At 30.7% G+C, this 144,179-nt stretch overlaps 10 protein-coding genes and 1 pseudogene across 16 annotated transcripts; 2 read left to right on the plus strand and 9 right to left on the minus strand.

The window, feature by feature from the left end:
* Positions 1 to 1,573: 1,573 nt before the first annotated feature.
* Positions 1,574 to 9,628, minus strand: LOC130965992 (folate transporter 1, chloroplastic). Of its 5 annotated transcripts, none has more exons than XM_057890826.1 (12): positions 9,407 to 9,628; positions 8,200 to 8,460; positions 8,012 to 8,088; positions 7,207 to 7,283; positions 6,784 to 6,877; positions 6,321 to 6,414; positions 5,369 to 5,442; positions 3,638 to 3,751; positions 2,239 to 2,310; positions 2,102 to 2,122; positions 1,938 to 2,005; positions 1,574 to 1,749 (listed from the first exon to the last, which is right to left on the minus strand). In XM_057890826.1, the coding sequence occupies exons 2-12, from the start codon at positions 8,321 to 8,323 to the stop codon at positions 1,617 to 1,619; spliced, it is 948 nt and encodes a 315-aa protein (XP_057746809.1). In that variant the 5' UTR covers positions 8,324 to 8,460; positions 9,407 to 9,628; the 3' UTR covers positions 1,574 to 1,616. The 5 variants fall into 5 exon arrangements, with proteins under 5 accessions (XP_057746809.1, XP_057746869.1, XP_057746746.1 ...); XM_057890886.1 differs by having other exon boundaries at positions 3,638 to 3,748; positions 8,200 to 8,479; XM_057890763.1 differs by having other exon boundaries at positions 8,200 to 8,479.
* Positions 9,629 to 29,067: 19,439 nt separating this feature from the next.
* Positions 29,068 to 31,520, plus strand: LOC130961358 (pectinesterase-like). Its single transcript, XM_057887226.1, has 2 exons — positions 29,068 to 29,971; positions 30,743 to 31,520. Exons 1-2 carry the CDS (start codon positions 29,068 to 29,070, stop codon positions 31,432 to 31,434), a joined length of 1,596 nt encoding a protein of 531 aa, XP_057743209.1. The 3' UTR covers positions 31,435 to 31,520.
* A 3,309-nt stretch (positions 31,521 to 34,829) lies between these two features.
* LOC130982309 (peroxidase 72) lies at positions 34,830 to 37,934 on the minus strand. Its single transcript, XM_057906309.1, has 4 exons — positions 37,657 to 37,934; positions 37,026 to 37,217; positions 36,119 to 36,284; positions 34,830 to 35,467 (listed from the first exon to the last, which is right to left on the minus strand). The coding sequence occupies exons 1-4, from the start codon at positions 37,879 to 37,881 to the stop codon at positions 35,049 to 35,051; spliced, it is 1,002 nt and encodes a 333-aa protein (XP_057762292.1). The 5' UTR covers positions 37,882 to 37,934; the 3' UTR covers positions 34,830 to 35,048.
* Positions 37,935 to 48,163: 10,229 nt separating this feature from the next.
* LOC130981643 (60S ribosomal protein L7-2-like) lies at positions 48,164 to 51,618 on the minus strand. Of its 2 annotated transcripts, XM_057905359.1 has the most exons (7): positions 51,220 to 51,618; positions 49,539 to 49,717; positions 49,328 to 49,425; positions 49,157 to 49,214; positions 48,907 to 48,986; positions 48,716 to 48,818; positions 48,164 to 48,632 (listed from the first exon to the last, which is right to left on the minus strand). In XM_057905359.1, the coding sequence occupies exons 2-7, from the start codon at positions 49,713 to 49,715 to the stop codon at positions 48,417 to 48,419; spliced, it is 732 nt and encodes a 243-aa protein (XP_057761342.1). In that variant the 5' UTR covers positions 49,716 to 49,717; positions 51,220 to 51,618; the 3' UTR covers positions 48,164 to 48,416. The 2 variants fall into 2 exon arrangements, with proteins under 2 accessions (XP_057761342.1, XP_057761277.1); XM_057905294.1 differs by lacking the exon at positions 51,220 to 51,618 and having other exon boundaries at positions 49,539 to 49,724.
* Positions 51,619 to 53,066: 1,448 nt separating this feature from the next.
* On the minus strand, positions 53,067 to 59,740 carry LOC130940625 (uncharacterized). Its single transcript, XM_057868831.1, has 18 exons — positions 59,447 to 59,740; positions 58,886 to 59,045; positions 58,672 to 58,763; positions 58,270 to 58,308; positions 58,058 to 58,114; positions 57,236 to 57,310; positions 57,013 to 57,078; positions 56,615 to 56,657; positions 56,166 to 56,211; positions 55,558 to 55,651; positions 55,084 to 55,136; positions 54,908 to 54,992; positions 54,714 to 54,816; positions 54,529 to 54,621; positions 54,297 to 54,363; positions 54,137 to 54,203; positions 53,973 to 54,026; positions 53,067 to 53,603 (listed from the first exon to the last, which is right to left on the minus strand). Exons 2-18 carry the CDS (start codon positions 58,920 to 58,922, stop codon positions 53,463 to 53,465), a joined length of 1,212 nt encoding a protein of 403 aa, XP_057724814.1. The 5' UTR covers positions 58,923 to 59,045; positions 59,447 to 59,740; the 3' UTR covers positions 53,067 to 53,462.
* Positions 59,741 to 63,692: 3,952 nt separating this feature from the next.
* LOC130943785 (uncharacterized) lies at positions 63,693 to 70,820 on the minus strand. 2 transcript variants are annotated; one of them, XM_057871816.1, is made up of 17 exons: positions 70,713 to 70,820; positions 70,500 to 70,591; positions 70,121 to 70,159; positions 69,824 to 69,880; positions 69,260 to 69,328; positions 69,017 to 69,082; positions 68,695 to 68,737; positions 68,258 to 68,303; positions 67,641 to 67,734; positions 66,611 to 66,663; positions 66,431 to 66,515; positions 66,204 to 66,306; positions 65,760 to 65,852; positions 65,329 to 65,395; positions 65,168 to 65,234; positions 65,026 to 65,079; positions 63,693 to 64,132 (listed from the first exon to the last, which is right to left on the minus strand). In XM_057871816.1, exons 1-17 carry the CDS (start codon positions 70,744 to 70,746, stop codon positions 63,995 to 63,997), a joined length of 1,200 nt encoding a protein of 399 aa, XP_057727799.1. In that variant the 5' UTR covers positions 70,747 to 70,820; the 3' UTR covers positions 63,693 to 63,994. The 2 variants fall into 2 exon arrangements, with proteins under 2 accessions (XP_057727799.1, XP_057727792.1); XM_057871809.1 differs by having other exon boundaries at positions 70,717 to 70,813.
* Positions 70,821 to 80,963: 10,143 nt separating this feature from the next.
* Positions 80,964 to 82,803, minus strand: LOC130942963 (aldehyde oxidase GLOX1-like). The gene has a single exon (XM_057871043.1). It carries the CDS (start codon positions 82,759 to 82,761, stop codon positions 81,100 to 81,102), a length of 1,662 nt encoding a protein of 553 aa, XP_057727026.1. The 5' UTR covers positions 82,762 to 82,803; the 3' UTR covers positions 80,964 to 81,099.
* A 23,301-nt stretch (positions 82,804 to 106,104) lies between these two features.
* Positions 106,105 to 106,749, minus strand: LOC130965155 (GDP-fucose transporter 1-like; annotated as a pseudogene).
* A 479-nt stretch (positions 106,750 to 107,228) lies between these two features.
* LOC130963712 (toMV susceptible protein tm-1(GCR26)) lies at positions 107,229 to 114,316 on the plus strand. Its single transcript, XM_057889819.1, has 10 exons — positions 107,229 to 107,472; positions 107,553 to 107,821; positions 108,393 to 108,777; positions 109,626 to 109,832; positions 110,347 to 110,562; positions 110,687 to 110,906; positions 111,251 to 111,498; positions 112,569 to 112,747; positions 112,835 to 113,088; positions 113,968 to 114,316. Exons 1-10 carry the CDS (start codon positions 107,341 to 107,343, stop codon positions 114,117 to 114,119), a joined length of 2,262 nt encoding a protein of 753 aa, XP_057745802.1. The 5' UTR covers positions 107,229 to 107,340; the 3' UTR covers positions 114,120 to 114,316.
* Positions 114,317 to 114,406: 90 nt separating this feature from the next.
* Positions 114,407 to 116,550, minus strand: LOC130963718 (uncharacterized). The gene is made up of 4 exons (XM_057889825.1): positions 116,054 to 116,550; positions 115,539 to 115,721; positions 115,168 to 115,409; positions 114,407 to 114,823 (listed from the first exon to the last, which is right to left on the minus strand). The coding sequence occupies exons 1-4, from the start codon at positions 116,357 to 116,359 to the stop codon at positions 114,571 to 114,573; spliced, it is 984 nt and encodes a 327-aa protein (XP_057745808.1). The 5' UTR covers positions 116,360 to 116,550; the 3' UTR covers positions 114,407 to 114,570.
* Positions 116,551 to 135,657: 19,107 nt separating this feature from the next.
* On the minus strand, positions 135,658 to 141,748 carry LOC130965207 (probable methyltransferase PMT27). The gene is made up of 8 exons (XM_057889940.1): positions 140,858 to 141,748; positions 140,632 to 140,781; positions 140,136 to 140,406; positions 139,791 to 139,901; positions 139,538 to 139,712; positions 138,845 to 139,111; positions 137,999 to 138,205; positions 135,658 to 135,868 (listed from the first exon to the last, which is right to left on the minus strand). Exons 1-8 carry the CDS (start codon positions 141,746 to 141,748, stop codon positions 135,658 to 135,660), a joined length of 2,283 nt encoding a protein of 760 aa, XP_057745923.1.
* Between the last annotated feature and the right edge of the window lie 2,431 nt (positions 141,749 to 144,179).

The raw sequence follows: 144,179 nt of genomic DNA on the forward strand, positions 1-144,179 counted from the left end.
GGAAGTGGCGAAGACACGACATAGCAGCGTGGGAGCAAGGGCAGAGGTGCAGGGGGTGCAACGCAGGAAAGAAGAAGGTGCAACAGTGGTGTCTATTGCAGGGAGCACAGGGGCAATGGCGATGCATGGGAGAAGAAGGTACCACGACAGTGAGGTGCATTAGTGACGGCGTGACAGAGAAGGGGGGAGTGAAGCGACTGCGATAAAAGAAGAGAAAAGTGGAAGGTGAGAGGCTAGGGTTATGGGGGATAAATGGGGTGTAATGTTTTTTATTTTAGTGGGTCTGGAGTGCAACTCATTGTTCACGTTGTTCGTACGGTAGTAGAACATCGCATAAATGATTATCTAAAAAAACGATTATAATTGCAACTGTATAAAACATCTTACACTATTAATCTGTTAGTGCATCAAAATTAAATTATTTTAATATTTTTTCTATTAAATAATTTTATCCTCCTCCAATTTGATCCCAAGAATAAAGTAATAACCAGTCTCCAAAGCGTTTATAAATCTCAAGAATCATTAAAAAATTTTAAAATTTCATTTCAATTAAACAGATTAAATTAAAAAGAGACTCTATTGCCTAACCGAAGCAAATATTTGGAATTGTTTTATATATTTCATCATTTTGGAATTTGAGAGAAAATGTCTAATATTAAAAATTTCACTGACTAATGTAGGTAATTAATAAAAAAATAAAGTACATAAAAAATTTTAAATACTTCAAAGATATTAGTATTCCAATAATTTTAGTCATTAATCTTAATTATATATATTTTATAGAATTTAATTTAATTACACCAACAACCTAAAAGTGTACAACACATTTGTTCAATCACATCGATTTTTTTGGATAACTATTTATGCTGTTAAAATAAAAAATATTTTTGTTAACATAATATTACATAATTAAAAATAAGTGTAAAATTATTTTATAATTATAGTGCATGAAATTTAAATTCATTGTTTTATAATAAAAATTCAATGACTAAAATGACTGATCACTAATATTCATGAAACTCTTAAAACATTCCTAAAGTATAATGTGGTTATCATAGAGACTACCTACGAGCTTTAGGCCATAGGTGGTAAGTAGTAACTAAGTACTCTTGTATACAGCTCACTTGGGAAACCTTTGTTATGAGCAGCTCTACTGGTGCACGACAAAGACTATGAAGCGCTGGAAGAAGACTCCAGGCAAGTCAACTATAGACATAGTTGACGGGGGTGGAGGCGTGGAGGTGCATGTTAGTAGGCCAAAAAAAAAGATAAAATATATATATAATTAAAATTAAAATTAAAATTAAAATGTAAAATAGATTATCCATAGATCAACATCAACTTGTACATCCACGCTAGGTCAAAGAAACATGGACAGAAGGGAACCATGCTTAATGTCTTCTTAATCTCCGGATACCATGTCAACATTATTAAACCTCTGTAGAATTTCATCATTAAAATGTGATGGAGTGACCAATTTTCCAATGCTACAAATATCAGAGAGAGAGAGAGAGAGAGAGGAATGTACCCAAAATATAAAAGTCAAATAAGAGAGGAGATTGGCACCCAAAGAGAGAGAGAGAGAGAGATTGAATTAAGATGGAAAAGGAAAATATTTAGTCATTCCTCCTTGCTAGTTTAAGCAATTTAAGAACATTTTCATAAACAATAAATGTTACTGAAGAAGCAGGAACATTTTTCAAAAGGCTTGGGGTTATTCCCCTGTAAAATCCTCGGACACCTTCATATCTGCAAGAACAGAACAAGATCTATAATGTAAAAATGAGAGAGAGAGAGAGAGAGAGAGAGAGAGGTCCTTAAGAGAATTTTGTTTCAACATTTTAATCCCTGAAAAAAGACTAAATGCATACATTTTGGTTTTCAATGAAACATGCAAAACCAAAGAAATGGGTTATAACTTATAATGTGGTATGTACCTTGCAGTTTCCTTCACAACATGCCAACTATCCACATATCTTGGAACCCCATCCGCACTAGGCCGTTGCTGCAGAGAAAGAAATTTCGATTTGCCTATGAGAAATTTGTACTATTAAACCAAAACTGCTATCTATTATCCCTATCTTTTAATCAACTGTTGTACCTGCAATCGAGATCTCATAACCTGGAAAAAAAGGAGCAAGCAAGCATGCTGTCAAAGATTGATCGATCATGTTTGATGAGACAAGGACACTAAAATATAGAACCCTCTTTCAAAGAGGAGGATACAAGAAACTGTACCTGAAATGGATAGGTTAGAAGTATTGCAGCAATTTTTGATGTTGCTCCAAGAACAGCATAATCAGCAGAATTCTGTGAAAAGTTATAAGAACACTAAAGTCTCGAGTATCGAAGAAAGCTTGCAAAGTTGAACATCAAACAGCTTCAATCAATCATTTATAAGCATCATATAGCCAGAAGCTAAACAACGTATTAAATACCAGGCTTAAATAATTTTTAGAAAAAATGACAACTCGATGCACAAACATTCTGCATTAACAAAGGGTCAAGAGAAGGGCCGAATCCAACGGGGGTAATGTAGGCAGAGCAATAGAAAAAAGGAAATATGTTAATTAGAAAAGAAAGAAAAAGTAAAAAAGGGCGGGAAACCATAATAACAACTGGCACCAAGATAAACCCAGAGAGACAAGAATGTAACCATGAGAGAAAAAGGGGGAAATAAAGTAAGCTCAGGGTTTTGATAGAATTCATAGAGAAAGATGACATCGCCAGAGAATTTCAAGAGTCTTGCCGTCTCTCCTTAAAGCTTGATAGTTGATTCTATTCAAAAGGCCGTCCATGATTTCCCGCATTCCCACTCACTCCCTTATATCCCTTCTGTCCTCTCACACCCATAAAAGAATAACCATTGGATCTCAAACCCTCCCCACTAGGCTTGCCAGGTGACAATTCTGTTACAACAGTAGGGACTTCCTAATTCTTTTCCTTCTGAAGGTTCTCCCCGTGTCATGCTTCCCAGGTAAATAGCAGAAATATCCTCACAAAAAGAAAAAGAAAAAAACTATACAAGAGGCTAAATCCCAGAAGATAAAGCACACAAAATATGCCAACCTTCTATGCTAAATACATATATCTCACACATACACCATAAGCAGAATACCAAAGAAAAGAAAAATTAATAAACTTAACCCAAGCTGTGTCCATAGTTGATATTGAACATTAAAATGTCTAACACCCATTTCAAAGCACTGGAACACGATAAACTGAGGACTGTAACAAGTTCTTTTGCATTAAACATTTTAAAAATATTTATTTAATACACCAGACTGCAACAATATGATGTATAACAGTCATTGTAGATATGTTGAAACAACATACTGAATACAACAGACAACGAATAATATCTTAACATCTAGCGTAGTGTTTACTTATCCTATCATATCTAATACCACATATTAAACACTCAGGTCGATATTATCTGTGCACATGATACAACCTAAGAGTCATCACTCATCACTCTTGGAATGTCACTTGATCTCTTGAGTTGAGCAATGACATAGGAACAAGAACTCAGACCTATATAAGTGACATTCAATTCAATTTCAATGATCAAACAATGGGTTAATAAATGTAAATGGTCCAATGCTCTGTAATTCTAATCCAACCATTATTTACTTACCAACAGATCATCCGGGTTTTGAAGATGCCTTTTACTTCCCCTGTGCTTTATGTCTACAATAACTTTACGAAGCTCCTCATATGCTGTGAACTGAACAGCCCCATGAGAGACCTGCTGAAGAACAAGAAACAATTGAGCCTTCTATAAATCTTACAAAGACAAAAAGTTGCATGTATTAATAATTAGTATAGCCATGAGTTCTAGGTTGCTCCTTCCACACACAAGAGAAAACAGAACCCTCATAATAACAATAGTATATTGAAAAGCATCTCGGCTTAAACATTTCAGAAAATTTATCATAACTGGTGTTATGGACTACCGGCCCGATAGTAAATCATCTCAGAAAGACTTGGCCCACTATTTGATCCTATCTTATACAGGTAGTTATGCACAAGCTCTGATTAGCACAACTCCTAGATAGTGGAGCACTAACCATTCCCCACTCATCTGACTCATGGATCCAATATAACTCTAAAATAACTAAATACTCAGGTTAGGAAGAGATAACACATAACGCTTATCAGCTACACTTTCTAACCTAGTACCTCCTGAGACACATGCCTAATACGAGCACTGAAGTCCTTGCAGGTTCAATGCCACCATTGTTAGGAACATGGAACAAGGATGACAATAGTGTAATGTATCTGAGCCTCAATGGAAGAGCAAGTAAGCTCTGATGAAAGGTCCTCTTGAAGTTCAACTTCTTTGTTTTCTTGTAAGAATGAGCAAGACAAGGATCAAATTCTTAAGCTCTTGTTCAATGGTTCTCATGCCACGTCACAATTCAACTCTCCTAAATGTTTAAATTTCTAGGTGGAAGTTTATGAATGGGTTTCTATCTCTAACAAGAAGTTTGAGAATGACAAATATCATGGTTCATGATGATATGACTTTAGTATTTTACATGATATAAAGAAAAAAAGTAGTGCTAGGGAGCCAATGGCCTAAACGTACAATGTGTACAATGGGCTAAATCTTTGGTTTATGAATAAAATGAACCTATACTATCCAGAATAACCATCCGGATACCAGGGATAATAAACATCTCATGTTATAAAAAGCTAATTTTGGGTTCACCAAGGTTCGAACTCTTGACTTTTTAGATCTGGAACTCTAATACCATGTCCTGAAACCACTCATCCCAAAAGCGTAATCTGATAAGACAATGTAACACTAATAATCATATCTCTAATACTTTCTAAACCTTCATTGTACACATTGTACGCTTAGGTCATTGGCTCCCTATACTTTCTCAAAGAAAAAATAATAAATATATAGGGAAAAATGTTAGAAAAATTTTTCCCTAACCTGGAATAAACGTGAACCTCAGTCATATGACCAAATCTTATGTCACCTGCCATTGCTCGGATGACAATAAGATGTCAAACGCATTACGTTAGCAATATAGCAGTAAACAGAAAAGGGAGGACAGGATCTATTTGTAAAGTTTTGGATAGTCTATTGGTTTAATTGGCAAATTCTGAAGTTCATAGTGGCTACCTGCTACAGAGGCAATGCTCGTCACAGACTGGATCAATCGAAAAGAGAGATCTTTATCATATGTTACATTGGGTGAATAACAACGTTATCTTTTTTCAGACACAATTTCACAAGTATCAACAACAATAATAACAAAGCCTTATCCCACTAGATGGAGAAAATCAATCAACAATCAATAATTAAATTTACAAGAGCCAAGACAGAGTTGGAAAATAACAAACATCAACATACCAGAAATAGACCAGGAACAATTCCTCTGTAGAGTGCTCTAAAACCTTCTTCCCTCATTATGGTCCTAAATGCATCTGATATTTTCAGACAAGAAACAAAAATTGTATGACAGGTTAGCAAAGTTAATACAACCACAATAAGTAAAATACCCAAACCCTGACTATTACATTCTAATTGATCATTCCCATGCTGAAACAAAGTGATTCCCTTAAAATATATACAAGTAAAGTTGAAAACAAGTTTCCTTTTTCGTCCTAATTTTAAAAACTAAAAATAAACATCATAGAACAAAACGCTGTGAAACAAATACAATGAATAGTTATGCCATACATTACTTAGCAAATTAAGGACCAAACATTGATGATTAATAGTAGTGACTAACGAATTGCTACAACATTTTTGGATGATAAAGATAAATACTGAATCAAATATTATCGTCTAAACAGGTGGTGAAAGAGAGCCATTATGCAACTTTTGATAGTACTCCATCTATCTGCTTTTAAGTTTGATTTTGCGAAATTATTTTTTTCAAAAATTATTTATAATTTATAAATACATACAAAGCATTAATTATCTTTTGCAATGTTTAACTTCATAAGTATAAAGTATTACATCAACTTAATAAAGTAATAATAAATTAATGAGAAGAGACAGGATAATTTAACCAAAGCAAACCATTTTTACTCTATACTCGAGAATGTAACAATTTCTCGATTCTTGTCTAAAAGACCAAAGCTGTAAAAGCCACTTAAAAGTTGACACAGGTGGTAACTGTAAACTGAAGTGGGCAGAAGATTACTACAATTAAGAAAGTTCTGTGTGTTAAAATAATAATTCAGCTAAATTTATAACTTCAAGAAATGTATTCTAATGACATGAATATTTTGAGAAGAAAAAAAAATCTTTAAAGTGAACAGTTGAGAATGAAGTTAAATTAAGATGGAGATGAGACCAAAAATCCCATAGTATGGTCGTGTTTGATGAAGAGGAGTCTGAAGCTGCAATCTTGTTTTTACCAGCCAAACAGGATTTGTGCACAAGCACACCTGACAGAAGACAATGGAAATCAAATGATAGTAAATTTAGCAGGCTTTGGAATCCTAATCAGTAATCATTCAACTATAAAAGCTTAACAATATATTAAAAATTTTCACAAAGATAACAAAGCTGTAAACTTAAATATAGTTCCATTAATCCATTCTCACACTCTTATCATAATAAAGTTCATTGGCAAATCTCTAATACACTTTACTTACCACCTTTCGCCACTCCTTGGGACCGATGTAAGAAAAAATTTTGAATTGAACATGGAAATTATGCAAAGCCCTAATCAAGAATATACAAAAACATGTGCATACACATAGAGCGCACGCATGTGGCAATCCATTCATGATAATGGAATTGTGAACACTCACCAAACCTCCTGCTTCAGCAGCTGAGGCAAGATGAAGACCTGGGCTCAGTGTATCCTCCCTATTCCTAGCATATCTTTGTTTCGCTTTATCATAACTGTAATTAAGAAATTTTAACTTAGTCACATGTAAATATTAATAGCTGATCAAGAAGTTAGGGGATGGAAAATTCACAAAAGAATCCATTCCTCTGTAGGTGTGTGCATGTGTGTATGTGCACACGCGTACTCGCGCATGTGTGCGTGAGGGAGACTTTTGAGAGTTCAGACTGAATAAATCAAGATCACATTTTACATATTTGGAATCTATGGATGCTACTACAAGAATAAAATTAAGGATAGAAACTCCACAGTGTATCATAACATATAATATCATTCTAGTTAACTTAATACAATTAATTATTTAACGTTCAGAATTGAAACTCACAAAAAGAAATATAGGCCCCATGAAATAGTCGACCCAATAACCCCAGGAAGAAAACCTGCATATAATCCTCTTAATCCCTGCAAGATAAAGCAGGGAATATAAATACAACAAACTGCTATTTACATATTCAATGACAACTCCTGAACGATAAGTAAAAGCCAAGGGTATTGAACCATACATCAGTTATCTTAGCTGCATACATCTTAATAAAAATAAAAGTAAGACTATGAACAAGGTGAAAAAATGAGGAGTGTTTGGATCAGCAACCATTAATCAACAAACAACAGGGGTAAATAACCCAATCAGGGAAAAAAAATCAAAAATAGAAAGCAAAACAAAACAATACAATACAATACAATACAATAAAATAAAATCTGGGTGCGACTAGCACATGACATGATAAACCACCAAGTTTTCTAGATGCTAGCATAGACCAAGCCTATAATGATTTTATCTATTTTCTTCAAATTTGCAAGACTTATCCTAACCACCAGCTATATGTCTTAACCATATATAGGTAAAGCTGTCAATAATTTACACAAGCCCAGTTGCACAATCTACAGTGAATTCCTTTCTTAAAAACATGAAACTCCTAACAAGCAGAATTCTTCAAATGCCAATATGTCTTAAATGCTATATTGAAACCATTTATAGCCGTGGTCCTAGAAAAACTAATTATTAGGGACACTCTAAATATTGCATTGCAGAAAATAATGAAATATTATGAAGTAAAGTAAATGTCGAAAATTGTATCCTTGATTGATAAAAATGGCTAGCATTGGGTGGAATGAGTAAACAAACAAACCTCAGATCGAGCAATGGTGAAAATTGCATGAACAGTATTCTTATAATTGGGAACATGAGAGACTCTGCCATCATTAACTGCAAATCAAATAATAATCCCATAAAAAGCTGAACACAAGACAAATATTAAATATCCATTTATTTGAGCAAAAAGAAAATTAAAAAATGCAAAAAAAGAAAAACAAAGACCTTGGAACCTAGTGCGGACAACATCGAGGGGATGCATGACAGCGACAGTGGCAAACCCAGCTGTGCCACCGGCAGCAGCATTCTCCCAGTGCCATTGACGGGCCTCGGGTGCTGTGGCTGACATGTTTGGTAAGTTATGTCTCACTCTGGGTTGAATGTCATTGAACTAAAAGGAGACGCAATGGGTTTATCTGAGGGGCTTCCTCAGTGACAGTGTATTAAGGCACAGATTTTGTTTTCTCTTTCGTCGAATGGTTTGGCCTTCAAAGGAGAAGAGAATCTATTTGAAATTTTGAATCATTATCTTTTGAAAACAACTCTTCCAATCAAATCAAATCCACACATTCAACTTCATCTCCAAAGTAATATCTGTAAGTTGACTAAGTTCCGATTTTGAAGACAAAGGAAAAAAAGAAAGTTTAAAGAATAAAATCTATTCTTCAGACCCATCAAACCACAATTCATGAAACACGCCCTGTTTCAATGATAAAATCCAGATCTAAACAGTTTACAAAATGGCAGTCAACAAATATAGATAAATTATTAATAATTATACATGTGAAGAAAACAGACCTGAAGTTGGATATTCTTAGAACTACACTATTAAAGTAACTGATGTATTTTGCAATTATTTAATTTCACATTATTGAATAAAGGGAAGAGTTAGCAACAAAAGCAAACTATATGATCTGAAGCTTCCATGACACAGGTTTTTATTCAACGAACAGCACAAACATAGCAGATAAAATAAGTGTGATCGAAGATAATATAGTAGCCTATAAAGCCAAAACTGTTAGTAAAATGCCACAGCGAAAAAAAAGTTAGAGCTTTATATATGATCACATCTATTAAGAAACAGAGAAAGTACTAACAATTCTACAATTGGCAACAATTGTTCAATATACAAAATTCTTCTCTGCCATTATGTCAATATACCAGGACTACAGTGAAAGAGAAAGTTCATTAAGGACATCACAGAAAAGTATAGTGTTTAATTTATCACGAAAATTATATTGTGCTCAGTTCATGACTACATATGCTAAGAGCTCAAAGCATTCAACTTCATCGCATACAAAAATCTACAAGAATGGCAAGTATCCTCAGTCAACAAAACTCAAATCCTCAATCAAACTCATACCTAGATCAGATAACGGAACTAAGACATGAGAGAGAGAGAGAGAGAGAGAGGAAACGAGGCAGGGCGTACCTGGATGGTGGCTGTGAGGCTGAGGGCTCTTGCGACGACCTTGCACGGTCGCTGAGGGATCTATCGGCGAGGCAGACAGCTCTGCTAAGAGGTGGCGAAGCAGCAAGGATACCAGGCAAGGAGGCGGCGAATCCCTGGCAACGCAGTGTGTTCCGGCAGCTGCGGCACAGCAGTGATGGGAAGGATGCGTTCTTGGGTTCATTCCACCAGTAAGTAGTAAGTAGTAATATTCACGGATTGTTTAATTTTATTTTAGACTTGGAGTAAATACTAAATATCACGTGTTAGTCCAAAGAATTTTAGACAAAATACTTTTTTTAATATTATTAGTTAATTTGATAAATTTAATTAAATTATTATTTAATAAATTTTAATTATTAATTTTACACAAAAATAATTATATATGAATTTTTAGTTTTAGTTTTTTATGAAAATTATTTTTATTTAATAGAGTTTTTTATTGATTTTAAGTAATATTTATTGAGTGTAAAGAAAAAATTTTTTAAAAATTTTATTATAAGATAATTAAACTTTAAATAATATATTTTAAAATAAATTAATCTCTTTTAAAATGACAAAAAAATCAATGTCCAGTGGAAATAATTTTTAACAAGTAAAAATATTGTTACGGTTTAAAATTACTGTAAAAATATAGATGAATTTCACTTGTTGTTTCAACGCCTCGTTTTTATCGAAAAAAATTAGAAAAATAATTGTAAAAATGGTTACAAAAATAATCTTTTTTAGTACGTTAAAAATCAACACAAAACCCACTATTAAATATCTTGAGACGGTTATGACAATGGTTAAAAAAAACTTTTATACAAACATTTTTAGTAATTATTTTTATTATACACAGCGTGTTTACACACGTTTCATTATCGTAAACAAAATTACAGTTCAGTTTGTGTTTATTTTTTGTGCGTTTTTTTTTTCTATTGGTGATATTATTGCTGCGTTTTGTTTTTATTTCTTCTTCTCCTCCTCTTTTTATGTTATTGCAGTCATTTATTCTTTTTTTATATTTATTTCTCTTTTTTTTGATTTTATTCCTTTTAATAGAATAAATCAAGAAGAATTTTGAGAAAATGAAAAAACAAAAATGAAAAAGAAGAAGACGATAAGGAGGACGAAGAAGAATAGTTTTAAATTTTACCGGACAACAAGACCAAATACACTGAAATTACATAGTGATTGCAACATAATTAACTCAAAACTACACCGAAATTATATGAGTTTCTGTGTTTATAGAATGCACAATTTTTGGTTCATTTGTTATTATACAATGGTGTTGTTATAATAATATTTCAGTTCATTTGCAGTCTAAGTGTGTTGTCGATGAACAATTTGTCCCAAAAGTTATAATAACTTTCAAGACAAATTGAATAGAATCTAATACAATTGAATAAAGTGATAATGAATAATTTCATTCTTCTTTGCTAAGAAATTTCGTCAATACTTATCAGCAGTATAAAATGAATCTCAATTAACACATAAATGAATCGAAATTAGTTCAAATTTGAACAAGCAGTCAAAATGACTCAATCATCAACAAAAACACATCGAATTCATTCTTGGATCCAAATGAATCTCAATTAAACTAAGAAATGAACTGAAATTATTTGAGAAATAAAAAATTTGGTCAACACTTATCAGCAGCATCAAGTGAATTTTAATTAATACACAAATGAATCAAAATTAGTTCAGATTTGAACAAGCAGTAAAAAAGACTCAATTATCAATAAAAACACATCGAATTCATGTTTGGATCCAAATGAACCTCAATTAAACTAAGAAATGAACCAAAATTACTTAAAGAATAAAAAATTTAGTTAATAGTTATTAGCAGCATCAAGTGTATTTAAATTAATTCACATATGAACTAAAATTAGTTCAGATTTAAACAAGTAGTCAAAAAGACTCAATCATCAACAAAACACACATCGAAATCATTTTTGGATCCAAATGAACCTTAATTAAACTAATAAATAAACTGAAATATTTAATGATGGCACCAGAAAAAATCAGAACCAATAAAGATGTTAGCAAAATGTTGGTATTGTTGGTGATGACAATAACAAAAGAGAAAGATAACGAAGAAGAAGAAACGATGGCAGTGAAACGTGCGCACATGAATTTAAAATACTTGGTTGAACTTAGTTAGAGTTATAACTTAAATGCAGAATTTTATTTTGATTTTTTATGGTTATGTAGCCACTGCTAAATGTTGTGTCTTGTTGATTCAAAACTAACATAAAAGGATATCTGAATAATCATCGGTTAAACATTTTCTTACAGTGTCGCTCCCGTATGCAAAACACAACTTATATAACAAATATGCATCATGAAATTATGTAACCATTATTTTAGACTGTGTCAGTACGTATAGTTTGAGCCTTTGAGTCTGCTAAAGTTCGCAATACTGAAATTCTAAATGTTATAAGAAGTAATATTCTTTTTTCCAGATTTTTGGGGAAAGAAGCTCGGTTAATTTATTATCTTTAAATATTAAGAATATCTTTAATGTTTGATTTTAGTTTAATTTTATTTTAGGTTTCACAAAATATAATACATAAGTATTTGTGGAATCGTAATTATAAAAATTAATTTGAGACTTAATGTGTGATTTGTTACTCCAATTCTAATATCATTTCAATTTAATAATGAAAAGTGTTAAAGAGACAGTAATTTTTGTGATTTGTAATCATTAATAATAATTTTAATGGTATGAGATTAGTATGAGATTTTATTCAATGACTCACTTTTCTTTATTGGTTACATGCTGGCCAGAATTTAATAAAATTGCTGCACCCTAAACTTTTCTTTTAATAATATTAAATAATAAAATTATAATATTTATTTAATAAATTTAATGATTATACAAATGACAGTATTTTATTAATTTTTTTTAAATAATATAATTTTTTTATTGATACTAATATCATTTTAAAAATTATATTAAATATTAATTTCAAAATTAATTTAATTACTACAAAAATCAAAAGTGATACCAAAAGATATTGCTTGAAATTGTTCTATCCTGCGACATGCAAGCTAATTATTGCTATTGGCATGTATTGTATCAGCAATTGACATGTCAACATATATTATTGTTTAGCGAAATTAACTAATAATAAAGAATAAAACTAAAATTTTTAAATTTTTTTGCACAAAACTAGAAGAAAAAATATTTAAATTCAAAAAACATATTTTACATTATATTTTTGGGTAATTCTATGGTGCCTTTTGTTTGGTGTCTAACTTTTGTCTAAATTACTTTTTATAGTAACTTTAAAATATTTAAAATTTTTTAACTTTTATACTTTTAAATTTAGAATTAATTATTTTACCTATTTTAGTAATTAGACAATACCTTTTAGACACCATAACAAACACCTATATTTTTACGAGAAACTAAACATCTAATTTAAGACACTTATAAATTTTAATACCAGTAATAATTGTATCCTACGAAAGAAATTCACTCTACATAGTGTAAAAATAGTTATTAGCTGAAGTTTTTTTTAGAATTATGTTATTTTTTTTGAAAAATATGAACAAGCACTAATAAAATAAAAATACATTATATTTTTAAATTATTTATCTAAATTTTAATATTAGAATAACTATTAACACATTTAGTAAAATAAACATCCAATATATCTATTATTTATATTATTTAATATTTTTATTATCTACCTATAATTTTTGTTTAATATAGTTCAGGAACTCACCAAGACCCAAACAAAGGGTGTGAGATTAAAACAACAATACAATAGGAAACAATAAGTAAATAGACCATGAACACATACTAAAAAAAAAATCCATCTCAATAAAACATCTTCATCATTATAAGTAAAGATTATATAAGTAGTCTCCTGTGCCACATGTTTCTCTCATCCCTTAATGATTTGATTAATATTATCGATGGGTAAACTATTAAATTAACATTCGAAAATTTATATTACTAATAAAAATAACTTCAAAAAATACAAATAATAAATAAATTTCAAAATATTTAAATATATATATATATTCTTTTTAAGATAATTTTAAAAATTAGATTTTGATGTAATTTTCAATTATTAAAATTTAATAAGTTTATGTCATGTGAATTTTTTTGTAAATGATCGCATTTTTTTAAAAGTTGAAGAAAGAGATACAGTGATTAAATTTTACTTTAGTTTTTGCTTTATGTATTTTCTAAATACTTGTCAAAATATTTCTACGAAAATTCAAAACAAAATACACAAGCTATTTTCTAAATACAAAATATGTTTGATACTACTTATGAAAAAAATTATTTTATTATTTTTATTATATTTTTTAATATTTGAAAGTTATTTTTTTTAAATTATCTTGATTAACAATATAAATTTTTAATAATTATGCTAGATGTACACTAAAATTAATTATCAGTATAAAATATATATTAAAATAAAAAATATATATTAAAAATTAGTTATATATATTTATACACAATTATAAGTGATACTGATTTTGTTATATAAATAATATTTTTGAATTTTTAAATACTTTGATAGTTTAACTTGATATCGATTGGAAAGCCGCATGCATTAGCAGCATTAATGTGATTTGGTAGGAAAAGAAGAACTTGTGGGCAGGATTGCTTTAATTTGTACTTAGGTACTTAGCTTTTAATTTAATTTATTTCTTTGGGCGTGGTAGTCAGCTTCTCATTGTTCCTTTTCCATGGTGGTTGCATTGGGTACTTAAGGGTAGTCATGGTCCTAATGAATGTGATTAGGAAAAAGAGCATTACCTTTAACATTATATTAGTTGTGGATTACTATATACATTAAAGACAAATATAATACCTCCGTCGAGTAAATACCCATAGTAGTCCCTGAGATTCACGCAATTACTCATAGTAATCCTTAAGATCCCGATTTTCCTATTGTAGTCCTTCAGATAGAGCTCCAAGCACTCAAACTAGTCCCTGGCCATATTTCAGGTGATGACTCATCACCGGAGCGCTGACGTGGCCTAGAATTGCCACGCTGGACTGCTGCCAACGGCTAGCTGAGCTGGCTAAGTTCCAATTTTTACCCAGATTGGTCCCTCCTAGTATAATTAACCCTAAATCTCCAAATTCTCATACACCTCCCCTCTTCATCTTGTTCACCTCTTCTTCTTCCTCTTCCATACACTTGTTCCTGTTCATGTACTCTCATCCGGGGCTGCTACTCATGTCGATGATGGGTGGAGGTAGCACTGCAGGTGGAAGCTTTGTTCGTTCCCCATCTAGCTGGAACCGGAGTAGAACGCAAACGAAGAGCAGAAGATCGGCTCACCAGAATGGTGCGGCTGTGGCTGTAGGCCAGTTCTCAGATGGTCTGGCACAGATTCGAATCCGAATAAACCGTTCTATGGCTGCCCCAATTATAATGTAGGTTAGAGTAATCACTTGTGTTGATGTTATTCTCCTCCCCTGACTGTTCTTGTGTTGTTATGCCTCCCCTGACTGTTCTTGTGTTGTTCCTCTCTAAACTTTGATCCTTTATTGGTTGCAGACAAGTGGGAAGATGTGGTGCGGGCTTTTTGTGTGGGCAGATTCTGTGAATGAGGAACAGGTTGAAAAGTCAGAATCGTGTGGTGATGAAATGAAGATCAACGTTGATTGGAGGCTTCGAAGGTTGGAGGAGGATGTCCAGATGCAAAAAGTGATGACCCAGTTGTTAGTGTTAGGTGTGTGTGTATTGACAGTGTTGTTGGTGATCCTGTATTGTAAATGATGAATGAATTGGTGGTTTTGTGTTCCTTGTTATCAACATTTGTAAAAATCTGCTTCTTGATGGAATAAAAAGTGCTATTAACTATGAAATTGTTGTTAATTTAAATTCCATTGTGTATGAAAAAAATAAAGAAACTGCTTCTTGAATGGTAAACCACATAGCATAGTATATTAACATAAATTCCATTGTCTATCAAGAAACAACAAAAGTTGACTGTAAAAGGCAGCCTAGAAACCATGTTGCTGCTATCTGTAGTTTCATCAAAAGCAAGGCCAAGGCATACCAAAAAGGCCTTTGCATCACAGTTCACCATCTAGTCATTATACGATGGAAAAGACTAATAACAAAACACAAAACACAAAACAGAAACTCCTAAGTACATATATCTAAAGTATTCAATTCTTCTTTCTTGGGGGCCTAAATCCTGGCGTTGGGATGAACTGCATCAAGTTGGCAAACTTTGAAGATGTTGCTGAAGATGCACCCTGCAAGGGATTCACTGTTGGTACGGTTGGCTGATTAGAGGATCGTCTTCGTGGTGACAGCTTGGAAGGTCTTTTCGGTGCAGGATCCTATAGGAGAAATAAGTGGCATTAACTATTATTTATGCATGGAAATAACAACATAATGTTATCATTTTTCACTATCTTTATGCTTCTTCCCTCTTGGATTGTATATTCTCTCACAGCTTCTCTAAATTTCCATTTAGTTCCGAACTTCATGCCTACCTCAAGATGCAGCTCTTCAAATCTTGCACCCTCCTTAAACAGCGGACTTGCCTCTTCAGATTCATTTCCTTCCTCCAGCTCATCTTCTGAGTTTGGAGGCGTCTTCATCTCCTCCGAGTGCCAAAAATTGGTGCCATCTGAGTCAACACCTGGGTCTAGTCCATCCTCTACCCCTTCATGAACACAACCCACAAACCCAAGGTCAACCTCAGCGTCACTCACCTCCTCCACCAAACCATCGTCTTCATGTAATATCTTCTCCTTCCCTTTACCCAGTGGACTAATATTTCTCTTACCCACCATAGCATGTGTCATGTTTCTCCTAATCCTACTCCCAGTTTTAAGATCATTCCCTGTAGCCTCAGAATCAGAGGAACTACCCTCATCCGAACCTGGCTTGAACATGCTATCATCTTCACTATCAGAAGAGTCAGAAGATACATCAAACGGAACTTCATTGTTAAACACTTTGCTAGTAAATCCTCTAGCAGCAGACCGTGTACAGGGTCTCCTGAAAATACTTGGTCTCTTGGACAGTTTCTGCTTCTTGCTCCTATCTGATTTGGTGTTCTGATTGGATTTCGTGGGCTGACTGATTTTGGTGGGCTTGGTGACCTTGGTGGGCTTCGTGAGCTTGGTGGGCTTGGTGGGCTTGGTGACTTTTGGGGAGTTGGTCTTCTTCACAGGTTTGGTTGTCTTCGAAGGATTGGCAGTTTTGGAGTGTGATGGTTGTGATTGCCGTGGAGATGTTCTGTTTTTTTTTTTTGGGACTGGATTTGCAAGAAGTGTTGGGTACAACCTTAGGGATAGGAGGAGCAACTATGATTGCATGAGTCTCTGTAACTGAGGGACTCACATCAGTATTTGTACCTGCATTACATCCCTCTCCACCATGATCATCCAAGTACACAACTGTGTTATCTCCCTCTAACACCTCCGGCACTGACACTGTATGCTCGAAATATATATCAATCAATCCCTCATTTGTCCTAGCACAATTCACCATCTCTCTTATCTCTTTGTCACTGTTTACATTTCTCAACCCCTTCTCCAAACATTTTCCAGGAACATGCCACCAGCACTGTTTAATGTCATTGTACCCAAGCTCCTTATGGTAGTTCCGTATGTAGAACACATCCAGAGTATCAGTGTCTAGATCACCTAAACAGGCCTTATTGTCCGGAGAATATATCATAATTCCTTCTGCATTTTTTTTGAAGTCACCCCCATGATGAAACATGATGTCCAACTTCTCCTCCATCTGCAAGAAATTTAAAATTTTTACAATACATAGGGAGAATTTGAAAGCCTACTCATGCATTAAAAAGGAAAAATAATCACCACAAGAAAATATTTTTTTCCAAACCTCCATACTTCTCCCTGTTTCTTCCCTGTTTCATTCGGTTATTACAGCAACCCCACAAACCCCAACAAAGATTCAAACCCTAGATACTACAATGACACCAAAACTCCAAAACCTCAATAACACTGACCAATGCTATCATCAACCAACACTGTATTCAAAATGCAAACTAAAAAAAAAAGGTTACCTTCAGTCCGATCACAACGTCAGAACCTCGTCTTTGTGGTGAAGGAAGGGAAGGGAAGAGCAACAACAACTTCTGATCAGATGACTTCTTCTCTCAAATTTTTGTTAACCCAGCACATACAACCCTACGGCTACGCCATTGTTGGGGAGATGAAGAAGAACTCAGAGGGTGGAAGAAGAAGAGATGAAGTGTTTGTGTTGGTGGAGAAAACTGTTTTTCATATTAAGTAACAACTATACGGCGTCGTTTTTGGCTTTCAAGGGCGCCAAACCCAAAACGATGTCGTTTTGGACATGTCCCACGTGGTAATCCTAGGCCACGTCAGCGCTCCGGTGATGAGTCATCACCTGAAATATGGTCAGGGATTAGTTTGAGTGCTCGGAGCTCTATCTGGAGGACTACAATAGGAAAATCGAAATCTTAGGGATTACTATGAGTAATTGCGTGAATCTCAGGGACTACTATGGGTATTTACTCAAATCCTCGGTCCGTCCATCGTCCACGGAATAATGTAGCACGAAAAAACTTTATTTATACACCCCAAATGTTATATCTATTTATTCTCTCTTTAAAAATATATTTTCTCCAATTTCTTCATTTGATTTCTCTTTTTTATTAATTTATATAACATTATGCTCAGCTTTTACTTTTTCTATATATTTTTCCTCCAACAGTGTTATAAGTCAACAATGCTATATATGTGAATATAGCCTTTACACAATTTGCCTATAATATGACGAGTCAAAGGAAACGAGAGGCCAATGACCTGACACCTGGAAATCACATATTCAGTGTGTCGAAAAAGGAACAATTCTTGTTGGGACCAGCTTGAGACTCAGATGATGTATTATAGTTATACGACTTGCTAACAGGGACGGATCCATGTGTAACTGTGTGGGGGCAATTGCCCCCATTAAACTTTTGAAAACTAATAACAAGTATATATATGTGTAGAGAATTGTCCCCTTATAATAATTTATTTGCCCCCACACTTCAAAAAAAAAAAATGATTGTAAGAAATATTTATATTATTAAATATTAATACAATAATAAAAATTATTGAATTATATAAATTCAAAACAAATATTAATAATAACTAATAATAATCTAATTATTTAATTGCCTAAAGTTAAGCTTAACTTTTTAAATATAAATGGGATTATTAATATTTAATATTTTTTTATAATATATATCATTTATTTAGTTTTTATTGTTTTTTTTAATTTAATTTTGTTTATACATACATATAATATTGTTTTCGTTAAAAAAAACTTACTATAATATTATAAAATGTCAACTTTGCAATTGAATATCGAAAAGTTATTTGATATTCGTTTAATAGAAAAAATATATTATTTTATCTATATCTACATATAAAGATGATTGTGGTTGTTTGATTTCAATTTTTATTTTTTTCACAAATTTTTGTCTTTCTCACATAATTTTAGGAAAAATTCAGATACCAAAATAAACAATAGTCAAAATTTTAAATTAGTTCATTCGAGTTATATTTTTCATAAATTTTTTAGCTATTGAGTTATAATTTTTTTTGTATCATAGAAAAAAAATCAATATAAATATAATTTGACGAATATTAGATGCTTGACTAGGCGTAAATATTAATAATAAATGTATTACTTATGCAATATTATCGAAATATTAAAATAAAAAAAATATTTTTAAATTAAATTACTATATTTTTAGATGTATTAATTATATTTATTTATTAAAAATTTGATTAGCTAATATACTCCAAAATTTAAATATTTAAATATATTAATATTAATATTTTTTATTATTTTATTATATTATTTTGCCCCCACTCCCAAAATTTTCTGGATCCGTCACTGCTTGCTAACAACCCTACAGCTTGGCATTATCAAATAATTAAAGCATTTTTCGTCGGTAACCATATCCATGATTCGAATTAACGTAAACGTATTACTTGAACATCGTCCATGATAAAATATTTTGTACCTATAAACATAAACTTATCAAGTATAAACAATTTATTTATACGGTTGAATCCATAAATTTTGGCGAATTTCAACATAACAGAACGAATTTATTTGACAGACTTTTAATTTTAAGATGATAATTTAATTTAAAACGTTATTTTTGTGTTTATATTTATAATGTTTGTTCGTTTTACTTTAAGTTATAATTTAGACTATATTTAAATAATTAGAGATTTGGATAATGTTTAATTATATATTTTGGACAATATTTGTTTTGTTTTGGACAATGTTAGTTTTATTATTTTATTTTAAAAAAATTAGTTAATAATTATGTTTATTAGATATTTAAAATTATAAAGACTTTAGTGTTACTTAAAATAACAGACACAAAGAAAGTGAACTAATTCAGAAAAAGTTTGATAAAGTGCTTGTTGATGAATTTTGGTCCCAATTATATTCTCATTCTACAGTCTTTAAACTATCAGAGATAGGTTCTGATTATGCCCCCTCTTTTTGGACATCGAAGAGATCAAAGAGGAGATTAAAGTTTCAATCCCACTGATGTGGTAAAGAACAAATTCATAACTTCATTAGCGAGGTCTGAAATTGAGATATAGAAGGTTCAGCAATATCAGATTATTTCAGAAGCTTAAATTGGTTAGACACCGATTGATTTTTTGCCAAAAGAACAACTTTACTAATTTTAAAAAGGAGATTATAGAAGTTACTATTCTTCTAAAACAAAAACATGTATCAAGTATCATGAGAGACACTAAATTACTTAAGCTTGAATAATGGCTTGAAAAACACATTTGGATGAGAAACTTTATTGAAAAGACAAATCTAGAATTAAATGGTTGAAGAAAGGAGACCAAAATACAAACTTTTTCTATAGAAAATTTAAATAATAGAGATATAGCAACAACCAATGCTGATATTACTAAGGTGACTGAGGATTAGTTCAAGAGTATTTTCACATCTTCTTATCAGGTGGATCCTGAGCTTTTTCTTATAGACTTCAAGTCTAAAGTTACAGCTAACATGAACTGTAGGCTCAAAAGACCTATTTTTATAGAGGAGATAAAAAGAGCTACTTTTAGTATCCATTCCCAGAGTACACCAGGAGAGGACAGTATAATGGCTAAATTCTTCCAATTCTACTGGGATATAGTGGGAGAAGATATGTTGTGGACTGTGAGGAGTTTCTTTACTGGAGGTATAATTTTAAAAAATTTTAACCACACTAATATCTGTCTAGTGCCAAAGGTTCTAGATGTGAGCGATATGAATCAGATAAGGCCCATCAATTTATCCTCTATTGTCTACATAATCATTTTCAAGGTATGATCCATAGACTCCAAAGGTATTGAACAAGATAATTAGCCCTACTTAAAGTGCATTCTTGAAAGGTAGAATTATTTCTGATAACATTCTTGTAGCACACAAATGTATGCACTACCTTAAATAAAAGAAGCGAGGTTTGGAATACAAATAGCACTTAAGTTTGATATGAGTAAAGCCTACAATAGGGTAGAGTGACATTTTCTATGGTTTATTATGTAGAAGTTGGGTTTTGAATCGAGATTCATTGATTGAATTCGTGAATTGTTGACAACAGTTTCTTACACTATTGTTGTAGAAGGTCAACCATATGATTTTTTTAAATCAAATAGAGATATTTGTCAAAGTGACCCTCTATTCCATTTTTTTCTCCTTATTATGTGAAGAAGGACTTTCCTTCTTGCTACATAAAGTAGAGCAAAACAGTCTCATTCGAGAAATTCAGATAAACAGAAGATGTCCAACTATAAATCATTTGCTATTCGCTGATGATTCCATTGTATTCAGTAAAGCCTTGGAAAATAGTTCTGCCTCTATTTTAAAATTATTGGAATCTTATGAGAGTTTCAGTGGACAAAAAGTTAATCTTAATAAATCGGCCCTATTCTTTAGTAATAACACTCCAGAGCTGATTAGAACGTCCCTAGCAGCCAGTTAAATATTTTTCACATATGTGCATAGGATAAATATTTGGGTCTACCTTTCCTTGTCAATCACTCTAAGAAAGTTACATTCAACTCAATCAAAGATAATGTTCTCAAAAGGACACAAGGATAAAAAATGTGCTTGTTATCTAATGGAGGAAGACAGGTATTATTCTGAGCAGTTGGTAAAGTCATACCAATATACACATGGTCATATTTTAAACTTCTTGACAACTTGCTAAATGAAATTCATAGTATTCTAACCCAGTTCTAGTGAGGGTAGCAAGGTTTTGAAAGGTGAATGGTGTAGATTAGTTGGGATAAGATGACTAGGCCTAAGAAAAAGACGGGTTTGGTTTTAAAAATTTCAGGACTTAAAACCTGACTCTTTTAGATAAACAGTATTGAAAAATCATGACTCAACCTAACTATTTTCTTTCTAGAATACTTAAAGGTAAATACTTTATATTTAATTTTATCCTTATAGCAGAAGTATGAACTTACCTTCTTGGAGTTGCAAAGTATTATTGAAGGAAGGCGTTGTAAAGAAAGACATTAGTTCGAAAGTAAATTCAGGTGATATCTGAATCCTCAGTAAATCATGGCTTCCTCCTCCTTACCCCTTCACTATTCTACCATTTGTGGCACTACTATCAGACAGTTACCATTTATTATAGGTGAAAGACCTATTTTTGTCAAATAAATAATGGAATCAAGTATTAATTTCAAATCTTTTTCCTCCAAAAATTGCTCAGCAAATCCTCTCCATAATCTCAGGATAAGGCAAAGACACAATTTAATGGGTAATAAATTAAGTAAAAACATATGATGTGGCATCAAGATACATGATTGCTTACCAATTTTCTCATACCTCCATTGAATTTTGTCTGAATTTCATGCAACAGAGGCCAATTTAAAGCCATTTATGGAAGCTGTGAAAATCCCTCACAAGATTTTGCTCTTTGCGTGAAAAATCCTCCATGGTAAGCTTTCTGTTTTGTTTCTCATCCATCAGCAGTTTCCATCTACTTCGACAACTTATCCAATCTGCAAGTTAGCTCTATAATCACTTATACACTGTCTATTTTTTTGTGGAGACGTTAATCTAGTGTAGAAGAAGAGTCCTTTGACTTACCTCATTCTAAAATATAGATGTTTCTTGTTCTTTGATTGGTGGAGGGATTCGGTGTTACAAATTAGACTTCAAGGAATAATCCCTCAAAGAGCTCGACTGGTTTTGATTATAGCTTAGAATATTTGAAAGGAAAGGTGTCAGCGAGTCTTTCAGCATGTCTAGGAGCCTCCGAAAAAAGTGTTAGTAACATCGCTTAAGTTGAACCAGGAATTATCAATTTTACGTTATGTATAGTGCCTTAAGATTTTTTTTCCTATCTATTTTTTTATGTTATTTTTTTTTTACAATTTCACTTATTTGTGAATATTAGAGAATTCCCTTTTTCTAGTTTTTTGTCTTGATTTTTGGACATTATATATTTAATTTTCTATTGACTAAAATACCACTATTATCTTTAAAAAAAGAGAGAGAAAATTGGCTGGCTTAACCCGCCAACTCGTCAATCCACTATTAGGTAAAGCGCAGTAAGATTTTAGGATGTTTTCAATAGACAAAACAGGATGGAATAGGGTAATATGGACTAGTCCACTTGCTATTTCTATTTGTGATTAATATAAACATATAATATGACAATTAAAAAATGATTAATTATTTAAATATTAGTAAATATTAGTATATTTTTAATGAGTCAAAAGTACATTATTTATTTTTATTTATTATAATAGTGTAGTCTTCATTTATATTATTTTATTATTATTAATATTTATTAATACTTACTACTATTTAAATAGTCAATTATTTTTTAATTATCATTTATATATTTGTATGAGTGATGGAAGTTATAGTTGAGTTGTGCCTAACAAACAATAATGACAAAATAAAACAAGTTTACTATCAAAATTGTAGAAAGAGATGGATTAAATTGAGATTTTAAATCTATCAAAATTAAAAATTAGCCCAACCTGCACCACTGAATCGACATTATGCATCGACATATTCAGGCAGAATAGACCAAATTGATTTTTTTTAATGAAAAGAATATTTTGATAATAAACAAAATCCTAAAAATTAAATATCTCACAGCTGCTTTCTTTTGATTTTTTTAAAATAAATATTTTAAATATTTTATTTAGATATATAAGTAATTTGAACACAATTTATCTTTTTATATCTTATTTATTATCTTGTTTACAGTATAAATGATTTAATTATGAATATATCTCGTTTATAGTGTAAATGAGATAAGACATAGATTTTAAACATATAAAATAAGAGAAGACGGGCACAGTATAAATGAGATATGACCATAATTTAATTGTTTACACTATAAACAAAATATAAATTTAAATCAGTTATATAAGGAGATGCAAGTATTAACTTTCCTCACAAACATATAAGTTTCTTTTCTCCATTTTTTCAATAAGTTTAGTAAAAATGTCTAGTGATAAATATATATTTATGAGTGTAATCCTGATTGTCACATAAAAAATAGTTATGATGGGGTTGTATGTATTTGAGTGTGATAATCTTATCATTTTGCGCACTCATCATTTAGATTTTTTCTGTCTGAGTCAAAGAGCCTAATCTTGACGAGCATAAGTGCTAATGGGACAAAGAAAATTGGAAGAGTTCGATATAGGTTGTTAACACGGATAGAAAATAGAGTATTTCATTTTTTTATTTTTTTTAACTCGACGGTGATAAGCATGTGCACCTAATGTTTGATGTCCATGGGAGAATCATAGCTCAACAAGTGATGGAACTTTCTGCAAAGATTGGTAACATAGGTGGTAGTGGTTCTAGGTATTCGAATTTTGTCTAAGATTATCCACCTCTTGCACTACCTCCTATGCATTGTGCTAGTCTAGTGGAACACATAGACGTGGATATTGATGAGTCAAATGAAGAATATGTCACGGATAGCAATGAAAATAGTTCTACTGAGAATGATGAGGAGGACTTTGTACCTGAGATCCCCGGTAGATAGATCAGTTCAATATCTTTCGCCTGTCCCACAATCAATTATGGAGTTGTCACTGTAGCTAGCCACTATCATACGCTGAATCTTGACACAACACATGAGAATACTCTATTTTTCAATATAGGAGGAGATGATTACATCATAAACGACGGTGTGAAATTTTTCATTGGTCATAGATTCAAGAGCAAGAAGGCTGTCATACTAGATGTGAAAAATTATAATATTCGGAAGAGTGCCGAGTATAGGGTCGTAGAGTCTGATCAAGCAAATTAAAGTACCACGTGCATTGGAGATAATTTGCAGCAGGATATCCTTAGAATCTCCGTGTTGCACTCTGACAAAATCTTGGATATTAGTAAGCCACATCTGGATGTCTCAAAAAAGTTTATTGTTTATTAAAATCAATAAAATCAATCAAACTACCCTAATTATATGCTTCTTTATTAAAAGAAGAAAATAGCAACACTAACCTCGAAGTCGATCACTCCAGCAATATGTCATGTCGTGTTCAGCTTGTTGATATTATCTGACCGTGCATTTGTGCACGTCATAGTATCCAACAAACTCAAATATTTCAAAAAAAAGCTCTAAGATGGAGAAGAGAATCCAAAAGGAGTGAAAATGACAAATGAGGAACGGTGTCAACCAGTTACTTATATAGGTCCCATTTGAGCATATCTCGTTTACGACGATTTGACTATCAACATATCTCGTTTACTTAACATGCGTGCACCCGTGATACCTTTAGAAGTGTATGTGTTTTATGTCGTTTATAGTATAAACGAGATATATTCATAATTAAATCATTTACACTGTAAACAGGACTAGCAGGACACAAAAAATAAATTATGTCCAAATTACCTATACTCTAAATAAAATATTTATTTTAAAAAATCTATTTCTTCTCATTCTCTCTTCATCATCTTTACACTCAGACATAAGTAACACAAAGATCAATAACACTGCAATCTTCCAACATAGTTAAGATTTAATTTTCACTATATCAACTAATGATACAAGATAATATTTATCTTAAACTTCTTATCCTTTCTCAACTCAAATTGTCTGAAACCTTTAAATATTTTTTTTAAGTCTAATTAAAAAAAAATTCAAATCACAAAAAATTTAAAAATTTAAATATTTTTTCTCTAAAGGTTCTCTGGTACACTTTAATCACTCTAAGATCATATTATTAAAGAGTATGCAAACATTTTCTTTTATCAAAGATAATATGTTATTAATGCAATAAATGGTCTACTAAAGACTATATACAGGGACATAATTGAAAAAGATCTAACAAAAGTCAAGGTTCAAATGTAATTGAATTATATTGAGTAGGGAGAGTAATTTCCCTATTTTCACAGAAACAGTTTTATTATCTTTTCTCTTACGAAGAACACTATGTGCCAAACTCAGCTTCTTCCTTTCTCTTGCATGAATTGATAGGCCACTTCAACACACATTCAAGACGTCTTTCATTCTTTATTAAGACCAATTCATTTCTTGTTTTTCAAATCTACCAATATAAATTTGCTGCTAGCTCTATTTCATTTGAGTAATTGTAACTTCTATGCCTGATTACTTGTATTAACTCTGACCATCGTTCTCATATTTTCACTTTTTGTGCATGATTGAAAAATTCAGTTCCGCGAGCTTCCATCGCTTCCGCTGAATTTGGACAGTAAAAAATATAACGACTCGCTATTTTTTTGTCCGCTTGACAACGAGCACAAATCAAGTTAGAAGAAGCAATTCTGGAGTGCAGCTTTTTGTTGACTGTTAAACCTTCATGAACCATCTTCTAAATAAAATTTTTAATTCTAGGTTGGCTTAATCTCCAAATCTCCTTCTGCTTGCATCGATCAAGAAGGAACTTTGTTCGAGGGTGGTAGAAGAGGAAGGCTACTTGGTATCCTGATGCTACAGAATATCTACCGTTGTTAGTCCATATCCAGATTAGTTTATCTTCGCCTTCACTTATAGAAGTATTAAGGATTGTTTCAACGATTTCTGATTGAAAAAATTTTGCTATTTTTACCTGGTCTTAAGTTTTGTTAGGCAAAATTAGTCTGAGAACCATTAAGAATTTTTGTCATTATTTTAGGTAACAATAGGCATACTTGCAGTGTATTCTTTGACCCATGAGCCTATCTAAATGTTTACTGTATTTTTTCTACCAATTTTTTAGATTAGTCTTTTTTTAGGATTTTTTCTGCCCTCCATGACACTCCTCTAATTCCATAATGGGTTATTGCTTATCTTTGCTCTCAGAAAACTTGTGAACCTATAGTATTTACTTTTGTAGACTTTATTAAGCATTGAATTTGGTTAAGTAATAGCCCCTAGCCTTATTTCACAAGCATTGCAAGGTTAAAGGCTTTTAGGTATTTATTTGAAATTTAATTAATCCTCATTGATTTATGGGTCTACATGTAATCTGCCATCTTATCCATTGCATCTTGAGCTTTCTAATTTTTTATCCTCACCAAAACTATAAGATAGTGCGATATAATTCTTACAATAAAATATTAGACAATCAAAAAAAACTTAATATATAAATGAGAACTGCTGTAACTACTGTCTTTATTAAAATTTCTCTATTATTAAAAAAAAATAGAGCCTGTTTTTACTGATAAAATTTTTTACTAACTTTATTTTTAATATAGTTAAAAATAACTTTCTTTAAACCTTAAAGAATTAATGACGATATCTTCAAATACTTATTTTTATTTCCAATGTGGAACCATAAGAATATTAACCAATTGATGTTGGGTTTAAATTGTGTATTTTTACCAGAAAATATAGGATTTGAAAATCCATACATATACATACACATATACATTAGTAACATACCCATGTAAATATGGTGGGAGTTAGTCTTTGGAGCCTTTGAATTCTTTATATTTTTACATGTTTTAATAATGCTTATTTAATTATATAATATTTTTTTCTAGTACGACTCTCCTTTAATTTCCAACATTTCTGGATCCGTTTGTTGCAATGTCTCTCCGTTTCCCTAACAAAGAGGTTAGAACTCATCTCATCTTGCCGGATAAGAGCTATATATAATTTGGCATATCATTATTCAACTCAAGAACGCTACCAATTATAAGAGATTCTAACTGCAAATAAATAACCAAAGTGACTCCAACCCGAAAGAACTGATTTGCATACCCATTAAAGTTTGTTGTCTATCCTCCAAAACTGATAATAACAACTATAAAATAGAAAACTAATCTTTGTGGATGGGCTATTATCATTCTTAATAAATGCATGCATCACGTCAACTTTGTTTTGAAATATGACGTCCAAGAAAATTCTCGACATACAATAACATATTTTTTGGTGGCCTAGCTTGCATTGCACGTACGCTTCAAAATAAATTTAAAATATAATTATTTTTGTTTAGCATTAGCTTAGCTTACACCTGTCAAAATTAAGTTAGATTGTAATTAATTTTCTTTTCCTAAATACTAATTAATTATATATTTATAATTAGGGTAGTGCTAGGGAGCCATGAATAAAATGAACATCACCATACTAGCTAGAATAACCATCCGATACCAAGGATAACCATCCGGATACCAAGGATAATAAACATCTCAATAAAAAATTAAACTGATTTTGGGATTCACCAAGGATCGAACTCTTGACTTTTTGAATCTAGAACTCTAATACCATATCTGAAACCACTCATCCCAAAAGCGTAACCTGACAGAACAATGTAACACTAATGGTCATATCTCTAATACTTCTTAAACCTCCATTGTACACATTGTACGCTTAGGTCATTGGCTCCCTAGACTTTTTCAATTAATTAATGTTTAAACTCCTAGCATGACATTACTATGGATAAGCAATAATAAAGAGTCCTCCCATTATGAATTCAACTAAATATTTAACTAGCTACTATTTTAATCTATACATTCTAATATGTAAAACAAAAATGCTATTTAAAAATAGTTGTTCTCGTATTCAAAAATAAAACGTGGTCATTATAACTTAAATTAAATATATTACATATATACTAAAATCAGCATTAAAATTAATTATTAGTATAAAATATATATTAAAATATAAAATATACATTATAAATAAATTAAATTATATATACTTATATATAAATATATGATGACTGATTTTAGTACATAAAATAATATTTTTGAATTTAAATAAGTGCCATATTTTAGTTATAAATAAAAGTATCATATATTCATATGAATATAGAATAAATTTTCAAATAATGGTCCTTAATTATGCCAGACAATTAGGTTTTGAAAAACCAAATTAAACCATACTTTATTTAATTTTTATTATTTTCCAGATGAACTACTATACTTTTTTATTTTATTTGAATTAACAAGTAGATAGAACTTAATCCACATTGTCCTTAAATACGTTAGTCAACAACTTTAAAAAATACAAAACCCACATTAATACCTCAACTGTATTGTATCACTCACAAATAAGAATTATCCATACCTTTTTGGCCTATAAATAGCACATCATCACTGGCACTTTTCATTCATCAGCATTCAACAATAATCCAAATATATACAAGCTAAGAATATAATTCTCTCATTGCTACCAATCTAGGTTGCCTTATTATTGGTCATTTCATTTTCATAATGGGCAACTTGGTCATTGCATACATTATTTTAGGCTTTTATTCTCTCTTCATTATTGTGCATGGCACTGATAATAAGTTATCATGCAATCAAACTCCATATCCCACTCTTTGTAACCATTACATTGGCACTACCAATTATTCAATTTCATCTTCTTATTATTCCTTCCATGACATGGCCCTTAAGGTCACCATGGACCAAGCAATAGTAGCACACAAACTTGTCTCATCAACCATGGAATCCAACCATTTCAAAGACAAGAGAGCCAAGTCCGCATGGCAAGATTGTTTGGAACTCTATGAGAATACAATCTATCAGATCAACCGTTCAATGAGCTCAAACAATTTAAACGACAGGTTAACATGGCAAAGTGCTTCTATTGCCAATCAACAAACATGCCAAAACGGTTTTCTTGATTCTAACCTTTCATCTCACTACCTAAACTACTTTCCATCCATTTCAACCAACTTATCCAACTTGCTCAGCAACTCTTTGGCCATTACCAATACATTAACGTCCTTCACTTCGTTACCAAAACACCCGGTTGCTCGCGGCGGTCGAAAATTGCTTTCTTTTAATGGCTTCCCAGAGTGGCTATCTCCTTCCGACAGGAGGCTTCTTCAGGCTTTGCCGGGAACGGCGGCACCGAAGGCGGACATTGTGGTGGCACAGGACGGGAGTGGGAATTACAAGAGTGTTTCGGAGGGCGTGGCGGCGGCGGGTAGGGTGAATAAGAATGGTCGAGTGGTTGTGTACGTGAAAGCTGGCGTTTACCGAGAGAGTGTGAACATAAAGGGAGGTATAAAAAATTTGATGATGTTTGGGGATGGTATTGGAGCTACCATTATTACGGGTAGCAAGAATTATGAAGATGGCTCCACCACTGTTGGTTCAGCTACTTTTAGTAAGTACATACCTTATACCAATATCATCTTCTTATTGTTTCATTCATTGTTAATAGAGTTCACACCATTTTCCCGATTATTTTTAATTTTTAAATCTTAAATTTTAAATTTTTTAAAAAAAATTAAAAAATAATTTTATAATAAAAAATTAATTAATATTAATTATTTAAAAAAATAGTTTTTTATACTTATTAATTATTGTACTAAATTATTATTATTTTTAATAAATAATGTTAATTTCCTTTGAGAAAGCCGCTATAACTTATCACAATAGGTTTACTAACTTCTTTCTGATCTTTTATATATAAAGTAAGAAATATATATATTATTCAAGTCGAAAAATAATTGATAGTATAAAATATTTTTTATAATAATTATTTAACTATATCTATTTTTTAAAATAATTACATAGCTAATATAAAAATTAATTGATATGATTGTTTTGTAATTAAATATATATAATAATTTTATACCAATTAAATATTAAAATATTAATTATTATTAAATTTATAATTTTATAATAAAAATTATATCATATAAAATTAATAATTAAAAATTATTAAATAATAATTTAATTAAATATATAAATTATTTAACTATTTTTAACAATTAACTTCATGAAAAACAAACATTTTTACGTGAGTTTTCACTAAATTTTATCATAGGTAAATTTTATTAAACACTACTAGTTTCCTCAGTTTAGAGTAATTTAGAGTAAAGTAAGTCAATGCATTGAAGTAACGTTACTTTGTGGCTTGACTTTGATTCAGCGGTGTCGAGTGATGGATTCATCGCCAGGGACTTAACAATTGAGAACAGTGCTGGGCCACAGAAGCACCAAGCGGTGGCACTTCTTTCCAGCTCCGATCACTCCGTATTCTACCGCTGTAGCTTCAGAGGCTACCAAGACACCTTATACGTCCTTTCCCAACGCCAATTCTACCGCGACTGTGACATCTACGGCACCATAGACTTCATCTTCGGTGACGCCGTCGCCCTCTTCCAAAACTGCAACATCTTCTTGAGAAAACCAATGAGTAAGCAACAGAACGCAGTGACAGCACAAGGGAGAACCGATCCCAACGAGAACACCGGCATTGTCATCCACAACTGCCGTATCATGGCGGCTTCAGATCTGAAGCCAGTTCAGGGATCTGTGAAGTGCTTCCTGGGCCGGCCGTGGCAGAAGTACTCAAGAACGGTGGTGGTGAAGAGTAGCCTGGACGGTTTGATTGAAGCGGCAGGGTGGATGCCATGGGCGGGAAGCTTTGCCTTGAATACATTGTATTATGGAGAGTATATGAATATTGGAGCTGGTGCTAACACTGCAGGGAGGGTTAAATGGCCTGGCTTTCATGTTATTACCAACCCTTCTGAGGCTTTGAAATTTACTGTTGCTAATTTCTTGGATGGTGGATCCTGGATTCCTGGCACTGGTGTTCCCTTTGAAACTGGCCTTTGAACTTGTCAATACTTTAATTTCATTAGTTGTGGGTGTGTGTTGGGTGTCTCTCTGTCTATAGTGCTAGTTCAAATTTGTGTTCCCTCGAGGACAGGGGAGTGATTGGGAAAATGTGTATAGGATTAATATGTTGTAGGTTCAAAGTCTTCAATTTAATTTCACTAAATTTGTAATTATATACTTATCGAAAGAAATTTTATATCTCCACATACAATGAATATTTGATTCGGATTATTTTGATAATTCAAATTGATTAGAAATTAGCCAAATTCAATTGAAAAAGATAATGATGATAATTAATAATAATTATGCTACACATTCAAATTTTGATAATAACCAAGTTCAGCTAAGTTGGTCAAATTCTATAAAAAAAATCATTGATTAATGAAATTTGAATACAAGGTCCAACTATGTAAAACAATTTCTGCATTTCTCTCTTTCTCTTCCTCCTTCTTTTTTTCTTTTTTCTTTGTGTTTCTTCTCTTTTTTTCTTATCATCTTCCTTTTTTTTTTTCTTCTTTGCGTGTTTTTTTTTTATTATCGTTCTTTTATTGTTATTGCTACATTTTTTCTCTCCTTTTCTTTCTAGTGATTTTGTATCATTATGAATTTTTTTTTTTTTACTTTTTCTTATTTTTATTCTTGTTAACAGAGTAAATGAGAAAGTAAAATAAGAAAAAAATGAATAAAAAAAGATAATAATGAAGAAGAAGAAAAAAGAGAAAAAATTTTGATTTATCATTAAGTAATTTTGGTGCATTTTGCATCCGATATTTTAAATATCTAATTTATAATATCATCAACAATTACAAAAATACACTTGTTACTATTGTCACCTCAATCACAAATGTAATAATAAATTAATTTTGTTTTAGTTTATTAAGGAATAAATTATTGACCAGTTTAATAAATATGTTCAATAATAACATGGCACATAAATATCCATAAAAAAATATTGTAAACATCTTTATTTAAATATCTCTAATCAATAATTATGTACTTATTAAAAGAAATTTTATATCTCTACCATGAATATTTGATTCTGATTATATATTATATATAATCAAGAACATTATTTAGATAAGTGAGATTGATTTGGGATTAACCAAATTCAATTGAAAAAGCCAATGATAGTAATCAACAAATAAATAAGAAATCTTAGATGATCAATCAGAAAGATTAGTTAGTGTTAATTTGAATATAAGACAAAAAAAATATTGATCACTTAATATTTTTTAATAAATAAATAACTCATAATTTCAATCAAATTTTTTCCTGGACTTAAAAGACATAAAATAGAAGAAAAGTCAACGAGAAAAATATAAGAGATAATTCTATATGATGTGAGACTTTTGGCGAAGAAAATAAAAATAAGTGTATAATTTATTTTAAAAATTTAATAAAAATAAAATGATGTATTTTTTAAATAAATATTTAATTATTTATAAAAAAAAATTTCATTCTCTTGGTCATTTTTCTTTTTCACCATAACATGTCTTAAATATAAGAACTTATAAACCACAGATATTTTATTGAGTTATCGTGTCTACAAATCGGATACATTTTGAATATGATATTTATTTGACACTCGTTTAACACATATATTTTTTGTATTTTATTGTGTTTCAAAAAAAATAAAAAATAATTCTCTAGACAAATTTAAATATTATCATATGTCAGCAAATTCAATTTAATTCTCAATTTATATTCTTAAAATAAATTTTAAAATAATATATATTAATATTATTAAAATAAAAAATTAATTAAAATATTTTTTACAATTAAAAAACAGTAAAAATATTTAATAATATTAATTTATATTTTAATATTAAAAAAATATTACAATTTTTTAAAATATTACTTTATGATTTTATAGATATATTATCTCTTCATATCTTACAAAAACAAAAGAGTAAAATAATATGTTCACATATTTTATATCATATTATGTCCTATATTTATATCAATAACCGTATTTTTTAAATAAGAGCTCTTCCGAGCTAATGCACATAATATGCAAAAACACAATCGGATAATTGGCCTACTTCATATATATATGGAAAATAGGCTTCACCTTTTGTCTATAGAACACGGACTAGGCCTTTTTGTTGAGTATTTTAGCCCATAGTTATTTAAACTAGATTGGAGTGGTCAATTCGACAAAAAACTGATAAATCAAATCCTAAATTAGTTTAATTTGATATTCTGACCATTAAAAAAAAAAAATACAGTCAAAATTGGATTGAACCGGTCAAAACTGGTGTAAACCAAAATTGTTGAAATTAACAAAAAAAATTCCTCCTTAAAATCAAACTTGGATCTTTTTACATGTGCAATAAATAGCCATGCTATTTTTTATTACATTTGGTCTTTTTTAAAAAAATATATATATATATATATATAACAATACAAATTAAATTATCATTTTTAAAATTATATTTATTTATTATAATTTAAACAGTGTAACTAATAATTTAGTCGGTTGGATCAGTGGTTTGATTTTGACAACTATAATTTAACTAATAAACCTAACATTCATAGTAAAATAAATTATATCTCACGATACACATGATTGGATTATAAGAGATATGATCCAAATTATAGAGATTAGGCCCAATTTCACAAAAATTGAAGAATCAAACTTACTAAAATTGTGATGAGATTCTGAAACTGGCAAAATATGTAAGTTTCATAAATTACGTCTGAGACAATGAGTAAAGAACTTTAAGTAGAGTGTGTAAGAGTGCTATGAGAGTGTGTGTGAGCTGTATGAAAAAAAAAAAAAAGAAAAGAAAAGAAAAAAAGGTTTACCAAGACTGAGAAGAAAACAACCCAATATGTGCTAAAGGTAATACCATAACAAGGAAAAGAATAGTTGTTGCACAAACATGGAGAGAAAGGAACTGAAATCACAATATTCTAGTACCAGTCATGAGGATAAAAATAAAAGACAAAGGGTGAATCATGGTGGAATAGTACACCCATCCAAATCCTATATAAAGCAGAAAGGACAAGCACAAAAACAACATTGCAACTACCAAACAAGTAGAAAATCACACCCCTTCCACATCATTCATATTGAAATACACTACCTATATATGCTGCAATTTCAGAAAAGGAAAGGTAGAAAAAATAGCTACGAAAATTGGTTTATGAGTGGCTTACTCTTCTCTCTTTTCTCCTCTAAATGCATTTCTTTTTGAAACACTATAAAAGTCTTATTTCTGGTTTTTCTATAGTTCAGTTTCAATTTTTTTAAGTCTGAAAAGAATAATTAGTCATCTAATAATAATGTTGTTTAGTTATGTTGCTCACAATTTAATTGACGGTAGAGTGAAAAAGATAATGATTTCTTTAAAAGTAGATATATGATTACTGGATAGCTGACACACAAATTCCACGAAAAAGAATGTAATCAAAATTCTAAATAACCCAACACACATGTTTCTCCAACAGCGCAACAAGGGTAGTTGCTTCATCATCTGTCATAAATTCAAGAACAACATCTTCACAAGAAAAAAAAAATGAAAAATGAATAAGAAGTATCAACAGAAAAGTAGAAACGCAAGAACAAAGCAAGTGCAGTCTTCACGCAATGAAAAATGAATAATGTCTCAGTAATAAGCATTAATCTTTCGGCAGTTGGTTCTGATCTCTCCCCTGGAGCCAGTTAGAGGAGAAATATTTCCCATCTTGATCATGGACTTGGCGAATTGTTCAAAGAAAATATCGTTGTTTTCGGCATACTTCTTAACCAACTCTGCAGACTCTTGGTTCTTTGTCAAGAGGACTTGGTCAGAGTTTAAAAGGCCCTTGTATGCAAGCAAGTTCTTAAAGTAGCTGTTGTCAAATTTGATTGGACTGACATAGTCTAGAAAGAACAGGTTCTGATCACCACCGGAACTTGGACACCGATCTCGCAATTCCGATGCGTAGTTTTGGTCGAGAGTGAAGTCAGCAACGCCATTGCCTGTTTGGTTGTAGAGCCTTTGCCTGAAGCTGGTGCACCGAGAGTTCCCAATTGTGTGACTTCCTGTAACAATCACACATATATTAATTATGTTTGTATCATAGTTGCATGGTATATGTTGAATTTTTGGGAGAAAAAAAGCAGAATAAGAAGATAATATTATATGAAGTTGTGTTTTATATGATACAAAAGTCATGTTATTTATAAAGATATTTTCAATTAATCTCATAAATATTTATCCACTAACTACTAGCTATTACTGACTTAATTCCCAACTACTAACAACTCTAATAATATTTTAATAGTATACAATATGTTACATGTAAAATATTTTATGTGAAAAATATGGTGAAAACTCAGGTGCAGTTAATTTCACGTGAAGGTGATAGTTGAGAGTCGTTAAATAATTTGACTGATTTGACTAAATTTTTATCTTACGATTCTCAACTATTAATTTCACGTGAAGTTGACTACACCTGAGTAGATGAATTAGTACGCGATACGGACGAATTGATACACACTACAGTACCTAACTGGCAAATTCATGTAACTATGGTTTGTATTAGATATTAGAACAAATTCATGTGTCACTATGCAGTTAAACTTTTGAAATACAGAGCATATGTTGATACTTGATACAGATAGCCTAACAATTTCAATTATCAATGGGTTAACATAATACACAAAAGAATTAGATAAGTTGAAGGAGTGTACCAGAGAGAGCAACAAGATCAACAATGTCAAGCCCCTGAAGCTTGAATTTGGTTAGGATGGTCTGGAATGTGTTGTTTGGGGCAGGAATGTTGTTGTTGGAGCCACTTAAGCTTGCACCCAAAGAGTCCCTTCTCCCCAAAGGTACTTCCCAACTTGGTCCACCACTCTGTGTAAAAAAATGAGCAGCAATAATTAATGATTTTCTTGAACCACTCTTATTAAAATAACAATCATATATATATATATACACAAAATTAATTACAAAATCAATAATTCGTACATATAACATTATTGAATTACAAATATACCAAAATTTCAAAATTGATGAATAAAAAAAATGAAATACATTTTTTTATAATTATTATGTACATACTAAAAATGAGTTCATATATTGTTTATAATTTAACAAAAATAACTTTTACTTTTAAGGTTTAACGTTTACCACAAGACTTAATTTTTTTTTTTCAAAATGTAAATGGTTTCTATTTTTTTCCTAATGTTTCATAATTAATTCAATCATAATTTAAAAGAATATATTAAGAAAAATCCTGATGAATAAATTTAAAAATATTAGAACTAAAAAATGTATTTTTTTAAAACACAGAACGCTCAAGTAAGTTATGAAAAAATTAAGGTAAAGACTAAAGACCCGCATAAATTTATTTCATGTGAAATTGCTAATTGAGAACCGTTAAATAATTTAACATCTTTGACTAAATTATTATTTAATTATTCATAACTAACAGCTTCATATAAAATCAACTGCATATGGTTTTCACCAAAAATTAATTATTGATAAATAAAAATTAATGGAGATATTAATTGATAACAAGGCTGAAATGATTGGAAATAGTATATAAATGTGAGTGTAGAAACTAGAAAGCAAAAGGAAGTGTTACAAACTTACAATAACAGTTGAGTCCCTAGCAGCAATAGCCAAAATGTCAGCACAAGACACTGTTTGAGGGCATTCTTTCTCCAATGCGGATTTAATCTCATCAATCACTTCAAATCCTCGAGCTGAGTTACGGTTAGGATTCGATCCCTTCTCGCTCACCGTGGATCCGCTGCTGTCTAACAATATTGAAGCATCACATCCCTGCATATGCAATGTTGTAACCATCAATCACGCATTTGAGGAAGAATAGTTTAAAAAATATGATGGAGAATGTTTGGTATCAGCAACTTTTTAAAAAGTTGGTCAGCATTTAATCATAAAAAAAATTAAATGATCTTACACCATTAAAAATACTATTAATGATCAATTAATAGTTATAAAACACAAAAGTTGTTGTCTCATAGCACTTCTCTATATGATATAGTATTAATAATATGTTTCAAACAGAAATAAAGAAGACAGAAGTCAAATGCTATCTATAAAATTAGATGACCAATTTGGATTAGTTGAGTGGTTAATTCACTAGTCTGATTAGTCATTGACTAATAACAAACTCTCTTTATGAATTAGTCTTTACTCTACTAGGCTGAGAATATCGCGCGAAACAAAAATAAAAAAATTATAAAACTAGATGAGAGACCTTGACAAAACAGTCATGGAAGTGAAGCCGGAGAAGCGAAGCGGCGATTCGAGGTTCCTTCTGGAATGCTCTGGCAAGAATGGACTTGGCTATCTCTTGAGCTGCGGGGCACGAAAAGTCGTAGAATTGCGGGTACAGGAACCCCCCTAGTTTCTTGGTGCAGAGGCAGCAGGGAGCAAAGGCTAGTAAAGAAAGAAGCAAAAGAAAGCTCAGAGAGTTGGCCATGAAGGGGAATAAAATGAGAGAGTATGTAGCAGTTGAAGGAGAAGGTTTGAGACTTGATCTGATTGCGTTAGCATTGTGATGGGGAATCGGTATTTATAGTGATTGAAAATTATGAGGAGGGAAAAAGAATCGAGAGAAGTTGGAGTTGGTAGCAAACTGATTTTTCAAATGCATACAAATTTAGAGGGAGAGAAGAATAAAATGGAGTGCGTAGCTTTTTCCTTTAAAAATGTTTTAACTATTATCACAAGGATAATACACTCATTAATTTATGTTTAAGTCATTAAGTGGGGCCATCATCCTGCCATGCTAACTCATATATGAATCTGGTAGATAGATACTCAATAAACTAACAAATTCAGTACATATACTAGTAGACATGTATACGTATACGTATATGTATATTTATATGATACCAGTGTAGTATATATTGATCTACAAATCAATTTTATAATAAATCCTAATTGATTTTTTTTCTTTCTTTTTTTTCTTCTACATCTTCTTCGTGTTTTTCTCCTTTTTTTTTTTTGACTTCTTCTGCTCTGCCCCCTTCCTCTTTTCTAATTTTTCTGCATTTACTCATTCTTCTTATTCAGGGTCTCTTCTTTTAATTATTATATATTCATCTTTATAAATTTAAGTATTTTTTATTATTAAACTTTTTATGTTTTTCGTTATTTTTTAATTTCAAGGATAAAATTTCTTATAACAAACATTAAGAAAAAAATACAGAAATGTATTTTGTTTATAATTTTTTTTCCTCTTTGATGATAAACAGAGAAAACTCTTTATAATAAATACTAAAATTTTGGAAGAAAATACGTAATTTTTTATTTTTGTGTTTATTTAACTATTTAAGGACATGTATCAAATTGAATTCCTCTATTTTTTAAGAAATTTTTGTCTTTTTGTAGCAAAAGTTTTTGTATTTTCTAGTTAGGAATTTCTATATTTTTTATTTTGTCTCATAACTATTTCATATTCAGCTTCACAATAAATTTATATATTTTTTGTTATTAAAATTTTTATACTTTTTATTTTTTAATTGTACGAAAAAAATTTATTGAAAATTTTTTTAAAAAATAAAAAATTAATGAAAAAGGGACAAAAATTCATATATGAGAGCACAAATATAAAAAATAATTCAATCCCTAAAATATATTTTTAATTCTTTTTTGCCATTCACATTAACAAAATCACCAAAAAAATTTTGTTTGGGGTAAAATTTATGAAATCACAAATTTTAAAAAATAAAAAGATCTTATTTTTCTATGCAGATTTACAAATATCACATCAAAATTTTTATCTCTATAATTTTTTTTTTAAATATACCTTTCAATATTCAGATACATACGAATAAGTTTAAAATGTATAAAATGTAATAAGTTTTCTTTTAAAAAATGAGACCAATAATAAATTAAATAAAAATTAAATTACTCTGTTAATTTATATAATTTTTTATCAAATTTATAACTAAATTTTGTTTATGTAAAAAATATTAGAATTAATATAATATTATTTTTTAAATTAAAGTTTTAAACCTAAATAGAAGGTTTTAAACTATCGAGATTTAATTATAATAAAATTACAAGAACGGATAGGAAGAAAAAAAAAAAGAAAAGAAAAAGAGGGAGTATTGAGAGAGAGAGAGAATGTAAAAACAGATATATACACAAATAAGGGTTTAACTTCATGTATTCATAAATTATTTTATATAGTCATGCATTTCGATCACACATTTTTTTTTAATTTAGATAACTATTCATGTAGTTGTTGTAAAAAACAATTATCTTTCTCATATAACGATACATAATTAAAAATATGTATAAAACTTTTTTACATTGTCCATATTTTAATCAAAATTATTAAATTAACACAACTAATTATTTCCGATCCTTATAGGTTTCCAACGTTCTTTTCTTATTTATTTTCAAGCTAAGGGATGTTCTAGCATAATCTATGTAACTACTTCATCCTCGTGATATATTCTGAATTATTTAAAGTGATGATAAAAATACTTTCTATTTTTGTTAACAAAAAAAAAATATTTTTAAAATATTTAAAAATATAATAATTCAATATTAAATATATATTCTTAAAATTAATTTAAATATTAAATTTTGACGTGATTTTTTATAAACATAATTAAAAAAATATACATTTTTATTTTTAAAATTTTTTTAATAGTCAAAAATACTTTTAAGAAATAATTAAAAATTCTAGAGATTTAATTTTGATATAATTTTTTATATACTTTTTAAATAATTATCCAAATAATCTTACAAAATTTTGAATTAAATACATAAATTATTTACCGAATACAAAAATTATTTATCCCTATAAAAATATTGTTTTTTATTATTTTTGTTGTGTTTTATATTATTTTCAAGTTACTTTTCTCAGTGCGTTCAAAAGGGGATGGTTTTAATATTTTACCCTATTCTGAAAATATGAAAAAGACTCGAACCTTGTTTTAAACAGTATTTTTTTCGTCCATAAACTCGATCCGCAGTTCGTTAATTATAATCTTATACTCTGTTGGTTTTATCACTTGCCAAATTATCATCGGTAGCGTTTAAACATATTTTATGTGATTAAAAAGTGTAAATACTTCTAGTTGCGGTAGTTAGTTTGTAGGATCGGATTAATTTGCTTGGGAAATAATCTTCTAAAGTGCATGTGAAATTTGTTTAAGTAAAAAGCTTAAGGATTAATTTTCATTGATTTTGTAATTTACATAATATGTTAACCTTTATTACCTTAATGTAATAATGATTAAATCTTAGTAAGTATGAACATCTTCATGTTAGAAGAGCTTGATGATCCTATTTGTTTGTATAATAGTTGTAACTTTGTTGATCAATACATTTCAATGATAATACAAAAAAATTTTCCATTGCATGTTAAATCACGTAACCTTCGAATGTAAGATACTTGGAGGACAAATTAATTAAAGTCCAATTAAGCTACTAACAACACGCAATAACTTTTAGTTTACCATAAAGGAAAAAAAATAGTAAAAGAATTAAATAATTAAAGAATATATAAGAGTGAAAATTCAGGTATAGTCGATTTCACGTGAAATTGATATATGAGAGCTGTTAGGTGAAAATTTAGTCAAATCAGTCAAATCATCTAATGACTCTCAACTATCAACTTCACGTTTAGTCGACTGCACCCGAATTTTCACCGTGTATAAAATTAAGGTGTAAAAACCCGTGAGTACTGGACCTGGTTGCTTAATGCTGTTCTAAATCGTTAACGTATTCTTGCAGTTAAAGTTATACACAAGAAAACATTACCGAATGTATCTCATTTTCAAAGTCCCTATTATTTTTCTTGGAATCAAGACCTTTAATTTTATTTGAGTTGTGGAAAACTATTCTTTTTAATCATTAACTTGTTGTAAATTTAGTTGAAGAAATTTAAATAAATTATATGTATAATCTTATATATCAATTTATACATATTTTTATTCTATTTTTATTTTTCTCTCTACTTCTTGAGTCAAGTATATCACAATTGTTGTTTGTCTAATTTACAATAATAATATATCTTAAAAAAGCCAAAATTGTAAATATTTTAATCTTCTAGTAAAATGTTTTGAATTTAAGTGTTAGAATATTATTAGGATCAATTAGTATTATTTAGTACATCTGAATATTTATTATAGGAGATTACGTTCTTATTATTACGATTCTCTTGGTACCTATAAATATCCTTTTATATTGTATCATTCCAGACAATTTTGAATAGACATACAAATCCTTTCTCCAGTTTTGTCTCTTGTTTCTATCATGGTATCAGAGCCTTGGTATCCTCCTTAAAGAGGATACATAAGCTATCATCTTTTCGGTGAGAAATCACCCTACTTCTTTTTCAACCTCCTCTCACAATGAATAATCAATCTTCCAATTCAGTTCATGATCCAACCAATCTTTGTTAAAGGCATCCAAGTGAAAATCCTACCCTAGTTTTAGTTACCCCAGTTCTTTACCAGCAATTCCGTCTGCGCCTCATTTATTCCGACAATTTCGTCTGTATTCTGTTTCAGCAGTCATATCTGCATTTTGTTTCAGCAGTTTAATCTGCATATGTTTTAGCAGTTTCATCTGCACTGTTATTGCGCTCCATGTGCCCTCTTTTTTTATCGCGCTCTATGCGCCATTTAAAGTTATTGCGTTATATGTACGCATTTTTTGAAGGTCGCTGCTCAAGCACAGCATCTCCTTTTATGTTTTTACCGTCGGCAGCTCAAGCTCCGCCGCACGCATCTTCTTCTGCGTCACCATGTCAGACGCGTCTTCCTCAACAATTTCATCGTAACTTATTCAAGCTGTGGATTATTGACATCTTCCATCCACTAGCTTGCGGGGGCGTATTAAACTATTCTTCTATATTAGCCCATGACAACAATAAAGAAGTCTTGTTCAGTTCTAATTTTAGTCTTTATTAATTTATCTTATCTTATCTTTATGTTATCTTCTCTTCTTATATTATCTTTACTTTTATCTTTCATAGGACAATGCTCTATATATATTTAGTTTTACCCTCATAATTTACAACACATGTTCAATTCAATCAATCAATAATCAATAAAAATTATTTCTTTGCTTTCCCTATTCTTTCACAATTTTATCATGGTATTAGAGTCATGGTATCCTCCTTGAAGATGATAGGTTATTTTTTTTGCGGTGAAATCATCGTAATTTAAGCCTTAGGAATAATTTTTTTAATAATATATGAGAATTTATTTATTTTTAATTTAACTTTAAGTAAGATGTTAGATAAACACAAATAAAATAGAGTAAGAGAACAAAGATCCATTTTAACACAAATGTTTAATTACATTTTTAAAAATTTAAATATAAAAAAAATAGAAGGGCCAAAGTAAAATACTTTTAAAAGTATCATTTGATCAATAGGCATAACAATTGATTTTATATGTTCAGTGTCAAGAATATATTTAGGCACAAATTTTTTTTAAATCATTTTAAAGGGTTTTTACCAAATAATTTTTTTAAAAAATTATGCGTTTCTCTTCAATTTAAATTTGTTCCGATCTGTTCACAATTTTTTAATATTACATCAAAAGATTAATTAACTAATTTTTATATAAAAAATAAAACTACCATTAATTTTTAAAAAAAAAATCTTATTACGGAAAAAAGATTTTTAAAAATATACTTTTTGAGAGCGTTTGTTTTGAGGTATTGAGACGGAGACTGAAAGATTGAGACTCAATATGTTCAGAGACCGGCGCTAAAATTTCAATTTCTGTCCCTAACATTTAAGTATCTCAGTATCTCTAAAAAGTAGGGATACAGAGAATTGAAATTTTTAGAGACTAATATTTTTTATACCTAAAATATCCCATTTAAAATAAATTAATTTTAACTTTATCCTTTGTACAAATTAAATTAAAGCTCCGTTCTTATTTCAATTTCTATCTCCTATTTTATACCAAATATAATATTAAAATTTATTTTAATCTCTATCTTTCAGTCTCTATTTCTTAGTTTTAATCTCTCAATCTCTATCTCTCTTCCAAACGTTACCTTTAATTTTTAATACAAATACTTCATTTTTATGTTTGTCCCAGAGTTATACTTATACATGCACTTTGCTTGTACACTTTAATTAGTATACCATATGAGACCAAAGACTTTATATTTTTATGCATCCAAAGCCAAACAAATAACCTAATTTAATGCTTCGCTTGCAATTTACTAAATCCATAATAAATAAAATGCTTCCAGAAAACAATGACAATAATATTAAATTTCAGCTTGGTCAATCTGCAGGTTTGTTATGTGGGTGTCTTATTATTATAGATTAAGTCCATAAAGTTAACGTGGACTTACCTGCTCAGTTGACTTCATCAAATTATTGACTCAATTTCTCACCAAAATTGTGTCCAAATGATAGATACTACTACCCATCAGAACAATTCAATTTCTTCTATGATGTTGAAATTTGAATCACTCAAAATCTGAAAGCAATAATTCTTCCATGTGTTTTCCTTCTAATTTTGTTTCTTAGGAACAAAGTCTACGCGGTAATACATCATAGACAGCACAGAATCACTTTTTGAAAGAAAACAAAAAAAGAAGAAATGGATTTAATAAAAAATAATACTATACATCCAAGTCTTTTTATGAACCAAATTCAAATAAGGTAAAAAATATATAAGACTTGAAATAATACTAGTTATAACTAATTTTTGTTATGTTAGACTAATTTAATTAGACTTGATTAACAAAAAGACTTAAATGTGTAGCATTAATTATTTTTAGTAAATAACTACAGTAGTTGAGATATAATATATAATAAAATATTGTTTTAGTCTTTTATATTTGGATCAAATTCTAATTTAATTCCTAACATTTTAAACATCTTATTTCTATCTCAATTAGTTTTAAATAGCTTTAACATTGCCCTACCATTAAATTTGACACTAATAGTTAATAAAATGAGTAACGTGGACGTTAATAACGTTATTAGTTAAATCATATTTTCTTTCATGTATTAAAAAAAATATAACTAAAACCTTCTTGCAACACTTTTCAATTTTTTTTATACAAAACTCCAAATCCTAACAATCAATAATCAACACTTCAAAATCAAAAGGAAAAACTTTTATATTAGTGATCGTTAGTGAATCAATTTTACTTATATACTGAAATCAAACGTATGTTATTAGCTCTTTAATATGCGAATTGTTTGAGTGAATTAATGATAGGACAATATTAAATCTGCTTTAAAAATTTTTAAAAATTAAATAGGACGTTTAAAAATTTTTGAAATTAAAATAAAATATTTAAAATATTAAAAATCAAATTAAAATTTAGTCTAAATATTAGAACTAAAATAATAATTTATCCTATAATATAATACATCACATTTTGATTCAAATAGTTAAGAAATAGGTTTGAATTCTTATGTTATTACGCTATGTTTGTTTTCAAAGACTGAGAGAACCGAAATTGGGGAAATTGAGATTTGATATTATGTTTGATAGTTAAGAGACTAAAATTTTTAAAGATAAAGACTAAAATTTTAATAATATTTTTTTTAAAAAAATATTCACATTTAAATTTTTAAATTCTAATTTTACCCCATCTTTAAAAACAAATTAAGGTTTCTCTTTATATTTATTTTAAACCAAATAAAATACTAAAATATAACTCAATTTTATACGTTTAAAATCAAACACAATACAAAAAATTAATTAAATTTCTATCTTTCAGTCTCAATCTTTTTTTTTTCAAATATAATCTTAAAGATATAATTATTTATGTATTTTTTTATCAATTTAAATTCTTAAAAAAGTGATTTCATAACATACATAATATTAGAGTTTTTATAATTAAAAGATTTAAAATTTAATTTTGTTAAAATTAAATTAAAAAAAATTAGTATAATATTATAATCATTCATACTATGTATTGAAATTTTTAAAAGAAGTGGTTTTATGTAATCTATATATTACATATATAGACTTCACTTGATCTATTTTCGATCAATATAAAAGTATAGAACTATATCTATCACATGTAATATCTCAACATTGGTTAAGGAAGAATGAGTTTCTTCCATCAACTACACCCTCCGGGTTACACATTAAATAATTGTTTTTTAGATAATCTAAAATTATAAAGCGTGACTAATATTATACCCTGACTCTATTTCTGATATTGTGCCTCATGTTTTTGCTAGCATATGTGTAGTTAATTAATTAGTATATGAGGCTTGCTACACATACAAGTCTTTTTGACTTACAAGTTTTACAAGTTGCTACACATTAGAGTCTTTTAATGCGTTATTTAATTTCCAAAGCGCTACACTCACCGTGAATTATGAACGACTCCTCTTCCTCTTCCTCTTCCTCTTCCTCTTCCTCTTCTTCACTCACCGTGAATTATGAACAACTCATCTTCATCTTCCTTTTCCTCTTCCTCTTCCTCTTCTTCTTCTTCTTCTTCTTCTTCACTCACCGTAGATTATGAACAACTCATCTTCCTCTTCCTCTTCCTCTTCCTCTTCTTCTCCTTCTTCTTCTTCTTCCTCCTTCTCCATGTATTTCTTCGTTATTCTCTTTACCTTTTCATTAGTTGTTTTATTTGCGTTTATTACTGGTATTCTTGCTTCGTTTTTTTTTCGATTTTCATGGTTTCTGAAATCAAGCTTTGAAATCGTTTTGAAGATAATGAAACTTCAGAAATACACCCAAACGATTATAGAAAATACACCTAAACGATTATAGAAAATACACCCAAACGATATTTCTTCGTTATTCTCTTTGCCTTTTCATTAGTTGTTTTACTTGCATTTATTACTGGTATTCTTGTTTCTTTTTTTTCGATTTTCATGGTTTCTGAAATCAAACTTTGAAATCGTTTTGAAAATAATAGAACTTCAGAAATACACCCAAACGATTATAGAAAATACACCCAAACGATTATAGAAAATACACCCAAACGATATTTCTTCGTTATTCTCTTTGCCTTTTCATTAGTTGTTTTACTCGTTTATTACTGGTATTCTTACTTCTTTTTTTTCGATTTTCATGGTTTCTGAAATCAAGCTTTGAAATCGTTTTGAAAATAATGAAACTTCAGAAATACACCCAAACGATTACAGAAAATACACCCAAACGATTATAGAAAATACACCCAAAGGACACTTTATGCATAATTCAGAACTCTTTCTCTTTCTCCTCCTCATATTCTGCTGCTTCTTCTTCTTCAAAAATGATTTCAGAGCTTGATATCAAAAAATAATGGAAATCAAGAATAACGAAAAAAGAAAACAAAGAGAAAAGCACGTAAATGAAGAAGGAGAAAGAGAAGGCAAAAAACGAAAGAAAAGAAGAAGAAGAAGAGGAGGAAGAGGAAGAAGAATGTGCAGCAAGAAGAAGAAGACGATGCAGTAAAATTGTGCAGTAACGGTTGAAGAAGGAGAAAAAGAAAGTAAGAAACGAAAGAAAAAAAGAAGAAGAGGAAGAGGAAGAAGAACGTGCAGTAACGTTCAAGCGCGTTAATATAATAACTTGTAAAGACTTGTATAAAAAAATGCTTGTATATGGAGAATTTCTCTTAGTATATATGACAACCTAACAATAAAAAGAGTCAGGGTTGAGACTTGAGACCACTAATATAATTAACATTTTGTAAGTTTAGTACTTAAGACTTAATTAACGTTATATATAGATGCAACTGTCAGCTTCCAAATTAATTGGGAATTGAATTCGTTTCACACTTAAAATCTTTGAAAGCTAAAAGTTAATTAGTTTTATTTGTGTTTATAATTGTCACGGAATGGAGTACCTATTGATACAGGTGAAAACTCGTCGACTTCACGTGAAGTTAATAGTTGAGAGTTGTTAGATAAAAATTTAGTCAAATCAGTCAAATCATCTAACGGCTCTTAGTTATCAACTTTACGTGAAATCGACTGCACCTAAATTTCCACCATTGCCATAATGCATGCGAATAAATAAGAAGTATTGATAATAATCATAATAAATTAACTGAAAAGAAGAAAAGTTGTAAAGGGAATATTAGTTAATCTTATTATGATGCAATGTTGCAAAGGAATAGGTGTACCTACTCGTTTCGTGGATAATATTATAATCCAATGATCAACTAAAGTTGTCTTCTTTTGGTTTAAAACTATATGTTTAGCATAAGTTTCTTGATTTTTAACTTTTATTCTCATATATATTAAATACTCTGACCATAGATACACGATTATTTAGCAAAATCTCAAAAGGAGTCTTTGGATTTTTACTCGAACTTTAAATTGGCTATTAAATTTTTAAACATTTTAATTTCAAATTTAAATTTTTATTTCATGGCTCAAGTTAATTCTTTTAATGTATTTTGTTAATTTGCATATTGATGTGGTATTCTGAAATAATTCCATGTATTATAACATGGTTTATTCATATGTTGCAACATAATTTGTCTCCATATCACTACATGTCATCATTACAAAGATTGTGAATCAAATTAGTCCTTTGACCAATTTTTTTTCTCATTTTTCACAAGTAACTCAGGAAATCCTTGTCAACTAATTAAAAAATATTCCAAAAAATTTATGATATAACAAATTATTTATAAAATAATATAACAACATAGGTTCTGTATTAAAATATTTTGAAAAGTCATTCTTTCTATATAACTATTCTCTCTTCTCATCTCTCAGATGAAAACCATTGAATAATCATTTTAGGAGTGATACTTCTTCAATCAAATAAGCACATGCTAAGGTGTTACGGTTAGATATTTAAACCAAGTTCATTACCACCTTGGTAAAAATTGCATGAAGCTACTACAATTGCATGACACTATCACTGCTAATTTAGTTTTCAAGGCAGCTAAGAACTGAAGCTTTACAACTCATGTTTTGTAAAATGAAAAAAAAAATAAACCTTAAACAAAGATTTTATCAATGTCAGAAATGAACTACTTCCAAAATTTCAATGCCAATAAAAGACTGAATCCACTATGCTTGGAACAGAAGTCCACAGCCTAATTCATTCTCCTGATAAGCTCATTGATGTAGTTCTCCCTGTTTCCGGCATCTCCTCCTTCAACATAGTGGTTCCTCTTCTTCTTCAAGCCACCCAATGGAGCCTTGAGCTTAAATGGCCAAAGGAAGTTGTTTGCTTCCTTGAAATGGGGTCCAACTGTTATGATCTCATGGATAAGATCTTCGATGCAGATGATTCCATGTTCGCCCAGTGCCTGAAGCGTCATCCAAGGAAAGTAGTGAGTAGATAGAATGTATTTGAATTGTATATTCTAATGCTAAAAATAATATTACAGACCTTCTCAATGATGTTATTTTCGGTTAGGGCAATTCTCTGCTTGTTCAACTTACCAAAGCCCCTCTTGTAAATAAGCTCTTTTACACTCTTCAGATTTGGGTATCTACAAAAGGAGAGGATCTGGTACGCTTAGCGCAAAAAATAAGGGATTCATCACATTCAAAAAGGCATGACAGCACAAGTTTACATACCCATAGGTCACATATGGTTCAACCCTGTGAAGCATGTTCATTGTGGCCTTGTTAACCTTGAGGAACACACCATTGAAGATCTGTTGCAAAAAAGAAAACAGAGGCAAGGGGGTTAAACATTAGTATGGGTACTTTACATGGTTATAAAACAACAGTCATGAACTGTACCACTAGCACCAAGTAAACCATAATAACGCTCACACAAGAAATAACACAATAAAGCTCAACATTCAATGATTATAAGCAGTACCTGTCTCAACCTCAACAACTGCAAGATCTTTCTTGACTTGGGGTCCATGGCATTGATACTGAAAAAACACAGCTCAAACAAGTAAGAATACCCAGATTACAGAATTGGTTAAAACTTGGGACACAGTATAAATAGCATAAATATGGAGTAACAAAGGAAACAAACACATACCCACGGATGCGGATGATAAACAGGAGTTTAGCCTCTGGATCAACATAGAATCCACCTTTCAGCTTTGCTTCCCGCTTCAATTGGATCAGTTCCTTTTCCTGTAATATAAAAGCGGGTCAATGTGGCGGAGAAAAATGCAAAGCGCAATAAAGGAAACAGAAACAAACATTAAAACAGAGAAAAAGGGAAATAGATTAAGGTGAAATGCAACCTGCTCCTGGTATTCCTTTGCATATTGCTTTGCCCTGCTGTAAATGAGCTTGCGGCTCTCAGCTCTCTTCTTCTTTGCAGCATTAAGCTCCTCCTTTTTCTTCAAGGCCCATTCCTCCTCCCTCTTCTGCTTCTTAAGCACAGACTCGGGAACAATTGCTTTCACCTCCTCACCCATCTCTGCCATTCATTCAAAATAAAAATCTCAGTTATAATTAACATCCAACAAAGAATTCATTAGTTTCAATTATTATACTGACACATTTCAAGCTCCAACTCAAAAGCTAAATGTTCAGTGTTTCAAATAAGAAAACTACATGCTCTCTTAAACAATAAAAAATAGGTCCTTCCAATGTTTTTTAACAATGAAAATCCATTTACACCAAATTCATACTAAGAACAGAGAACTTCCAATGTTTTTTTAACAATGATAATCCAATTTTCCACACAACATGCTGAATACAAGCTAATCAGATCACGAGATATAATAGGAATAATACGGACAAATCAAACGAGCGACAGAAAAGAAATGAAGCCGAAGCAAGGAATGAAAATCAACACAATTGAATGAGACAAATAATGAACAAGGCATAGGGCTGGCCCGCCCCGCCCCGCCTAATGGCGGGATGGCGGGCTAAGCCCGCCTAAACTGTTATTTTTTTTAATATTTGTAAGGACATATCTTCTATTTAAATCAATATAAAAGCAAAAATTAAATATAAATAGTCTCCAAAATAAATAAACATAATCCAAAAAGTGAATTCCACCTAGTAGGAACAAACATAATGCAGTCGTATACTCAAGTCCCTCAATATCTTGAAAACATTCTTTAAACTTAACCATTCGACTTTCAGATTTTCTCAGATACTTAAATACAATCTCTAATCTTATGCACGACATCACCACATATTTTCGTTCCATCTTGGACAATAAGATTTAAAATATGAGCAGAGCAACGAACATGAAAGAATTCACCACCACACAACAATGAACCATGCACATCCAATGTACTTTTCAAGTGATCAACACAAGTATCATTAGAAGAAGCATTATCCAAAGTAATGGAAAAAATCTTTTTATCAATTTTCCACTCATTCAAAAGCGTAAAGATTTTAGAAGACAACTCAAATCCCGTGTGAGGAGGAGGCATATGAATCTGAAATAAAACAAGCATCAACAATTCTGATTTAATCAAAACTCAACCATTAGCAAACAACACAAAAAAACAGCAAACAATATATGAATCTGCATCAGATTTAATCAAAACTCAAAACCATTTTAAAACAAGTATCAACAATTCTGATTTAATCAAAATTCAAAACTCAACCATTATCAAACAATACAAAAAACAGCAAACAATATATGAACCTGCATAGATTTAATCAAAACTCAAAGCCATTTTAAAACAAGTATCAACAATTCTGATTTAATCAACAGTCAAAACTCAACCATTATCAAACAACACAAAAAACAGGTAGCAATATATGAATCTGCATCAAATTTAATCAAATATCAACCATTATCAACCATAATCAAACAACACAAAAAACAGCAAACAATATATGAATCTGCATCAAATTTAATCAAATATCAACCATTATCAACCATTATCAAACAACACAAAACACAACAAACAAACCTAAATCTCTGATCTAAAACCCTAAGCAAGAAAACTAACATACCAGAACAGAGGAGTGGTGACGAGCCGAGGACCAGGACAGAGGAGGCGAGGAGCAGCGGCGATGAGGACAGACAAGGAGACCCAGAGAGCTAGAGGACCGACGAACATACCCAGAGGCCAGAGAGCGAGAGGACAGGACCCAGGAGCCCAGGACCGAGACCAGCAGCGACGACAGCTAGACGGAGCAGCAGCGGCGGCTAGAACCCAGGAGGACCGAAGAGCGACGGTGACTGCGACTCTGCGAGCGTGAGGGGTGAGGACGGAAGTGCGATCGTGAAGGGTGAGGCCGTCTGTGCGAGACTGCGGGTGTGAGTGAGAGCGTGACTATGGGTGGAGGGTGGAGAGTGACGGAAGCTGAAGCTCTGTGTTGAGTGGGAGCCTGTGAGTGACCGAGTGAGAGTGACGGTGAGGAAGCTCAAAGCTCCAATTAGGCGGGTAGGGTTTCATTGGGGTCGGGTCGGGGGTTAACTGGTTTCCGGGTCTGGGCTAAAAGCCTAAAACATCTAAGCCTTTTAGCAAAAAATAAATATAAATAAATAAACCTCGGCCCCCAAGAAGCCCGCCCTGCCCCATCAAAGCCCGCCAAAGTCCACGGTTTAAACGGTGTGAATTAGACGGGCTTTTGTCTTTCGGTGGTCCCAAGTTTTCATCCCGGTCCGCCTTTTTTGGCGGGTTATGCGGGCCGGCCCAGCAGGTTTAGGTCCGTTTGCAACCCCTAAGGGCTACGCTGCTAGGGTTCTTTTCTTTGTCTTTCTTTGAATTTTCAGAGAGAAGAGATGAGTGGGATTGGGGCTGGGGACTGGGCATCGGGTAGTTATTTAGGTGTTTTTTTTTAAGAGGTCAAAATGGGGGAGTGGATCCTCTCCAGTGGAAAAAAAACTGGATGGTATTTAGTGGAAGATCTCACCCTTCATTGCATTTTCTCTTTCATTTATTTTTTATCCTACTTGTAGAATTAAAGGTGGAAGATTACACTTTATTCTTCTCTCCAGTGACAAAAAAAAATGGAGAGGATCCATTTCCGTCAAAACGGTGCCGTTTTGGAGGGAGTAACTAAACCAGAAAACCTCTAAAAAATCGGTTGGTTTCACCGGTTTAATGGTTAATCGCTGGTTCGACTGATTTTTTGTCAGATAATTTTTAAAGTTAATCGAATCATCCTAATGACCGGTTTTTAGTTAATCCAATTGAACCGACCAGCCCGATTTGGTTTTGGACCTAGGTAGCTGCACAAATATACTCAGCTTCTGGTTTGAGGAACTGTTATGGGTAGATAACTCATGAAAGGTGTCTCATCATTTCAAAGTATATACAAAACAAATAGTTTAGTCACTGACAGTTGCATTTCACGGTCAAAGCTATACTGTAAACTATTGTTTTATTTTACAAATTAAACTTTGCCTCCAAATTCCTAGCCCTCTAAATAATAAAATTCGCGAATGAAATTTGACTTTTAAAAACCTTTTTAAATTTTCATAAAAAACTATCATATAGTTTATTGCCATTATAACCTGTATTGAAAAGTTTCATTTTTGCCTTTTGGATAAAAATAATTTCAATATATCCATCAAAAGATATTGTTAACAAATATCATTATAAAAACTAACGTAACAAAAAAAAAATATTACATACACATTAAACATCAACTATTAAATCAACCACTTTGTATTTATATATAAATTTTACGTATTATTTAGCTCATTTTTTATGTACATTTTATATTTTAACATATATTCTATATTGGTAATTGATTTAGTGATTAATTTTTTATAAATATATAACACGCCATAACATAATTGCAAAGCAATTAAGCAAAACTCTAGTGCATTGACCAACATAAATAACAAATTTTATCAGAGACAACCACCAAATCTTATCCTAAAAATGAAACTAATTACATAAACAAAATTATATAATTTGAACTCTACCTTGAAGCAAAATATAAACCCCCCCAAAAAATACAAACAAACAAGGTTTACGAACCCGTTAAATGTAATCCAAAACCTGCATTCATGCTATAACTTGATTTCCTTCTTCCTTTTAGCTTTCCAAACTACTTTGATTTTTTTTTTTTCCTTTTCTTTTTTTTTCCCTTTTGCCCCAAAGAAAAAGATACTTCAATTTCTCATATAATCTAGGTTGATCCAAGTTGCATTTTCAGCAGGAGAAAACCCCAAAAATTAGATAAATCAATGGGAGAGTTTTAAGTACAGCCAATAAAGATTGCATAACACCGATACACATTCAAATGGAGCCATATCTTCTTTCTGCCTGTCTCCATACACCTTGAGATGAACTAGGAGGAGGGCGCTCCCAAGAGGCTTCGCCACCAAAGGCACTATTTTGCTCTTCCGGCCGCATGTAGCTTTGCCCTGCTCCGCTAATCTATTTTCATCCAACATTCAATACATGTTAGATAGATTTGCAAATGTAGGGGGGGAACACCAAATAGAAACATGCAAAAATTGCTATTAAAATTGCTTTTGAAGTGAACAAAGTCGCAGTAGCAACTTTTTTTCCTCTGAAGCAATGATACAAAATTTTGTAATGATCAAAGTCAACCTAATCCGTATTTTATAAAAGCCTGGTGTGTCATGCACAACACAACCTCAGACCCAAAAAGACTAATTTCATGATGATCATCATTCACCTAACCACCATCTTTAAGTGTAGAAATAATATAACCAATTCTTAATTAGTTTCATGCGTAAGTTCTAAGAAATCAATAAACATCAGTAGGAGATTTGAACTCACTGTCTCTAAACACGCAGATAGGATTGTCATGCCAGGCAAAGCATCGATTCCACGCTGCAAAAGGTTAACACAACAGAAATTATAAGTTGTCTTAAGATATGAAAAAACTGATACTCAACAACCATCCTATTCTGGCAACTTGTAAGTGAAAGAAAAATTCCGACCTGGCGTTCCACTTTTGTCTTGTAAATGAACCCTCCACAGCAGAAGAGTGTTGAAGAGACAAAGAATCTGCAGAATAACAAGTTGCCATATATTGAATGCAAGTATAGAAAATAAACAGCAAAATACTAACATGTATACATAACAAGACAGTTGCTATACATGCAAGATAGCACCCCAAATATTGCCCATCCTTTTCTGGCATCTTCACCTTCTTCCTGTGTATAGTCTACAACCACGAATAAACAAATATTAAAAGGGAAAAATAATGTAACATCAGTGGAAAGTATAAGCCCCATAGTTAAGGTCTTCCAGATAATTGGATGCATATAAGGACAAGAGGAATAATAATGGAATTTACAAATTACAACCTAGAAAAGTCATCATGACTCACCGCACAGTTTTGTAAGCACAAATTCAATACTCTCATAACCCTCAATTGGGATTGTTATATTAACTTCATATGGAGTATCACGGACTACCTCGCCTGACAAAGGTGTAGTAGACAAGTGAAAGTTTAACAAACATACACACCCTACAAAACATAATTGATGATGCTTAAAAACATTGGTAACATACATCTCCAATCCACAATCAACATTGTGGGTGACAAAGTTGTAGGAGGCTTCCCATGGTTGGCAGATCCAGACAATCTAATTTCCAAGCCCTTCTCTGGAAGAACCTAATAAGCAACAATAAAACAATGGTGATGAAGCTAGTACCATGAGCAAAGACAATAGTAGTTCTTGCAACTGTAACTATAACAGAAGTACCTTCAAACTAGGCTTTCCAACTAAGGATGAGTGTGAAGCAACTGCAGTCATAAAAAGGACTACCTGAGATTGCCCTGCATCAAAGCTGCAAAAGGAAACCATAGCATGCCATTAATAACGATTGAAGAAAATCTGCCGTTATGTAAAGCACAAGATGGCAGCAGGAGTATCCAGACCTAAAATCACGGTTGGGTTTCTCAAAACCAAATTGTGTCATGCCATTATAAACCTAAAAATTTTCACAAAATGAAAATTCAGTAAGTGATATAATTGAACTGAGTAACCCACCCTAAATCTACCATTTTGGATCTCAAAAAAGGTTTAATTTTCTATCAATTTGGATCTCAATGTTTTACAACAAAATAATCCAACAGTTTTTTTCTACCGTAACCAACCACAAAAATTATAAGTTAAGATAAAATTTAATCTCACTAGTCTTTAGATTCAAAATTCATGTGGATCAAATTAGGAGTTAAAGGATTTGGTTCTCTTAGCAGTTTTCATTATGCATTTTACTCTGCAAATCCCTGCAAACCATTCTGTTACCTTGCTTTCTCCAACTCACACACCCTTTAAAGCTACAATGCAATTTAGAGGAGCCAAACTCTTAATATGATTCCAAGAATTGTGATAAATATAGAGATGCTCACAATTTCCCATGATCGTGGATGAAAACCAACCGTGAAGCCTTGAAATACTTGTGGGCCCGGTTTTTCACATGGTAAAGCAAGTTCAACTGAAACTCTGGGAATTATCAAGATTGTCATATTTAAAGGTCATACTTCAACTGCAAACATGGGAAATCCAAGACTAATAATGAAGCTCAAGACTAGTAATGAAAATCATCTGCTATCTCCTAAAGAAGTAAAGATCAAGGCCAAATAAGTACTTTAAGCAACAAGCTTCTAAAGCTTATCATGGTACAAATATTAATCTATTGTGCAGCAAGCCAGCAATAAATGGAAAAATTAGAATATCTATAGTAACATAACAGGTCATTCCTGATTTCATAACATGAAGTATTAGCTTTATAGAAAATGTTATGACTATGAGTAATTCTATAAATTGTGTTACAAACTTAATGAATGGGTTGGGGGGGTTCAGGCTCAGCAGTTAGGCCAACCTATTGTAACTAATTTGGAGGAGGGATAAGGTGAGAAAGTAGACAGAAAGAAGAGAAATAAATAGCAAAAGGGAAAAATCAGTTAGTAAAATTAAAAGAGGAAGAAGAGGCAGGAATGTAGTATTGCATCAAAACCTGCAGTTTGATTCATAAGTGACATTACATATACATCCAGGTCGACCTACAAGTAAAAAACAAAGAAGCATTTGTCATGTGCTACATTCAAACATGAATTATAACAGAGTTCTCAACATGCAGTGTGACGATCTATGACCAGGAGCATGTGATCCTTTTGGCATACATAATTTGCAAACTCTTTGCTCTATTTTTCAGAATTTTTACAAATAAACAAAAATAACATGCACATCCTATAATGATAAATCATGCAGAGTATGTAATCCTTTTTTTTATTTTTTAGAACTCAAATCAATTCAATTACAACAACATCTTGTAAAAAAATGAGAGAATTTGAAATAACAAATAAAGCAAATCCATGAGATTTCTAAATCAATTTTTTTTCTAATACCAAAGAAGAAAATTGAGTTGCAAATCAAATCAAATGTTTCAAAGACTGATAGTCATACCTTTACATTGTCCATTCAAACAACTCCCACAAATGATATTGACCTGAAAGACAAATGTAACATAAGGAAGAAACATAGACCCCATAAAGCAGAAAAATTTATCCTAAAGAAGCCAAAGCTTCTTTGTGCCAAACAATCAAGCATCAGAGAAAAGACTTTTAGCCTATTGGTTATCTATTATATCTCTATCTTTATACAAAACAGATTAAGAAAGGAATGTTCAATAACATAGTAGCACGTACCATGAATATATGCACAAGCAGGTTTGTACATGTACACACAAGAAAAAATGGTCACAGCCCCTTTTCTCCACGAGATAACTACTTTAACCATTTCCATTATAGAGTCCTTGATGTAGTTTACTTAAAGAGAAAAAGGAGTTCAAGAGTAACACCAACCTGAGCTGTCCGTCCCATTTTATCATAACTTTGCTCACAACCCATCAAGTCACCATTATAGAACTCCTACACATTGAGAAAGTGGTATACAAAGCAAGAAAGAAGGTATTAACAAGAAGGAGGAGAACTAGAAGTGAAAAATTTATCGTATTCATTGGTTTAAGTAGACATCTAAGGAGTATCCCTTACTCTCCCTAAAAGACAATAAGCAGTAGAAACTTACTTGAACAAAGTCAGATTCGTGTGAACCAGCAACAAAGTAGTTGTATTTATCAAATCGACCAAAATCAACATATCCCTGAATACTTTTGGGAGTCAACTAATGGACAAAAATTCTAATACAAAAATACAAAGTACTCAACAAGGAATATTCACCACACTCATAAAATTATTTAGTTTATAAGCATATTGGAGATCAAAATCAAGTAAAGATCCATGACTAATGAAGATTTTATCAAATTAAGTGTTTGAGAACTTAAGACCCTTATGTATCAACTTATATGGAAAACATCTCAAGGTAGAGCTAGTAGAAAATTAAAGAAACCAAAAAATGAGATGGCTCCTTTTTTTTTCGCCACTAACGTTCCTCTTAGTAAAAAATAGAAGGCTTCAAAGGGAGGAGGAAGACAGGAAAGATGGTAAGAATCTTCCAAAATCCATTTCTCTAAGTGATGGAGAAGGAAATAAAGATATATGTAAAAAGTATTCTTATCTCTCCACAATCCTGTTTTTCTTTTAACAAAAGTCATAATGAGGACAATATGGTAATACTTTGTTACATCTGCTGTGTTTTTTATTATGGTTAATCAAGTCAGTACTCAGCAATACATTTTTGTTGGTTAACCGTTTTACTATGAACACTTGAATAAAAGAGCAGAACATTGTAGACATCTCTTTAAGATTATTACTAATCCCGTTCAAGTTGAATAGAACAACTAAACCTTGTTTCACCAAGTGAGATTGGCTACATGGATCAAACAACTACTACTTTGGCACTAACTGAAATAAATACTTCAAACTGAAAGCACGGTTATATATGGACTACCGTTTGTGATCTACTCTCGACATCTTTGCAGAATCGGACCGCTAAGTCAGTACCTTCCTGCACTAATGAAAAGTGAATAGTTTAGAAACCTAGGTTAGAAGCAAAACTTAACAAAGGAACAAATAATCAGCGCAATATCAATATGATACCACCAGCAAATATCATGAACATTTCCAAACTAAAAAAAGAAAACTATCTAGCACTGTCTATACCTTTACATCATACTCAAACAGGTATCCAATCCAGCTAGTCTATCAAACCAGTTAAGTATAAACAAGTTAACAACAAACCACAAATTGAACAAAACCTTAGAATAATAACAAGTAAATGGTCATTGGTTCTCCCAAGATGGATAAGACATCAAGAATTAGTACTCCAAAATATAATATCTGTAACTCCTTAGGCATAGCATCAAATACAAATCAATTTACAGAAAAAAATTGATATTCAAAATAACACCTGATAAACACAAAAACAAAATGATTAATTATTAAGAACCAATGTTAAAATCCAAACCCCGTAAGGACCCTTTTAGAATGATCAATATCAAATCAAATAAAATGCAAAGCCCAATCAAAGAACAAATGTTCTTGATTGTGAGAAGTGAAGGATACGAAATCAACAATACGACTAGAATTATCAAAAGTATAGCAATTGGAACTAGGAACCGGAATTGAAGCGATCGATGATATCTGCAAAAGAAATGCTGGAAAGCAAGAGAGAAAAGAGGGGAAAATTAGAGTTTCAACAATATGTGCTATCAGTAGCTAAAAGAAACTGAAAACATAAGAAAGAGAGGATTAGAACATGCTGAAACTGCCCACCCACCAGCGCATAAAACGGTCAATGTTGTAGGATAACACATTTTTGCCTTTTTGGGGCGAGTGTTGCTTCAGATTTTCAGGGTCAGGGTACAATGTTGGTGAAGCTCTACACCATCAACAGAACTAAAGTGGGTAACTGGAAAGTGTAAATGCCTTGTGCGGCCCTATATATCACAAACAAGTAATCAAAATTCATCACTTTGAAGTTTGAACCGTAATTTAAGCCAAGTAAAATTGTCACTCTTTAAATATCACCAAATTAGAATTAAAAAAAACAAATCAAGTGCCCCTAAATTAAGAATCAAAATAACATTCAGATGAACATAAAAAATTAAACAATCAAAAGAATGTAAACTCGGCAATTTCACATTTTTCAAACACTTAATCAGACCAAAAACATAAAAGTCATCAATTCAACAATCGATATTACTGCTGCCAATTATGGAAACTATTTCTTAAGGCAAGTATTTTATTTTTTAACCGCATATACTAAGGTTTTAAAAATTTTAACATGTTCTAAACAAACCTGGATTATATAATGGAAGATATTTAGAAGTCTGCCTACCTGCAAAAAGGCGCGACGGTGACAGCGGGAGGGGCTGGTGGCAGAGAGCGACAGCCAGCGACGCTGAGAGAGAAATGACAGAGCCGCGGCGGCGAGAGAGCACGGAGCTGGATGTTGAAGCAGACGGGTCAGAGGGGTTTAGGGTGGTGAATTTTCATTAGTCACCAAAATGTTACTCCGATTTCCGATTGCTAACTAACGGAAATTTGGGTTAGGAACAACAGAGATTCACAAACAAACAAACAAAAAATGAAGAAATTATTTGATCATTTATAAAATTCAGAGTGTGTTTTATTTCAGGTTCAAAAATTCAATATCTATTTTAGACATTATTTCGGTTTTTTATTAGACATTTTTTAACTGTAATAAAACCACGTGCGAAAAAAAGCGCCTCAATTGAGCCATCCAAGTATAAATGTCAACCTTATCGCAATACTTTTCTTTCGATGACTATTTAGGATTATGTCTCGTTAAAATTTTACTAAAGAAAAACTTAATTGAAAAAAACTTTAGCGAAAGAAAAAAAATACAAAATTCTTTGTGATAGAACTGCCTCGTTAAAAATTGTCAAAAAAATCCAATAAGGAGAAAATTTTGACCAAGAAAAAAAGAGTACAGTTTCCTCCTCTTGTCGACATTATTTTATATCTCGAAATCGGCGCATCCCAATTTGATATACCAATCTTTTAGAGGATTTCGGAAGGAACTTTGTAAATAAATTTGCCAAATTATCGCTTGAGCGAATCTATTGGACATCAATTGTTTCTTGAGTTTGAAGGTCATGAGTGAAGAAAAATTTGAAAAAAATATGTTTTGTTCTATCAATTGTTTCTTGAGTAATGCATGCTATATTATCTTCAAACAAAACAGTTGGAGCTATCTTATGATCAATTAGTTTACATGATGATAGATTATATTGGATCAAACTTCCGAGCCAAAAACACGCGACTAGTTTCATGTATCGCTAGTATTTCAACATGATTAGAGGATGTTACTGCAATCGTCTGTTTCGTGGACCTCCATAATATAGCTGTATCACCATATGTGAACAGGTATCATATTTGAGATCTCCCTTTGTGTAGATCAGACAAGTATCATGCATCTGCATAGCCAACTAGTTGTGACTTGGATTCATATGGATAAAACAATCTCATATCAACCGTTCTATTAAGATATCGAAAGATTTGTTTGATTCGATTCTAATACTTCTGGTTGGAGAGGAACTATACCTTGCTAGTAAATTCACAACAAATGATATATCGGGTCGTGTATTATTAGCAAGATACAGTAGTGCCCCAATGGCACTGAGATATAGTATTTCAGGACCAAGTATATCTTCATTTTCTTCTTTAGGACGGAATTAATCCATTTTCACATCCAAAGATCTTACGATCATTGGGGTACTTAATGAATGTGACTTATTCATATAAAATCTTTTCAATATCTTTTTTGTGTATGTTATTTGATGAATAAATATTTCATTTTTTATATACTCGATTTGCAGGCCGATCGAGACAAAATTTAGTCTTTTCAAGATCTTTCATCTCAAACTCTTCTTTTAGAACTTTTATAATTGTTGAAATCTCTTCAGGGGTTCCAATGATATTTAAATCATCAACGTATACAATAATTATAATGAATCCAAATGCATATTTCTTTATGAAAGCACATGAGCAGATATCATCATTCTTAAATTTGTTTTTGGTTAGATACTCAATAAGACGAGTATACCACATTTGTTCATATTGCTTTATAACATATAAAGATCTTTGCAATTTGACTTCGTATAACCCTTGCGAATATTCATTGAATGGTTTAAATATTTTTAGTCCTTCAGAAACTTTCATATAGATATCACAATCTAATTATCTATATAAATAGGTTATTACTACATCTATTAGATGCATATGTAGTTTCTGGTATGCAGATTAGCTGACCAAATAACGCAATGTTATTGCATCTACTACAGGGGAATATGTTTCTTCATAATTTATACCGGGCCTTTGTGAAAAACCTTGCGCCACATGTCGAGCTTTGTAGCATAAAATTTTATTTTTTTCATTTCGTTTTCTCACAAATATCCATCTGTATCCAACAGATTTTACATCTTCTGGTGTACGGACTACAGGTCCAAATGCTTCACGTTTTGCAAGTGAGTCTAACTCAACCTCCATCTTCTTCCCATTTCGGCCAATCATTCCTTTGTCGACATTCTTCGACTATTCTTGGTTTAAGATCCTTACTTTCATGCATGATGTGTAATGTTGCATTATATGTAAATATTTCATTGACAATTGTTTTATTTCGATTATATTTTTCGTCTGTAAAGACATAACTTATCAAGATCTTATCATTTTCACAATTTTCAAAAGACATAAAAATTATATCAGAATTTTGGACAACAGCATGTGTCTTTATTATGTCTTTATCCATTTCAACAGGAGTCGTATTTATCTCTTTTCTTTTTCGAGGATTTTTGTCTTTAAAACCGACAAGCCTACCACGCTTCTAACGTGAATTTTTTTCAGTGGCTTTGTCCGACTGGGACATCAATTCGAATTAGAGCATTTTTAGCTAGTATATAGGTTTAGTAATCCTTTTCGTATTAAAAAATATATCAGACAATTCATTTGCTATTCTTTGCAAATGTATAATCTTTTGAACTTCTAGTTCATATTGTCCTGATCGAGGATCTAAATGCATCAAGAATGATGCATTCTAAATTCTTTTTTCAAGAAGCTTATTCTCTTTCCTTAATGTTGAAAATTTTGAATCATCAAAATAACAATCTGCAAAAAGAGCTTTAAACATATCTCCTGTTTGTATCTCAAGATACCTTACTATAGAGGAAAAATCATATCTCACATAAATTTTCGATTTTTTTTTTTGGGTCCCATTTTGATGTGAGACAGTGGGGCAATTAAAACATATATCGTACACCTAAATATCTTCAAATGGAAAACATTTTGCTGCTGGTCAAAAGCTAATTGCAGAGAAGACAACCGATGATAACTTATTGGTCTCAAACGAATAAGTATTGTAGCATGTAAAATGGCATGTCCCAAGCAGAAGTTAGGAGATTTGTTCTTATAAGTAAGGGCCTAGCAATTAATTGGAAGCATTTAATAAGTGATTCTGCTAACCCATTTTGTGTGTGAACATGAGCTACTGGATGTTCAACGCTTATTCCGTTAGCTATACAATAAGCATCAAAGGCTTGGAAAGTGAATTCACCAGCATTATAAAGACGAATTGCTTTGATTAGATTTTCTGGAAACTACGCTTTTAATTGAATACTTTGAGCAAGTAATCTCGCAAATGGCAAGTTACGAGAAGACAATAAGCACACATGTGACCGTATCGAAGTTGCGTCTATTAGGACCATAAAATATCTAAAAGATCTACATGGTAGATAAATATGTCTACATATATCGCGTTGAATCTTTTCTAAGAATTCAGAAGACTCAAATCCAATCTTTATTGATGATGGTCTTAAAATTAACTTTCCATGAGAACATACAACACAACAAAATTTATCGGATTTAAGAATCTTCTGGTTTTTAGTGAATGTCCATGGAAATTTTCAATAATTCTCCGCATCATTGTTATTCCAAGATGACCTAATCGATCATGCCAAATCATAAATTCATTTGGGTTAAGTAATAAACTTCTGATTTACAATGGCATGTGATTCAATTGCATTAATTTTAGTATAATATAACCCAAAAGAAAGTGAGGGCAACTTTTTTAATATAACCTCTTATTTGAATCATGAGTTGTGATATACATGTACTCATGATTTTTCTCATTCATTATTTCAATATGATATATATTTCAGCGAATATCTTTAAAACTCAACAAGTTCCTAAAAGACTTGGTAGACAATAGTGCATTATTTATTATGAATTTTGTTCTTCTAGAAAATAAAATTATAGTTCTTCTGAAGCCTTCTATCACATTGTCTGAGCTAATAATAGTATTAACATATTCTGTTTTTAGTACAATATGAGTAAAATATATATTATTTTTGAGAATGATATGCGAACTTACACTGTCGCAAGACAAACATTTTCATTATATATCATTGTCATTTTTCTCAAAGATAAATAATAATAATAAAATGAGCCCCGGAAAATTACATGCAAGTCTTTTTTCATAACATATTCAGTTTGAATTATAACTAGCTTGTGCAGTAAATCAATTATTAGTAATAATGATAAGTTACAAACCAAACTAATTACACGAATAAATGATGCAGTTTGAACTCTACCATAAAATAAACACACTGCGAATACGTTAATGGCAATATCGCAGCTACACTCATGCTATAACTCTCTTTCCTTCTTCCTTTTTGCTTCCCAACCTTCTATGATTTATTTCTTTTTCTTTTTCTTTTTGCCCCCTAGAAATGAGATACCTTCAATTTTCCATAAAATCTGCTTAGTCCAAGTGAAACTTTTAGTAGGAAAATATCCCAAAAGCTAGATAAATCAATTTGGGGACTTTCAAATACAACAAAAAAAAAATTGAATAACACCAATCCAATATTCAAATGGCTCCATATCTTCTTTCTATTGGTTTCCATGCATCTTGAGAAGAAGTAGGAGGCGGGCCCCACGAGGGTTCGCCACCAAAGGCACTATTTTGTTCTTCTGCCCGCATGTATCTTTGTCCTGCTCGGCTAATCTATTTCCATCAAACATGGTGGAAATTCGAATGCAGTCGATTTCATGTGAAGTTGGTAGTTGAGAGTTATTAGATAAAAATTTAGTCAAATCAGTCAAATTATCTAACAACTCTCAATTATCAACTTCACGTAAAGTCGACTGCACCTGAGTTTCACCGTCAAACATTCAAGATATGTTAGATGGATCTGAAAATAGAATAAGTGAAACACCTACTACAAACTTGGAAACTGCTATTAATTTCTTTTGAAGTGCCCAAGATCCAGTATAAATTTCGTTTCTTTTGAAGCAATGATACCAAATTTGGTGAAAATCAAAGTTAACCTAATCCATATTTTATATGTTAATACCCCAAATCGGTCTTTAAAAAATTTAGTTGGATATTTTAATCTTGGACAAATTTTAATAGCTAAATTAGTCTCTAACTTTTTATTCTATAAGGCGTATCAATCTTTATGTCAAATTTTGATATAAAAAATTTGACAAATTAATTCCTATCGACTCGTTATTTAAAAAAAGATAGAATAATCCTTAAAAATTTTTAAAATTCATATATCATTTTCTTCGTAAAGACGAACAATCTAATATGAGAATTAATTTGTCTAACGAAATAAAAATTCGAATAGTTATTTACTGATTAAAATTCGTTAAAGACTAAAATGTCTCGCTAAAAATTTCTTAGAAACTGATTTAAGGTATTACTCTATTTTATAAATGTCTAGGGTGTCATGTACAATAGGAACTCAGACCTAAAAAATACTAATTTGGTGATGATCATCATTGACCTAACCACTACCATAATAATGTGCAAAATGAGCATTATCTATTTTTAATTAATTTCATGTCAAAGTTCCAACAAATCAATAAACATTAGTAGAGAGGATTTGAACTCACTGTCTCTAAGCATGCAGATAGGATTGTCATGCCGGGCAATGCATCAATTCCACGCTACAAAAAGTTAATACATACAACATAAGTTTAAGTTTTGTGTATCTTAAGAAAAGATAGAACTTGTAACTGAAAGAAAAATCCTCACCTGGCGTTCCACTTTTGTCTTGTAAATAAACCCTCCACAACAAAAAAGTGTTGAAGAGACAAAGAATCTGCACAATAACAAGTTGCCATATATTGAATGCAAGTATAGAAAATAATAACAAAATACTAACATGTATATAAATTACAAGACAATTATTATACATGCAAGATAGCACCCCAAATATTGCCCATCCTTTTCTGGCATCTTCACTTTCTTCCTGTGTATAATCTACGACAATGAACAAACAAAAATTAAAGAAAAAATATAATATGACACCATTGGAAAGTGTAAGATCCAAAGATAAGAGAGCTTCTTGATAATTGAATGAATTTAAAGAACAAGAGGAATAACAAAGGATTGAGAAATGTTAGTTGTCCTTTAACTTTCAACTTTTAGTCAGCTTTTTTAAGAATTTATTATTATTTAATTAATTTAAATATCCACTTTTACGTACTAGTTGTTCAAAAAATCAAGAAAGTTACTTGTTTTTTATTTTCTCTTTCCTCTGAAAGTTGAATAAAAGACAATATTTAAAGGATATCTAGTTGCACTGCAAAAAATTTTATAACGTCGTAGCGTTATCCCGACTCACCACAGAATTTTGTAAGCACAAATTCAATAGGCTCATAACCCTTAATTGGGATTGTTATATTAACTTCATATGGAGTATCACGGGCTACTTCACCTGAAAAAAAAAAGTGCAAACAAATAAAAGTTTAAAAAAGATTAAATTACTTTGTTAGTTTCTATAGTTTTATTAAATTTGTAATTGAGTCCTTATACTTTAAAAGTTTTTAATTGAGTCTTTATACCAGTTTTAAATTTATAATCGCATTTTTACTGTTTTAAAAATGTTTAACTTAACAGAATATACTAAGGTATATTCGTTAGTAATGTCAGATGAATAAAAATATTTTTGTAACGTTTACTGTTAAAAATGATTTAATTACAATTTTAACAGAATAATTTAACCTTTAAAAACATGCATATACTCCACAAAACATAATTGATGATCCTAAAAAATTTGTTAGCATACATCTCCAATCCACAATCAACATTGTAGGTGATAGAGTTGTAGGAGGCTTCCCATGGTTGGCAGATCCAGAAATTTTAACTTCCAAGCCTTTCTCTGGACGAACCTAATTAGCAACAATCAAGCAAAGACAGTGATCCATACGGTTCAGAATAGATCTCGGATAATGAGTCGGATCGAATCAATAATAATAGTTCTTGTGGTAATACTAGTAACACTAATAGAAGTACCTTTAGACTTGGCTTTTGAACCAAGGATGAGTGTGAAGCTATTGCAGTCATAAAAAGAACTACCTGGGATTGCTTTGCATGAAAGCTATGAAAGGAAACCATAGCATAACATTAATATAACAATTGAAGAAAATCTTTGGCTATGAAATCACACTAAATGGCAGCATCCGTAATCCTGACCTAAAATCATGGTTGGATTTCTCAAATCCAAATTGTGTCATACCATTATAAACCTAAAATTTTCAAAAAAGAAAAATTCAATAAGTGATATAACTAAGCTAATAAGTAACCCATGCTAAACCAACTATTTTTGTTATCTTAAAAGAGGTTTAATTTTTCATCAACTTGGTCTTCAATTAATTTGACAACAAAATAATCCAAAAGTTGCTTTCTACTACAACCAAATCGAAAACTTATAATTTAAGATCAAATTTGAATCCACAAGTCTTCTAAGCATCAAATCACCTTGGTCAACTTAAAAGTCAAAGGATTTAAACATGTTACGGACCACCACGAGTCCAGCCCAACTGGTCGACGGGTCGGAGCCCCACCTCCGACCCAAGCCCGAACCTTCCCTCACGACAGGGAGAACCCGACGGGTCGATTCCCAACATCCGACTCAAAGCGCGCCTGACTTGCCAACTGGGCAGCCCAAGTCACCACGCCTAACGACCGGTCGGGTCGGTACCCTCGGGGCAGCACCCCGAAGCCCCGACCCGGAAAACCGGACGACCTGCTACCCTCACGTGGACCAAGACAGCTCACGGAAGCTTCTTGGCTAGTGGGCTAGGTCATCGATGGGCCCATCCAGCACAATATATAAGAGAAGAGGTCAGCTCTCCTCCCAGGGTACGTAACATTTTACCTAATTTGGCTATCACCTCATACGGATAATGACTTGATCGTCGGAGTGTCCTTGCAGGTGGCCACCTCCCTTCATCCATACCACCTCCGGCGTCGTCAGCTTTCGACCCACATCCCTACACCCGCTCCAAGTCAGTCCAAGGTCTCACCCTCTCATCCTCCCATTGCTACCCGACTTGCCGAGCACCCGAGATCCCCCAGATAACGAACAAAACACATATTCAAACAAGCTAGCACACGCGCGCACGCACACACACAACCAGTAGTAAAGTTCCAATGCAATTTGGAGGAGCCAAACTCTTAATATGATTACAAGATTTGTGATTAATAGTGTAGATATACTCACAATTTCCCATGATCGTGGATGAAAACCAACTGTGAAGCCTTGAAATACTTGTGGGCCCGGTTTTTCACATGGTAGAGCAAGTTCAACTGAAACTCTGGCAATTATCAAGATTGTCATATTTAAAGGTCATACTTCAACTGCAAACATCAGAAAACAACACTAATAATGGAAACCAAGACTAGTAATAAAAATCATTAGTTATCTCATATAAGTAAAGATCATGACCAACTTAGTGCTTTACTCAACAAGCTTCTAAACCTCATCATGATACATATACTAATCTATGGTGTAGAAATTAATGCCAAATTGGAATATGTATAGGAGTGTGAAAAATATTAAAAATGCACGCGAAAAAAATTGTGCACACCAAAGGAGAGCTTTCGACCACTGGAGTGGAACATAAGACAAGAAGACACCACATCTAACTCAAAACTTAAAGTTATTAAGTTAATGGGTCTCTCATCTTATAAATTCCTCACTCTTCTTTGCTTTTTTTGATGTGGGACTAATTTCATCACTCCTCACACTTGCAACATTAACAAGTTTAAAATGAAAGAAACACAGGAGTAGTATTTTAAAATAAAATGACAGCTGGGAATGAGTTAAATCATCAAAACCTGCATTTTGATTCATAAGTGACACTACATATGCACCCAGGACGACCTGCCAGTTAAAACGCTAATAAGCATTTGTCATCACAAAGAAAACAAATTATTATTATTATTATTTGGATAGAAAAACAAATAGTATAATAAAAGAAAACATCACAAAGCAGAGAACACAAATTTACAAATAAACAAAAATAACATCCACATCCTATAATGATAAATCATGCAATGCATGTCAATCCCTTTGTGATATTAGTGAATATTATTCAACAAATGATGGGAAGATCTTATAATAACTAAGATCAACAATAAAAATAGAATCATTAAAAGCCTTTAGCATTTGTTTTTCAAAAAACGTGTTCTTTTGAAAACACATTTATGATCCACAAAGATTGTGCATTGTACAAATAATCAAATGAAATGTTCTCAAAGATTCACAATCATACCTTTGCATTGTCCATTCGGACAACTCCCACAGATGATGTTGACCTGAAAAACGTGACACAAGGAAGAAACATAGACCACGTAAGAAAGAACAATTTATCCTAGAGTCCAGAACTTGTTTGTTCCAAACAATTGAGAATAACAGAAAATTCTTGTAGCATATCATCAATGATATAGATACATGCATGTTCCATGAATAAACACACAATAAAAAATGTTCACAACCCCTTTCTCCATGAGAAAACCACTTTAACTATTTCCATTATATTGAGTCTTTGATGTAGTTTACCAAAAGAGAAAAAGGAGTTCAATAGTAAATCCAACCTGCGCGGTTCGTCCCATTTTATCATAACTTTGCTCACAACCCATCAAGTCACCGTTATAGAACTCCTACACATTAATAAAGTGATTCAAGAAAGCAGAAAGAAGGTATTAAGAACAAGAAAAGAGGAGAACAAAAAGCAAAGTAGGGAGTAAAAATTCAATAATTTCCTTCTATAAATAACTAGAAATCTAAGGAGTATGGCCTATTCTTTTCGAAAAACAAAATAAGTAGTAACAACTTACTTGAACAAAGTCAAATTGGCCTATACCAGCAACAAAGTAGTTGTCAAATCGACCAAAATCAACATATCCCTGAATAGCCTTGGGCATTAGCTAACAATAAAACTTATAAAACAAGAATTCCAAGTACTAAACTAGGATTATTCGCCACTGTTATATATACTTATCTCAGTTTATAATCAAATTGGAATTCAAAATTAAGCAAGGATCCATGACTATCGAAGGCTTTACCAAATAAGTGTTTGAGAATTGAAGAGTCTTACATATATTAACTTATATGAGAAACATATCAAGGTAACAATAATGTGCCTGAACCTATCATTAGAGATGGATCTTTAATATTTTTTTCTTTTTTTCTACTAATGTTTTTCTTTTTAAATAAATTAAAACAAACTAGATAACTTCAAAGGAGGAAGACATAAAAGAGGATAAGAATCTTCCAAAATCCATTTTTATGAGAGTGAAAGAAAAGGAACTAAAGATGTATGTAAGAGTAAAAAATAAAAAACTTTGAGAACACAACGAGATAAATACTTAAAACTGAAAGCATATAAATATAGAGACTACCATTTGTGATCTGCTTTCGACATCTTTGCAGAATCGAACCGCTAAGTCTGTATCTTGCTGCACTAATGCAAAGTGAGTAATTTAGAATTCTTAGGCTAGAAAGAAAACTTAACAAAGAAACAAAAGCATTCATTATATTATGATTCCTGCTAGGGAACTAATGGAATATTTGTACAATGTGTATAATAAGTCTTATCCTACTAGGTAGAGTCGGCTACATAGATCAAACGACACCATTATACACAATCTCAGTGTAGAACTAAAAGATATTAAAAAAATATCGAGTGGTGTACATACCTGCACATCATACTCAAACAGGTATCCAATCCAGCTACTCTGTCAAACTGATTAAGTAATAACAACAAACCATGAATTGGATCAACAATAAGATAACAAGTTAACGCTCATTGATTCTCCAAAGATGGATAAAACATCAAGAATTGGTACTCCGTATTATAATATCTATACCTCCTTAGAGATTAGCACCATATTTGAATTAATTTTATAGACAAAATTGACATTCAAATTAACAATTCACAAACACAAGAACAAGATAACTAATTATTACAGCCAAATCAAAATCCTATAATGAACAATTTACCCTTATCAATATCCAATAAAATACAAATCTAATCGAAATGGAAAAGCTTTTGAGTGCATTAGAAGTGAAGGATACAAAATCAACAATATGACTAGAATTATCGAAAGCGTAGCAATTGGAACTCGGAATCGAAACCGAAGCAATCCAATGTATCCTCAAAAGAAAAGCTGAGCAAAAAACGAAGAGGGAAAAATTAATTTGCTTTAACAATATATCCTATTGGTAGCTTAAAGAATGTGATGACAATCGAAAAGAGATTATTAATTAGAACATGATGAAACCACAGACCTACCTGTAAATAAAATGGATAAGGTCGTTCCATAACACATTTTTTGAGCAAGCTTGCTTTAGATTTTCAAGGTTACGCTACAATGTTAGTGAAGCTCTACCCCACCCTCAAGTGAAAAGTGGTTAATTTAGAGAGTAAATGCCCGTTATAACCTTGTCCTTAAATGACAATCCATTTTCATACTTTCTCTTTACTGAAACACATTATTAGTCTCTCTAATTGCTAATATAAGGTTCAATAATTATAGGACAAATTAAATTTTTAACAAGATTAAAAAATAACAATACTAGACATTTTGGCATTATTTGAACTAAAAAAAATCGAACCAAATTAAATAATTAAGCTCACATTGTTATGTATAAATATAATACATCTCTAAAATCAACATTGTTTAAGGTTATATTTGTACAGTCAAAAAATAATCTACTAATAATAAGGATTCTTTTTATCCAAATTTTGATCTTGAGAAGTTAAACAATCAATTTCGAACAACAATTTAAGCATGATCATATTCATTCTACGGTGTGTCACTGCACTCTTTATCAATAACAGTTAAGTAGACAAGGAGAACTCATAACTTCCAAAGTGTGTAAAAATTGATAATTAATACTAACAATATAAGTGTCTTTGTAATTAATTTAGTTAATCTATTAGAGTTAGAATTTTTCTTTAAAAGTCTGGAGGTTCAAATTTCATTCTCAACAATATCATATAGTTTTATATTTTTTTTGTTTTTACTTTATTTTTGAAAAAATGAAAAAAATATTTTTTAAAATATTTGTCATACCAATTTATTAATATAATTTTTTAAAAATAATATAAAATAATATTAAAATATTTTATAATTTAATGAATTTAACTGATAAATATTATGTTTATAGAGATTTTTAAGGAATAAACAAATTTTATTAAAGAATTAAAAATTAAATTTTTTTAATGAAAAATTTTTTTTACCAAATTTTAATTTAGTACTTGTTTAGGTGTCATCAAGTTGTTACAGATAAATTTTTTCAGAAGTTAATAAAAATGCTAGAAAAATTAATAAAAAACATCTTTTTTTTCAAAAGTTACCATTTATATTTTTTAAGGTTTTTTTTAAATATGTTTTTATCATCATAAATAAACAAAAAATATTTTTACATTATTGTACCCAAATATAATTATTAGATAAAAATATATTTTTACATAAAATATATAAATATAAATTACTTTTACTTTTTTTTAAATTTTTTTTAAAACTATCACTTGAAAAAATCTTTTTCTAAAAACTCACCTGAACAAAATCTTAGTTGTATTATTAATTTATTATTATTATTATTATTATTATATATTTTACGTTAAAAAAATTTAGCCACTCAAAAAATTTTTTTAAGTTTGGCGGCAGCTCCTTTGTGAGGTTTTGAAACATGACATGGTCATTATTTCTCTCAGTAAACTTTCAGACACATCCTCAATTTTTATTCTCAATAGTATTAATAACCGATGAGTATTAGATATAATTGTTTATGTACGGTTTTTTTTATCTATTTAAGTTTTTGACCAAAAAAATTATAATATAGTATTAGAAATGGTATGATTATAAAATTTAAAATTCAATAATCTTTGTTATTCCAAAAAGAAAAAAAAAACTTACAAAAAAATAAAAAGAAAGAATAAAGCATATACAAAAATGAATATGTAGGAGTAGTAAATGAATGTTATTTAATTTGGCGGAATATCTATTTAATAGTGTTTTCCAATATATATATATATATATATATATATGAAATTATGAATGACAGTTATTACTTATCACTTTTTTTTTTTTACTCATCTATTTTTATGAAACAAAAGAACATAAACATGATGTTGTAAAGGCCTTTAGCATTTGTTAACAACCAATAAACATAAATTAGGTATGAAATTAAATGATAAAAAAAAATTCATAAGTAATTTTGCTAGTAAAAATTTCAAGTTACATGCTTCTATCATTAAAAACTTCTTTTACAATCACAACTATTTTGTTCTTATCATTTCAACCAAAGCCACTGGCACCTCTCATTTCAACATACAATTGCAAAGTATTGGTTCTTCGTTTTCTTTTTTATAAACCAATACAATTATATATCTTAAATATATATATATATAATCTTAAATTCATGAAATAAATGACCATTACATCGATTATAATTTTAAATAGATAAAATAAATACTAAATATAGAACATACTCTATCAAGAGCATGAATTAAATAGACGCAAATATATCACTAGTTACCAAGAAAATTAAGCTAGAAGAAAAAAAAAAAAGAAATAACTTTTTATTTTTATTTTGATAAAATGTTTTTAAATATTATTATTTTTTATATGTATAATATGTATGTGTGTCTTTTTTATACTTTGGACGAAAATATTTTTTATTGATCATAGAAAAGTTCATACGTATAAATATCCTTTATATTTTAAGTAATTAATGAATAAAAACAAAGATTAGTTTAATAATACTCTTATCATTTAATGACCCTATAACTTAAGTATAGGTTTTTTTTTTGTTAGTATACTATCCATACATCTACTTATACACACTTTGAGATTCTTAAATCACAAACCAATTTTAGCTAACACCTGAACCTGGATGCAATATTTTGAAAAATAACTACTTTGCTGTGATTTGGGCCTGTTGGAACAATTTGCAATGCATAATACTGATTCAATATTATGTTAATACTACTACTTTTTTGCTCCAAAATAATTTTCCAGTTATAGTTATACATATGAGTTAAGAAAATAATAAATAACATTATTTTATATTAATTTAAGTAAGTGGAATAAAATTACCATTGTTCAATGTTCTATTTTTATTTTTAAAAAATTAAGTCCTTAGTTTTTTATTTTATTTTTGTAGCAAAACCTATAATTTTTTTAAAAGGAACAATTATATTTTTTACTAGAACAATAAGACCTATGATATCTAAAATCGTACCTTTCAGCGTGTATTCTTTACAAATATATCGTATATGCATGACTTCTCTTAAAAAAATATTTATTTACTAATGAGTATATTCTAAGGATATTTTTTAAGAATAGTGATGCTATGTGAACAAATTATTTTGATAAACAAGTTTAAATAAATCAATCTACTAATTTATTGATACAATAAAAATCTGTTGAAGAAAAGAAACGTATAAAAAAATAAGAAAAAATTCTGTTGAATTTAGTTAAAAAATAAGTTATTTATCCTACGTTTTTTAGATAGAAAATATAAGAGTTTATGCAGTCTTTATTTTTGTTTTAATTAATTTCTATCTTTATTATTAAAATTTTAAAAAAAATATTAAAACTAAAAATAAGAGATGAAAATAAAAATCAATAAGATCCTAAACTATTTAAGTTTGCAATGTATTAGAAGAGTCAAAATTTTTTATTTTAATAATAATAATAATAATAAACAAACAAACAAATAAGAAATCCGTATATCGCGTATTTTTACGTGTTCTACTGATATATTTCCTTTGTTAGCAAGTTAGAATCTTACTTTGCATTTGCTTTGCCTAAGAAAAGGGATAAAATTAACCGAAAAATTCAATAATTAAGTACGTTACGTTGTTATATATAAATATAATACCGCTTTAAAATCAACCTTTTTTAAGGTTATACTTTTACATGAAGAAAATAAGAGTAAGTATATTATCTACTACATAATAAGAATTCTCTTTGCCCAGTTATTGATTCTAAGAAGTTATGCAATTGATTTCGAACAACAATTTAAGTATATTCATTCATTCTACATTTAGCCTCTCTCCTTATCGGTACCAGTTTAGTAAACAATAAAAAGTAATAACTTTCAAAGTGTATAAAAATGGATAGTTAATATTTTTTGGTGACTAAATGGATAATTAATATGTAATGATATAAGTGTCTTTGTAATTAATTTAGTTATTGAAGTTAGAATTTTCAAATTTCATTGTCAACAACACCGCATAGTTTTACATTCTCCTTCATTTTTCTTAGTTTTTACATTATTTTTAAAAAATAAAAAATCAAAATATTTGCTGTACCAATTTATTAATATAAATTCTTTTGAAAATAATATAAAATAATATTAAAATATTTTATAATTTAATATATTTGACTAATAAATATTATGTTTAAAAAGATTTTTAAAGAATAATAAACAAATTTTATTAAAGAATTAAAAATTAAATTTTATTACTTTTTAAATGAAAAAAAACCTTTTAACTAAATTTTAATTTAGTGCTTATTTGAATATCATTAAACTGTTATAAAAAAAATTTAAAAATATTTCTTTTATTTTGTAGTGTGTTTGACAAAATTTTAGTTGTTAAAATAAAAATACTAAAAAAATAAAAATATATATTTTTTCAAAAACTACATTTATATTTTTTAAAAAGATTTTTTACTTAAAAAAATATTTTTAATCTCATAAATAAATAAAAAAGTATTTTTTCATTATTGTACTCATATATAAATATAAAATTACTTTTATTTTTTTAAAATATTTAAAAAAAATTACTTGAAAAATATATTTTTTAAAACTTTCACCCAAACAAATCTTTAATGGTATTGTCATTATATAGTTTGTGTTAAAAAAAAACTTTTAGTCACTCAAAAAAATTTCTCCAGTTCTAAGATTTTTACTAATTTATGACCGTTTTTTATCTTGTTTGTAGCAATTTTAAACCCCTCCTCTAAAAAAATTGTGACGATTTCAATAACTTTCTAAATGTAACGTGTCACGATCGAGTTTTTTTTTTTTTTGACAGTTTTTTACAATTCTCACAATTTTATTTAGTGGTAATTTTTTATCTTTTTTGTGGAGGTTCTATATATGCTGATATTTTATGATAATTCTTGATTAATGTTTGTGACGATTTAAATTTTTCAAAAAAAAAATTTCATTAAAAAAAACTATTCTATTGGTTTTAAAGCTCCAAAAACTTGCCAATATTATTTTTAAAAAAATAATCTGAATTAATATTAAAATTACATTATTACACTACTAATTATCTACCATTTAAAAAAAATATCTAAACAAGACATTAATCATGTATAAAATAGGCTGGCCATTTCATAGACCTAAAGAATTTTTTATTAATACATAGATTAACATATTTACATAAAAAATTTAGATATGGAGTCATAAAGTGAGAGAGGTAACAGCAGATTCATATTAAAATTTAATGAATTACACGTATGTTCTTATTACATAGCTCAACTTAGTTAACTAACATTCAAACCTACTCAATTTTTAAAATTAACAAATTCTCATCTTTCAACACAAAATTCAAAAATAATACTCATGATTTAATCATAAACTTGAACTATATGGGGATTAAATAAATTAATTTAAAAGATATGAACTAGCACATAAAAAAGAAAGCTCCTAACAAATAAAATCATAACAAATAGAGGTTCTCTCTCACGTTAATTAGTGGAGGGCATTCCCGTTCAGCAATATTCAATATTGCAATCTAGCATAACATATACTATCAGTTTTTGTTAACATCCCTATCAGATTATTAAGTAACCAAATATCTCTAACATTGAGAAATATCACAACATTTTTCCAAGGATACATACCATAATTTTGAGGTGATTCATGCTTCTTCACGCTTTAAGGAATTACATGATAAAAGTAAACTAAAATTTATGTTTGAAATGTTAAGTCTTCTGTTAATGCTCAAAATATCATCTGCATCCTTATTTTCCTTAAAGGCAAGGTTGATGGAATCAAACTTCAAAGTTATTGAGTTTTAAATTATTCAATTCTATCATATAAATTAAATAATAATATAAATTATAATTTTAAAAAAATTAAAAGATTTAAATTTTAAAATAACTATTATATTATTTATTGAGATTTAAAATATTAAATTTTTAAATATATAATCAACAATAATTTGATAAATTCATTTAAATAAAAAAATTATTATAAAAAAATTTATAATTTAAAAATATAAAACTTTAAAATACAAATGACAAAATAATTTTATAAAAATTTAATTATTTTTATTATTTTATATAAAGAGAATTTTAATTTGTTTATTAAGGTCTAAAAATAATATTAAAATTAGTACTATAAAAAATATTTTTAATTTAATATTATAAAAAAATTATATAATGACTAATAATTTGATTAATTTTTTAAATTCTAAGGAAAAAAATGACTTATGTTTGAACTTTTAGTGACTATTTTGATTAGAAATACCTTTTTTACATGTTAAGTGACACGTAGTGTGTTAGGTGTCACTAACCTGACACGTCAACCAATCATCTGGTGACACGTGGCACTTAACGTAAAACGTCATTATCTAACTAATGGAAGACCAATTTGATTTATGTTTTATCTTTTAAGGATTAATATGACTAAAAAAATTATTTGATTACTAATTTAAAAAATAGATGATGTTTCAAAAATGAATTTGACTATTAATCCATAGTTTTTATTGATCATAGAAAGGTTCATATGTTATATGTACAATATCATTAATATTTAAGTAATTAATGAATAAAAATAAAGATCAGTTTAATAAAAAAATACTACTTGTCTTTTAAAGTTTTAGTTTTTAGTCGATCTTTAAATTTAAATAATATTATTTAATTAATTTAAATATCCACTTTTATAGAAAGTTACTTATTTTTTAGTTTCTTTTTTTTTTAAAAAAATTGAATAATGGACAATTTTTAAAAGATATCTAACTGCACACAGGTTTAATAATACACTTGTCATTTAATAACTCTATAACTTACACATAGGTTTTTTTTAGTATATATACTATACTATTCTCTATTCATACATCCACTCAAGATTCTTAAATCACAAGCCAATCTTAGCAGGTAAATTGAACCTGGATGATGCAACATTTTAGAAAACAATTAATCTCGTTAGGTAATAATAAAGGTTTAGCCAATAGTAAATTAATAAATATTTTTAAATTGTAATTTATATTAATTAATTTATTAATTAATAATTATTTAAATTTTATTTTTTTAAATATAAAATTGATAATTATTAATTATAGTTATTTAAAATTAATTAATTAGAAACTGTTTACCTGTATTTTTTTTTTTGAAAAATAACTAATTCGTCATCGGATTCAAACCTCAAAGGAATTTAAACAAACATTGTGATACCTTTAGCATAGAAAGTTAATACTGAGGGCATCACAACCTGTGCTTTGGGCCTGTTCGAACTCTTGTGAGGATTGGGACTTGGTTATTTGAAGGATCAATTTGCAATGATTCAATATTATGTTAATACTATTACTTTTTTGCTCCAAAATAATTTTTCGGTCATAGTTATACATATGAGTTAAGTAAATAATAAATAACATATTATTTATATTAATTTAAATAAGTGAAATAAAATTACGTATACCATTGTTCAATATTCTACTTTTATTTTAAAAAAATTAGGTCATTAGTTTTTTCATAATTTTTAGAGCAAAACCTATGATTTTTTTTAAATGAACAATTATATCTAGATCCAATTATATTTTCAAGATGCTTGACGTACTCAGATGTATGATATCTAAAATCGTACCTTCAGCGTGTATTCTTTGTTTACAAATATATCGTATATGCATGACTTCTCTTAAAAGAAAATATTTATTTACTAATAAGTATTGTAAGGATATTTTTTAAGGATAGTGATATTATATATGAACAAGTTATTATTTTGATAAACAAGTATAATTTAATTCATTTACTAATTTATTAGTGCAATAAAAATTAATTAAAAAATACAGAAATAAAAAAAATTATTAAATTTAGTTACAAAAATAAATTGTTTATCCTACGTGTTTAAATTTAAATGTGAGTATATATGGAGTCTTTATTTTGTTTTTATTGATTTCTGTCTTTATTATTATTAAAATTTTGAAAACGCAAAATATTAAAAATAAAAATAAGAGATAAAAATAGAAATCAATCAAATCCTAAACTATTTAAGTTTGCAATGTATTAAAAGAGACAAAAATTTGTTATTTTAACGATAATAATAAGAATAATAATAAACAAAACAAACAAATAACTGAATAAGGAATCCGTATATCGTGTATTTACGTGTTCTACTGACATATTTCCTTCGTTAGCAAGTTGGAATCTTACTTTGCATTTGCGTTGCCCAAGAGAAGGGAGAAAATTCCCGGTAAATGGAAAATGCAAAATATGGTTTAGCTTATTAGCCGCATTATTTAGAAAAAAAAATATAACTTTAAATCTAATTACATTTTCTTTTTAAATATTATCAAAGTTTTATAATAGTCGTAATTACTATAATCATAATCACCCATATATTAATCATCTTGATCCTTAACGATTAGTTATGGTTGGTGGCCTGGTACTTGTAATATAATACGTAATAAGGTTATCAATAAAAAATTACTCACAAAAAAATATTTAAAACGTCTTATTTTAAAGATATTTTTTAATAATTAAAATTCAATCTAATCAATCAAATTGTATTATTTTTGTCAAAATTAGACGAACCAAATCATTTTGACCGAAAAATCGATAAACCAAATCTTGAACCAACTTAAATTAATATTTTTGATAAAATGACTATAATATCCCTATTATAAAAAATGACTTAAAATATTTCTATTATATATTTTAAAAACTCTAAATCTTAATCTTTCTTTTTATTCTATCATTGAATTAGAATTTAGGATTTTTAAAATTAATATATATATATATATATATATATATATATATATATATATATATATATATATAAAATATTTTAGTCAATTTTTATAATAAGAGTATTATAGCCATTTTCTATAAAAATAATATTAATTTAGATCGATTCAAGATTTGATTTATCAATTTTTCGGTTAAATCAGTTTGTTTGGTCTAATTTTGACAAAAATAACACAATTTAATCGATTATATAAGTTAAATTTTAATTATTAAAAAGCGTATTTAAAAAAAGACGTTTTAAGCGTCTTTATATGAGTGACTCCCAATCAATAATATATATTTGTAAGAATTGCATGTTATTATTAGCACTAGAAACTCTCAATCATGCATATTGTACATTTCTATAAAATATTAAATGGCCATAAGGAATAAAGGGTGTTGCCTATTTTATATTTTTTATTTTCGATTTCACTCGAATTATTCTGTCTTTAAAGCGGGAAAATTTCACGAGTCCGACTTTTCTTAAAAGACCCATACATACAATAAAGTTATTTTAAAATGGAAAAGTTTTGTACTAATTTTTTTCTTTTTTCTTCATTTTAAACAACCATATTTGATATTTCACGCGTTTTAAACAGATCTAGAGGTAGATTCCAGTTTGGTTCAATATTTTTTTCTCATTTAAAATTCGCATAATAAATTTGAGTTATTCGATCAATAAAAAGATATATCACCGAAAAAGCTGTCTTCCATGCGTCTAGAAAAATCCCTTATTAGGTATTATTCAGAGAGACCGACATTAATTAGAAACTAGAAGAAAATAATATATAACAATTTAATTTTGGTAAATATTCCCTAAGTTATTTTTTTGTCTTAAACTTTGTACGTCATCACCTCAATTTCTAAGCTTGAACGAACTTGTTACGAACTTAATTAATTTATTACACGGCTGGAGATTAAAAAAAATAATAAAAATACAAGCTCTTTTCTTTACGTTATCTATTGAAAAGATACAAAATTATATATATATTTACAAAACCTTAAACACAAAATAAACCATCAAAAACATATTACTATTTAGTATTCACAAAGAATCTATGCTAAGTTTCCATATAAAAATAGAAAAAAATTTATTGCATTATTTTTCTGTGCGCTTTCTTTTGGATTTAAAAGACAATTTTATTTTTTATAGCAAAAATAAAAGGTGTATGTATGTATACAATAAAAAAAATGAGAAAGTACAGGAAACCAATAGAATATCTATACAATGTGTACAATAGGGGTACAGGCATGTTTGATTCGATAGGATACTAGATGTTTATTATCCCTAATACCCGAATGGTTATTCTAGATAGTATGAATGTATTGTGTTTAAAAAATTAATAATATTTTACTCTAAATGTTCATTTTTTAACTCATATTTAGCCAAATAAATAACCAATTATACACATTATACAAATATTCTATTGACTCTTTAGCAAAATTCTAAAAAAATATATAAAAAAAATGGTGTGCATATATCATTCTTCCTAAAAATATTCAAAAAATAAAAAAGCCTCCAAACAATTTCCACACGTCTGTAACCAGTAAATAAATAAATAAATCACTTCATTCAAATTTTTTACTTCACAGATGAATTTCTTCACGGGAAAATCATAATAATTTATTTTTCAAAAAAATAAAATAATAATAATAATATATCACAATGAAATAGGAAGCGTATAGAAACCGTTGGGCGCTGAAAATCACAGTATCTGAACCCAAATACCATGGCTTGGGATATCTTGATGGACCACGAATAATAAATAGTGACCGGGTGGTGCAAAAACGGCTGAACCGGGCGTAGTCACATCAACTTCGTAAGTCATTTTCCCAACATCTCTAACGGCATTTGGTTCCATCACCAACATCCTCTGGTTCATGGAGTATGAGTGAGTGGTAAAAGGTGGCGCAACCATTGTAACCGCCACCGAATTCTTATCCAATGGTGCTGCAACTCCAAACCGCATCGTAAGCTTCTGACCGTACTTGAGCTTTGTTTGGGAGGCAGGAGCTATGATTTTGGGACGAACATCTTCAAAGCGAGGTTCCAAATAAGAAGGAGAAAAAGCTTCCATTCTCAACTCCGTTGGGAAAACCACGTTGTTGAAACTGTAACCAATGTGAGGGTTGCTTCCAGCCACCAAGACTCTTCCATCGCGAAGCAAAATCGCCGAGGAGTGATAAACCCTAGGAATGTCTGATGGATTCTGTAACTCGAACCGATCTCCGGCCCGGGCATTAGTCTTGTAAAGATACGGGTTGAGAACCGGGTCACGGCCACATTCCCAACCCGCAGTTCCACGAGATACACCGTTCATGATCAAAACGTTGCCGTTTGGGAGAATTACCATGTCGTTCATGGCTCTTCCACCAGGCATGGTTTCCATTTCCCATTTTGGATTGGCGTCTGTTATCTTGATCCTTCCACAGGTATCCAAAGCTGGAAGGAACTTTCCTCCTAGAGCTTGCTGGTAAGATCCTTTCGGGGCTCCGCCGCAGATTAAGACCTCAGCCTCCACATTCGGCTTGTTCAAGTTTCTGAGAGGAAGCAACACGGCGGAGCCGGAGCTGGGATAGCTTCTTGGTTCTCCGCCGGGGATGGTAGGGTAGGTTCTTACGATAGTGTTTTTCTGGTAATTGAATAGAATAGCACGGTTGTTGGCGAACATGAAAAGATTGCCATCAACGTTGAGGAAGACGAAAGGGTACAAGTTGTTCTCAGCGCCTGGATCATTTGTTTGTAGGAGAAAGGGTAAGGTGTATGTGTTTCTCGCCGTGGCATCTTTCTTGGGATAGAATTCATAATTAAATTGCCTTCTTCCTCCGATTACTATCTGCCGTCCATCTGGCAAGATGTGATTGGTCGCATACCATCTTCTGGCCACCAGTCCGTTTACATCCTCCCGCCAGTCGCAGTTCGGGCAGGGGGTGAAGGTCCTGACGGCACGGTCGCCGTCGTTGAAGCCGCCGGTTTGGATGAGTGTGCCTTCGGGAGTCACCGCCCCGGAGGAGCACCACACGTCCGTTTCCACGTACAGGGCGCGGTACTTGTTGGCAGCGACGTCGTAGTCGATTGAGTGTGCGGTGCAGTCGGTTTTAACGACAATCTCTCGCGGGTTTCTACGGCATCTTCCGTCGGGTAATGAGAGGTTGGATAACCCGAAGTCGGTGCGGTCGAAGATTACGACATGGTCGTTGTGGAGAAGCTGCATGTGCATGGCCACGATGCCCATGTTTCTCTGTAGGAGCTGCCATCGTCCACCACCGTCAGCCGCTTCAACAGGTGGCAGTGGCGAGAAAGTGGTGGTTGCAGCGAGGAGGAGAATAATAAGAAAGGGAAGTTGGAAAGGCGTAGCACAAGTCATTGGTGTGAGTTTAGGAATATTTGTTGTTTCTATGGGTGAAAAGTGTGTTGTGTTGTGGTGAGTGGAGTGGTATTGGAAGGTGTGATATAAATAGAAGTGGTGGGGGGATAAGGTTTGCGGGTTGAAGAGAACTACTTATCTGACACGGAATGTGAACGTGTGGGTCAGGGTGGTATACTGTTGTTGTATGAGAAGCTTAGTTAATTACAGTCCTAAATGCACAGCTCGCTGCAACACCTGCCATTAAACACTAAGTTTGGAAATTAGAACGAGAAGTCATTTAATGTTTTTATGGTGACGCGTTACTAGTTATTATTATGTTTATATGTAGCCTGCATTTCTTTGTTACTGGCTGTGGTTATTCGTTGATCATCTAATGGAAAACTCACAGCTGGAGTGTGGTTAGTGTTCAAGGTGTGTCTAAGAAATTAAGCACTGTAAATATTTTTCTTCTTTTTTACCGTAGGCCGTAAATAGGTAATGTCCCAATGAATATGAATGTCAATTGGAGGAATAACGTGGTGGCTTCTTGCATTGGATCTAATTTATGTATTTTTTTTTAGGTTGGATTTGATTTGATTCGATTTACGAAACATAAAAATATTTGTAAAAAATTTATTTTATTAAAAGATTAATAATTTTTTTTATTTTTTAAATAATAAAAATAAAATAATACAATATATATAATAATTATTAATTAAAATAAAATATAAAAATATTATTTATTTTTTTTAATAAATCTTCCAATACACTTTGTATTGAATATATAGATACTTATTTAAAATCTGTAATTTAATTCTATTAGTATATAGATGATCCAATCTTATTCGATAGCATTGTAAGTCGGATGATATTTACAATTTTTAGATCAAATTCAAAAAATACTGCAAATATATAAATTAGATTTGATCTATGGACATCTCTATTTGCTAACGACCATGTATACTAGAAGTTGAATCAAGCGTTGATACGGATTTGGAAGTTGTTACCCTTTGAATTGAACCGTTGTCTCCTCATCTCTGCTAGTTAGTGACGATAATGAAGGTTGCCAAGGTTACGGGTGAACGTGGATAGAATTGAATAGGACAAAAATTTCGATTTGATCTATATTAAAATTATCGGATTGGATTTAATATTCGTATTTTTTTTAGTTTGGATCCAATTCACACATTTGTGGATTGAATATATCCGTAAAATATAAAATTTTTTCAAAAAGTTTATTTTTATTAAAAAAAATAAAATTTTCTTTTTTCATCTTCAAACATATTTATTCTTAAAATATTATTAAACATATTTTTTTAAAATAATAAAAATAAAATAATATAATATATATGATAATTATTAATTAAAATAAAACAAAAATTGAATATTTACTTATTTATTTTTTATGGATCTACAGATACGTGGATAATAATCTAAAATTCCAATTCGATTCTACAGGTACCGATCGAATTCAATCCGATCCATAATTTTACAGATTAGATCAATATCTAAATTTTTAAATTGGATTCGGATAACAGATATGCAAATCAGATCCTATCCATAAATATCTCTAATCCAGTGGTTGTTCCGAAAGCTGCTCTGATGCTTTTTGTGGAGCGAGTAACGGACTCATGCATCGACGATTGCTGGTCCTTGCGGTTTGATGAGCAATTGCCACCGGGGATCCACCACCCAGTTTTGGGGAGACACGTAACAAGGAGAGGTTGAAGAAGAAAGTGTGTTTTTTTTTTTACATGGAAAATGAGTCTTTTATTTCATTTTTTTTAGATGAATTTTTTTCTAATTTTAATGTTAATCAGACTAACATGTATTTATCATCTCTACTTATTGATTTCACCGTCATTAGCATCTTCAAATTAAAATCTAAAGTCAAACTCATTCCTCTACTCGATATGTAAGTTAAGAATTGGTGCAGCTAGGCTAGTCATTGTAGCCACCAAAAAGGTGATGGGACAACTAACTTGAATCTTACAATTTTTTCATGCAAAAAGGTGATGGGGATCAAATCCTCAAAAATTGATTTTCATTTGAGGCAAAATTTGGTGTATGAATGAATGACCTAGTTATGTGCAGATTCTGTCGCTATCACGTATTTTCTAGTTTATCACTTCAACACTCTTTGCAGATAACACAACAAAAAATGAAATTCCTTTTCATACCATGAAAAAAGCAACAATATATATATATATAAGTTTCTCACACCCAAACAGTTTTTTCATGGTAAAAACTCAGGTGAAGTCGACTTCACATAAAGTTAATATCTGAAAGCTATTAGATGAAAATTTAGTAAAATCAGTCAAATCATTTAACGGCTCTCAGGTATCAACTTCACGTGAAGTCGACTGCACCTAAGTTTTTACCTTTTTTTTCATATACATACAAGATTTCTAAGCGATTAGATTTTGATAAATTTATTTTGTAAGTATCATTATAAAATAAATATTTTTTAAAATTTAGTAATTTTACGTTTTATAATTTCTTTTTGAGAATTTTGGTGAATGATCTAAAGTTTTTTTAAAAAATTATCACAGGGCTTGGAGATTAAAATTTACCTTGATTTAATGCATAGATTTTTAAAATAATTATTCGATTGTTTCTACAGAAAATAAATAAATAAATAAAAATAAATTCATCATTTTCACATATATGTATTTTTAAAATTATTTTATTATTTATTATCTCATTTAAAAATTAATGTCTATTAATTTTGAACATAGAAATTACAACTTTAAAAGAATTATGTTTAAAAATTAGTATTTATAAATTACTTTCAAAAAATAAAAACTTTACTAAAGCAAATCTTAATATAAACTCCTTTTAATTTTGGTCAACATAATGTTCAAAATTAATAGACATCAATTAAATCACATGAACCAATTTCAAATATCATAATGACTATGATTAAAAGATATCAATATCAATATCAATATCAACTACTTATTATACCATTACGATGGCATTCATATGAGTACTACATTAATAGTTGTAGGATGAAGTTCTTCGAGAGTTAATAGGATTCACATTTTATGAAAATGTAAGAATTTTATAATTTGAAAAAGTCAAAACTCATGTTGACTCGACCAATAATAAACATGACCTTTTTTAATTTTGCAAGGCCAATATAAGACCAAAAATGTTTCAAACGAACCAAATTTAAACTGAAAATTGTTGTTATAAAACAAAATAAATATAATTAGAAGAGACTACTTTAATAAAGATACTAAAAATATCATTTTTTTTAAAGATATTTACATGTGCCATATATGGATATATTTATTAAACCGGTTAATAATTTATTTTTTAATAAACTAGAACAAAATCGATTTATTATAGCGACAATAATAAATTCAATTGTCTGCGGTTTGATCCAATCGAATTACACAATCTAAATTAAATATCTTTAAAATTTTTTGATAAAAAATCAAATATATCCTCATTTTTTGTTTTACGGACATTTAAATTTCTAAAAATTTAAAAATACAATTAAATCTCTAAAAAAATTTGGATTTATTGTTATTATTATAAAAAATCGATTTGATTCTAATTTATTAAAAAATTAAAAAATAACTATATTAATTAATACGCCCAATAATAATACGACCCACAAATATCTTTACAAAAAGACGTTTTACGCATCTTTGTGAAAGCATCCCCATAATTAGATGGTAAACAACAATTTTTTCTGTTAATGTGTATTTGAGCGTCTCTTGTTTCAATATATAATCAAACGTTTTTCATTCCTCTGTATTCTTGTCTATATTATCCTGTGAAAATAACTAATTGCAGCTTATTAATAGCTCGGTCTGGCCCGGCATGTACCCAATCATGCTCATGGAAAAGTTGGGACAGAATAACTTTCAGGAATGAATTTTTTTTAATTTGTAAAGTGTGATCTTTTGTTATATATTTTTTAAATTGATAAAAAAATATTTAAAAAAAAATATTAAATGACAAAAAACTATACTTTATAATAAGAATTTTGCTAACTTGTATCCTAAATAAAAATTTATACTTATAATAAGAATTTTGCTAATTTGTATCCTCACGACATAAGTTAGGTATAGCATAAAAAAATATTTTATAAAAATAATTACAAAATTTAATTCTTTTTTACATTTTCGAAAGTTAATTTTGATAAAAAGACGTTCTCTCATTCTTGCTTAATGTGAGGGACAATTTATATTATTCTCCAGTTATAGATTTCTTTTTCTTACGTCTCTATGAAATATTCATATATTATTTTATGAAGAGTCTTAAGGGATCAACAAAATTTGTAATTTATTGTTATTAATTAGTTATTATTGATAGCGTGAGATTTCATCAAATAATATGGAATTATTTATTTTTTTATGATTAAATGCTAGCCAAATTTTAATAAAAATATTGATCCCTAATTTTATTTTATTTTATTAGGTTTATGAAGGATGTGAACATATAGAATTTAGAGCAATACTAAGGGTTAGTAACTTTTGTAATTTGTAGCTATTAAATAACTATCAATGATTATTTTAATGGTATGAAATTGGTATAAAATTTTTGCTAATTACATGCTGGTCAGAATTTAATAAAGTTGCTAGACCTAGACTTTTCTAGAATTAATCTGATCATTTTAAATTGTATGTATTAGATTGGTTGTACATAATGTAAAAAAACATATAATTTAATTATCATGTTATATAGGACAATTTTTAAAGCTAGGAGGGTGAAATTTTTAGAATAGGGTTTTGTGACCCGTGACTCTGTCCTTCACTTTGTTCTCTTAGCTTATTTAGAAAAAGAATAAATTTAAATAAGTCTCAAAAATAATTTTAGATGGACCATTTTAATTTTTAATAAATTTTTATTTTTTAAAAGTTTCTAAGAATTATTTCTGTCGAACAAATTGGTCCTCATTTGTTTTTAATCAAATTTTAATATACATATTTAAACAAATAAATCTTAAAATTTTTTTATTATAAGACAATTAGATTCTAAAAAATATTAACTCTAAAATAAATTATTTCACAAAAAGACTAATCTATCGAATAAAATTAATTTTTGAAAATTTTTAGAGAATAAATTATTTTTAAAAATCAAAGTATTCTTATCTAGATTTTTTTAACATTCAATTTGATAGTTTATTCTTAAAAAATTACACGAAAAGCTCTCATTTTCACTATAAAAAGAATGTTACGCCAATATTTTTATATTTATTTTATATTTAAATTAATACTAATTGATTTATTTTTTTTTATTATTGCTCAAAAGTCAAAGGTCTAGATAGGCGACATTATATTAATGTTAATATATAACTTTGAAGTAGCTAGCAGCTAGGTGTGAGAATGAATGATTTGGTACGTGCAAGTTTTCTATTTATTATATGCATATTACCCTCTTTATCCCTCAATTTTCTTTATTCTTTTCAAATCTTCTTAATCTTCAGGATAGTTATTAACCTTATGATTAAACTTTGCTGCTATCAATGCTTCTACTCACTATAGAATAATTAGGAGCTAAGCTAACAACCTAGATTCACAAACCAAGCTAAATATCTGCAATACAGATATGGTCTTTTCACGATAAAATTTGACTTTGACTTGGTTTGATTTATTTTTATTTTTATGAGTTTAATTTTAATATATTAATCGTGTAAAATATTTTATATTATTGTATAATTATATTTATTCTTTTGAATAATCATTCATGTAGTTAATATAAAATTTAATTATTTTTATTGATGCGACGTTATGTAATTAAATACACGTATAAAAATACATTATCAATGTATCAAAATTAAATTCTTATTAATTGTTACTATATTTTATCAAATTTTTGTTATTGGTTTACAATATTAATTTCTTAAATAATTGGTGTACAACATTATTAAGGCTAAATTTTTTATATATTGAAAATTAAAATATAAAATACAAAAATATTAAAAAATTTAGTATTTTATATAGATGTAAGAAAATTTTACAAATATGCAATATTACAAATATATTTTTTTAAATAAAAAATACAATTCGAAAAAATCAAATACAAATTAAAATTTTTTAAAATTCAAAAAAATACAATTTAGGAAGGTCCAATTTTTTTTGGTGAAAATTCATGTGCATTTTATTTTATGTGAAGTTGATAATTGAGAATCGCTAGATGAAAATTTAGTCAAATTAATCAAATCATCTAACAACTTTCAATTATCAATTTCACGTGAAGTGAACTGCACTAAAGTTTTTATTTTTTTTTTAAAAAACACAAAATGGGGAGGGAGTTTGGTGCAGGTCCGGGGAAACAGCGTTTTGCATTTTGTGTCGGCAGCGGCTCCATACTCTTTGTATTACCCGTTTTGACCAATAATGCTGTATTTCACCCGTTGAAGCATAATATTTAAATTTAAAAAATTCATTATTAATTTTTAATTACTTTTAAAACGAATAAAAAAATTAAAAATAAAAGACACGAGAAAATTAAGGCTTGAGAATACACATATGAATAATATGACCCATACATCATGCATGTGTCTCTGCACATAGCGTGACAAAAACATCCAAACTGGAAAAAGATATGAAAGTCGTCAATTATTTGTCCAAACAGAGAGAAAGAGCATCTTCAATGATTAATAAACCGAGTTACAAAGTCAATTGCCATGCCACCTTGCATCTTAACATACGTCCCACAAAATTATGTAAAATAAATTTTTCAAATACTTTATTTTACAATATTTTTTTTTATCAAAAATAGAGAGATTCAAATTTGCAATCTCTTAAGTGAGTATGAGAAGACTATTCTATTTGAGTTATAATTCATTGGCTTATAACTTTCTCTTTAAAAAAATAATTTTAATACGATGAAATCTGTCCCTAGTACAATGTTGTATAGGTGAGGTTACGGTATTTGTACTGTATATAAATATATTGGTGGAAATTCAGGTGTAGTCGACTTTACATGAAGTTGATAGTTAAGAACCGTTAAATGGTTTAACTGATTTGACTAAATTTTAATCTAACGACTCTCAGCTATCAACTTCACGTGAAATTTACTGCACCTGAATTTCCACTAGATATATTATATAAAATATAAAATAATTAAAATGTCTAAATATACATAAGCTACAGTTGAAAAAAATATTATAGTAATTTCTTTCATTTAAAGGAAATAAATTTAATAATTTAAGTATAAAAATTGAATTTTTGTGAAACCTAATTGTTATTTAGATAGTTTTTAATTATAATATATAATTAATTAAAAATTTTCACAAATATCTAAAATAATCGATACAAATTTATTTGATGAGTTGAGAGAGTTTGTAAAAGAAAGGAATATACTAAAGATTGCATGGATTGAATTATTGTAAAAGTTACATGAATAAAAGTACATGCTGCTATATATAGTATGTGCAGCAGAGTTCAGTTATAATGGAAATCAAATTGAACTCATCAAGAAGTCAACATATATAGCAAATCACGATTGGTAACTAACTAATTAACTTGCTTTGACTATAACTTTAACTCTTAACTTTATAATCTTCATTACGAGTATATATAAACCATTGCCGATAGGAGAAACCCTACAAGAAAACCACGATAAAAGTTAAAAATAACGTAACAATAATTTTTCGTCACACTTTTTAAATTATCGGTATGTTTTTAAAGGATCACATTTGTAAATATATCGGTTGTTCTATTGTTATACTTTTTTCGAATTATTAGCACATTTTATTTTTGCCATGTTTTTATCTATTGGCAAGTTTAGAAGTATGATTGTATGTATAACTCTGTAGTCACGTTTTTAAGTGTTCTGAAAAGTAAACATATAGCTACGTTTTTAAAACGTGGCGAAAAATAAAAAATTTGTCATTATATTTTTAAAGTGTGGCCTAATCCTTTTCAAATAAAAAAATAAAAATATTAATAAATTAATCTTTAAAATAAAATACTAAAAATTAATCTTCTATTGATTTATATGAATTATGTACATAATAAAATATGAATGAAATATTTAAAAAAAATGAATTCAGCTTCCAATCTCCCTCTATGGTGCTCATATCCAACACTAATTGTTCTAGCAAAAGATGAATATATACTGACCTAAAACAAAAAGAAAATCGTACCCAAAAAATTAAAGTTAATAAGAAAAGTTGACAAGAAAATACAGAATTAAAGTGAGAGAGATTATATATAACTTTAAATATACTTGAATGAATATATTGCCAATGGCAATTGGTGAATCTATTGAAAATAAGTAGTATGACACAATTCGATATTAATTATGTGTCAAATAATTTATTAGTGTTATTATAGTAAATGATTAATATAATAAGGTCTTTAATTAAATTTAGAAATTTATCATTGTGATAGTGATCATAATATTGAGAGATAAATCTTTTATAATTTAATCTAAATTGTTATTGGTCATAGGATTATTAAAAAGGACATTAATAATCCGAAAAGATCAATATAATATATATATATAATTAATGGTCTTCATTGGATGAAGATTAATAAATCTCATTTATTAAATTATATATATAGATGGTGAATATAGAGATATATCCATTGAATTGACTCACTTTGAGAATTTCTAATAGTTATAATTATCGCATATTTGTTAATAGGATATTCTCAAAATGAACATAGTAATAGAGTTCATTTGACTTGCGACTATCATAGTAATTAACAACGTATTTATTATACTTTGATTCCGGACACCTAATACCTCAGGGTACTAGTTGAATAGACATTGAGTATGATTTAAATACCTGTAGAATTAATGATTAGTTAATAAAGAATCCGTCAACTTACGGTAAAGAGTTTGAGCTCTATGATTATAATGACTGAGATAAATACAACCTTGCCCAAGGGAATTGAATGGATGAAGAAATAAGTTTCTTAGGTCATTCATAGTTCATTATAATAATGGTAACAAGTTAGAGTTTGACAATTATACCATACTCTAAGGGTTAACCACCAAGAGCTAGAAAGATGGAAGGAATTATACTTTATTCTTCTCATTTCATACTATCGGGTCATTAAGGAGTGTTGCTAGATACCAACTTTGATTAGTAAATTTAGTATGGCTAATTTACAACCTGCTTAGTGTTGAACCTATGGGTCACACACTAATGAGTGTTCTAATCTTTGTTAAATAATTATTTAATTATTATTTTAATTTAATCAAATAAATAATTATATTAATTCAAATAGAATATTATTATATTGTTTGCTAGCACTAAAAATATAATAATAATATGATAATTAAGAATATCAAATGAGAATTGAGAATACTTACTTATTCTATTTCTAAATTATTGTGATATGATTCATAAAATTTGAAAGATTCAAATTTGAAATTACAATATATGATTTAAATTTGAATTGAGATTCAAATTTAAAATCAACAACAAATCTCATTATATATATGTATGACAAGAGCAAAGGGAATTCAAGCTAATAACAAGAGTTTTAATCCTTTACCTCTATATACATAAATGTATGTGAGTCAAATTATTGGAGAAGCGATGTGCAAAGAATTACAAAGAGGTTTCTTAAGTTAAATCAGATTTTTATTGGTCAAGGAATTGACAGCAAAAATTTCTCACCTTGTATTTTTTCACATGTGAAAATCCTTATAACAATGGAAATTCTTTGTATATTCGGCCATACTTTTGAAGTGTGACAAAAAAAAAAGCATGGCCAAATCAAATCAATTGCTACCCTCATAAAAACATGACCGTTGACCCTTTTTAACCACAGCCACGCTTTTGAAGCGTAGCAAAAAAAGACGTGGCCACAAACCTTTTCCTTGTAGTGAAAGTACATGAATAACTATTCATGCAATATTCTTTTTTAAATTTGTGTAATAATTTTTTTTGGCACAAATTTTTTTTCTCAACTTTTTATTTGTTTAATGCTGGTTTTTTCAGGTTCAATATGAATCAAACTCTAAAAGCTCTAATACTATTGTTTCACTTGATTTTTGTAATTTTGATAGAGTGTCGAATCAAATTGGTATCAAAATCTCAGTTTGGGAAGTAAATACGACTCCTCTAAAAAAGAATGGGCTCGACCCAGAAATTACTTAGTGTTTATGTCAAAAAATGTATAAAATATTTAATGATATTAAACTGTGGCAAATAATATAAAGGATTGTAATAAAAGAAAATAATTAAAAGCTTTAGATAGACAAAAAAGTAAAACTAGAATTGAAAGAAAACAAAGTACTTGAAAAAAAAGAAATAAGAATAAAATACATAAAGCTAAAAAATGAAAGAAAAAATACGTAAAAAAAAGGAATAAAAGAAAATAAACCAAAAGTAAAAGGAAAACAAAGAAAATAAATCAAAAGTGGATTCCAGATGCTCACATGCACTTGTACTCCATTATTTTTCGTTGTGTCAGTATGACTGAGAATTTTGTAGAGTTTGGTGTGATGGTGAAATGTTCATATTGAAGTCTCTAATTTCTTCTAAATTTCTCTTATTTATAGACCACAATGATAGACTTACAGAATATTTCTCTCTTCCCACGATATAGCTTTTCCCTTTGTCTTAAACTCTCACAACCCATGTCCTTGCCTTGACGGTGAATGACTTTGTTCTCCATGGTGAACACTGATGATTGGATTTTTGACGGTTGAAAATTTCACCAATGAACTCTCGTTGTAAAGTATAGTCTCTAAACCAACAATAACCCTTTCATACAAAAATATGTTTGTCACAAGTACAAACCCCTAAAATCTATAAACCGAAGTATTTAAACCTCGGGTCGTCTCTCAAAGTACTTGCAGGGCAGTGTTCTTGTTATTGGTTATGGACTTGTTTATTTTGGAGTTTTGAATGAGAAACATGAAAAGTAAATGGAAATGAAATTTTATTAACAAAATGGTCTTGGCAAGGTTTGATGGTCAAGGACCTCTATCATTATCACTAGCCACAATTATGATAGTTGCAAGGATCAATCCCACTAAGTCATCATCTAACTAAGAGCAAAGGAAAGTTAAGTGAGTTATATTAATCCAAGTCCATAAATCCTAGTTTCCACTAATTGAATTAATGAAGGCTAGAGTTAATGGCTATCAACTATCAATCACTTAGATATTAGTAACTCAAGAGTTTTTAAGTTATCTTCCCATGCCAAGAACATAAAATTCTATTCTAACATCCTCCCAAGTATTTCATCAAACACTTGGAAGGTACAAAAGAAAAGTACAGTAAATCACAACAAGAATGAATTCTAACTACAATTGAATACAAAGAATTAACAACAACAATCAAGGAAATCACAATTATCATGAATTACTTCAAATTGCATTATTGAAAGAAAACAAAAGAACAAAGATATATCCACAACAAAGTGAAGAATTGCAATTAAAGTACAAAACTAGAGAGAAAAAGAGTAGAGGGGTAAGAATTGATAGAGGAAAAGTAAATCAAAGTATGAATTAAATCTAGATCTAAGAGGAGAGATTAACCTAAACCTAATCCTAATTCTAGAGAGAAGAGAGAGCTTCTCTCTCTAGAAACTACTCTAAACTAATCCTAATGTGAATGAATGAACTATTGATGCTAAGTGTGTCAATCCCCTTCAATCCTTGGTCCTTTAAAGTACTTTGACGCCAAAATTGGTTGTAACTGGGCCCACAGCTTCCCAGAAATTGCTGGGCACGTTTTCTGTTTAAAACTCACGTGCGGCCTTCGACGCGGATGCGCACGGTACGCGTACACGTCCCTGGCCAAATTCGCAATGTGCGCGCGAGCGCCTTGTGCGCGTGCGCGTCCTTGGCCGATGCTACTTCTTTAGCTTTTTATACTTCTCTCCACTTGCATGCTTCCTTCCTTACTCCTTTGATCCATGCCTAGCCTATTTTAACCTGAGATTACTAGCAAACACATCAAGACATCTTATGGAATCAAGGATGAATTGAAATTACCAAATTAAAGGCTTAAAAAGTATGTTTTTACATTCAAGCACAAATATGGGAGAGATTACAAAACTATGCTAATTCATTAGCTAAATGTGAGAAAAGGTTATCAAAATGCTCTAAATTCAACACAAGATAAACCCTAAAAACGGAGTTTATCAAACACCTCCACGTCCTTGCGTTTACCTTGGTCTCTAAGATCCACATTCTGTCAAATTAAAGCACATGTAATTATAACTTTTCGACTTAGGTCCTTCTCGACTCGACTCATCTCATAATTGACTTTTTTTTTTCTTATGGTCGAGTCCTCATTCTGTCAAAATTTGGACCAAGTGTAATAAACCGATTTCGACCTAGATCCTTTTTTACTCAATTCATATGATGCAGTTGACACCTAGTTCTATTGTAGTCAAATTTCGCAACAAGTTGAAATTTTATACTAACAACCATATTATGTTACTACTTCTCCCAAAAATTTAAGTTGATAGAAAGAGACATATAAATTGTTGTGAAACTACTTCTCCCAAAAGTTTAAGCCGATAGGAGGAGACGACATGAATGTTTATATCTCTACTATTCTCTCTCAAGCAAGAGTGAGTTAAGCCCCCCACTTTAGTCCCTGAGATTAGCGAGTTGCACTCATTTAGTCTCTGACTTCTTACTTGCTACAATTTGGTCCCCCACTCTCCCAGATTAAAAAAAAATGTACCAATGTAGTCTCTCATGTATTTTCCGTCGTCGAAGCTCAACGTCATTAGTGGTGTGACTCAAGCCTTGTTATGCCGGACATATTAAAACAACGTCGTATGTGTTTTAACGTTAAAGAAGACACTAAACGATGTTGTTTGCATGTGATGGAAATTTTTTTATTTTTATTCAATATTATTAAAAATTTAATTTTATATGTTATAGAAAATAATTTTACTTTGAGAAATTTTTTATTTAATATTATTAAAAAAATTAATTTTATTTGTTTAAAAAAAATTCACTTTTATATTTCAATAAATATTTTAAAGACATTTATTAATAAAACTCGAATCAAATTTTGTATCACATGCAAATCTACGCAGGTTCCACCGAAATGGAAGACATTCAAATGTGGGCTCAGTTTATTATAGTTGTGCAATCTAAATTGGGAGTGGGGTTCTATTAAATATTAATAATATGATGTTAATAATTAAATGAAGCTAATAATAATTGGCGTTTCAGAATTGCTTTTCTCATTACTTTTATTTGGGGCCAGAAACGGAGATACCTTGTCCACAAAGAAATCCAATATATTTTAGTACCATACGTTCAAACACCTTATGGTTATTGGCAGTTGTATATTCTTTTTTCAGTGGGTGCAATGGATACTAATGATATTTGAAGTCAAGATTTTGGATTCAAAATTTATACTCTAATACCTTACCTAAAAATATTAAGTGTATATAGAAAGTCGGTTACTATATATTTATGTGTATGCATATGTGTTTTATTTTATTTTACATATCTAATGTATATCTTATATTTTAATATATATTTTATATAAATAATTAATTTAATAACTTTTTTGTGTATATAATATAATTGTACTCTAGCCATTAAAAATATAATGTGAGATTTATGAGACTTCTTGAGTATAAATTCTATTCTTATTTTGAAACTTAAGTATTTATTTTATTTTTTAAATTACTTGTTTGTATTTTTAAAAAAAGTAATTCTCCATATACAAGTAATTTTTCATACAAGTCATACAAGTCATTTATAAACACGCCGTTTCATGTTTTTTTTTGTATCTCTTTTTCTTCTTCTTCTTTCTCCGTACTTCCTCTTCCTCTTCCTCTTCTTCTTCTTCTTCCTCTTCTTCTTCTTTTTCTGTGTCTCTTTTTCTTCTCTTCCTCCCTCTTTTTTTATTGAAATTTCTTCTCCTCTTTTCGTTTTCTCTTTCTCCTTCATCAAAATCACCAGAAAAAATAAAATAACATTATTCAAGGTATGTTTCTTGCCTTCTCTTTCTCCTTCTTCTTCTTCTTGCTACACGTTCTTCTTCCTCTTCCTGTTCTTCTTCTTCATTTACGTGCTTTTCTCTTTGTTTTCTTTCTTTGTTATTCTTGGTTTCCATTGTTTTTTGACATCAAACTCTGAAATTATTTTTGAAGAAGAAGCAGCAGCAGCAGAAGATGAGGAGGAAAAAGAGAAAAAGTTCTGAATTATACATAAGGTGTACTTCAACGAATTTTGGGTGTATTTCTTAAATTCTTTGGGTGTATTTTTGTAATCCTTTGGGTGTATTTCTATAATTCTTTGGGTGTATTGATTTCAAGAAGAAATATACTGTCTCTCCCTATATTAGGTGTATTTCTTAAATCCTTTAGGTGTATTTCTGTAATCCTTTGGGTGTATTTCTGTAATCGTTTGGTTTATTTCTGTAACTGTTTGTGTGTATTTCTGTAATCCTTTGGATGTATTTCTATAATCATTTGGGTGTATTTTTGTAATCGTTCGGGTGTATTTCTGAAGTTTCATCATCTTCAAAACAATTTCAAAACTTGATTTCAACCATGAAAATCGAAAAAAACAGAAGGAGATCGAAGGCAAAGAGAGAATGCTTCTTCTTCACGCTTCTTCTTCTTCTTCTGCTTCTTCTTCTTCTTCTTCTTCTTCTTCTTCTTTTTCTTTTTCTTCTTCTTCTGCTTCTTCTTCTATAACGCGCGTGTTAAGCCCAACTTCTTCTTATTCTTCTTCTTCTTCTTCTTCTGCTTCTTTTTCTGTAGCGCGTGTTAGACCCAACTTGTAAGACTTGTAAACAAAAATGACTTGTATGTATAGCACTCTTCTTTTAAAAATAAAGAAAAACATAAGTAGGTTTTTTGTATTTCTCAGAAAAACGGATAAATACCTGCTTCTGGCTGGTGAATAAAAGGGCAAAATCTATCAGTAGCTTAACTTATATATTTTGTCTTACTAACAATAATTAAATTAAGATTAAAATATTGAATATTATTTAAAAAATTGTTAACATTATTAATTTTTACATTAAAGTATTTACAATATAAAGTCATCATTATTGGTTATTTAAATCGTTAAATTATTTTATCGAGATATTAAAATATAAGGAATATTAAATAATTTATTAATTATTTTAAAAAATTTTATGTAATATATATTTTTATCCAAACTTAAGTATATGAACTTAGTTGTAATGTAATTGATAACAAAAACTTTTATATTTTCATGTCCAAATATTTTGATTACTACTGATTCTAAGGAAAACTACTTCATAAGACTACATCCAAACACAAAAAAGTATTTTGACTTTTTTTATTTAAATAAATATTTAAAAATTCTTAATTCTTAAAAGAGGCAAGAAAAAAAAAATGACTATTAAAGTATGTAGAACTAATTCACATATAGCATTCAGCTTCATTTCATCCATCTCATTTTAAATTTTCATTGACATAGATCATCCTTCATTCTAATCTGAGACATATTTTGTAGATTTAAATTGATCATTTTTTTGTTATGTTATTTTTGAATTAGGTCAGGTTATACTTTAGGACATTTGACCCTACATAAAGTTAATTTTTATAAAAAAATATATATATTAGAGTAAAATTAGTAATATTATATTATATTTTTATATTTTAATTAATATTTTTTATATTATAGAAATTAATTTTATTTTAAATAATTTATTTTGATATAAATATAATATAATATTTATCAAATTTAATTTTTAAAAATAAAATTTTATTATTTTAATATATAAAATTTACAAATTTATAATACTAATTTATATCAAATTGACCTCCTCTCTTCTTGATTTATTTTAGGTCACTTTTTAAATTGGGTCAAAATAAATTTGGTAGATTTTTAAAACCAAATCTAAATATACTTAAACTTGGTTTAGCCCCACCTATAAACATCTTTAGTCGAAGATGTAGATTAAGATTAATCCATAGTCATAGTGAAAAAACGTGACCTAAAATGTCAAAATTTGAAAATTGTAACTGTGACTATATAAATCGTGATCTTAGATAAAAAAATTATAATCATAAACCTATGATCATAAGAAAATAGACCACAATAAAAAATCATGACTATAAATTTAAAACCGTAACTATAGATCTATGATCATTTTTTTTATTCTGTGACTATAGTTTTTTTTTTTTTTTTTGTAGTGTACCCTACGACCTTAGTATAGATCAGAGATCACATATTTTCGTTGGACACTGCCAGAAATTTCATCTAATGAACTTTGAATACAGTATTAATACAGTATACGGCATAATTGGCTCTACACATTTTAGTAACCATTTTTCTCCGTGTGTATTTTAGATATTAATAATTTTTAAATATTTATTTAAATAAAAAAACCAAGTTTCTTTTTTCTATTTCTACGTGAAATAAAAAATACTTCCTCCTAATAATAACGTACATAACCAACCAATATAATTCACTTAGCTATATTAGTCTCTATAATATTTTATTATTTCCTTATTATACTAAAAGTGAGTTTTAACTTTTAACCCAAACTAGGATAAAATGTCATGTTTTCATGACCCCCCCCCCACCAAAAAAAATATATATATATTCCTATCATTTTTGTTCCTTAAGCTTTTAATATTTAATTGCTTATTTTAATCTAACACAGTAAATTTTTTTATTATTATTACAAAAAATTTACAATTATGATTATTAATATTTATGAAATAAACTATTAAATATAAAAATAAATTTACTAATCTTGTGACTTATTAGAGGGTTTTTGAAGATAAAATAATGATACAATGTTTTATAATAATAATAATAACAACAATAATAATAATAATAATAATAATAATGTTGAATGTTGTTCTCACTTAATTTATTAAATTATTCATTTTATCGATCTACTACATTCTTCTGTTCGAATATATTTTTAATCATTTATTTATAGATAGTTAATTAACCAGTTTTATTGTTTTCATAAGTTTACCGCAAGAAATAGAAGAAATAAGATACACGAACCTTTCATAATTTTACAATTTATTCTTATAAATACGATTTTTCATTTGTTTTTTGCTCAACTAAGTAGTATTAAACGAATTTGTATCAAGATTTTAAGTATTGAAAAGTAGATACAATTTTTTTAAAAAAAGAGTGAGTTTGACCAAAAAATTATTTAATTATAGTATTAAAATAAGGTAAATTCTACTCTACCCTTCCTATAATAACATGTATATTATCCTCTGTGACATGTTATCTTTTAATTGGTTGCTACGTTAACTATGGTTAAACTTGTCAGTCTCTTATTCTCTGTGCTTCTGTTAATACAAACCAGTCTGATTATTCGATGAATTGTAGTGAATCAATTCCACTTCAAAAAATGTTTATCGTATTCGAAGTGTGAAAACAGATCGATGAATAAAAGCAATAGATCCCTAAAACACGAAATTCATTTTGATTTTGAAATTTTCTTCCGCCGATACACATGAAATTGTTCCTACAGCGAAATCAGATCAAATCGAAAGAAGAGAAAGAGAATTGCATGAACCTACTCTTCTCATCTCATCTTGTTATTAGTAAATCAAAGCCTCATTACTACTAATTTTACTACTGTATCAACTAGCATTAGATCGGTTCCATATCCTCGATGTAATAGGATTCGTAATGCTAACAAACGGAATCCAAGCAAAACAAAACACAATTAGTTTTCTCTCAGATCAAACAATCGCTAAGGAAATGGAAACAGCTTTTCATTGTACAGAGTTGAGATGCTTTTTTATTTTAATTTCAGAGAGAAATGGAATTGAGGTGAATTAAGTTTCTGCACAATGATAAAAATATAATTTTACTTTTTAATGTTTATAGAAATTATATATTCATCCCTTTTATAAAAATATTTAATTATAAAATTATCTTACTTTAGTTAACATATTAATTCTTATTGAGTTAAATTAACTCAAACTAAAACTAAGCATCCAATTAAAACATGCCACATCACAAGGAGTAATTTACATGTTCATTTAAAGGGGGTTGGGTAGAACTCACCTTAAAATAATTTTATGTTGACATTATTAATGATAGAATAACGTACAAAAAATAAATAATTCAATAAAAAAGACGATGAAAATGTAAAATATTGGTTAAAACAAAATAATAACAAAATACAAAGAAAATAAATAACAAAAAATCAAATAAGTATAAGAAAATAAGTTATAGATTGACTTTTAACACTCACATGTACTTGTATTTTATATTCTTTCGTTGCGTAAAATTTTGGTGAAGACTTATTTGTAATGATCTAATATTTTTTGGAAAAAGTTTCGAACTCTTCTGAATTTTTACTATTTCTAGACTATAGAAATTATCTAATCACAAAATACGTTATCCACAATCCTTTTTCCTTTTTTTTCTCAATTATAACCTTATTTTAACTATAAAAAATCTTGATCACCAAATTTTAACACTCACATCTTTTTTAGTCTTTAAATCTCATATTTATTCACCTTACTCCTTAAATTTCGCATCGATATCTTCCACTTAGTTTAAAGATCGTATAGTATATCTTGATAATCAATAAAAAACAATAATTATTTTTTGATTCCAAAGCTCTTTGTATCATCTTAACTTTGACTTATTCGTTTTTGTTAGTCAAACCACTACTTCCAAAATCAAAACTATTGGCAATAAAAAAAATTCATTTTTTATACCAACCAGTGCAAATAAAAAATTATTTAATTTATCCTCTAAAATTATCCAATTTATTAATAAAATACACATCGATTTTGGCCAGCCAAATTTTGCATAACATGGTCTATTTCAAATTATTTTGTTTTCACCGACTTAAAAATTGGCAAGTGAGATCATTACATTAGTGCACATAATCGTTGCCAAAGAATATATAGTTCTTTGAAGTTATTCCACATAATATTTTTATGTTCAAATTCTAATAAGGTCATTTTCAAAATCATAATCATGTACCTATCATTAGTACGTACTTTTTAAAATAAATTATTAAAAATTGAACAATGAATAATATACTCCAACAATTATATATATAATATTATTTTTTATTGGTCCATTAATTATATATGTATTTTATATATTTTATATTTTTTACAGAGTATATTTATAAATTGACACATTAATTTAAAAAATGTTTAATTATTCTATTAGTCCTTATAGTTTCGTAAAATTTGTAATTAGATCCCTATATATTTTTTTAATTGGGTTCTTACACCAATTTTTTTTTAATTAAGTCTCTCTTAGTAGTAATTGGCTTAATTTTATAGGGACTCAACTAAAAAAAATAGTACAGAGACCTAAATAAAAAGAAAAAAAAGTGTAGAGACCCAATTAAAAAAATTGGTACAAGAACTCAATTAAAAGGAAAAAAATACAGGGACCTAATTGAAAATTTTGCGAAATTATAGGAACTAGTAGAGTAATTAAACTTTTAAAAAAATACCTGAAATCATTAAAATTTATTGTTTTCGGCTATTATTTAGCTATCAATTTAGTTTTTTTAATTTAGTTTCTTTGATCTAGTAATTTAACAACATATTTTATTTCATATTTTTAAATATTAATGACTAATTAATAACTAAAAATAATAAATTTTGATGATTCTCTAACATTTCTTTAATTTTAATTTAACAAATTAAAAATTACAAATTCTAGTTTTATTTATGCATGAGTTATGAAACTTGTAGATGTATAAAAGATTGTTTAAGTGTCGTAATCCAAGATTTTAGATAGATGTAGTATCAATACTAATAATGCTAGCGTTACGTGTTTCCTTTGGGTGCCATTGTTTGCAAAGCCACACTGTAAAGGGACTTGTCCCACCAAGTTCCCTCTCCAATTTTGTTAAGGCATCTGGTATTTGGTATTTTTCAATGCACCACCCTACTTACGAATAATGAATAATGTCTTTTATTTCTTTCCTTATTAATTACTCCCTTTATATAAGCCTAGCTATATTTATAGCAAAACTAAAACAAGTGGTGGAGCCACCATTCTTTTAAATTTCTATTTCTTTAATTCATTAATTTTGCAAAGTTTATTTACGTCCAAATGTGTAGGGAATCGGTCACACTCGCATAGTAATGTTAATCGTGTAGTTGTAGGCTTGTAGCATTCATAATATGACTACCTAATAAAAGAATATTGAATTAGATTAATAACACCAAATCAATAGTTTATTTTCTTAGCCAATATAAAAATTGGCTCTCACTTTATTAAGGGTTTGCTAGGGTTCCAAGGCATATATTTAACAAAAAATTTTAAAAATACTGGTACATCGATATTTTAATAATTTTTAATGGTTAATCTTAATTATATCTTGTAATTAAGATTAATAATTAAAAATTACTGCTAATATATCGATATAATTAAATATTTTCTTATATTTAATTATTGATTTAAATATGGCACTCTCTTTTAAAATCACGTGATATATATACTAGACCAGCCAGCCATGCACTACCTGATTATTCCGTACTTTTACTTTGCGGTTTGACGATTCCAAAATAAATAAATAAAAAATATAAAAATTATTCGAATTTATTATTTTTAGTTATTATTTAATTATTAATTTATTTTTTTTAGTTTAATAATTTAATAAATATATTTTATTTTATACTTTTAAATATTAATGATTGATTGATAATAAAAAATAATAAATTTTGATTATTCTTTTAACATTATTCTAAATAAATAATAAACTGGAAAAATGTGAAATCAACAATCAATAAATCATCAAGAAGAGGGAGCCAATGAGTTATAATTCAAATGACATAGTCTCCATATATTCACCTAAGAAATTGTGAGTTCGAATCTCTTTATCTTTGATAAAAAAAAGAAGAGAGAACAATGTCTATAAATAATAACTCAGAGCGCAAGACGGAGCCAAGTACAAAAAAAGGAAACAATGATTAAATTATATGTAAATTTTAGTTTAATTCTTTTTTAAAATTTTATTTTAATTTTATTTTATTATATAAATATTTTTTGTTCCTCTCTAATATTTCATTTAGCTCCGCTCTTATCAGAGCGTCTTGAAGGCATCTATCAATATCATGCAACCCGTCTGCGTCACCACACCTAAAGGAGTATCGTAGGTGGCAGGAAATAGAAAGGATTAAATATGCCACCAGGTCAAAAATATTGTGATTCAAATAAATAATATCTTTTTTCGACTGTAATTTCAAAAGTATTTATCACATTTATTTTTTGGTCATCAAAGTATTATGATATTTGATAATAATTAGTTCCACATTGAGTAAATAGTTGGGTCGAAAGGCCCAATAATTATCTTCCAAAGAATACGTTTAGGCCAAAAATAAAAAAATATAAATATAACTTTATAAGGCATCACATAAAATTTATGAACAATGTTTACAAACATAAACATTCAGAAAACTATGACTGTTTGAACTAATTAATAAAGCTAAACTAATTAAGAAGTACACTGTTAGATTAAATATCTTCTTTTTGGTTCTATTTTACTCGTAATCAAAGACAAAAAATTCTAAAATATTCTATTGTTAGAACACATCACTCGTTCCTTCTTAAACATATTATGTTATGGGAAATTTCTTAAATGTCTGAAATACTAGTGTTCCAATAGTTTTTGGCTGTTAATTTCAATCATGTATTTATAAATTTGAAAAGTTTTTAAGTATATAAATATATTAGTATTTCAGTAAATTTTAATCGTTGATCTTAATTATATATATTATATATATATTTTTTTTAATTAAAATACCAGTATACCAATACACTTTAAAGTTTTTCTATAAATTTACTATCGGGATCAATAGAAAGTCCTAGAACACCAATTTTTTTAGTACACTTGAAACCTATGTTATGACATCTAATACTTTTTTTTGTTAGAATTAATACGTTTTTTAAAATGTTCTACTCTTTTTTTGGTATAGTTTTTGTTTTATATTTTTTTTGTATGTACTGGTATAGTTTTTAAAATGTTCTTATATCCGTGAACATTAGCATAATGTCACAAAATGGGCCACTATTTCTTCTAGGAATCTTGGGTATGCTGATGGCAATGCCCAATAAAAGGATAACTATATTGGTTATCATCTCTGGATGACCTCACCAAGGATGCTATTTCAGTTGGTAGAGATGTAGACGAGTAATATTGATATATTTATTGTAGTAAAATTTCGGTTGGTAGAGATGTAGATGAGTAATATTGATATATTTATTGTATTTTTCTCCTCTTTTTTTTATTGAAGTAAATATCAAATTGATATTTAAAAAATTTTGACGTTGATAAAATGGTATATAATTTTTATTATTAATAAAATAATCTCTAAAAAATTTTAAAAGTTGGCAAGCGTGTCCCCGAATTCGTCGAAGCAAATCTTCGACAAACACAATACTGATATGACCACCGTATTCTGGTAACCTGACAAACCATCCCTTAAACCCTAATCCCTCCCTCTCCAATGCAGACTCCCCCTCTATCTCCCTCCCCATTCCAGCCCTCTCCCTACTCAACGCAATCCCTCCTTCTTCCTCCCCATCGTAGGCCCCCCTTTTCTCTCCCTTCTCATCACAGCTTCCCTTCCCAATGCATATTCTCCCCTCCTTTTGTCTCTCCATCACAGTCCCCTTCGTAACACACACTCCTCCTCTCTCCCTCAACACCACCATTCTCAACAATAATCACCTCAACATCAACAACAACAACAAGCAACAACAACAACAGCAATCCCAACACAAACTTTTCTCTCCTTTTCCATCGCAGCAACAACAACTTCAACGGCAAGTTGGAGCGGCTTTTTGGGCATATATACCAGCGGAGATGCGGGTGGCGTGGATGCCGATGTTTGGCACAACGATTCGACAGTCTGAGGATGGATCGGTCGTGTTTAGGAAGTGATGATGGAAAACATATTCGCATGAAAAGGAATGGGGAGGAGGAGAGGCGGTCAATTAGTGATCTTGATTTTTTTTTATTTTTATTAATTAGTAATTATTCAAAAAATTAATTAATGTTAGTTAAAAAAATTAGCTTGTATATTTAATATTTTGTTTTGTTTATAAATCTTTTGAGTTTTTTCATATTTTTTAAAAAAATTATTTTTATTAGTAAAAATGAATTTTTTAATATTATTTTAATAGTATATTCTTATGTTAAGAATAATCTAGTATTTGTACCGATGAACTATGCGAACGTTGATAAAAGTACACATCAAATAAAGAAACTAACGCCATACCCATAAAAGATAGGTTCCGTATGACAAAAATACTAAAATTCTAATTTTTTTGTTGACTTTTCAATAAAATTCCTAAATTTCTTACCTTTTATTTTTTTCTCCAAATTTCAAACTTTCACAACTCTCACCACTACCAACACCTTCCTTGATTATCACTGTCTCCCTTATTCCTCTCCATGCCACCACCTACCATCACCACCAGTACCACCATCATCACCTCTTACCACCATCATCCCTTTTTTTTTGTGGGATCAAACAAACATCCAAAATCGAATCTTAAAGAATCGAAAACCTCAAAGATTCTTACAGGTAAGAAACTAGAACAAGGGCGCAATCATGAGAGACAAGAAATTATTGTACAAAACAAAACTCAAAGTATTCAACCCTATATTTATGATTATGTATTTAATGTAAATTATCTCAGTGGTAATTGTGACAAGAAAAGTAAAAGCCAAATAATAAGTAGATAAAAGCAGAATCAGTAGCGACATATTTCGACACTAACGATAATATAGAGAAAAATGTAAGTTTGTAGGAACAAGGCTAGTGCGAAAAACGGTATCCACATGGATGACAAGGAGAGGGGTGAGAGATTGATGGACGATGTAGGTGTCGACATTGGCGTGGCGGAGGAGGTTGGTGTTAGTGAAGATGGCGAGGAAGAAGACGAGTGCGGTCAGGAAGAGGCGCTTGGCGGTGTCGATAGTGAAGGAGTAGTGATGGATCGGAGGAACCTTAACTTATCAAAAAGGTATACTCTAAGAGCGAAAGTGAGGTACTGAAGTGCAGTTAAGAGATTGGGGTAGTTGAATTAAGTGATGACATACTTGTTGATGATGACGAAGAGATTGGAGAAACATGCGTAACCGACCATAAGGAAAGGATTCTGTGGAGAAGAGGAGGGGGCAATAGTAATCAAGAAGGTATTGGTGGTGGTGAGGGTTGTAAAAATTTGAAATTTAAGGAAGAAGATAAATAATGGAGTAATTTAAAAATTTCATTAAAAAATAAACAAAAAATTATGGTTTAAATTATTAGTTTATGTATTTGGTGGATATTTTTGTCAATACTCGTAAAGTTTAGGATACAAATAGTAATTTATTCCTTATACTAATATATTTGATATCATTATAGGTTAAATAAAAAACCGAAAAAGATTGGCCGAACCAAACTACATTCGGTTGGTTAGTTCAAAGGTAAAACCAATGAATTTTGGCTTCAAAATTCAAAATGGTTTGGTTGGTTGGTCTCGCGGAAAATCAAACCGAACCGACCGAAAACACCATGGATTTAACAAGAAGCAAGATGGGCATGTGAAATTGTGACGTGTTAGTTAGCACGTCATTTTGGCGTGAAACTCTCTTGATTATGTTCCACGTCACACAAACTGAAGCGAAAGGAACTCGAACACAGTCTCAACTCTCTACTCTCTACTCTCATCTCCGTCCACTCCTTTGACTCAAAGATGCCGCACCATCCAACCACCCTTCGAGTCTTCTGCGTCGGAACCCTCGACACCAAGTTCCACGAGCTCCGCTTCCTCTACAACTCTCTCCGTTCCAATCTCCAACGCTTCTCCACTCACCTTTCCTCCAAGGTACTCACCAAATTCCAACATTCATTCATATTTCATAACCACCGCTATAACCGTCTCGCGCTAACGGAATTCAGTTACAGGTAGAGGTGGTGGTTGTTGATGTCTCTGCTGGTCCAGAGGAACCAAAGAGCATCCAAGATTTCACATTCGTTTCCAGGAGCGAAGTTCTCTCTTGCTGTGGTGGATCAAACGCGTATGAATCGGACAGAGGCAAGGCCGTTGCGAGGATGTGCCAAGGACTTGAGCAGTTCTTGAAGAACTCTCAAAACGACAAGGAGGGTGTTGCCGTTGCAGGCGTCATCGGAATTGGGGGCAGTGGAGGGACATCAATACTTTCTTCTCCCTTCAGGTCTGGGACTGATGCAGGTTCTAATGGCCACAAGGATTTAGTTATTTTATTATAATTATACAATGTAATGTTCAATTTGCCCCCTATTATTTATAAAATTTGACCCCAAACTAAGGAAAAAATGTTTGATCACTAAAACAAAACAGTGTTTCTGCGTGAACTAAGGTGAAAACTCAGATGTCAGCTGAAGTTGATAGCTGAGAGCCCATAGATGAAAATTTAGTCATATCAGTTAAATCATCTAACGGCTTTTAATTATCAACTTTACATGAAGTCGACTGCACCTGAGTTTTCACCGTGAACTAAATAGTCCCGAGGTCTCAGTTGCACTGATTACGTACCTGATATTTGTAAAAGTGCACCATGTTACTTCCTTAGTCCTTTAAGTGATTCATCACGCCAATTTCAGGAGGTAATTGGTTCAATTGAGATCTCGGAAACCATTTTAGTGCATGCGGGCCAATCTCATGGACAACTTTGGATTTTAACTCAAAACTATTTATTTTATTTATGTATTATGTATTATTTTGCGGCCATAGTATAAACTTTTTGTATCCGTCATTTGCTTCAGGTCCCTTCCAATTGGTGTCCCTAAGGTTATTGTGTCAACCGTGGCCAGTGGTCAAACTGAACCTTATGTTGGGACATCGGATTTGGTGTTGTTTCCTTCCATTGTGGACATTGCTGGAGTTAATAGTGTTAGCAAGGTAATATTGTCCAATGCAGCTGCTGCTTTCGCTGGAATGGTTGTTGGAAGAGCTATTCAGAGCTTAGAAGATTCGTCTTCTGTGGGAGATAAGCCTACTGTTGGTATAACTATGTTTGGGGTTACTACTCCATGTGTCGATGCTGTTAAAGATAGGTTGAATAAGGAAGGTTATGAGAGCCTTGTTTTCCATGCAACTGGGGTTGGTGGCAGGGCTATGGAGAATTTGGTTAGAGAGGGATTTATACAGGTATCTATCTATCTATATATGCACACATTATTCGACAATGGCAAGTTAATTTGACATTGTTTATCTGAAAAATTGGGACTTCAATTCTTTGGTAGAGGATGTAAGAATTAGTTATATTTTGATTTAGTAGTTATATATCCTTATAAAGGAAGAAGTTAAGGTTTGGAAGCATGGCATAAGAATCGATTATCTTTATTAAGTCGTGATATACCCTCCTAAATAGTGATATATGATCTGGAATATCATCTTCGTTCCTAACAAAGAAAGTATTCATGGTGCTTTTTATATTCTTCAAGATATTAAATGCATTTAACCTTTAACCATAATAAAAAATTTGGAGAATAATTAGAAAGGTTTGATCTCTTCTAAATTTAATCTATTTATTAGTAATGGATGCTCTGTTGAATCTTATATCAAAATTTCGATTAGATTTCTGAAAACGTGGATGTACTTGTTTGTTTTTTTTCATGGATGTACTTGTTTCAACCAATTGCATATTCAATTGCCTTTTTATGGGTTCATGACAATTTATATATGGATCTAAGCTTTTGGTTATGTTTGGTCGCTGTCCTATTGCAATGTAAAAGTTTCATTTTACCTACATGAATGCCTGACCAAATGAAAGATCTTTACGAATTATTTATTGAGCTCTGTACCACATCCAAATTATTTTACATAAATGCACAAGTGTTCTTGTTCGGGAAAGCATGCGCTTAAGTATCTTTCACATACTTGTATGGTAGACAAATTATGAACGCTTTTACACTGTTTCAGATTCTTGTTTATGTATTACTGCCTCCATTTGTGTTTTTTCACGTATATTAGTTTTTTTCCCCAACTTTTCTTAGGGTGTTTTTGACATCACAACAACAGAAGTAGCAGACTACATAGTTGGAGGCATAATGGCATGTGACAGTTCTCGCTTTGATGCCATTTCAGAGAAGAAAGTTCCCCTAGTTCTAAGTGTTGGAGCATTAGACATGGTGAACTTTGGTGCGAAAGATACCATACCTCAGGAATTTCAGCAGAGAAATATATATGAGCATAATAAGCAGGTGAGTAATCTATTTGACTAGGATGTTTGGCTTACAACTAGGCATATTTTTGCATTATCAATATTTTGCTTTAGTTTCATGCCAGTATTGGGACTTATTTTAGAAAACACAGAAGAATCTTACCTTAGATGGTTTAAACATGTGCTGCTAAGGCATATAAGCACTACTAAGAAGAGTAGATTAAATGAAGGGTAGCTGAAAAGATAGAGATTGATGGAGAGTGGAGACAAATAAAATCATATAGGCAAAATTTAGATTCTAAATGGCTTTATATTAGACATCATTTATGATAAAACATTATGGCATCATTTGATTCATGGAATAAAACCTATCTAGAAGGTCAAGTTCTGCTGCTGTAATGTTTTGTCCGTCATCTTAACACATGTTGAATTTGGCCATGAATTTCCTACTATTGAATCCTACCAAAGCACCGTAGTCTTAATGGTAATTTTATGCTTCACAATTGTCATAATTGCTGCACTTAAGCTAAAATACTAAATTCTGTCAAGTTCAGGTTTCACTCATGCGAACAACTGTAGAGGAGAACAAAAAGTTTGCTGATTTCATTGCAAATAAACTGAACAATTCATCATCTAAAATCCGTGTTTGCCTCCCAGAAAAGGGTATATCTGCTTTAGATGCACCAGGGAAGCCTTTTCATGACCCGAAGGCAACGGATACTCTTCTTAATGAACTACAAAGGCTTGTTCAGACAAATAATGATCGTCAGGTACTATAGTTGCTCAATAACTACGTTTATTAAAACTATAAGCTTCAATTTAGCATGGACTTTATTTTATTTATCTATTATTGATATCAGGATTTGCGAAATTTGAAAGTTATGAATTTTTCAGGTAAAAGTGTATCCCCATCATATTAATGACCTTGAGTTTGCAAATGCATTAGTTGATGCATTTTTGGAGATTAATGAGAGTTCTACTAAAGATTCTACTCATAAACAAGTAGCCAGTCCTGAATCCATTGATCACTTTCGTAAAGATGATGATGCTTCAAATGCATCAAGTTTTAGGAACATTGGCTATGCGCCTAGTGAATTCCCAGATGCAAAACCAGGTTCTCATTCAATTTGCTTAATGTTTCTATTCTTCCCAAACGTTTGGTAATTGAAGTTCTAGATGTGCACATATACTATGTTTGTACTGGTTTGGCCTTACAAAACAATGTGTGTACTTTGCTGGATTTGTAGCAATGTGTGGCATTTGGCAATGAAGAATTAAATTTACAACTTTTCAATGTTATTTTTTTGCATGATACTCTTAATCTGCGTTGGCCTAAAAATGTTTCACCTAAAAATGTTACCCGTTTATGCTGAATTGCGCAGAAATAAGTTGGTCTCAGTTTACTTTAGGTAAAAAGTGTCTCTTTACGCCTGATGCATTTACCATTTATATTGGCAGAAACTTTGGAGAAAACACGCTTTATATTGCAGCAATTAAAATCTCAAATAGATAAAGGAATACCTATAATCGGAGCTGGTGCTGGGACAGGCATATCTGCCAAGTTTGAAGAAGCTGGAGGTGTTGATCTGATAGTGCTGTACAACTCAGGGCGCTTCCGGATGGCAGGGAGAGGCTCATTAGCTGGGCTTTTACCTTTCGCCGATGCTAATGCTGTTGTGCTTGACATGGCTAATGAAGTTTTGCCAGTATGCCTATACTTTTACTTGTTCAATGAGATCCTACAACATATTCCTACTGTTAACTTCCTTTCAAGCTGTTTTGATATCAGTTCTCTGATTTTTCCTTCGTACTGTTCAATTTATCTTGATTCTTATGCTTTGTCTAAATAACTGGTGTAACCTTTTTGGCAAAGAATTCGGTATCCCTCTCTAAGGCAAGGCTACAAATGACATTTTCAAAAATAATTATGATTTGAACCTCATCTTTTTTTTTTTTTTACATCTGAAATTACGAAATTTTTTTAAGCCAATCCTTGTTCTCACTCTACTGAATTGCATAGAAAACAACCTACAGGGCTAAACCAAGAACTCATCATGGCAGCATTATGCTCAAAGAAACCCAAATCAACTTGAAATTGGCAAAGACAATGCTCTCCATTTTCTTCTTCCTCTTCCACTCCCTAACCTCGTGTCCTCTTCCAAAAATAATTAATTCATTCCATGCATATTGTGTTGTGTACTATATACAATTCAATTTGTAACTTTATTGATTGTTATGTGTCTCCCAGTGTTGATGCTCAGTTTGTTCTTGTCCATCATGAACCAGGTGTTATAATCCCTAGTAAATAGGTAGAGTTAGATGAAATTGAATTCTCTTAATTGCTATGTAGCAAATGCAAGGACTACGAAGGACATGGTAAAAGTGTAGCAAGAGGGCCTGTGAAATCTGGCTTTAGGAGTTCATAAGAGAGATTTCTTCTTCTTTTAGCCATTGCTTTAGTCCGAGCTTGTGGGTTGGTGTCTCTGCGATTTGGTGGAATGGAAACAAAAGTTGGGCTCAAAGAAAATATCAGAAATTTAAGAGCAATTTTATAATTTCAGATAAAAGAAAGTGAGGGTTCAGATCAAAATTATTTTTAAAAAGGTTATCTGTAGCCTCTTCTTAGAGAATGCTAGTAAATTTTTTGCCAACTTTCTTATGGAAATAATTTGTCATTTTATTTCATCTTTTGCAATAAATAAAATCCTCTTTTGAAGTTAGTGTTGTGTCCGTTTCTCCAGCACTCTGTCTAACATGCTGATCTTTGGTATTTCAGGTGGTAAAGAAGGTACCGGTTCTTGCTGGAGTTTGTGCAACTGATCCTTTCCGTCGAATGGATTTCTTCCTTAAACAGGTGGAGTCTACTGGATTTTCTGGGGTGCAAAATTTTCCAACAGTTGGGTTATTCGATGGAAATTTCAGACAAAATCTTGAAGAAACCGGAATGGGATATAGGTAAGTGTTAATTTAATAAAAGAAATTTTTATCAGTGTTAATTGAACTGAATCATATCTTACGACTTTTGTTATGTTACCTCATTAGCTTGGAAGTTGAGATGATCCAAAAAGGTCATAAAATGGGTCTCTTGACAACCCCATATGCATTCAATCAACATGAAGCTGCCGAAATGGCTAAAGTTGGTGCTGATATTATAGTGGCCCATATGGGTCTAACTACAACGGGCTCAATCGGTGCAAAAACTGCTGTTTCACTGGAGGAAAGTGTGGTTCGTGTACAAGCTATTGCAGATGCTGCACATAGGATCAATCCCAATGCAATTGTGCTGTGCCATGGAGGTATGTACATCACCTAGAAATCCTTTTGTTTGAGTATTGTGAATTATTAGAAAGTACTTTTCACTGATCAATTGTTATTCTTTGGAGCTAGTGGTAAAGTGAACAATACTTTGAATTAGACAACTGAAGAAATGCATGTTAAATAAGAATAACTGAAAGTGAGAATTGGAGTGAGGGTCTGAGGGATGCCGGATGAACCTGGGGTTGAAAAGGGAGTTGCCGAGTTGATGAAATAAAATAATGTGTTTACAGCTTTAACCTTATAGAAGTGGAAATTTGAATACAATGACAAAATTGGAAACAGAAGTTGGACACCAAGTTCATGGAATCCCCCTTTTTAATAGCAGATGTGTGACTAAGTGTTCATTTGTGAGTTGGGGTTTTGGAGAGAAATGAAGGGAAAAAGAATCTGTTAAATTATGAATTTTTTTGGCTACAAAGTACAAACCCCGCATTTCCCTCCTTTCCCTCCCTTCCAAAATCCTAACTCACAAACGACACTGTAGAGATGGTCCTAGATGTCTTGAGACTGAAGATTTTTCCAGGGAGGGGGTTGGGGGTGTGGAACGGAAGACAAGAAAAGGAAAGACATAGTTATAAAACTTGGAAGGTGACCATAGGTGAGGAAATATGACCTCAAGATTCTGGTAATACAGTTGTGAATATTGGAATTAAATATAGCTTTCCAAGAAAGCTTCAGAATCAAGGAAGAAAGGTCAAACTTGAGTGTTGGAAGGTAAATTCAGAGTGTGCAGCATATTACACAAGAATAATGTACCATAATGAGAATGCTCACTACTATTCTCTATTTTCTGAACATTATGTTCTGTTTTTTGTGATTTTTTAGTGGAGTTCAGATTAACGTACTGGGATATGCAGGTCCAATATCAGGTCCAAAGGAAGCAGAATTCATATTAAAGAGAACCAAGGGAGTCCATGGATTTTATGGCGCATCGAGCATGGAAAGACTACCGGTGGAACAGGCTATCACAAGTACAGTCAAAGAGTACAAAGCAATTTCCATTAGCTGAGGTTTAACATGTTTGTTCCTTCATAACACTGCTCTTAATCTGTACGTATACCACATGTCTAATAACGGCTTTTTTATTTTTATTTTTTTTTAATTTATTATGAGACATACTAAAATTGTGGAGAACGTAGGATTCACTGTTATATAAAATTTAGTTGTAAATTGTAATGAAGCAAAACCAATGTACTATACCTTTATTTGGATCCTTTGGAAAATACAATAAAAAGTATTGTCCTTTATCATATGGTTGTGTGCCCAAATCTAGGGAACATGGTTCAGTAGAAGCAATTTATTGTTCTTTAACCAATGTCAAGGGTTTTATTCTTGTTTTGAATATGGAAAAACTTTAAATATTCTGGTTTTGCACCTAAATCATGCCTAACAGCTAAAATGTACAAAATTACTGATGGCACTGGAATTGTATAATCACAAAGTGAAGGTTTAGTGTGTTCTTAATCCGAAGATAATTTGCGGATGAATGAAAGGATTTCATCAGAAACTAGTTGAGCTTTCTCCTGATGTATAAAATGGTGGCCATCCATTATAACTACTTCCAGATTTGGAACGAGACTCTTAAACAAGTCTCCTTCCACATAATCCTTTGTACCCCCACTACTTTTGAAACCAAAGTCTCTCTCTCCAGCAATGAACTTTGTTGGAACTGTAATCTTTGATCCCTCCCATGGTGCAAGAAGCTCCCAGTTTCTGTAACCATTTACCATGTAATAATTATGTGCAAATTATTAATATTCTAACATACACAAGTTTAGTAGCCAAAGTTAATACGCTTTGGAAAAAGTAATAAGTGCAGCACTCCTTAGACTCTTAAGGCTCAAATCCTAAACTTCGAATCATATATCTTGAATTTTAAATTCTAAAGTCTAAATCTGAACTATCGATATAAAATATAATAAATGAAATGTTAAGATTTGTTTAATTAACAAGGAAGTGTGCAATGTTCCTTACTTAATAGTGTTTAAGATGAGCCTAAGACCGTGTATCTTTGTTAAACCAACACTAATTTTAACAAAGTGAAAATAAATACTTACAGGTTCATTGCACGGTAATAGTTGAATGCACCAGTAAAACCAGACTCTTGAAATTTGTCAGCAAAGACCATGAGTTCCTCTTCAGTTATCCAAGATGGCAAAGCGGAAGGTGTTGGCAAGAAATCAATAATCTCCATGCCAGGAGGAGCTGCAAGAAATTCGGTCCAAGTCGCTAACATGAACTTCTTCATCACTGTCAAACAATCATATCTTGCGAAGGCTCTCTCTGCTCGACCCGGTTCCTTTCCGGCCAACACAAAACAAATTAGCAACAAATTTTAGAAGTAAGTGAATCTAATTGAAGCACGGAAAGCCATTATAAGCTAATCATGTGTTGTTTGAGCAATTTAAGAAATGAGTGTGAATGGTACCTGGAACTGGGAGACATGAGTATTATCACCATATGCCATTCTGATAGCTTCAACGGTTTTAATAGTTGGAATCCTTGGGAAGTAAGGAACGCCTATAGCAACAAATCCCTTAACTCTATCAGGCCTAAAGAGACTCATGTGCCAACCAATGTTTGCTCCCCAATCATCTCCAACAACAAATGCCTCCATTCATTTAGTGTTAAAATGGGTCAAAAGGTTATAATATCATGGAAAACAAATACATCAATTCTCCAAGTATTTGATCACGTAATTGAATCTGATCAGGAAGTCCTTTACACCTCATTTAGTATTTGTATTTACAATAATAAATAAATATATCCGAAACATGATTATAAACTTCTTATCCTCTTTTGTTCTAGTATCTTTGCATTATCTATTTTGAAACACTTAACAAACAAAATCTTAAATTGAGTTGAGAAATTAGAGTTTAAGAGAAGAAAGTAAAAGATTTATAATGCTAAGATTTTAAAAACAACACTAGGATTTTGACATACCTGGTGTTCCCCAAAGTGGTCAATGAGGCCTAAAAGGTCACCAACTACGTGCATAAAAGTGTAGGAACTGGGGCTGATAGGAGAATCTGAATCACCATATCCTCTTAGATCAGGTGCTACTGCATGATAACCATGGTTGGCCAAGTATTTGAGCTGGTGGCGCCATGAATACCATATCTCTGGAAAGCCATGAAGCAGCAGAACCAGTGGTCCTGTTCCTTGCTCTGCTATGTGCAACCATATCCCGTTGGTTTTGATTCTTTGGTGATTCACTTCACTCATGATCATGGCCATGGACATAGACATGGATATGGTGCTTATTAATTTCTGTAAAATTTGATGGGTCAAGCAGAAGGAAGAGGTAGGTAGGTGGCGGATATTTCTTTTATGCGTTAGTTTTTATTTGTTTTAAGGTGAAAACTCAAGTGCAGTCGAGTTCATGTGAAGTTGATAGTTGAGAACCGAGTTCGTGTGAAGTTGATAGCTGAAAACCGTTAGATAAAAATTTAGTCAAATTAGTGTAACGGCTCTTAAATATCAACTTTACATAAAGTCGACTGTGCACCTAAGTTTCCACTTTGATCCCAAAAAAAATTCTTAGATGTAATAATTGTGATTGTGATTGGAGTCATTAGACTGAATTTCCATGTATTAGGAGTAAAGAAACAAATAAACTTCTGAAAACTTATATTTTTGATAAATTAGTTTTTAAAAAAAATATATTAATAAAATTTTTTAAAATAATAAATATAAATAAATTAATACAAATTAAATTTTTTATTTTAATCATAAAAATTAAATTAAAAATTATATATTTATATTTATTATTTTAAAAAATTTTATTAATATTTTTTTTAATTAATCAGTATAAAATAAATATATTTTTATTTATTTATCACTTTACTCATGTATTTGTGTATAGCAGAACATAATTAGTTCATTACGGCAAGCCTCAGAGCACAACTTTGACTTGGAAACCCATACGTTGGACCTTCTAGATGGTGTATGCATGTTTATATGTGCATGAAAAATAGATGGTACCCATGTTTTATCAAAGTCAGCAGCCAAATAAGTCTAGTTTTCACTCGATTCGATAGATGTATGTAGATAATATTTAAATAATATTTTACAAGAAATAGACAAGAATAAGAGAATTTGATGTTGTGTATAATCTTCTAACCATTCTTGATTCTTTGAACGAGAGGGGACAAATAGAGAAATAGTATAGAAAGAGTATAATTTTTTTTATAATTATTTTTTAGTATTTTATTATTATTTAAAATGTGAGTTTTATTTTTATTAATCACTTTTTCATTCTATTAAAAGAAAAATCTATAAACTTACATCTTTATTATATAATTTACTATAAAAAAACAACCAAAACTAAGCACAATACGCCACATTTGCTTCGTAATTGCTTGGATGATTGGCATTTGGCAAATTATATATATTCCCATCATTGTTAGTGGCTTGTTTGACAAAAAATCTTAAAGGAAATAATACATACATCCTGAAAATAATATTAGCTCGAATTTCTAAAAGAAAATATATAGAAGTTAATTTTTAATTAGTTAATATTTTTTAAAATTTAAAATTTAAAATATAAATTTAAGATAAATAAATAAATTTTAAAAAAGTTAATATTGACTGAAAAAAATTAATTCTGTAACATTACTCTTTGTAAAATTAATAATAAGCTTTGTTTAAAATTTCATAAGCATTAGGTGATTAATATTTTTTAAAAATTTATTTATATTTGAGTTAATATTAATTAATTTCTATTTTTTTTTCCAATTAAAATTGTTAATTTTCTAATATTTCCCTTTTATTCAACACCACCATCATCAACAGCATATATAATTGAAAAATGAAGAAAGAAATTTTAGGACGAAACAAATAAATATGTGGCCATTGAGAGAAAGTAGACTTATTCAAGCAATAATAGACCGGAAAACGGAAAAGCTTTGCATACAAGCCATTAGGGCTTGTATGCTTTACAAGTTCATTAAACAATAAAATTAAAATACGCATTGCTCTACGTACGTTGATTACACGCGCTATATAACATTTCGCGTATATTTAACTACCAAATTTAAAATATTTGTTTCCTTCTTCGTTTTCGTTATTTTGAGATTTTGTTATTCTTTTTCTCGCACGTCTTCCCTCCTTCTTCTCCATCGTTCTTTTCTTCTCCTTTTCTCACTGGTATGTTCTTCGTTTACGTTACCCTTTTCTCTCTCTGCAATTCGAGCTTCGTTTTCTATTTTGATTTGTTGTTTTCTGAAATCAAAATTTGAACTCGTTTTGAAGATAATGGATCATTCAACCTCAGATTGTCAGCTGAATCCAGGCGAAGTGGATTATGAATTTGAATCTAACGAAGTTCCTGAGGTTTGATTTACATAGGATTAGTATGAATTTTCTTTCAGTAATTTGTATAGCATTGTGTAGTTGAAAAATTGCTGAACATTGACTGTGAAAGTAACACGTTAACATGAATCTGTTGATTCAATGTATTAGTTGTGATTAATTACCTGGAATTTATAGCAGACGCTCGGGTGTAGATCAATTCTTCTTTGGGTGTATTTTAGCTAGAAGTGTGGGTGTATCTACATTTTACTGGTTTTTTGTTATTTTAATTGAGTTGTTGTTGTTCAGGTGTATTATATCAGACATGATTGGGTGTGTTTATAGTTTTTGACATGGTGTATTCTGCAGCCTGTGTATTTACAGTTTATGGCTTTAAAGGTCATTCTGTAGTTGAGTTGTTGCGGTTCGGGTGTATTATATTAGACATGATTGGGTGTATTTGAATCATATGTATGGGTGTATTCACAGTTCTAACACGGTGTATTGTGCAGCCTCTCTCGGTTGTTGATGACGAGCTTGTTCCGAAGGTCGGAATGACCTTTACCACCCTTGAAGATGCTGGAAAATTTTACAGGAACTACGCCAAGGCTGTAGGTTTTTCTACAAGAGTTCGGTGCACAAATAGGAAGGGAAACGAGATTAAGAATCAATTGATTACATGTAGCAGAGAGGGAAAATGGAAATCTAAAATATCTCCGACCGAGAAGACCAATCCGACAGCCGGTTTAAACTGTCCTGCAAGAATTTATATACACGCATTGAAGGATGTTGGTGCTTGGATCATTTCAAAGGTTGTGTTGGATCATTCACACCCCTGCTGTCCAAGCAAAGCAGAGATGCTCAAACAGCATAGGGAACTAAGCATGTCCATTCGTCGTACGATAGAGAATAACGAGGAGGCCGGTATCAGACCAAGCAAAACCTACCAATCATTTGTTGCGGCTGCCGGGGGTCACCGCGAGTTAAATTTTATCGAAAAGGATGTGAGAAATTACATTACCAGGGAAGTGCAGAATGTTTCCGAACAAGAAGATGCAAAGGAATTCGGGAAATATTTCTTAAGAATGAAAGAGAAGAATCCGAATTTCTTTTTTGAGCTCGAACTCGAGGAGGATCAATCGATTAAGCTGGCTTTTTGGGCCGATGCAAGAAGCAGAGCCGCCTTTGAGTATTTCGGAGACGTCATTTCGTTCGACACCACCTACAATACAAACAGGTAACAAACTGTCCCTGTTTATGATGCTAAATTAATTTATTTTTTCAAATCCGCAGCAGAGGTGTATATTGGCTGTTTCATCGGGTGTATTCGAAGCATTTGTTAGGGTGTACCTAATGATTTTGCATTCTGGACCATGGTAATTTGTTTCAGGTATAATTTGGTCTGTGGTTCTTTTGTCGGGGTGAATCACCACGGTCAGTCAACACTTCTCGGATGCTCTTTGATGAAGAATGAAGAAATTGAATCATTCAAATGGTTATTTCAATGCTGGCTTCGTTGCATGGGAGGAAACACTCTGAAAGGGTTTCTCACCGATCAATGCGCATCAATGAAAAGGGCTTTAGAGGCCTGTATGCCAACAACAGTTCACCGCTGGTGTATTTGGCACATCATGAAGAAGATTCCAAGCAAATTAAACGGGTACAAGGGACATGCCGATATCGAACAAGAAATGAGCCATGTTGTTTGGAACTCTCATAGCAAAGACTCATTCGATAGGAATTGGAACGATTTTCTGCTGAATTTTGGTCTTGTGGACAACAAGTGGCTTTCAGGTAATGTGTTTTTAAAATATGCATCAGAGGTGTAAATTGTATGTTCTGTCGGGTGTATTTTACAGTCTGTGTTTGGGTGTATTATGCAAATCTGTACGAAGACCGTCACATATGGGTTCCTATCTATCTGAATCACCACTTCTGGGCAGGGATGAGAAGCACACAAAGGAGCGAGAGCATGCATTCATTTTTTAACAAGTACATCACCCGGAATAGCTCGCTTATTCAGTTCGTCAAACAATACGATAATTGCCTCGGAAGCAGGGAGCAAGCAGAGAGAGAATCAGATGCTGCAGATTTTCATACGGTCATGCCGTGTGCAACCAAATCCTCTATTGAAGCTCAGTTTCAAGATGCATACACTCAAGCAAAGTTTAGGGAAGTCCAAGCGCAATTCAGAGGAAAGGCGAATTGCATCACCAGATTAAAGAATTCCGCTCTAGGCTATTCAATATACGAAGTCGGAGAACAAGTTTCCAGCTCAATATTCAACAAGTTCGCAGTTACCTACGACTCAGTTGCAGCCAAGGTAAAATGTCAATGCTTATTATTCGAGTCGAGAGGGATACTGTGCCGTCACGCACTAAGCATGTTAAGCTTCGAACAAGTAAGCCAAGTGTCCCCTAGATATATACTGGAACGATGGAGCAAGAAGGTAAAGAGGCGACACACACACATCAAGAGCAGCCACGACGAGCCACTAATGGAGCCAAGAAGCAAGAGGTTCGACCAATTGGTTTTTCGTTCGCAAAATATTTGCGAATTTGCCTCTGAATCGGAGGAGCTGACTGCAATTCTACACCGTGCGTACGATAACGTCATGGCCGAGATGGAAGCATTAAAAGCTAAAAAGAAGGGGAGATCTTCTTTATCCCACGAAGACGCCAACTTGGAATCCGTTAACGAGCTTCAAAGCCCGCCAAGGATTCGAACAAGAGGACGTCCAAAAAACAGGCTAGGTTCAAAGCTGGAGAAACAGGTTGCGAATGCCACAAAGAAGAAGAAGACGAAAGTTTTAAGCGAGGTACAAGGAAATGTTCTTTAAATTTGTGGCGATTGAGTTTATTTTTCTCGTTAATAGTTTAGCTAATGTGTGAGTGTTAAATTCAGATAAACGTGTTTGATGCTGCATCAGCGGCGCATTCAAATTCCAATCAATATCAAGGGCACGTTATGAATTATCAGCTCAGGGTACCAGCAGCAGGGGATAACTCGTTGGGTGTATAGTTTTATAGAATATGGGTGTAAAAGCACTGTTTTTTTTGGGTGTATTTTTGTTAATTCACAATTTACATATAGACACATATATAGATACATATAGAACAAAAGCTGTAAAAATTCGCAGGTTATGGGTGTATATTTCATTTGATGTTTTTCTTCATATTTTAGTACATGTAATTCATACATTTTGAATACAGCACAGATAGTTGGGTGTATATTTTATGCAATCTTGGGTGTATTATTAGACTTGCGTTGGGTGTAACATTTTATAATTTACGTTTATATATGCCTTGATTTTTTGCTTCATATTTACCACCTGTAATACAGTTTTTGAATACATCACAGACAGTTTACCAGCACAGATAGTTTAACTATGGGTAAAAATATACATGGAATAGAAGTTGTTGATAAATGGCAAATATTCACATCATTTGTTCAATTTACATACTACTCAGCAGTTTCTATATCAGCAGAATTAATCTGACAAAACGGACTCAATAATACAGAGGATGGCTTCGACAGCCTTATAGCACTACTCTCTCTAATTGCCCGATCTCTCTGTTTATTCATCTCACTGAATAGTATCCGGGAAGCATACTCCACTCTATAGTGGTCCACCTCCTCCTACAATTAAAAAGTATATTCTATTTAAACAGCAATATTAATTCAGTAAAGTAATACAGGGTTATATAGTTCTAAAGACAGTTACTTGTGGCCAATTATTCCATTCATACTTCCCCTTTTTGATGTTTTCCGGCTCAATTAACTCAAGCCACTTCATAACGTAGATAGCGCAGTCATAGTTGAAAACGAAGAAAATAAATTACAAATCTCATTTAGGAAAGTTTAATGTTCAGAGTCACAAATTTATACCTTGTTTTTTGGCCTGATATTTTAACATATGATGCTTTAATTTTCTTCTCGTTCTCCCCTTTCTGCAGAGGTTCTCCGCCGGCATATGTTATCAATCTTGAAAATACATATCCCTTAAATACCAAAACAAATCAGAAAATACACCCGAATGAATGGACAAGATACACCCAACTGAATGGACAATATACACCCAACACAACTAACGAAATAGACCTATCTATTAAAGTAAAGAAGACAGAGGCAACTTACAGTGAATTTATTAATGTCCTTTCTCTCATCGCTTGGAGCTTTTTTGTGTAGCGGGTCAAGTATTTGACATTTCTGCTTTGTTGTATTTATCAGCCATAACCATCAATGTCCCGAGTGGCAAACAGGAGCAAAAATCTGAAGGATTGCCACATTTCAACAGTGTGTTATTTTATTTGGCATATAAGTAAATAAGCATACTAACAAATTTAGCAAACGAAAACTTACATATGGATGTGAAGTTAATTTTTTTCTATCTATGAAGGGAATGAAACTCGGGTAGGCTTCCACCCTGAATTCCTTTTTTGTTTTCGGTGATATGAATTCCCCCCTTGGGTGATCCGAAAGTGCCATGCTCTGCAACAATTGCGAAACAAGAAATGAAATACTGAAAATACACAACTTACACCCAATCAAACCTAAAAAATACACCCAAATCAATGCAAAAAATACACCCAAAGTTCGTAGAAGTAACACTTACCACAATATCGGAGGGGAGACAGTATATTTGTTCCTGAAACCTCTTTTCATTTTTCTGGTTTAGGATGAGGCAGATGGCAGATACAATCTAGAAATATATGCCGAAATCAATTTTACATTAATAAACATTGCAGTTGACTTTGGTGGAAAAACATTAATGTTAGTCTAATATTACCTGAGATTCTATATCACTTTTTGCGTGGAGGGATGCAAGGTGCATTCTGATCAAAATGTATTCTCCTTGGCCAATCAGAGTGCACATCTCCTCATACTCGTTAGTATTGCCATCTGCGTCTTCCTTCAGTCTCGTCCCCAGATGTAGCACTTTTGTTTCATATCATCTGGAATTTGATTTATTCCCCCAGGAGTTTCAAACTTTGCAGAAATTTCTCCCCCAGTCTCCATCTGAATTTGTGGACTTTCGTTTTTTCCCTTCGCCGCATTGCTTGCTAATTTTTGGACCAAATTGTCTAATTTTTCTAGCATACTTGCAGTTTCTAGAGATTTTTCCCTTTCTGTCTCTTGCGTTGACGCCTCCTCCTGGCTTGAATCAGTCAATCCAAGGTTGAAGGATGGCATCCCTGAATCTGTTTTAGGAACATAGGTTGCTGTCCGTGCCATCATCAACAGGGCAGCAGCGTCTTCTGCGGATGGATGACTGCGTCATGATGTATAAGAATAAGAGTAAGAATAATAATATACGGATGATAAGCAAAGATTGATTTTAGTCTGATGAACTTACATTTTAGTTGGAGCTGGGGGAAGCGTGGGTGTGGTTTTTTGAAGTTGTTTGGGGGATTCAGGAGTGCTGCATAGTTACACAAAATTAATCATGGCGTAAAAAAAAAAATTGATCAGGAACAATATACACCCAAACTGTTAGCAAATATACACCCAAACCCTAAACAAATATACACCCAATACTATTTCTTGCGTTTCTCTAGTCCCTTCAATCCGTAGCATAGGGGTTGGTTCGAAATCTGTGTCAGTGGTTGTTTGGGATGCCGACACAAAAACCTGGATCGGGACTCTAAACAAGAAGAAAAATGAAAGGTTAACAACGTATTTGAAAATAATAAGGTTATAAGGTTGAAATATTCTTGGGAAAACTCATATTGCAAGCGCTTCGGACGGTGTTTGTTCCCTCACAACCATCATATTTGAATTAGTCGGACTCAACCTAAAATATACCCAAAGAAGGTCATAAAATACACCCGAACAATTCAAAAAGAAGCCAGGCTTTGTTTTTTGAGAACTTACATACTTGAAGTTTTTGCTTTTTTTTTCTGCCTTTTTTTTCTTGAATAAAATAATAAAGGGCTTTTTTTTCTAAAAAAAATATATACAGAATTAGAAGTAGAAGGTATTAGAAGAACAAAAGTAACGGTTATTTGAAAGAGAAATTACATGCTCTGTGACGGCTGGTTTACACTACTCTGTTCTGTGCGTCCTTGAGAGGAAGGATCATCACTTCCCAAGTTCACAGCCGGTAGTCTAAACAGATTTCATGTTATTCAGACAAAATAAGATACAGGTTTAAAATACACCCAAATTTATGCACAAGATACAACTAACCGAATGGACAATATACACCCAACAAAACAAACGAAATATCCCAACTTAGTAAACAACATACACCCAACTTGATCCACAAAATACACCCAAATTGTTTCACAAAATACATCCAAATCATGATAACAAGATTTTATTAAATAATAAAGCTTCTTACGTTTCAGAGGACACATAGCGACCTTCTGTCGATCGTAGGTCAACTTGGTTCTCCCTGCGAAACAAGATACAATTATTAGCAAACAAAAGACACCAAAATCTCAAATACACAGCCCAGCAAGACATACCCCTCTGCAGCAGATTTATCAACGTTTTCCCTTAGCCATTCATCGAGTTCGTCACTTGATATTTCATATCTCTCACTACATTCATAAAATAAGATGTTAACAAAAATAATTACGATGATAGACCATAGTATAGCATACGAGGTACTGTACCGTCAAAGTATTGATCTTCTTCAGGAGGTGAATCCTCCACAACAACTTTTTCTTTTTTTTGTGTTCTGGGTGGAAAAAAAGCAGTAGCAGTACCAATCAGAAATAAAAAATTAATTTTATCACAGAATTTTATCCAAAGAATGCTTACTTTTTGGAGTGTTTTTGTTTTTTCTTTTCTTCTCCTTCTCCGCAGGTGATGATTCTTCGCTCCTATAAGTTAATATATAGACACTTCAGTTAATACACGAAATCTTATAATGAAGCCAAAGAAAGGAGTAATAATTTCAGAACATTACTCATCACTTGGTTCAGATTCAGATTCTGAATCAGAATCTGACTCCTCTTGCCTCTGCTTTCTTTTCTGGAGTCCATTTTGGAAGGCAAAAAAACATCATTCAGAACATACTAATAATACACCCAAATGAATTCACGAGATACACCCAATTGAATATACAATATACACCCAACGCAGCAAATGAAACACACCCTGCTTAATAAACTACATACACCCAATGTGATCAAACAAAATACACCCAACTCAAAAAGAAATTACACCCAAGTATGGTACTTACTTTTCCCCTTTTTGCCGGGGTGTTTTCTTCCCGAATCCTCGAGTCTTCTTGAGCCTCAGACTCAGAGGTAGAAGTGTCACTGTCAGTAGTTTCTGTCTCCGAAGACGATGTTGGACTCGCCTTCCTTTTTTTTGGTTTTTTGATTTCTTGTTTTTTTTTTCTTCTTTTTTTCTTTTTTTTTTCATTTTTTCTCTTGTCTCTACTATCTTCATAATCCCCTGAAACATGAGATTTTAGTTAGCAACATTCAGGTAAATAAAATACACCAACATATTACTTACCAAAATTTCCTCTCTTTCTGCAGTCATTCTTTCCACCAACTGCTCCTTAGTCCAGTTGGCAATCCAGAGCTTTGGTGGTCTTTCAGCCCTATTCTTGCCTTTGTTTTTTGAAGGATGAAAGTAGATTATCATCAGGGCGAAGAGGCAGCCATTAATTGCCTTCTTCTTCTTCTCCTGGTAGTCTGTGATGCCCTTTACGATGAAGGTCAAAACATGCCCCCCAGTTTCTTTCCGATATGCCGTCCATCTTAAAAATTGGGGCCAGGTGCACGGGCGATATTTTGTTTATCGTCGTTGGCAAAAGGAACGCCATCTGTATGTAGAGGATGAAATCTCTTGAACATCAGGCGTTCCTCTTCGTTGCCAACGCCGATTTCCATCATTTCATCGGTAAGACTTTTGAGGGTCTTACCCTGGAATCTTCTATAAATTATTTTGTCATCATCAGAAAGTTTCTTATACTCAACTTTCTCAGGAAATAGATCTCCTACAAAAAGGAAGACAACAAAGTATCCAAGTCGGTTCAGATACACCCAAGCATCAACTTAAATTCACCCAAGCACAACTTAATATACACCTATAATTTTAAGCTAGTTACCTGTTGCATTGATGCCAAGCGCATGACCTATTTTTTTTGGGGTTATTTGGAAAGAACCATATCCTGTCTTCAGTTTGTTCTCCCCAAGTTTGAAGTTGTTTGCCAGCTCCTTAAGAGTTGGTGATCCACCCTTAGTGGTGGGATGTGCATCAAGCCACCAAATCCGAGATCCCTAACAATCACCTTCTTCTCCTCAGTCATGTTTCTGAACTTATCACTCAGGAGATGTATGGCACACTTAAGGTCTTTGTTTGGTTTTTGCTGATTTTCTCTGAAACGAACAATACACCAAAGATATCAGTAAGATACCCATATATGAGTCAGATACACCTTAATAACAATAGATACACCCATTGATAACAGTAAGATACACCCATATATGAGTCAGATACACCCAAAGATATCAGCAAGATACACCCATTGATAACAGTGAGATACACCCATAGATATTATTCAGATACACCCAAAGATCAGCAAGATACACCCATTGATAATAGTGAGATACACCCCTAGATATTATTCAGAGCATGCGTATAGATATTAGTCAGATCACTCAACCATGCTTCAAATCAAGCCACATTACAAGGTTAAGTAGTATACACACCCCCAATCTACGGAATAAACCCCCAAAAATCAACACAATAGCAGGAGAACTTAGAACAACAACGTAGAATGACGTAGAACTTAGAAGAACGACGTAGAACTTAGAACATTATAACAAAGAAGCAAGAATAATAGTAAACCCTAGAAGAACGACGTAGAAGAAAAGTAAAATATACAGGAATCTTAATGGACTTACGTTGAGTATTGTTGCTTTGTTTTCTCTTCAGATTCTTTACGGAGAGTTGATGGTGTTTGATGGAGGGTCGAACAACGATTTGTATATTTTGGACTTTGATTTTCGCTCGAAAATGGGAGGGTTTCCTTGTTTTCAAAGCGCCTTGAGAAGTGGAAGAAGTGGAAGAAGTGGAAGAGTCTGCCATACGTAACCGTTTGAGTGTTGAGCGCGTGATTTTGACGCGCCATGTTATCTCTCTTCATGCGCGTGAGTTCTATTTGGGCTGGGCCAACTTGTAAGCTTGTAAACTTGTATGTGTAGCAGGCCCGAATAGAAAAAGTTCATTCATGAATAAGTCTAAAGATATTTATAAACGAGTAAATATTTAAATTAGTTTTTAAAAAATTTAAATTAAATGTTTTGATTTTTAATATCTTTTTATTTATTAGAAATCTTCGAGATTATTCTTGTTGAATAGACTAATTCTTTTATTGTTTTTAATCAAACTTTTAATATGTCTATTAAAAAAAATAAATCCTACACAAATTTTATTTTAAGTACATTAAATTCTAAAATTTAAGACAATTTAGTCTCTTTCCAAACAAGAAGAGACGACCAAACAGACGTGAATAACTTTCGAGAACTTACATAAAATAGAAATTTACTTAGAGTAATTCTTAAATTAATTAATATTCATTAACTTACAATTTTTTTTAACAAATGTTATATTTATTTGATCTATATTTTTATAATAATATTTAAAAAGTACCAAAAAAGATTAGAACAAAATTTAATCTCTAATTTTTCTATTTTTTAAAATAATTTAATTATTCACAATAATTTTTTTTAAAATTCACCTAACAAAAAATTAGTAAATTTTAAAGATAAATTTTTTTAATAATACTGGTAAAAAATTGTATTAAAATTTAATTTTTAAAATTTTATTTAGAATATATATTTAATATTTAATATCTAATTTTTTGTCGCATTTTAAAAATTTTCAGGTCATTAATATATTTTAAAATTATTTTTACCAATAATAAAAAATTTTAAACAGAATTTATTTATTTATTTATTTTCAAATAAAAAATCGAGATATTATATAAAATTAAAAAAATAAATTTGAATATATAAAACATAAAATTTTAGGTAAAAACTCAAGTGCAGTCGATTTTATTGTGAAGTTGAAAGTGGAGAACTATTAGATGATTTAACTAATTTGACTAAATTTTTATAAAATGACTCTCAACTATCAACTTCAACTACAAGTGAGTTTCCACCAAAATTTTAATTAAATTTAAATATTAAAATTATCATATTTAATATAAATTTTATAAAATTAATTAATTTATTTAAAATCATAATATCAAAATATTTTAAGAGAATACCAATAGAAGAGGAAGTTGATGGGAGGATTATCATCCGATATAAAATGATGAGGAGCGGACAGAACAGGAGCAATAGAAACAATTGAGAGGGTAAAATAATAGAATGAGGCGGTGTTGGCGATGAGAGCAGGAGCCTGCTCCTGTTTCACGCAAAAGCTCCTCCCTTTCAATCGCAACAATACTCTTCCTCTTCACCAATCACCCTCACCCTTCTTTCTCCGCATGGCATCTCAGGGTGCACGCGCCTCCATTACACCCGCGTCGCACCCAATCCAACCCAAACCCGAGGCTGACAAGAAGCCCGATCCGGCGCCGCACAATTCCCTCAAAGATATCCCTCCGCCGCCGGAGAAGCCGGATCCCGGCGATTGTTGCGGCAGCGGTTGCGTCCCTTGCGTTTGGGATACGTACTACGACGAGCTCGAAGAATACAATAGACTTTACAAACAGGACCCTAACCACAAACCCTAGTACTATTTTTTTTCCTATCTTTTTCACATTTTACCCTAGTTTTTAAATTAGAAAATCACAATTCACAATTCACATGTCACAATTCAAAGGTTTGTTGTAACAATACGCCCATTCTTTCAAGATTGCGATCTTGACGTTGTTGTATGGATCTTTTATTTATAAATTGTCTGGTTGTAGAACATAGTTTCGTGAACATAGAATGAATGAGTTTGTTTTTTATGTTCTTTATTCTTAATTGTCAGATTCATATGAGTATAATTTTGTTTTTTTTATGATTAGAAAGATAGATTCCAGGAACATTCCTTGTGTTTGAATGATATCTGAACTTATTTGTTTATTTAATTTTCTGAGCCATGAATTGCATGGTGCGGAAGGAGAATAAATCTCTCTGCATTTTAGCATTGCATAATTCCCAGGCTCAATAATGATGGGTTATGGGGATTCTCTATCAATGCTTATATAAAATAATTTTGGAGTTTTATAGTTCTCTGAGAACTTTGGTAGTTCTTTGGGGTTCGGGAACTCCTACAGTTCTCTTCACCCTGAATGACACCCTGCTTGCCTTAAAATTAGTTTGAGTTTAAAATAACTTATTATGAATGCTTTAAAATCATTGTGAAAGAAATTATTATTTTTCTCTTATTGAAAACTCTCTGAATATTGAGCTCTTATTCAATTCATGAGCCTCAAGCTCTCTGTTCAGGGTTGCTGCAGTATAGTGAACTGTGTTGGTTCATGATGTTTTGAACTTTATTGCTCCTTGCGTTGGTGGTTCGTTTTCTTGTTTCAGCTTATTGTTGCTGCAATATCTTTATGCATAATCTGAAATTGATTCTTATTATGATAACACTTTTTTGAATTTCCTACTCTGTGCTTGCCATGTTGTTCTCTCTTTTTGTTCAGGAAAGTGGTGTAGGTAAAATTTTTAAGTTTTCATGCATTTGATTGATGTATTTGGATTTTGGAGTTCAAAAACTTATTTGTTCCATGGATGCTCGCCCTTTCTCATATTTTAATAAGTACTTAAGGACATTTGCTTGAGAAAACCCATTTTTTGTTCCATGCTTTTATTTGTAGTTATGAATTTTATGGTGTTTGTTTTACTTTTACACCTCAAAATGTTGCTGGGGGCAGGGTGTGCATTTTAGCATTGCATAATTCCCTAGCTCAATAATTATGGGTTATGGGAATTCTCTATCAATAATGCTTATATAGAACAATTTTGGAGTTTTATAGTTCTCTGAGAACTTTTGTAGTTCTTGGGGTTCGGGAACTCCTACATTTCTTGTTTCTACCCTGACACCATCCTTGTCTTTGGATAAACTTATTTTGAGCTTAAAATAATTTATAATCAATCCAATCCTTGTCTTTGAAGATGTTTGTTAATTAGATGATGCTAACGTAGAATTCAGTTTGGAACCTTATTGTTCCATGCATTGGTGATTTATTGTTTTTTTTTTCAACTTATTATTGCCACAAAATCTTTATGCATAATCTGAAGTTGAATTTTGTTATGAAAGAACATTTTGAATTTCCTATTTCTGTGCTTGCTATGTTGTCTCTCCTTTTTGTTAAGGAAAGTGCAAGAGGTAATTGTGTGTGAGGGAGCAACCTGCAATTTGTGCTTTAAGGAGTAGTGAAAGTTTTGAAGTAGTAAGCTTTTAAGTTTTCATGCATTGATTTCCCCCCTTGATTCCTTGAGAGATAAGTTTAAGTTCCGGTACATCACAATAGAATGAACCCTAAGCATAAGCGTCATCAAACATTCCACATCTCGCAACATTATTATTTCTGCAACACCAGCATCTTCCATTGCCGTCTCTATAAGTCCACAGATCAGCCCCATGTTTTCTTTTCTTTGCATAACCTGGGCAGCTACTTCCCCTCTGAACTCGTTGTTACAAGCTTGCATCTTGATGTGTTATTTTGTCAAACGTTATTAATGGTTGGTTGAGTAAATTAATCGTTGACTAGACATTTACGTCATTTGTCAAATGGAGTATATCTTTAAAGGGTCATTTTGTCTTTACACTTATGTTGGATGTCATTTTATCAAAATCTGAATCTTTGGAAGGCACAAAATGGTTATTTACTTATACGTTAATTAAGATGATGAAGGCGGAGAGTCAATCATAAGAACATGGCATAAGAATCTTAAATAAAACATACACACAACAACTTCCTATTGAAGCATAAATACTAGTATACTAAATCGTAATTCATATCTCTAGAGAAAGTAGTGGGTTTATTCAAATTTTTTTTCTTTAATTATTTAATAAAGTGTGATTTTTTATCATTTAATATCTTTTCTCAATGTTTTTTTTAGTTTTACTTGAAAATATAAAATAAAAAAATTATATTTTACCAAATAATTGAGAAAAAAAATCGAGAGGATCTATCTTGTCGTAAAAAGATATATCAACTTAATAAGAATAAATATAAATCTATAATTCAAGAGGGAGAACACTTATGTACATAATTACTCAATAGTCTAGTCACCAAAAAAAAAAAAAATTACTCAATAATCTTATACGAAGTTAAATAGGAAGAGTTGTTGACAAAGGATAAACGAGTTAGTATTTAGGTAGATAGGTATATGTATAAATTGGTAGTTTGGTACAGACTCCTCATTAATCATATCAAAGAAATTTATGTTTCCTCTATGTGAGTAATTAAGGTTGCCTTTAAAAGGGTGACTAAGATTTGGACATAGATTGAGACAGAAATTGAAAGATAGATACTAAATTAAGTTTTTGTATTATGTTTGATATAAAATGTGTATGATTTTATTATGTCTTATTTTTTTTCCGTTTAAGATAAAAATACACTGAAATAAGTAAATTTATTGAAATATCTTTACTAACTCTAATATGACTATAGTAACGCAAAGTCACTATGGGATTATGCGTCGTCGAGCCCCCTCTCCCCTATGCTTCTAGCCCTTCCTCTCGGAGAGGCTATAGAGGCAAGTGAGATTGGCGGGATGGTGGTGGCGGCGGTGGTGAGATCTGTTCTGCGGTGGTAAGATTAGAGAGAAATGTTCGGATGTGCCGAAGATATTGTCAGCGTCGATGAGCCGGTGCCACTGGAACCATCGCTCCACAGGAAAAAGGGAAGATGTAGTTAGACTTGAACTTTAAAAAGTTGAATAAGGATATTTTTGAAAATAAATGTTATTAAAGTTTTAATCACCGTCTCTAAAATTTTAGTTTTCTGTGCTCTTATTTTCTAGAAGTATTGAGAGAATAAAGATCCAATCCAGCTCTTGTCCAAAACAAGGGACAATTTAGCCCTTAAGTTTTCTATTTTAGGATAATACAATCTTTGTATTAAAAATCTGTTAAATAGTAACGAAAATTAGTTTTGTGAATGTTCTATTTGTAATTTATAGGGGTTTTAAACTCTCAAACTATTAATAAGTTTATTTTTAAAAAGTTTTTTCATTGGTAGTGGTTAAGTGGAAAAAGATTATTATTGAAAATGATGTAGTAAGAAAAAAAAGTAATTACAGTACGAAGATCTTTTAAAGAAAAAAATAGTATCGAACAAAAAATGAAATAAGATAGCATTAATGTTGATGATATTTGTATTGGTGATAATGATAATAGAGAAGATAACGATGGTAATAAAGTATTGTTACATAATAGAAATAGTAGAGGTAGAAGTGATAATGATGAGAATGAAGAAGGTGATGGTCATAGCTGGTTATATTGTTGAAAACAACAATGGGGTTTAAAATTTCCACAAATTATAAATAAATTAAAATTTCTACAAAACTAATTTTCGTTACTATTTAATAAATTTTTTAATAGAAAAACCGTATTATCCTAAATAAAAAAGTTGAAGACCGAAGTGTCCTTTTTTGGATAAAAGGTACCTTGTCTTTTCGTAAAAATAAACAAAAATAGATTGGATCTAGACTTTTTGTGTTCAGAGATTAAAACTAATTTAGTTTTAATTTCTGATTACGGAATACAATAAATTCTAGTATTCCAATATCAGTATCAATAACTCAAAACAAACTTTATCTAAAGGAACATTAGTTAGTAAAAGTGAAAGGAAAACATCACCATCTAAACAGATCTTTAACCTCGTTTAGTAGAGGTATATGCAACAACGAGTCTTCATTGCATATACCATGCGTCATAGACTCATCTACATCATTTCAATCTCACTTGTCGATGTCGAGATTGGTTGCTGCTGGTAACGTTGGACATTACCAAAATTTGACTCATGAGCTCATAGTCAAGGGAAGCATTCATCATTCACATATGTGTGACTTTTACTGCTTGTACCTTGTGAACTCCTTGATGAGTTTCTCTGTTGTATAACCTATTAAGACAAGCAGAAATTATAAAAACGCAATAAAGATCATAATTTAACATAAGAACACCACAAATGGCATTTACGCTAAGACTAGTGGGTGTATGATACAACACCAAAATTCATTTGTTTTGGAATTCAAGAAACAAAAAATGATTCAGGCAATATTTTTAAATCCAAAATGTTGTTTCAACAATTCATTGTTGATTGTTTCGGTATGGTTGAGTCTTAAAAACTTATTTCTAACAGAATGGATTAAAAGAACATAAGCAAGGACTAGAAGAAGATATGGAGCACGGTGACTCTGATCGATCATCAGTTAGATCTAGAATTCTTTTGTCGTCTTCTTTCATTGGTATAGTAGAAGACACATGTTTGATAATTGTCAAAATGGGAATTTCTAATTGCTGGTTAAAGTTTTAGAGGTATACTAAACGTACTCATATTCCTAAAACTCAAGTGCAGTTGAAGTGGATAACTGAGAGTCGGTTAGATAATTTGACTGATTTGACTAAATTTTTATCTAACAACTTTCAACTATTAACTTCACGTGAAGTGAGTTTCCACTGTCCTATCAATGTGTTGGCGAATTATATATATTAATAAATATATATTTTAAAATCTTATTTTTTACCTTTCTTCTTTATTAGGTTGCACAATTGAATTTAAAAAATGGAATTTGTCACTCACACACACGTATATATATATATATATATATATATATATATATTACTTCAAAATACATTTAAGCTCCAATCTATTGAATTATTGACGAGCTTATATATGCCGAGTTGACAAGCTAAGACTTATCCATATCACTTTTTTATAGAAGAAAAAGCTTACATTCTTAGAAAAGTAAAATGGCACTTACCATTCTTATATTATATAGCGCTCTCATAATAGAATCATTAAAATTGTTAATAATAATCAAACTGAATTCTTATATATTGTTTAATTAATATTTAGAAAATGATGAATTTCATAACACATTTCCTAAATATTAAAAATTGTAAGTATAACTTTTACAATTGATTGGTATCATTATTCACTCACATAAATAATATTATTATTTTTTTTGTTCTCAGACTCACCAACAACACACTCATTAAGTAGAAGAGAATTTCTGATAACTCAATACATTTTTATTTATATGAATAGATAATTAGCAACATAGATATATTAATGAGTTATAACTCAAATGACATAATCTTTTTATACTCTCTTAAAAAGTTATAGATTTAAATCTTTCTATTTTTGATAAAAAAGACTAGCAACATAGATATAAAGTCTCTGTATAAATAAATTTTTATAATAAAATAATAACTTATAATAATTAAGCATGAGTTGAAATGGAGGTGATGAAACTTATAAAAAGTTCAACTTGCTATACACTAGTTGTCTTTGATAAGCTTGATGAGCACTCACCAGTCACGACTATATATCTAGTCACTATTGTTGATTACTTTTAATTTGTCATTAGTATGTAATAAAATTTTGCAACTCATATTTGACTATTATATTCTAAACACTTATAACACATTGTAAGTAACTTTTAACATTTTTTAATCTTTTAGGATTTTGTAAAAAATATTATATAAGTTGTAAATTCTCAAATTTTTTGACAATTTGATAATGTGCGGAGTCTTTTAGGTTTTTGTTCTTTAATCCAATTTGACAACTTATCTTACGATTATTCATAATGATTCTAATAATATGGAAGTAGGTAGTGGATACAAAATTGATTTATTTTATCCAACAAAAATTATCTCTAATTAATTAGAATTAGATTTTTGAGATTTTGGATGATCGATACGAGATGGACGGCTAAATCTCGATCTCTATACTTTGGAGGAACAAAAAAAAAAAAAGGTCGATGGTTTAAGAATTATTGTCCAGTAGCAATTATACATACATGCATGTTCCATGATGGCGTTAAGGATGTTTATGTTGTCATATACATTATATAAACCAGTTCAATTAACTCGGAAAATACTTTAATATACAAGACTACACTATTTGCATTTGATGACTAGTTTAGTTTTATTAAATAATGTATAGCAGTAAAAATTAACTAACTCGGAATGAAATCTTTGAACACAATGTCATTTTACACTAACAACTGTAAAATCTCTATCTATTGAGTGATTGGTGTAGTAGGTGAATGATACACACCAGTAAAAAATTGTAACTATATATTGTGGGCAACAAAATTTGATGATAATGATTAGAAGAGTGATATAAAAGAGGTGGGTCTCCAATAGCCTTTTTTGGCAAAGAGCACTCCTTCTTGGTCTTTGGATAAGGTTACTTCCCAATGCAGAGATTTTAACAAACTTTCCACTTCGCTAATGGCGTTGGATTCATCACGGACAACCAAGCTACCTCCTGGTCTCACTATTCTATCAACTTCTACTATAACAGGACCAAGTTTGCACCTGGACAACCCAAAATATCATAACAAAAATGAGTGACTCAATTTCTATGAAAGTTTAAAATGCTGATAAATTTAAGAGTAGTGCTAGGGAGAAGCATACAATGTGTATAATGGACTAAATCTTTGGTCCATGAATAAAATGAACATCACTCATATTATCCAGAATAACCATCCAGATACTAGATAATAAACATTTCATGTTATAAAACCACTCATCTCAAAAGCTTAAGCTGATTTTGGGTTTTACCAAGGAACGAACTCTTAACCTTTCGGATCTAAAATTCTAATACCACATCATGATCCCACTCATCCATAGTAGCTAGAATCTCGATTTAACTCTTAAAATCTTCCGATATTACGATTTTAAATGAGTTTATCGAGTTTACGAAATTTGTACTAAGTCTGACGATTTTACGATTTAAATCTTGTTAAGATTTTACGTTTTATGTTTTTTATTTACTTTTCCGATTTCACGTAAAATCTCGATTTTCTCTACCTTGCACTCATCCCAAAAGCGTAACCTGACAGGATAATGTAGTACTAATAGTCATATCTCTAATACTGCCTAAACTTCCATTATACACATTGTACGCTTAAACCATTGGATTTTGTATTCAAGAAATATAGTTTTTATGTGATAAAAATACGTAAATAATAATTTTATTTAGAAAAATGCTATTTGAACATCAAAATCAGCTACTAAAATTAGCTATCAAAGTATTTGTATATAAATACATATGTGGTTTTTTTAATTTATTTTTATCATAGTGTATTTATATTTTAATATGTATTTTATACTAGTGGCTGATTTTGGTGGCTGATTTTTATGTAAAGATAGCATAACCCTTTTATTTATATGTAGATTTGTCAATAATATTCTAAATTTTGACAATTTTTTATTTTTTATAAATACAAAACTAATTTGATTTATTTATAGTCTTTTGTCTATATTTTAAATTTTTATGGATAAAAATAGTAGAATTACTATATTAATGCTTTCATGGATGCTATGGTGCAAACAAAAATTTAATTTTGATCACATGCTATTACTATATATATGCATACTATATGCAACTGAAATAAGAATGAAAGAAAAGAAAAATAATTAGACCAAAGAACAAAAAAAAGTGTATGTGGCTTTCTTTTTTAATAAAATGCTGATAAATTTAATTATAAATGAATGAAATTAGTTTTGTATTCAAGAAATATGGTTTTTATATGATAAAAATATGTAAATAATAATATTATTCATGTATAGATTTGTCAATATTCTAAATTTTAACAATTTTTTGTCTTTTATAAATACAAAATAGGGTTTAGAGTTTAATTTTTTGTCAACCTTCTAAACTTTTATAGATGTAAATAGTAGTTTACTTGAAGTTGTCATATTATTGCTTTCATGGATCCTATGCTGCAAACAAAAATTTAAGGTTAAATTATACAGTTGATCTCTATATTTTTAGTAAAATTGTAAATTAGTCTTTACATTTTAAAAGTTTGTAATTAGGTCCCTAAAGAGAATTAAAATTTACAATTTAATTTCTGTCGTTCAAAAGTGTTTGATTATATGCTAAGAATATTTTGTTAAATCAAATACTTTTTAAATGGTGGGAGATTAAATTGTAAATTTTAATTCTCTTTAAGGACTTAATTATAAACTTTTAAAATGTATGGACTAATTTACAATTTTACCAAAAAATATAGAGACCAAATGTGTAATTTAACCAAAATTTAATTTTGATCAAATCATATTACTGTATTTATGCATAATTGCATACTATATGCAACTGAAATAAGATTGAAAGAAAAGAAAACAATTAGACCAAAGAACAAAGTGTATGTGGCTTTTTTTTAATAAAATTAGTTTTTTTTTAGAAGAGTGATTTAACAAAAAATGCTGCATACGATAGATGTGATTTAATAGTTTGGTATAGGATGAGAGATTTAACAGAAAACGCCATCTAAAATGTAATTTTTTTTTTTACACAACACTAAGTTTCAAATATCATATGTTTGTAACCTAATTTAGGGTCTCATAATTTTGTATCAAATACTCAATTTGATTTAATTGTAGTATATGCTTTTTGTTTACTTGAAATATTGTTACTATAAATTGATGTATTTGGTGAACATAAATGGATACCTATTCTTTAGCTTTGAGAAGAGCTGATCTGCATGTAGAAGATCATAAGTTCTTGGATAGGTGCTAAAGGATTCACACCAATCATGATAAATTCCAATTAGACCACGCTCATAGATAATAGGAAGTGTGTCCGGAGAATCAATGTTCACCACATTGAACACCCAAAGTTGAAGATCCCTTAGAGCTGCAGCAAATCTACAAAAAAAAATTGAACATTAATAACTACCCCAGAATGCTCTCGCCAATAACACTGGAATAATAGCGGGTAGAGAATAAAAAATGTTAACACAGATCTAAAAAGAATTGTACTTTACATTACAGGGTTCTATTTAGACAGTCTAACTTAATAATTATATTAGTGGCTGTTTTCACGGATTGAATATGTGATTTTAAGATCATATGGAGACAATTCAACCGTTATTTTAAGACTCTTTTTTGGCTTTAATTATTAATTATATCTAGACAAATCTAAAAGAGTCGTACTTTAAATGATTTTATTTAGACAGTCTAACTTAATAATTATATTAGTGGCTGTTTTTACAGATTGAATTCATGGTTTTAAGATCATACGGAGACAACTTAACCGTTACTCTAAGATTCTTTTTCGGCTTTGATTATTAATTATATCTAGACATATCTAAAAAGAGTTGTACTTTACAAAATTCTATCTAGACGGTCTAACTTAATAATTATATTAGTGGCTGTTTTCACATATTGAATCCGTGATCTTAAGATCACACGGAGACAACTCAACCATTATTCCAAGACTCTTTTTCGGCTTTGATTATTAATTAATGCAGTTTAATTAAGTATAATAAATAAAGGTGTAGGTACCCGCCATAAACAGCTCGCATGTCCATGACATTTCTGATATTAGACCAACTAACACCATTATTGCTAAGCTCGTCTATAACATCTTTCCAACGTTGATCTTCTTCTACAAAATCTTGAGGAAGTGGTTTTCCGAATATCCCTACTTGAGAGTCGCTTAACCAGTATGGAGCTTTATGTAGCCTTTCCGGCCATGCTTCAGGCCATTCGGCTCCTCTCTCACTCTTCTCGCCTGGCAACTTGTGAAGGCATGCTTGTAGTGGTACGTACCTGTAATATTAATATTTCATAAAACTTTTTATTTACAAAATAAAAATAAAAATATAGAAAATTGTGATATTAATTTTAACAATATATCTTTTAAGTATTATTAAAGTGTTATAGTCAATATAAAAAGACAACTACTCTTATGAAGATGCCAAAAACATTTTTTTATGATAATTCTTATTTAAAAAGTGTAACTTATTTATTTTGCAACACTTTAAATAAAGGTAACACTTTTACTTCAAATAAAATCAAACCCTACAATCTATCATCTAATCTATTATCTAATGGTCAAAATAATATATTTTCACATAATGACAATCATTAAATCTTCATTGGAATAGTCACAGTATAAAAATCCTTAACAATAAGAGTAATAACTCCAATCAATATAAAAATCCTTAGCATGCAATTAGAAATTTCGAAAATTACCAGGCAGCATTTGGGTCATCATCATCTTTGCACATAGGAGGTTCATTTTCCTCCCTTTGCTCATAGCATTCGTTGGACACAGGTTTTCGGAAGAAAGCAGCACCAACTTGGTTCAATGTATCATTTTTTATGGTCACCAGCTCCCAGCACATGGCTTTCGTTAGAGCAGACATTTCTACAAGAAAATAACAAGCCGTAATTAAGTCCCTATAATAGAAATGAGAAAGAGAATTAAGGAGGTTTGTTATCGTACGCTTCCATATTTCAACATCTTCTTTGAGCGTCTGGTACACAGGAGTAGCAGACCAAACAAAGAAACCCCCTGGCCTCAAAACACGGTTCAATTCCAAAAGCAGCAAGCCACCTAAATGATTTATGTATGTAAATTTTGATAAATATAAATATAAATGATATGCAAGAAAAGATATAGGTTGTGTTTCTGAAACACGTTGGAGAGAATAAAAATGCATTTCAATATTTTGAATGTTGTTCTTTGATGTTATGTTTGGCAACTTTTCTTCTCTGAACGCCAATGTGATTCTGCATCCCAAAAGCCCTTTCATTAAAAACAAGAAATTATAGTAAGAAGAAAGCGTACCATCTTCATGCCAAGGTACACGACAACGTGCACAATGGACAAGATCAAAGACGCGACCGGGGAATTGGAGCCTTTGGGTACCCATGACAGCTGATAAGGCTGGTATCCCTCTCTCAAGGGCGAACTGCACTTGTGCTTCATGCTCATCTTTCGGTGCAAATGACATTGCAATTACATCTCTTTCAAATAGATAACCTCCAAAACTACCCACCCCACACCCAACATCCAATATCACCCTTGTGTGTTTTCCCCATGCAATCCCTGCTTCCGCCTGCAATGCAAATCACCAATTACCCACTTCTTAATATAATTACTACAACTTTATTAAATTTTGGCCAGTATGTAACTAGCAAAAAAAAGTGAGCCATTGGATAAAATCTCACACCATTAAAATCATCATTGATAATTATTTGATGGCTACAAATCACAAAAGTTGCTGGCCCTAACACTCCTCTTACTACATTATCTTACAACAAAGAAACCATCCTAATTGTACCTTTTGAAGAAAATCAATGTAGTGGAGAGCTCCATGGATAAACTGGGTGCCACCTCCTGGAAATGTCAAGAATTCACCCGTTAACTTCACCCAATTCTGGTGCCCCTTCACCTCTGCCAGCTTTGTGTGTGGTATATTATGGTACCATATCTATTTTAACATGAAAAACTGAAATTAGAAAATTAAATCTCATTATCATCATATGTTAATCTAACAATGGCGTCACCTTATCTCTGCTGCTAGGCCATGGTATGTGTTCTTTGTAACCGTTTGGAAGTGGAACTAAGCAAGTAGGTGCATCCTCAGGGCAATGGCGTTCCCTATGCTCATAGTGTTTCCTATGTGAATACTTGAGATACTTTTCATTATCCAAACACGGTATAAAATCAAATCCTGCAGTTACATTGCATAGATGCCACTCCAAATCGTTGTTATTATCATCATCACCCTTTGCTTCCTCCTTCTTTGACGCTTTCTTTCTTTTCTTCTCTGCTTCCTCTGTACTATCGTCGTTTTCCCCTTTATCCTCTCTCAACTGCTTCTCATTCTCTTGTTCGTCATTACCTAACGAGCTTTGTTCTTGGCTCTCGCCTCCACCGGTGTCCACATTATTATTCTGAGACTCCATACTTTGTTCTTGATTTTCTTCATCCTTCTTGCTTGCTTTAATCTGATTGTTGTTATCATTGTCTGAGGAACCATTTTCGTTTGACTCTGATGATGCTTCGTTCTGAGTTGATGATAACAGGGCGCCATCATCAGAATTGTTATTGTCTGATGAACCATTTTCGTTTGATTCAGATTCTTCGCTTTTTGTTATGCCGTCAGATGAATCATCTTGGTTGTTGTTAACGGGTTGATCGGATGATTCGTCTGAGTTGTCATTGTTGTTGTTGTTGGTGTTAGTTACGGATTCAAGGAGTTCTTCTTCGGTGTTATCAATGGCGGTGTGGGTGGTTATGGTTGCGCGTTTAGGTGATGAGACCATAGAGTTGGAAGCTACCATCCATACACCGAAGACACATAGTGCAACGAAGACTAGTGCTGTAACGGTTGAAGTGTAAGATGTTGATGATGGCCTCTTATTGCCACGTCCCTTCGAAAACGCTGGCGCCATTGATGTTGAGCTCAAACCTTTCCTTGTTGTTTGAAGGAAGAAGGACGGGTAGGCAAAAACAAAGAAAGAGAAAATTTGAGTTTGTGTGTGAGAGAGAGAATGTGTTAGTTTTCAGAGAGATTCTAGTGGTATTTGCGGTGGAAAATGCAGGAAAATAGTTTGTGTTTGTAGAAGTATGAGTGATCCAAAGGAGTAGGAGTAGGAAATTTGTTGAGACAGTTTGGGGTTCTATATTAAGGAGTGGGGGAGACAACAAAAAGGAATAACAGGGGTGCACTTATAGAATATGTCGGCTTGATTTATTTCATTTACTTTCGTTTGATTGGCTGCCAAATCTGTTGGTAGTGAGACCTATCTAATATATTAAAATGAACACACTAAGAAGCCACTAGAATATTTGTATAATGTGTATAATGAGTTAAAAAATTAAATATCATTACATTATTCAGAATAATTATTTGGGTACCATGGATAATAAATATCTTATGTTATGAAATCACTTATTTGGAGTTTACCAAAAATCAAACTTTTAACTTTTCGGATCTAAAGTTTTGAGACCATGTCATGAAATCACTCATACCAAAAATTTAAGTTGATAGGAAAATGTAATATCTCTAATACTGAATCGGACATCCCTAAAGCTCCATTATACATATTGTACAAATATTCTATTGGCTCCCTATACTTTCTCTAAAATTAGTCACTAAAATTAATTATTCATATGAATAAAAATATTATTTATATATTAAAATTAATCAATAAAATTAGTTATTATTGTATTTATATATATATATGTGATTTTAATTTATTTTAATATATAATTATATTCTAAAATATATTTTATATTGATAGCTGATTTTGATAACTGATTTTAGTGTACACATAATATAATTGTACTATAAAATATATATTAAAATATAAAATATATATTAAAAATAAGTTAATAAACACATGTATTTATATACAAATATATAATAACTAAGTTTTGGAATTAATTTTAGTGTATAAAATATTTTTGATAAAAAAATATTGAGTTTAGTTTTAATATAATAATGTTTAAAGATAAAATAGGTCATGATAAATTTAATTTGGACTAAAGTTTGAGGTTTAGGGCTTTATTTAAATTATGATTTTAGATTTGGACTACACTTTGAGATTATTTTTTAAATTTAAACCAATTTAAATTAAATCGTTTATCTAATTTAATCTAAACTAAAAATTGATTAAAATTTAAAATTGTATTAATTCAAATTTGATTGGATTCTATTTTTTATAAATTATTGGATCGAATCGGATTTCGAATTTACTTTTCATAATCGATCCAATCTAATTCAAATCGCACAATGTACTATAATATTAATATTATTTTATTATTATATTTATAATTATACTTATAACATGTTTAATTTTTTAATATATTTTTATATTATTCATTTATTATTATTATTTAATAAATATTTTATGTTTAAAATATTATTTATTTATTTATTTTAACTAACCTATAATTTTATTTCTATTGCTATGTTATCGTTAACTTTTTAAGATATTGTTTAGACTTGTTATGTCATTGTTGATTATTTAAAATTTGATGTGAAACTTGTTATATGTATTTAATTTTTTTTAATTTACAAAATCGCAAATCCAATGCAATCCAATGCAATTCGCTTGAAATTGGATCGAATTTTTTTTATAAAATCATTCAATCCAAACTGTACCGCAAATAAAATTAGTGTTCAAATCATATGAATTTTTTACTCAAAACTGATTCAAATTGCACCGGAAACATCCTGACTATATGTGAACTCAAACTTTAAGTTATAGGGACATATGTTAAATATGGGACTCACTTCTTTGCATTTGATTTCGATTGCTGAATTATAGGCACTATAGTAAACACTCCCGCCAAACTAAACATATGGTTTGGACTATTGTTATCAAATTCGACTCGACTCGACTGGTTACACCGGAAACTTAGTCATCCAGTTACTTAATCGGATTGAATTACTCATTGAATTGTCTATATAATAGATCTGATGAAATCCAGTTAACCCGACGGGTTTTATGCTAATCCGGTGACTCGACCGGTTAATTTTTTTTACTTTTTTTTCTTTCTGAAACGGTGTCATTTCATACCCACTCTCACCTCTACCCCCTCTTTGAATGAATCTTAGCCACTAATCTGAGACTTCTAAATTCTAATTCTGATTGGAACCACCCCCAACTAGTCTCGTCTCTCTGTCTCTATTCTCTCGAGTTCGGCGTCGACAGCTAATGAGCCACTATTTTATGATTTATTTTGTATTGAATTGAGTGGATTTTATCAACTATTCTTACACTTATCCATATAAATTGCATATTTTTAAGTTTTCTTCCTAATTTTATGCTATGATTGAAAATATACTTCTTTGGCCTTAAAATTGCTAATTTGTAA

Source organism: Arachis stenosperma, chromosome 1 (genome assembly GCF_014773155.1).
Source record: "Arachis stenosperma cultivar V10309 chromosome 1, arast.V10309.gnm1.PFL2, whole genome shotgun sequence".
Lineage (NCBI taxonomy): Eukaryota > Viridiplantae > Streptophyta > Magnoliopsida > Fabales > Fabaceae > Arachis > Arachis stenosperma.

Bases quoted from the DNA above. Each gene is read 5' to 3' on its own strand.
- LOC130965992 (XM_057890826.1), bottom strand. From the start codon at position 8,323: ATGTCAGCCACAGCACCCGAGGCCCGTCAATGGCACTGGGAGAATGCT. The intron at 3,752-5,368 runs GTATGTTGATGT...CTTGTTCTTCAG, and splicing joins TTGTTCCTGGTCTATTTCTG to CAGGTCTCTCATGGGGCTGT. The intron at 2,311-3,637 runs GTAAGTAAATAA...AACTTTTCACAG, and splicing joins AAAACCCGGATGATCTGTTG to AATTCTGCTGATTATGCTGT.
- LOC130961358 (XM_057887226.1), top strand. From the start codon at position 29,068: ATGGGCAACTTGGTCATTGCATACATTATTTTAGGCTTTTATTCTCTC. The intron at 29,972-30,742 runs GTAAGTACATAC...ACTTTGATTCAG, and splicing joins TGTTGGTTCAGCTACTTTTA to CGGTGTCGAGTGATGGATTC.
- LOC130982309 (XM_057906309.1), bottom strand. From the start codon at position 37,881: ATGGCCAACTCTCTGAGCTTTCTTTTGCTTCTTTCTTTACTAGCCTTT. The intron at 37,218-37,656 runs GTCTCTCATCTA...TTGCATATGCAG, and splicing joins TCCATGACTGTTTTGTCAAG to GGATGTGATGCTTCAATATT. The intron at 35,468-36,118 runs GTACACTCCTTC...TGATTGTTACAG, and splicing joins TGATCTTGTTGCTCTCTCTG to GAAGTCACACAATTGGGAAC.
- LOC130981643 (XM_057905294.1), bottom strand. From the start codon at position 49,724: ATGGCAGAGATGGGTGAGGAGGTGAAAGCAATTGTTCCCGAGTCTGTG. The intron at 48,819-48,906 runs GTATGTAAACTT...CTCCTTTTGTAG, and splicing joins GAACCATATGTGACCTATGG to ATACCCAAATCTGAAGAGTG. The intron at 48,633-48,715 runs GTCTGTAATATT...ATGACGCTTCAG, and splicing joins AAAATAACATCATTGAGAAG to GCACTGGGCGAACATGGAAT.
- LOC130940625 (XM_057868831.1), bottom strand. From the start codon at position 58,922: ATGTGTTATCCTACAACATTGACCGTTTTATGCGCTG. The intron at 57,079-57,235 runs GTAAGTTTCTAC...CTCAATGTGTAG, and splicing joins ACGAATCTGACTTTGTTCAA to GAGTTCTATAATGGTGACTT. The intron at 54,993-55,083 runs GTCTGGATACTC...TTCCTTTTGCAG, and splicing joins AAACCCAACCGTGATTTTAG to CTTTGATGCAGGGCAATCTC.
- LOC130943785 (XM_057871809.1), bottom strand. From the start codon at position 70,753: ATGTGTTATGGAACGACCTTATCCATTTTATTTACAG. The intron at 66,516-66,610 runs GTCAGGATTACG...TTCCTTTCATAG, and splicing joins AAATCCAACCATGATTTTAG to CTTTCATGCAAAGCAATCCC. The intron at 65,080-65,167 runs GTGAGGATTTTT...AACTTTTTGTAG, and splicing joins AGACAAAAGTGGAACGCCAG to CGTGGAATTGATGCATTGCC.
- LOC130942963 (XM_057871043.1), bottom strand. From the start codon at position 82,761: ATGACTTGTGCTACGCCTTTCCAACTTCCCTTTCTTATTATTCTCCTC.
- LOC130963712 (XM_057889819.1), top strand. From the start codon at position 107,341: ATGCCGCACCATCCAACCACCCTTCGAGTCTTCTGCGTCGGAACCCTC. The intron at 109,833-110,346 runs GTGAGTAATCTA...TGTCAAGTTCAG, and splicing joins TATATGAGCATAATAAGCAG to GTTTCACTCATGCGAACAAC. The intron at 111,499-112,568 runs GTATGCCTATAC...TTGGTATTTCAG, and splicing joins TGGCTAATGAAGTTTTGCCA to GTGGTAAAGAAGGTACCGGT.
- LOC130963718 (XM_057889825.1), bottom strand. From the start codon at position 116,359: ATGTCTATGTCCATGGCCATGATCATGAGTGAAGTGAATCACCAAAGA. The intron at 115,722-116,053 runs GTATGTCAAAAT...AAATGAATGGAG, and splicing joins ACCACTTTGGGGAACACCAG to GCATTTGTTGTTGGAGATGA. The intron at 114,824-115,167 runs GTAAGTATTTAT...AAATGGTTACAG, and splicing joins TATTACCGTGCAATGAACCT to AAACTGGGAGCTTCTTGCAC.
- LOC130965207 (XM_057889940.1), bottom strand. From the start codon at position 141,748: ATGGCGCCAGCGTTTTCGAAGGGACGTGGCAATAAGAGGCCATCATCA. The intron at 140,407-140,631 runs GTACAATTAGGA...TTTGCATTGCAG, and splicing joins ACATTGATTTTCTTCAAAAG to GCGGAAGCAGGGATTGCATG. The intron at 139,902-140,135 runs GTACGCTTTCTT...TAAATCATTTAG, and splicing joins TGTACCTTGGCATGAAGATG to GTGGCTTGCTGCTTTTGGAA.